Here is a 136,559-nt window from a genome sequence, read left to right on the forward strand (position 1 = left end):
GCTGGCGCTCCCACAGAGAAGGAGGCAAACTGATTTCTTCACCTGTCAAAGGGTGGGTGTTTTTGGATTTGCAAAAGATTCACTCTCAAATGGGTATTAGGCCAACTGCTCCTTGTCTTGCCATCCCTCCAAGCGTTTGTGGCTATTCCGATTCAACATGAACTTAATCAAAGGAAAACCCAAAGGCTTTTCTTATTCAGCTTTCTGGGTGGACTTACTCTGCAATCCCTTGGCCTCTGCTGAATTAAAAAACCAGAAGAGCTTATAGTTGTAGCAGCTGAAATTACAATAGAGAAGAATGACTGCATTTAAAATGCAGGTTTTAAAAATACAGCTCTGTGGCGGCTGGCTGTGAAATAATGCACCGTGTGGTACCTTACTGATCATGTGCATGTATCCATGGAAGATTTACCTGTGCAGATCTAAGGGAAAGGAGATCAAACCAGAGTGTGTTTTGCCCATCACACTCACAGGACCTTAAAGCTTTGGGGAGAACTAGGTCCCACCTTGTCAAGTAAGACGACAAGCAGCTGATATCTCCTTTCCCCCATAAAGTTACCCCCGTTCTGTAGCTTCAAAGAACTCTCAACCAGGAGAAAATGTCAGAAAGATTTTCTTAATTCTGATTTGGTTTTCCTCTCTCCTTGGCGCTGCAGGAATTCCACCTCTGTCTACAGCAGCCTTTTGGCGGGCGGGGGGGGGGGGGAAGCAGGGTTGACTAAATACAAAGAACAGCCGAACAGTAAAGTACTATAATCTCAATATAATAATAAATGAAAGCCCCCTAGTGAGATCTAAAGCTGGGATTTGTAAAGCCCCTAAAGAGATTCTGACAGACATATCTTTTGCTTTCGGGAGCACACACATCTCGGGCAACTCTGCTTTGAAGGTTCAAAAAAAGCCTTCTTAAATCAAGGTTGGCTCTTTAGATAGGACAGATATTGAAAAAGGAAAAATGATCCTTGACAACGGTCTGGGCATTCATGGAGTGGCTCATTCCATTTGTATCCATCTTTGCAACGCAATTTGGGCACGGAACACAAATGCAGAGTGGAAGGCTCCTGTTGAAGTTGCCTAACATCTTCCAGGCCAATGGCGATGGAGATTCTCAATCATCTCTAAGTCATCGTTGTCCTAAAGGTGTTTTTCACAAAGCAAAATGAACTTATGGTTTTTTTCCCTTGAAAACTGAAAAACTAAAGAAGCTTCTTGGATGAGAAGCAAAATGTTTTCAAGGGGAAAAAAAACCAAAGAATGTCCAGTTTGCCTTTTGGAAAAACCACCTTTGGAACTATCTTCTAGAACCCTATCCAAGATGTCCCATTTTTTCCCCCATCTCTGATCCTCCCCGCCCCCCTGCAACCTTTAATTGCCCAAGAGCTAGCTAGCTTTTGGTGCCAAGGAAGGTCTCATTTTCAGGTCTTCAATCTTCATTGTTTGTAACCCCTGCCCTTGTTGGTGGTTTGTGTTTCTGCCCACCGGGGATTTGATGAATCTCATGTTCAACCTTCTATGATTTTGACTTAGTCTTCTGTTGACTAAGGCTTCCTGAATTACATAGAGAAGCTTTAGTGGAGTAAAATATTTCATCAAACTATCAACAATCCAGAATGATAAGTGTGGCAATAGTTGTTTTCTTTTGCTACTGAAGTCTGCCAATATACATATACATATACATATACATATACATATACATATACATATACATATACATATTTTTGTTGTTAGCTGCAAAGTCGAGTCCGACCCATCGCGACCCTATGGACAACGTTCCTCCAGGCCTTCCTGTCCTCTACCATCTTCTGGAGTCCATTTAAGCTCACGCCTACTGCTTCAGTGACTCCATCCAGCCACCTCATTCTCTGTCGTCCCCTTCTTCTATTGCCCTCAACTTTCCCAGCATTAGGCTCTTCTCCAGTGAGTACATATACATATACATATACATACACATAGGTATACATATGCATAGGTATACATATACATAGGTATACATGTGTGTGTGTGTATACACATATAGGTATACATATACACAAATGGTACCAGTTGGACTCCTTTCTAGCTGTTGAAAACATTAATTTACTCACCATGCCGATTAATCAATCTACCCCCCCCCCCTTGCAACCTGGCTTCTGAAGTAGAAGTCAAAATATTTAGCTGCTGAGAAGATTTTTAATTAGCTAACTGAACCGATTAATCAATCCACCCACCTTGCAACCCTGCTTGCGAACTAGAAGTCAAAATATTCGCCTGTATTGTCTGTGCAATAGGAAGCAACGGATGTTAGTGGTGTCAGCTCTGCCCACGTTTCTTGAGTGTTTTTCTCCCCCAAGAAAGGTCAGATGCAAATAGCTGCTCCATCATCTACATACATGTATATAGCATAGGCAAAAGGAATTGGAAGAAACAGTATTCTTTCTGATCACACACACACACACACACACACAGAGAAACATATATACATATACATATACATATACATATACATATACATATACATATATATATATATATATATATATATATATATATATATATATATATATGTGTTTTCGTAGATTCTCGCGGGTGTCTGTATGTGTAGATCTAGAGTCTCGGGTTTCTTCCCGCGTTCCTTTCATCTTCAGAAAGTTGTGGCGACGTTTCGACGAAATCCCATCCGTCATCATCAGGCCGGAGTGTTCCTCCTGCTGCTTCCAGGAGCAATGCGAGAAGCAGCAGGAGGAACACTCCGGCCTGATGATGACGGATGGGATTTCGTCGAAACGTCGCCACAACTTTCTGAAGATGAAAGGAACGCGGGAAGAAACCCGAGACTCTAGATCTACATATATATATATATATATATATATATATATATATACACACATACATATATATATATATTCAGAAGTACTTTGGTTTAAGCAAGGTAAGAGTTTTGAGTGAATTAGCTGAGGACTATTAAACCAGACATTCAGCCGTAACTGCCTTAATGATGTTTTCTGATTGATAATGCTAATATAATTAATATTCCTTGCCAAGAGGAAAGATAAGTACTTGAATGAAAATTTGAGGCTGATCTAGGAGAAAAGCTTCATTGGCTTTTATAGCCGTTGTCCTAATGTTCTTTGGGGGAAAAAAGAAGGTTGAGCTCTAGTCCAAATGAATTTCCCGCTGCAGAGAACTCCACAAGAGACCAGTCTTGGATGGTTTTCAACAAGCTCTTCTAATGGAGGAATTAGCAACTGTTTGGGTTCATGGGTGCTTTTGAAATCTGAAGGCCTGTTCAAGGGTGCTTGCACAAAATGGCATGGCCTCTTCAAAAGGCAAAACTCAGAAAACACACTGCTTAGACTGCCCCCCCACCCCAACATTCTTTCAATAATAAGTTCTCTGATTTTTTTTGTTTTTGTTTGGAACAAGCGTGTATACTTCCAAGCCAAGCAAACTCAACATGTTTTATTACTTGCTTAATGACCACATTGATTTACTGAACAACTGCAGTGGTTCACTTAACAACCCTGGCAAAAAAAAAACAACCCATAAAAATTGGGTATGATTCAACGACCGCCTTCCTTAAACAATGGAAATTCTGGTCCCACCAGTGGTCATAAAATGAGGACTCTCTGTAATCAGTTCCCGGTTTCTCACAGAATGGAGAGAAGGGAGAAAGGCATTCCAACCAGTGCATCTTCTGAATTGTGTCCTAATTTCTATGATTAACAGTCCGGATGGATCAGTCATGGTTGGAATTAGGTAGCAGGACAAAACAATTCTGAAGGGTGAAAGACTCACCCTGCCCGGGGCAGCTACCTTGGTTCCTGATCTAGGATTATAATCTTAAAAATGACTCATTTCCAAAGTGAACAGAATGTGCCTAAGTCAGCCCCAAAGTGAAGCCACACAAAATAGAAAAAAAAAGATAGGTGCTGTAGTGATGTATTGATCTGAACTGAGATGCTGCCTTTTCTGTTTCAAAAGACCTATTACTTCAGGGGTGTCAAACTCGCAACCTCACGTGATGTGACATATCCTGACTTTTTTTGCCATTGCCGGTAATGGGGTGGGCACGGTTTTGCTAGGATGCATTCCAGCCCCATGGGGTCAGCAGTTTGACACCCCTGTACTACTTGATAAGGTAGAAAAATGTGGATTAGACACCATCACCACCAGATGGATTTATAACTGGCTGACCAACTGCACTGAACATATGGTCCTTAAGGGAACCACAGGGAAGGAAGTATGCAGCGGGGTAGCCCAAGGCTCCGTCTGAGGCCCAGTACTCTTCCACGCCTCCGTCAATGATTTTGACAAAGGGATAGAAGGGGAACTCATCACCTATGCAAATGACCCCAAGCTGGCAGGACTAGCCATAAGATAGGCACAAGATACAGAAGGATCTTGACAGACTTGAGAACATTGGGCACTCTCTAACAAAATGAAATTCAACGGTGAAAAAAAATTAAGGTTCTACATTTAGACAAGAAAGGTGCTCAACAGTAGTAACTGTGAGAGGAATCTCGGAGTCCTGGTGGACAATCGCTTAAATATGAGCCAGCCGTGCGCTGCAGCTGCAAAAACAGTCAACAGTGCTAGGCTGCGTTAACAGGGATAGAATCAAGATCACGTAAAGTGTTAATAACACGTTATAATGCCTTGGTAAGGCCACACTTGGAATACTGCACCCAGTTTTGGTTGCCACAATAAAAAAAAATAAAGATGTTGAGACTCTAGAAGAGGGGTGTCAACCTGCCGGCCCATGGGCCAGACGCGTCATGAGGAAACCATGCCCACCCCATTGATGGCAACGGGGGAAAAGCTCCGATACATCACGCGACGTCATGTGACTCGCGAGTTTGATATCTCTGCGTCTGGAAAGAACACAGAAAAGAGCAACAAAGAGGATTAAGAGATCGGAGGATAAAACACGAAGAAAGGTTGCAGAAATTGGGAATGTCTAGTCCAGGGGTCGGCAACCTCGGCTCTTTTATGACTCGTGGACTTCAACTCCCAGAATCCCTGAGCCAGCATAGCTGGCTCAGGAATTCTGGGAGTTGAAGTCCACGAGTCATAAAAGAGCCGAGGTTGCCGACCCCTGGTCTAGTCTAATGAAAAGAAGGACTAGGGGGTGACATGACAGCAGTGTTCCATAAATATAAGGGGCTGCTACAAAGAAGAGGGGCTCAACCTATTTTCCAAAGCACCTGAAGGCAGGACTAGAAGCAATGGATGGTAACTAATCAAGGAGAGAACCAACCTAGAACTCGGGAGAAATTTCCTAAAAGTTAGAAAATTAATCAGTGGGGTAACTTGCTTTCAGAAGCGGTGGGCGCTCCATCTCAGGAGACGTTTAAGAAGAGATTGGACAACCTTTTGTCTGAAGTGGGGTTGAACTCCAAAGTCCCTTCCAGCTCTAGTTATTCTGTTAAAATACCTTGTGTTAAGAGCAGCAAGATTTTATTTATTTATTTATTTGTTTGTTTTGATTTAAATACTGCCCTTTTCCCGAAGGACTCAGGGCGGTTTACAGGGCAAATTAAAACAGTGCAATGTACAAATTAAAATAAAATTAAATTAATAGCCCCCAAAACAGCTTAAAATTTAAAATTTAAAACCTTAAAACCCCTCAGTCCAGGCCGGCTAAGTCAAATAGCCAGGTTTTTAGCTCCTGGCAAAAGGAGCGAAGGACACAGAGTAGAAGTAAACAGATAAATAAGAGGGAAGGAGAGAGATTAAAAACAAATTGCGTCAACCTCCCCTAAAACCTGGTAAATGAGATGTGTCTTTGGATATTTTTCCAAAGCAGAGAGAATTAAATGGGTGCTCCTTCAAGGGTAAGATAATCAGACAGAAACAACAAGGAAATGACAAATGAGTGATGAATGATACAATTTCAAAGCTCATCCTCCAGAACTTCCTTCATCCAAATAACAATTACATACAGTACATTAATAGCCCCAGTGAGCAGTTGTTAAATGAAGAATTTGTAGAACGAAAGAAACCCCTTAGTTTCAAGAAACCTTTACTAGTCATTTAAATGCAAGGCCTTGATCCTGCCAAGCTGGAGACTGTGATTGGATGGCATGTTATACCAATTTAGAGAATTTAATTTGCCTATCAAAGGGGTTTGCAAAGTATTTTTCTTTAGCTGCATGATTTCTGTTCAGTTTTCTTTCATTAATCGAGGAAGGGAACACAATTCAGCTTGACATATTTAGCTTCTGACATACACTGAAAAAAGAAATTATTGGGTCCTAGTAAATTCTGCTTATGTCTTCCTAGGAAAGGAAAATGATCCTGTCATAGCTCTATCTCGCTCTTCGTCTGTATCTATATCTCTATACCAGGGGTAGGCAACCTTAGCTCTTTTATGACTCATGGACTTCAACTCCCAGAATTCCTGAGCCAGCTTGGCTGGCTCAGGAATTCTGGGAGTTGAAGTCCATGAGTCATAAAAGAGCCGAGGTTGCCTACCCCTGCTCTATACAAAGTTGCATGCTAGCCTTGGATACACACAACACACACCATTTTTAAAATTGTACTTGCAGCTTTTCATCAGTGTGGTTTTGTTATGGCAATTTTCAGAAAAAGAATGGTTCATTTTGTGTTTTCATGTAAATCACACACAATAAACGTTCCAAGCTTTCCTTCAGCTGGAGAGTAGCCTACAAGAATCAAAGCTGGAGATTGTATTCAAGGTAAGAAAAGTATTCGGGTTTCTGGATTCGTAGTTTTAATTAGGTTTTGCGGAATAAGCTACCTCAAACTTTAAATGGCTTCTGGCTTAACCCATTGAACCAGGTTTAAGTAAAAGAGATCGCACTGTGGCTGGAACAGATCTGGAAATGCAGCCACACTACGGTTACTGAGTTGTGGGAGGACAGCACACTCCTCCCCCAGAGAAAGAAATATTTTGGGAATATTTAAAAGGCAGAATACTATATCTCCCCCCCCCAAGTCTCTCTGCACCAAACAGAAACCAGGTCTGTAGAAATGCAGATGTGATAATCTTGTCAGAAAGATAGGAGCCAGAAAGCTTGGATTAGAAAGATAAAGATCTCTAGAATCAACAATCCGTCACACCCAAAAAAAAATCCAACGCAGGACATAGTCATCAGGGAAGCAGGATAAGACCTTTGGGACATAATAGGATTAACCCACCATCATCAGAATACCAGAAAGGCACACTCAGACTCAGGTCAAAGTTCATGCCACAGGAACAACTCCAAACAAAAGCCCAAGAAGGTATAAAAAACCACCACATCCTACTACATGTGGTCAGCTTTTCCAGAGCCACATTGCTGTCTCGCCCTGCTCTTCAATAAACTCCAACCTTCTTTCTAAAGCAGTCTCCATTTTGCTTCTTCCCAGCTTGGGCTGGACCCCGATGAAGATTTTTCTTTCAACAGCGTGGAAATGTAGAGAGTGGATTCTCTTTTATGTACAAGTTAAATGAAACAGAACATGCTCTTTATTACCACATAAAGAGCAAACTCACACGAACAGAAGCTAGGACAATAATGAGAACTTTGCGGTGAAAAGGTTGAAGGGAACGAAGAATCAATGCAGCTACTCCAAAAGGTAATACGCTGAAAGGAATTTAATGAAACTATGTTTTAGTGAGCTATTAAACGGAATACCGGCCATCTATCGAAAAGTAAGGCTGCCAGACTTGCTTTCTTTGGTAAAAGAAAAACTGGAAAGACGGAGGTTTTGTCACACAGACCTTTGTTTTTCAACACCCAAGGTATCTGGAGCAGGTTTCCTCCAGCAAATCCATTTAAAGAAAAAAATAAAAATAAAAGAAAGGAAAGCAGGGTTAGTAGGACATGCCCTGAGAAGGAGATTCATTGGGGATTTTAGCCTATTGGATAAAATAATAAATTGTTGCCTTCCAATTGACATTTTTCATTACAGGTAATCCTCATCTTGCAACCATCTCAAGTTACAACGGCATTGAAAAAAGCTGATTACTCCTTTAAGTCTGCCAAAGAGGAAATTGCTGCGAGGAGATGACTTTGTTTCCCCCCACTCTTTCTAGTATTTGCTCCTGGGGTAGAGTAGTGGTGATGGAAGCCAGCTATCCTGGTCTAATGTTAGCCAAAGGTCCCACCCTTGTTGTTTAAGCAAGACCACCACCAACCTGGGATCCTCTAGCCCAGGGCTTCCCAGACTCCGAGGTGGGTGTTTCTGGGGAAGGTGCAGGCAGAGGCAGGGGAGGCAGGAAGAACCTTTCCGTTCCATTCCTACAATAAATCCACTTTTCCCGAAGTTAGGTGGTATTGTTTTCATTGCTCATTTTGCATTTCTAGGGGAGGAGTGTTAAAAGAGAGGCACCATGGTGAAAACGTGAGCAACGCTTGCTCTAATTCAGGGGGTCTCCAACCTTGGCAACTTTTAAGACATGTGGACTTCAATTTCCACAATTTACCAGCCAGCCCACAGATCTTAAAAATTGCCAAGGTTGGACGCCCCTTTTCTAGTCCCAAACTGGAGATGAATCTTTGTTTAAAAGTTATTTTTCTAAACCGGAGAATTGATTTCCTTCCTGTGCTTCCCCCCCCCAACCCCGCTGCCTTTCATTTGTCTCTTGTTTTAAGAGCCAGCCTCTTCTCTCTCTCTCTCTCTCTCTTTGCTTCTATAGTATTTATTTGATCTATTACAAAAAATAATTATTTTTATCCTAAAATAATCTTCCTCTTTTGGCTTGCTGTCACTATTCCTCCTTTTTCTCTAGGCCTAGGGTATTTCTATAGGAGTGTGTGTGGGGGGGGGGAATGGGGGAATTAAATGTGCTCTTTAAACACCCACCCACCCCAAATACGGTTCACTGCAGGAAGGATTAGGTGCCTTTCTTTGAACCAGCTCAGATCAGAATTCCAGAAAAATTAGCACTGCCCTCGGTATTACCACAGGCACGGTTATGTGCGGACACAAACAGCAACAATCTGGATTTGTATTAGGAAAGATTTCTTATAGCTGAGATCACCCACTTTCCATATGGTCCTGCAAATGGGTAATGAAGCTGCTGGGAGGGAGGGAGGATTGGCCCAGGTCCAATTCCTCCTCCTCCTCCCCCTCCCCTTCCTTTTGAGCATTCCTGAAAGCAAAAGCCTGCAAAGATGGTTGAACAGCACAAGCTGCCCAGAAACCAGCATGGCTATCCTCACCACCGCCAAGAAGGGTGCAATTCTGAATTTCAGGATCCAGATTCAAAAGTTGGAAGGCCTTACGTTTGCATTTTAATTGGTAGCACGGTTGTTTTTTTTGGCTCATTCATTCAAATAGTGCCTAGCAAATATCCATAGTGATATCTGTGATAAATTGAATTAGAACCAATGATGTTTCCTAGCTTGGATAATGTAACGTCTGCAAGGAAAAAAAAACCCTAGCTCAAGAGAGCACCAAGAATTTATTGGGGGCTCCGGGTGAATAATTGCAGGAAATAGAATGGGGATTAGAGCATGTATTTGGATTACATTCTTCCCCGATGGTAGAAATAAAATCCGGGCGAGCCACAGGGGGCACCAAAGAGCGATTTCCGTATCTCTTTACCGCCACCTAGCGGCACTCAGAGGTTTTGCAGCCCAGCTCGGATCGCCCCACCCAAAAGAGACTTCGCGACGGAGGTGTCCACCCTAGGCATCCTGGGAACTGTAGTCCAGTACGTCGGACGGACATCAGATCGAGGCGCGCGTCCTGACGCTCTTCCGTTTTGCCGACAGGGGTCGCTAGATTATTTCACATTTATTCAGCCTGCCAGAAGAGAGGACGCTCGGGATTGGTGGGGGGCGCCAGTGCAATGCGACGACTGGATGAGAGCTGTGCTGTGATTGGCCGAATATGGTCCTCGAGCAACGGAAGCCCAAATCCAGGGCAGAGGAGTGTCCCTTCCCTCCGCCCTCTATCTTTTTTTCCCCCCTCTGTCTAAAGTCTCTGCTGAACGCTGTTAATTTGGCTTGCGTGGAAATATTTTTGGAATACTTCCTTTAAACGAGCACGAGTGTCGACCAATCATCTCACGTCTTTGGCAGCTGTTGCTAGGCAGATTATTCTAATGAGTCATGGGCGGTCTTTCTCCCCCCCCCCCGTTCTGCAGCTACCATTGTGAGGTGAGGACAGGTGGGCGGGGATGGTCTGTGGTGAGGCCCTAGGAACCGGCCTGGACACGAAACCGTCACCGAACCCCTTCAGGTAAAACGATGGACCGTCCCGGAGAAGGAGTTAGGCTCAGGGGTTCGGAAAGGCCCCGTGCAGGGTTTTGGGGGGTTGTTGTTATAGTCGCACCCAAGATGGCGCCGGGATCGGGACAAACCGTTTGCTCCCGCGGGTGGGGAAAGTGGTGTAGGGCGCTGCCATACCCCCCTCCCTGCCGGAGAGGTACAGTCCGCTTCCCCCTCCCTGCCCTAATCGGGATACCCCATCCGCCCCAGACGGAGGGGGGGTAAAAGAGCTGCCCCAGCTGGCCCTCCCCCTCCCTGCTTGGTATAATCCGGACCCCGGCACCTCGCTGGACGGGGGGGGGATTCTTGAAGCCATTTTAATGCCCCCTCCCAGCGCTGTGGGCCTTTCCCCTGCCCAGGGCTACTCGTCCTCTTTCCACGCCGGCGCCCTTCGCCCTTCGCCCGGCTGTCGGCTTTCCTTCCCCTGAGGCAACGCCGCCACCCGCCTCGGCCCGCGTTCCCCCCCCTCCCGCGGTCCAGAGTGGTCGGGGCGGCCGGGACTGACCGTTTGGGGCGCCTCCCTGGGATTAGCTGGCGGGGCGAGCGGGCCTCCTCTTGCCCGGGCTGGCGTTCCCACGTGCTAATGCGGGCCTTGGCCGGGCGAGCCCGATGCAGACGGGTTCAGGGCGAGAGGAGCAACGCCCGCGCTGAGCTGTGGCCCTTTGCACGAGGCCCGGGCACGGGCGCTGCTCCTTCCCCGTGCAAAAGGGCTGGGCGCGGGGTTAAGGCCGTCTTCCTTGGCAGGGCTGGCCGTTGGCTATAGCGCACGTCTGGCCTGCGAGCCGGGATAGAATAGCAATATCTCTAGGGCAGGGGTCTTCAAACTTGGCTCTTTTATGACTTGTGGACTTCAACTCCCAGAATTCCTCAGCCAGCCATGCTGGCTGAGGAATTCTGGGATTTGAAGTCCACAAGTTATAAAAGGGCCAAGTTTGAAGACCCCTGCTCTAGGGCCGGTTGGGTAACTGGCAACGAAACTATGGGTCCCAACTGGCTGGCGTGGCCATAAGATTCCCCACGTTGCAGGCAGCCCCCCAACCACCTTACCTGCCTTACCGGCTTTTCACGGGCACCTCCGGCCTGGTAGATTGCGGGATTCCGTGGCTTTGCAGCCGAAGCAGAACCTCCAGATTCAGGCCACAGCTTGGTTTCCACGCAGTGACAACCTTGTGAAGTCTCGAGCTTCCCCTTTCCTACGTATTCAAGATGGGCAGCGGTTAATAATATTTATAGATGTCTAAATGTTATTATTTATACATAATATAAATTATAATATAATTAGGGGAAGATATTATGAATTTGTGTAGAGACGAGGTGGCTTAGTGGGTTAGGACGCTGAGCTTGTCGATCAGAAGGTCGGCAGTTCGGCGGGTCGAATCCCGAGTGCCGCGTAGCAGAGTGAGCGCCTGTTACTCGTCCCAGCTTCTGCCAACCTAGCAGTTCGAAAGCACGTAAAAATGCAAGTAGAAAAATAGGGACCACTGCGGTGGGAAGGTAACCAGCGTTCCGTGCGCCTTTGGCATCTAGTCATGCCGGCCACATGACCACGGAGACGTCCTCGGACAAGCGCTGGCTCTTCGGCTTTGAAACGGAGATGAGCATCAGCCCCTAGAGTCGGAAACGACTAGCACGCATGTGTGGGGGAACCTTTACCTTTACCTATATGTAAGGGTGTGCATAGCTTGTCTATGTGTGTTGTCAGGTATGTGTTGCACTTCTGAGAGCCAGCGACAGAATTTCCTTTTTAATGTGGGCCAATGTGCCCCCAGTAAAAAAATGACAACCAAGGTTAGCTACGTATCTGAAAAGGCACTGGGAAATAACCCCGCTTGGGGCTTTCCACCCTCATGAATCCCAATGGCCAAGCTGGATGGTGTTGGAAATCTTCCCCCAATGTCAAGGGGACCCAGCTTTCGAAGGCTGCGCTAAGTCATTTTTAAAGAGGCTTCTTTCAAGCCTCTTCTGAGAAAAAAGGGGTTTTAAGCTTGACATTGGGAGTTGTGGGTATTTGCTCTTGAGCCAGTTGACTGGAGCTTTCTGGCCCTGCTTTATCAGAAATCAATATTTAGATTGCGACTAGGGAAAAAAAAGCTCCTTGCATTTTTTTTAACATATGGATTAACTTTACCGCTTGATCAGCAAATGCTTCCACGTCCTAACCTATTTTTTTCAGTTTGAAATTATTGCATATCTTGCCTTTTCACTATAGTGCTATAAATATTAAGGGAACTTACGGTACATTTTTTAAAAAAATCCATTCCATAATCTGACAGTTTCTTGGTGAATGGGACAAATACTGCCGTCCATGCCCAAGAGGAAAGTACTATATAGCAGTTTACTTATGTATTTACGTATTGCCGAAATTTGCCTAGATTGTTAGAATGTGCAATGATTAAAACCTACCAAAACAAAAGACGGCGATGCAATAATAATAATGTGCTGCAGCAATACCGTTGATAGTCCTCCATCTCCTAAATGCTCTGGAAAAATTATTAGCTTCTGAAAGGTCGTAGAAAGCTGGGCAGGGGGCTGATCTGAGCTGAAGGAAAGGCTTTTGTGTGACATAAGGCCCCCACAACAGCAACTTGTGTAAAAGCCCCTGCCCTCTTAGTGGTGGTGGTGGGGGCATTAAGAAATTTTGTCACCAAACAAAACCATTCTACATAAGGAAGGCTGTCCTGAGGTGCCGTGCCAGATATGACACTGTAGGTTAGGCTCTCTTGAATTGCATTCAGAAACCCATCACGACTTCTAACACAGAGTTACATAGCTAGGACAACCTCTTATTCTCCAGCAAACAAGACATCGTGTTTTATCCCAATTGCAGCTCCCAGATGTTTTCAAAGGCAGCTCTTGGTAGCCTGCAGCTACAGTACTATAGCTGAATCACCTGGAGATTAATGTGTGGCGCTTGCCAGGGTCTCCCAATCCAGATAGGTCTACAGGAAGCACATCAGCCAAAGTTGGGTGAAGGTCCACTGGCCCAGCCTTCTCCTTATCTAGGGGTAGCAGTGAGTCCAAAATGATGCCCAAGTTACAGACCTGCTTCAAAGGGGGGAGTGCAGTCCTGTCGGTAGTTAAATGGCAGATTTTTTTTTTTTTTAAACGGGCCCCATCTCGCTTGGGTTCGACTTCAGACTGCTTTCTACCATCCAGATCCTAATTGCTTCTACACAAGGCATCAATGTTTCCGTGGCATCTACAGCCTGGATGTGTACAAGTGATCCTCAACTTATGACTGATTGTTTAGCCAATGAAGGACCTAGCTTGGGGCTCAGTACGACCTAGATTTGAGGTTCCCACAGTCTTCCCCACCCCATCCCAACTGAACTTCAGGTGCTCAGCAACCCAGCTGCATTTATGCTGTTTACAGCATCCTGTGGTTGCACGGCCATGTTTTATCAGCATTTCCAGTTTTCAGCCGAACCGCCTCCATAGCGGGTCTACTTAATGACTGCCTCAGAAAAAGAAAATTTTTACAAGGGTCACGATTCAGAGTTGATGGGCAGGCTCTATTATGGTTGTAAGTGTCCTTTTATGCCACAGTTGAACAGGAAGAGGAAGGGGATTATGCCTTGGGGCACATGGCAAATGAGCATCCCTTGCTCTACTCTTAACGCCATTGATGGAAATTACCAAATCAGGAAAGAGTAGAACCACTGTAGCCTAATTTAGGTAAAAGTTCCCCCACACAGGTGTGCTAGTCTCCGTTTCAAAGCCAAAGAGCCAGTGCTTGTCCGAGGACGTCTCCGTGGTCATGTGGCCGGCATGACTAGATGCCAAAGGCGCATGGAACGCTGTTACCTTCCCACCGTAGTGGTCCCTATTTTTCTACTTGCATTTTTATGTGCTTTCGAACTGCTAGGTTGGCAGAAGCTGGGACGAGTAACAGGCGCTCACTGCCACGCGGCACTCAGGATTCGACCCGCCAAACTGCCGACCTTCTGATCGACAGGCTCAGTGGGTTAGGACACTGAGCCACCGCGTCCCTAGCCTAACTTAAGACAACCTCAAAACTTAGGAGGAAAAAAAACCTCAAAATAGCCTAATCCAAAATCGTACTGATCATAGTAAATTCATTTATCAAATAATGCATTTGCCACAGATGGAAGCGACAAAAGCCATTTGCTCAAACCACCCACCATTTATGTGGGATGAGATGAATCAACTATCTCTACTGTGAGCTAATCAAACCAACATTTTGTTCCAAGGTAACAGAAACTCTGGGACAGGTAGAGTCACCTCTTACATCAGGGGTGTCAAAATGCTGGCCCGCGGGCTGGATGCATCATTGCGAAACCGTGCCCACCCCATTGCCGGCAATGGCAAAAAAGTTGCGATGCGTCGCGACATGTCACGTGCCATTGCCAGTTTGACACCCCTGTCTTACATGAATGGAACAAATGTGTAGCTCTGCAAAGAGCAGATTTAAAATCTGTCTAATAATACCTTTCCCCCCCCCCCCCCGCTTTGGCAAAAATTGTGCAAATAAGATAGTTAGCCAACACGGTAATTCCGGAATAATTGAAAGCATTTGAGATAAATTCTTTTTCATTATTGCCAGTTCTAGAAATTTAATAACCTGAGCAACGTTAGAGCCCTTCACAATCATGAGCTTTGCCTGAAACTAATTAAGGGTTTACGGACATAGTAAGTAGTGCAATTGAAGAGAACATAACCTAATCATGTATCACTTTACTGGATTAGAAGACAGTGGTTTGTGTGTGTCTTGAGTGTGTTTCGAATTGCTGAGTACCTTGTTTTGTAATCGGCAGTTGCTTTAGCGCTGGTGAAAATAAAACACTTGGCTTTTTCCATGGTCCGTTTTGATGGGACCTCAGAACAGTGACTGTTTGACTACAAGTAGTCCTCAACAGCCACAACAGAGCCCAGAATTTATGTTGCTAAGTGAGAACTCGGTGAAGTGAGTTTTGCCCCATTTTATAACTTCTCTTGACACACTTGTTAAGTGAATCGCTGCAATTGTTAAATTAGTCACACGGTTCTTAAGTGACTCTGGTTCCCCCATTGACCTTGCTTGTCAGAAGGTCGCAAAAGGGGATCAGGTGACGCCCCCCCCGGATGCTGCCACCGTCATAAATAGGAACCAGTGGTCAAGCGTCCGGATGTAAATCACGTGACCCCGGGGATGCTGCAACAGTCACAAGTTTGAAAAATGGTCATGAGTCGCTTTTTCCAGTGCCGTTGTAATTTCGAACGGCCACTAAGTGAATTGATGTCAGTCGAGGACTGTCTGCGCTGTATTTTTGTTGCAGCAGCCTGGATGTTAACTTTAATCTCTGAAGAGGAAGCAGCGTTAGTTTTGAAGTTGGTCGTTTCAAAACCTAACCTACCTAGGGCAGAGGTCCCCAGCCTTGGCAACTTGGACTTCAACTTTAATCAGGCCAAGTTATAATGAGAAATTTATCGAGGGGCATCCTCACAAAACATCTTTGCAAAGCTTTCAAAATTCCAGCTGAACAACCAGTTGTGGAAATCAGCTTTTGTCTTCTGTGCAAACTCATCCACCCCATAACTCTTATTATCCATTGTTGCCTGTCCTCATTGTGCTATTTGGGCAGATCTGTTCAGTATCCCATACTTGTATGACTGCCAAACAAACATTAAGGATAGTCATGCGCCCCCATAGAAACCAAGCTGCAATTGAGGATTTCATATTTTTTACATCTAGCGTTAAATAGATCCATTCAAATGTTTTGGAACTGCCCTCCTCAAATGATTTTGCACAATTTCAGTAGAGTACCAAACTAAAAAAATAAAAGCCACTTCCATCATGATCAGAAGCATCTCGTGAGATGCTGAATATAACAGCGAAATTTAAAATAGAAAGCCTCTGGGAGGGAGCTGCCTCATCATGCATTTCCTAATGTTTCCAGGCTGATCCAGTCATTGCTCTCTGTGCCTGCGTTTCGAACAATTCTGCAACAATATTGGAGCCAAACGCTGTGACATTTTAGCACATCTCCTTTTTTCCTTACCTCATTTTATTCCTCCAAGGCTGTCTGCTGATTGCAAATACCAGGATTTGCAGGAACCTACCACAAGGACAGGAATTTAGTCTGAGAATAACCCAAGCATTTTGCATAGCAGCATATTTAAAACACACACACACACACACACATGAGGTTCATGTCCACTGTTCACAGATTGTACGCATTTCTACAGGCAATTGGAGTTGAAGTCCACAAGTCTTAAAGTTGCCAAGTTTGAAGACCCCTGCTGTATACAATAGAGATTTCAGCTCTTCTGCTGCTATGAGACATTCTCTTGCCAAAGGCTCTCCCCTACATAACCCAGTAATGAAATAAAACATGGGATGTACCTTTTGCAAGCGTTTCTTGAGCTGCCTCTAAACCCAGTGAACCCCTTTTCACCTGAAAGGCCAAATGATAACCCACAATATAATTCCACCTATGAGATCAGCCTATGATAAAATATGCCGTTGTTGTACCTGGCTCCCAGTGAGAGAAAATATTCTAGCCTCAGCACAACAGCATAACAAAGAGTCACTCCTGAATTTGTTATAAAGGGCTGTAAGCTTTGTCCCTGCTCTTTGGCACCCTGGGTTTCAACTAATGCCCAACTATCTTGGGATGCGGTTACTAATCATAAATGGATCCACAGCTGGGTGTTTTGAATATGGAAAACTTACTAAGAAAAAGAAACGGTTCCACTTAATGGAGATTTTCAGATCGTAGTAGTTTTTTTGCAAAACTGATCAATCTTCTGTTGCCTTATTCTATCCCAAATGTGTTACTCTATCCCCGATTTCCTATAGAGGTGATCCTTGTTTAGCAACCCTAATTGTCACCAGCGGCTTGGTCGTTAAGCAATGCGCTTGCTAGGTGAAACGTCAACTGTGTTTATGATCTTACTTCAGCTTTCCCTTCGCTTTAGAGACCTGTGAAGGTCATAAAAGCAAGGACTGGGCACAAAGATACGTCGGCGTGGCATCCAAAACATTATGGTGTTTCACCTTTGACACGTGTCCCAAGTTCACCGTCACTGGTTTGGGTCTACCACCCTTCAATTTAACATCATATTGTAAGGTCCAAACACCAGCTCGAATTCCTTGTAAGAAGGATTACTCTAAACCAGGGGTCCCCGACCTCCAGTCCATGGACCGGTACCGGGCCGCAGCATGCCAGCAACTGGGCCGCACAAACAAGGAAAGCTCTATCCGTGGGATGCAGGCAGCACACAAAACCACGCACTCTCCGGTCCGTGGAAAAACCTTTCTCCACGGAACCGGTCCCTGGTAGCCAAAAGGTTGGGGACCTCTGCTCTAAACCATGCTGGATGTAGCTTCAAGAGCATCCCGGCATTGAATCTGGAACAGATGCTTCTCCACACAAAGGAAGAAGGTGTGTTTTCTCTGCTGTGGAGGAGGGTTTATATTGCCTTCTGTCAGGTGCGCGTTGCTTTCCTCTCCACAGCGTGGATGTGAAGCATTCCTATCCTCCAGCCCGTTGGCCTTTTGAGCCATTCTTAACGGCATAGTATATTTTCAAGCTGTCTTGTTCTCCTCACAGCCACACGGCTACCTCCAGCTAGTCATGAGCATCCTGGAGAGATCCAGAGAATTGACTAATGGCTTCCCATCCTGCTGGCATTGCCGCTTGCATGCGCTTTTTCTGACATAACACCAGCTGACACTAGCATACTGCTGCAGGTATTTTGCCCTCTGCTGATGGTAGCTGTCAAAGGACTGCACACTCTAGGATTTATGCGAGGGAAAAGAAGCACTTAATGGCCTTGAAAAGACACTGTTCCTGTTTCTGCCCACTCGAGAGGGAGCAGCAATATTCTGAAATTTTCAGAAACCACAGCAAGTGCAGCATTTTAATGAAATGCTGATGCTTCCGCATCTTAGGAAACAGTTTTATTGCTGATCTGTCCTGATCCCCATTGACGTTTTCCTCTCCAAATCTGCACTGATTTGGCTGCTGTTTGGGCGGGGGAACCTAGTGACATAATGAAAACAGCTTTGGAAAACATTTGCAATATCTCTGATATCATTTCCTCTTGCGTTTTTACCCTTTCTCACAAAAACCTATAATGTCCTTCCCTGGTCATCGATTGTACAAACAGAGCCATAGAATCAAAATCATATGAAGTATTAGTACCGCTGTGTGAAACCTTAGCAGGGCCACACCTGGATTACTGCATTCAGGTTTAGTCACCGTATTATAAAAAAAGATGTTGAGACTTTGGAAAAAGTGCAGAGAAGAGCCACTATGAAGACTAAAGGCCTGGAGAAGACTAAAACATATGAACAACGGTGATAGGATTTGGGAATGGCCAGTCTAGAGAAAAGAAGGACTTGGGGTGGGTGGGGACGGGACACGATAGCAGTGATCCAATATTTGAGGGGCTGCCCCAAAGAAGAGTGGGTCAATTTATTTTCCAGAGCACCAAAGGCAAGACAAGAAACAATGGGTGGCAACTAATCAAGGAGAGAACCATCCTGAAAATAAGGAGAAATGTCCTCAGAGTGAGAACAATTAACCAGTGGAACAACCTGCCTCCAGAAGTTGTGGGTGCTGGAGGATTTTTAGAAGGGACTGGACAGCCACATGTCTGAAATGGTATAGCGTCTCTTGCTTGAGCAGGGGGTTGGAGTAGAAGACCTCCAAAGTCCCTTCCAGCTCTATTCTGACCACCTATAAGGTACAAATATTTACACAAAGCGATTTTACACTTGTCTGTATTATGGGTTCAATTTGTTATAGCTACATGCTCACAAAGTAATATTGTAAGCCATTACAGTACCAAGCAGGCATTATTCCTTAGCATGATATTTGAATCCAGTCTGTTGATTTAGATTTCAGATCTTAGTTAGCACCAAGAGCCTTGGTGGAGCAGTGGGCTAATGCCTCCTTAAGTAACACCAGCTGCCTGCAATTAGTGCAGGTTCGAGTCCCACCAGGCTCAAGGTTGACTCAGCCTTCCATCCTTCCGAGGTAGGTAAAATGAGGACCCAGATTGTTGGGGGCAATAAGCTGACTTTGTAATAATGCCGCTTGGGGTGTGTGTGACAGCCCTAATAAGCAGGCATATACATAGAATGAAGGCTACTGCTAAGCTTGTAAGCCGCCCTGAGTCTTTGGAGAAGGGCGGGATATAAATGGAATTAAAATAAAATAAAAATAATAAAAAATAACTTTCCAGCAGAAGGAATGAGCCCAGTTATGGTCTCCTGTTCAGCTTAATAGTATCTATTTAAAAAAAGGGTTAACCTCTCCTGTATTAATCAAGGAGCTTGATTCTTACTTGTGTCTTTGCGTGTGACAGAGTTTCTTCCACAAATGAAGGTGAATATACGTGTCCCGGGTTAATGTCTATGGAGATTCTCAGTCACCCAGGTCATAGTTATCCCAAAGGTGCTTTTTCACGAGGCATCTGGGCTTTCTTGCTTTTCTTTGAAGGCTTTTTCACTTCTCATCCAAGAAGCTTCTTCCGCTTCACGGATGAGAAGCAAAACGTCTTCAAAGAAAAACAAGTCCAGATGCCTCGTGAAAAAGCAACTTCGGGTCCAGGATAATGTTGCAGGACCCAATCTGAGTCAGTCACCAGGACCAAAGATTTTGTCTTCCGAGCTTTCGGACTTGTGCTGGAGCCCATCTCGGGGAACTTCTCCATATAACACTCCCTGGGCGCAAGTCCCAAAGCTTGGAAGGCTAAACCTCTGGTCCTGGTGACTGACTCAGATTGGATCCTGCAGAGATTCTTCCTTATACATACATGGTAATAGGAAAGCATCACAGCTTTATGCTGAATGCTAGATGTGCTGTACTTCGACAATTTTCTTTTCTGTCATTGCTCTGTTACAGATTATAGTGCATTGATTTAAGGTACAACATACCTATGAATCTCTCCAGACAAGCTTAGTTGCATGATTAACTACCCCAGGATGGAGACCCATAGCCAAGATGATATGGATTTGAAAGCGGAAACTGCTCAAGTGTGGTCTGAATCAGTTGAGCAGGACCAGGACACTACTCAGGTAACCCAAAGTGATTATAGAATTCTTTCCTTATTAAACTTTATGAGTCTGTCTATGAATTGGGTTTTTCTGAACTAGTTTAACACATATTTTGAATTGATTTTTTTTTGAGGAAGGTGGGAGATGGATTTTCATTGGATGTGCATCACGGTTTGTTCGTTTTTTTGGAAGTTCAACAATTGATTCAAAGCTTCACTTGATGCTGTGAAATTTCCTAATATTCAGTTTTCCCTAAGAAAGGGCTTTGATTACTGTATTTGAATCGTGGCGATTTTTCAGCTTAGCTAAAAAATGTCAGAAACAGCTGAGAGTTTTGGACTGGACCTTATATTTTCCCGGTTTCGTAAAAAAGGAACTCTGTTTGTTGGACTTTCCCATTCAAAGGCATTGGATTATGTTTGCCCTATTTATCTGTTCGACTTGGATAGCTGTGTCCGGTACACTTTTACATATTATTTATTTATTAAATTTTCATCCTGCCTTTATTACTTTATAAGTAACACAAGGCAGCAAGCATATATATTATTACTTTTTCCTCATATTTTTTTCCCCCACAACAGCCACGTGAGGTGAGTTGGGCTGAGAGAGTGTGACTGGCTCAAAATCACCCAGGCAGATTTCATGTCTGAGGTGGGACTAGAACTCCCCGTCTCCTGGCGATTGGCCCAAAGTTACCCAGCTGGCTTTCGTGCCTAAGGCAGGACTAGAATTCACCGTCTCCTGGTGATAGGCCCAAAATCACTGAGCCGGCTTTCAAGCCTGAGTTGGGACTAGAACTCACAGTCTAGGCCAGCATCTTTAACTAACGCACCAAACTGCCTCTTCTCTCTGTGTCTGTCTGTCTGTCTGTCTGCCTGCCTGCCTGCCCGCCCGCCCATCCATCCATCCATCCATCCATCCATCCATCCATCCATCTAATCTACCTACCTTCTCTCTCTCTCTACCTGCCCACCCACCCACCGTATCTATCTATCTATCTATCTATCTATCTATCTATCTATCTATCTATCTATCTATCTATCTATCTTTTATCTATCTATCATCTCTACCTCTTCTTACAAACATTTTCTTCCTTCCCATACTCTTCCAGGTGCACTTTGTCCCTGAAAATGGAACAGTGGCACAGATTGTGTACAGTGATGACCAAGATCGTCCTTCCCAGCAAGTGGTCTACACAGCTGATGGCACATCTTACACTTCTGTAGATACTTCAGAGCACACATTAGTTTACATCCATCCTGTGGAAGCCACTCAGGCAAGTGATTTTTTTTCCCCATTCCCCACCAGTGTTCTGCTTATTCATGACTGCTGAGAGTTATAATGTCATTTAGGACGAGGGCCAGCTACCTACACAGCTTTCTGGATCCTAAGAGCTCTTAGCTATGCATAATCCTTCCTCTTCACTCCAAATAACGGCAAAGATGTTGTAAATAAAAGCAGCCGGTAGCTTTTGAATAGGCAGCCTGTCCATTTTGCTTTTGTGAAACTGCAGGAAAAATTAATTTCAGCCATCATGGCATTGGCAGACAAAGGGAAGGTGCTTAACATACTGTTTCCTGAGTCATTAGTGGTGCATCAAGTTGGAAGAACTGCCAGTAATGAGTTCACCAAAGCATAGTTGCTTCTAACAGTGTGTTAGCTTACATTTGGAAATTTTTTAAATCTAATGATTTAAAATTGTGGCTTTAAATGTCCTTTTATCTTGGATTGCTGTGCATCCTCTAGGCAAGTTTTGTGTGCTATGCATGATAAAGGTAATATGGTTAATGATTCAGATTTATTGAGAGAAAAAGAGAAGACTAGCTATCATAAACCGAGTAGTAGGATTGGATGACTTAATACTGATTAAAATTCAACATCCATGTTTAATCATTGCTTATGGAATTAACCCAACAACCCATTGAATTATTTATTATATATATAATAAATAATAATAATAAACTTAAACTTAAACTTATTTAACCAACGTTCTGGATTGAAACGAGTTCAGATGAGTCTGGCAAGTCAGCGTTTTCTGAATGCAGCTGGTGTCTGCATTGTGCTTTCCAGGATTTCTGCTGCAAATTCTTTCTAGGGGAGGCCAGGCCTTGAATATTTTTCATTCAAAGTGGCTGTTCTACCACTAAACTAGGCCCTTACCCTATTTACATAGGACATAAGACAGCCTTGTTAGGCTTTTTAGTTGGCTCTTATGAACTGGGAAACCCATTACTGTAGGGCAGGGATCTCCAAACGTGGCAACCTTAAGACTTTTGTGGACTTCAACTCTCAGAATTAGAGTTAGAATTAGAATTCCCACATGGCTGGCTGGGGAATTCTGGGAGTTGAAGTCCACAAGTCTTACAGTTGCCAAGTTTGGAGACCCCGGCTGTAGAATACACCAGTGCATTTGTACAATAATGGGATGGCTGACAAACTGTCTTTCAGAGAAACCTATCTTAATAAGTGTTTAGGGAATGTCCTTGTTTGAAAAGACTGTACAAATCTAGCAACTTTTACCTTTAAAAAAAAATTAAACGCATTATGTGCTATTCATAAAACGTCAGGCTGTGTGGATCAGCTTATTTTTTTAAACAAAATTCATTTTTGAATGACGTCATTTTATACGCCTGGGCTAAATCGCCATGCAACTTGTGATGCGATTGCCTTCAGTCTTAAATTTCAAATATTTATAGCTATGCTTTGAAATATACATTAGTGCTTTCTAGATAAAAGCTGCTGTCTAACGTTCTCTAACACTTTGGCAAACTCAGTTGATGTTTAGAAGCTGAAACAAAATGTATTTTCATATGAATGTATAGAATATTGAGAGTTCACCACAGTGGCAAAGGTATATGGCGTTATCAAAAAATTGAAAGAGGCATTCATCCAGTGTCAATTCCTTAGCAACAGTACTTCTTTTTTTATATAAACTTCCAATATCCAAAGAATATTGAAATTATTTTAATCCTTCTTAACTTATTTTTTAAGACTCTTTTTACAGACCCATCCCAAGTCACCTACATTCAGCAAGATGCTGATACGCAGCAGGTAAGGCTTAACCATTTCCTTGATTTATAAATGCATCCTTTGAGTTTCTTGGAGACAAATCTTGCTAATAAATACACACTCACACACACACACACACACACACACACACACACACACACGCATGCACGCACCCCCTCATTTCTGGTTCTTCCTCAGGCTGAAGTCATCTATTCTCATTTGATGTGGCAGGAAAAGCCAACAAAAGAACAATTACAGTACATTTGAGAATGAATGAGATCTCTGCTGGAGTGAGCTGAGATAAACATACTGGAAAAGGTTTAGTTTGATAGGCAGGGCAAATTCCTAAATTTGGCCACTCTTTTGTTCTAAATCTCAACATTTCTTCTTATGGCATAAGGAGCCCTGGTGGTGCAGTGGTTAGAATGCAGTACTGCAGGTGAACTCTGTTCACAGCCTGGAGATCGATCCTCAAGGGGCTCAAGCTTGACTCAGCCTTCTGAGGTCGGTAAAATGTTGGGGGCAATATGCAAACAATGTTTACATGGTAAACTGCCCAGTGGGGTGCTGTAAAGTGCTATGGGGCAGTTGTATAAAGCTAAATGCTATTGTTATAAAGAATTCATATAGCCCACTCCGGGGTTCCATAACAGCTGCAAGAGAGGGGAAAGGAGAAACGGGATACACGATATAAACACACACACAATATTTCCAGTTCTTCCTACGGTCACCATTGGTAGATGGGATAGGAAGGGTTCCAGAAGCCATGCTAGTACTTTCCCAACTGTATTGTTTCACAGTCATAAATAGTACATACAGGCTGCGGGGGGTTTCCACATTTTTGATTATGGATTGAAATGTAATGTATAGCTACTCCTAAGTGACATATCAAAGGAATGAAGGCAAAACACAATCAGGATAGTATGGTACATGCTTATTTAAAGAGAAAAGTAGAAAATATTAGAGCCGTGCTGGCTATTTGCAGTCTTGATTATAAGCAGCCATTGAAGAGGAAGGCCTGCCCCAAACAAGGATGAAATGAGTTAGCCTTCATCTGATTTCATCAACAAAGGAGAATATTTGTAGCTCAGGGTTGAAATGAGGTCCCTTGGTGCTCTCCGAGCATGGTTGTTTTCTTGCAGATGTTTCATTACCTAGACTAGGTAACATCAATGCTTGAAGGGAGTGGGGTTTGCAGGGGAGAGGAGGAAGAGGAGGAGGAGGAGGAGGAGGAAGAGGAGGAGGAGGAGACCTATGGAGTCCTTGATGCTCTGAGCATGCTGGTTTTCTTGTAGACATTTCATTATCCAACTAGGTAACATCATCAGTGCTAAGAAGTTCTATTACTTGTGATTATCACTACAATAGTATTGGCTAGGTTTGAACAATGTGCTGAGCTACAGGTGGCCATTTAATTTGTTACCCAGCCACTTTTCTTTGTTTAAGGGTCAGTGTGCTATGCTGGATTGAGAAAATTATGATTAAACAAATAGTAGATTACTAAAGTTGTATGAATGTAGCCATCGTATCTCATGCATGCCAGCCTAATTAATCAGTTTTAATCATGGCCTGCTTCATCTATTTATTTATTGTCCACCCTTCAATCTATAGAGCACTCAAGGCACCTAATACTAATTACAGAATGGAAATGAAATTAGTGCAGGATGTATAACATAAATCATGCTGGTTCAATCCTATCAACTTCACTTGTCATAAGAAACTTATATGTTGTTATGGAAATTAAAATTAAACAAAATTTCTTTTAATCTCTCTGACTAATAGCATTAAAAGATCAATGGAAAGTCCTTTAGTGGAAGTCCTTTATTACTGAAATTTTAGTTCAAAGGTTATTTATATTTATGTTTATTTATATTACCGTACTTAATCCAGGCTTCCCCTTCTGAAACCATGATCTTTGATTTAAATTATAAACACAAATTACTATTTTTTATAAATTCTTGTACAGCACTTGAAAGATAGCTTTTTTATATATGGGCTGAACCCATATATCTCACTTTTTATTTGGAATATAATATAAAGGCTAATAAACCCAATTATTTCCTGATGTGACTAGTATAAAGTAGTGTTGTTGTGGTTTTTTTTGCTTGATGTGCTCAGTAGTGTGAAATTGACTAGAAGGAGCATGAAATTGAGAGCTGTGGGATGTAAAGGCTGGATAATGCAAAAAGAGAAAAGAATAGAATATATTTGAGAAAAGCAGTAGCTTCTTATTTAATTCCTTGTCTCTCTGAAGATCAGAAGACTAAAACAGCAAAATATGGGACGCTTTTAGTTTTTAAGCCACACGGAAAACAATTATATGGAGAATTCTTAATGAGAATAATGTCAAGGTTCCGACTGATGGAACCAAATAAATCAGAACTCCGAGGTACAAGATTTCCTCAAAGAACATGTTTATTGGATACTTGATGTTGGTACGGTCAAAGGTGAAACCAAGAGCCTTGGTGGAGCAGTGGGCTAATGCCTCCTTAAGTAACACCAGCTGCCTGCAATTACTGCAGGTTCGCGTCCCACCAGGCTCAAGGTTGACTCAGCCTTCCATCCTTCCCAGGTAGGTAAAATGAGGACCCAGATTGTTGGGGGCAATTAAGCTGACTTTGTAATAATGCCGCTTGGGGTGTGTGTGAAAGCCCTAATAAGCAGGCATATACATAGAATGAAGGCTACTGCTAAGCTTGTAAGCCGCCCTGAGTCTTCGGAGAAGGGCGGGATATAAATGGAATTAAAATAAATAAAATAAAAATATCTAAAATTCCCCCCCGCTCAAAGGTTCAGAGTAACTTAGTGTAATAGGTCCCACCCTTCAAGTTAGCCATAAATCACATTCTCCAATAGAACTACATGGCGGGCTTTCTTGTAAGACGTCCCTCCTTCTTCACTACAGTATGGAAATGACCTTGGTTCCCGGGGGGGGGGGATCTATTCATGTTTAGACTAGCAAAAATACTTCATACCCCCTCCCTCTTCTCTGGCAACCTAGAACAACAAAGATGGTTGCAGCCAGATTCGTTGTAGAGTTGACGGTCTGACCCCTCTAAGGAGAAAGCAGTTCCTGTGAAAGGAACAGAGACGCAGGTTAAGATTCAACCCTTTTGAGGTGGGGGGGGGTTTCGTTGTAGAGTTGACAAATAACTTGACAGCTGTGTTAGTGGCTGATGAAATGAGTTGGCTCTCACTTCAGTATTCTGCATTTGACCGTAAGTAGTTTGAACATGTTTAGCCGTGTTTGCGTGCTCCTCCAAAGTAACAATATGGTAGTTTAAAGATTTGCTGTTCTTATCCTTGGGCTGCCCTCAATCAAAGATAGCAGTTTTCGAAGGCTTGTTCCAGACAAAGAAACTGGTTGGTGTTGACCACAGGCCATGTTCACATATCATATTAAATTGTTGGGTTTTTTTTTTGAGAATTTCACAACCATACATTAAATTATAAACTATGGTTTACCAACTATTAGGGATGGGTTCATACCCTGTGTTAAACCAAAACTGGCTTCATCATTTGGTTTTGGCATGTCTCCCCCTTGCCACAGTCATACTGAGATAGAAAGAGATCTCGTGATCTTGTGACTTTCATGGTTATTGCTAATCTCATTCATCTAATAGTCCCCATGCTCCAACTGCTGGAGGAAATTAGATGACTGAGATAACTTAGAATGTCTCTTTCCTTTTTAGTATGACTTCAAATGGGGCACCTTCAACTTCCAACCACTGTCAGCTGTTGGGAAGAAGCCTTTTGAGTTCTCAAAAACGTGGATGCTTTCCATATGGTGAGTGTAATATGTAGCTAGGCTGCTAATCCCAAGCTGGGAATGTGGGGAACACCGGTCCCATCCACCAATACAAAACTAGGAAGAATAATAGTTGTTGGTTTGCAGTATATCGTCTCCCAATCTGTGGGCTGGACAGACTAATCTGCCTGTCGTTCTTAAGCATCTAAATGTATTTTTGTCACTTCCTTATCCCTCTTCTCAAAAACCTAGCCTAGATGTCAGCACTGTTGATCAGCCAAACATTTTCGGAGAAAGAACTTCCGTCTGTTTTCAAATAGTTCCCATATTATGAGTGTAGCTGTTGCCCTGCAGATGTTACAAGATATATTTCTGCTGATGGAAAATCTCTGTTGTGTCCCTTGTCTCTTGTCTTGATCCTCCCACCATAGGTAAAAAGGATGAAACAAGAGTAGTAAGACTTTGTTTGCTTGCATCTTGATAGCCTGTAGCAGCAAGCATTGCATTGATAGTTGTGCCTTGCATATAAATTGGTTAACAACTGAATTCTGGCTGAATTTATAAGCGGATCAATAAATTATCTCCTTTTCTTCCTGATGACTTCTCCCTTCCCTATTTTTAGTTGTCTGTTATCTTGTTCATTAATACCTTGTAGAGCAGTGCCTTAAACCACGTTAGAAACCAAACTGAAGAAACCAGAATCCAGAAACAAGCCTTGACCATGAAGGGCTTGCATGTCTGAACTAGCAAATATGTCCCTTATAGTCCAAGCTTCCAGCCATACGTGCCCAGGATACGGCTAGTCCTCAACATACGACTGTTTAATGGCCATTCAAAGTTACAACGGTGCTGAAAAAAGTGACTTATGACCATTTTTCACACTTACAACTGTTGTAGCATCCCCGTGGTCACATGATCAAAATTCAGATGCTTGGCAATTGACCCCTATTTAGGACGGTCGCAAAGTCACGGGATCCCCTTTTTGCGACTTTCTGACAAGCAAAGTCAATGGGGGAAGCCAGATTGACTTAACAAATATCTATTTCCACTTAACAAAAGTTAGCAACATAAATGTTGGGCTCAATTGAAGTTGTAACTTGAGGACTACATATATTGTCCTCCAAGTAGTGATAAGCTCCATCTTCCAGGGCATCTTACTACTGGCTGTGCTATAGATTGTTTGCATTTTGCCTTGCCACATCTGAGCTACCCATTATTATTCATCAAGGCAATGGACTAGTGTGTAATTTCCTTTAGAATAAGGTCAAGTAATTAGTCTTTGAGATTGAATTCTCAGTGTGAAAGCTTTGCCAGGGCTTGTCCAGCCTAGTTACCTTCCCAGAGGGTTGAAAGAGTGGTGTGTATAGTATGCTGGAATTGGCAAGTGCCATTTGTAATGCTAGCTTCGTCTTGGGTTGGCCTCTCCACTAAAGCTAATTTTGTCAAGGGCAAGAAATTATCCCTTATTCAATTTTGCAAGTCTGTATGATTTGCAGCAATGTCCCCCCCCCCCCCAATTGAAAGTCTCCAAATAGAAACAGAAAGGAAATTAAGCTTCTGGGGTTGTTTAGTATTCTTGCAAGGTGACACATCTGGCAAAATATGAAGTTCTAAGAAAGCAGCATTTGGGGATCTTTTATGGTTGCTTCAGCCAGCCGTACACGGGACTCAAGCGCACGCCTAGAATAACTTGAAAAGTTCCTCGAGGTGCCATTTTATCAAACTTAGCCAAAACTAAAAATACTTTCTGAGAACTTTGCCAAAGCTCGTTCTTTAAGCTCTTATTGGACGGCTTCACACAATACTGACTTCAGCCTGATCCGTTACCTTTTAAAAGTACTTTTTGCAAAATGTAAAATGTGCAGCGTTCTTTCCAATTAGGCTTTTAGTGATTATGAGGTTGCTTTTTTGTTGTTAAAAGTTCAAAAAATTAATTAACTTGTTTCTTAACTACTTTAAGTGCATTGAGTATTTTTTTTTATTTTTTTGCTATATGGAATGAGAAGATTATAGGCAGGATTGTTGCAAGGTACATTTTAATGGCAAACTAATAACAGTTGGAACAGAGAAACTGAGTGGCTTCCTTTTAAGATTAAATAAATATGAGATACACCAAGTTGCTAAAACCCCTTTCTGATTTAATGCTTTCTGCATTCTTTTTGCAGCTCATCTTATTACTGCCGTGCTAAACACTTTCTCAATAGTAAATCCTCTTCATGAGGCACAAGCAGGTCTTGTAAACTCAACTCCTTAATGTATTCTCACTGTGGGTAATTAGCCTAAAGTCATTGCTGAGATTAGGCTGTTCCAGTAATGGAGAATTTTGACATTTATTTGTCCTGAGTGCTCTGTAGTAAAAGTCTTGTTGGCTGCACTTACTGCGCAGACAAAAACAGACGTTAGAATAAGAGCAGATGTTTGGAACTACAATCTCTATCATTCTGGACAATGGGCTATGTTCAATGTGAAATAACTGGGGAGGAACCAACTTGCCTACTCCTGGCAGGCAGGCAGGAATTAGTTCAGGATCACAGTGTTGAGAAGCCTGTCTAAGGAGAGGCCTTTGAATCCATAAATACAGCATCACAGTCTGGTTTGGAAGCATCCCTGCTTCAGACAGGAAGGTGGGGCAGAGAGTGGTAAGGATGGCTGAAAAGATCATTGGCAGTTCCCTCCCTCGCATCCAGGACGTGGCATATAAGCGTTGCTTGAGCAGGGTCCGCAAGATTGTCTGGGACACAACACATCTTCTTCAGGACCCGTTTTCCTTGTTACCCTCTGGGAGGAGGGGGCTCTGTGGTATCCCAAGCAGAACATCCAGATTCAGTCACAGCTTTGTTCCATACAGTATTAACCTTGTGAACTCTCAAGCTTCCTCCTTCCGTTATGTATTCAAGATGGACAGTGATTAATATTTATATGTTACCTAATATGTAAGGGATGGGACGCGGTGGCTCAGTGGGTTAGGACGCTGAGCTTGTCAATCAGATGGTCGACAGTTTGGTGGGTTGAATCCCAAGTGTCGCGTAATAGAGTGAGCGCCTGTTACTCATCCCAGCTTCTGCCAACCTAGCAGTTCGAAAGCACATAAAAATGCAAGTAGAAAAATAGGGACCACTACGGTGGGAAGGTAACAGCGTTCCATGCGCCTTTGGCATATAGTCATGCCGTCCACACGACCACAGAGACGTCCTCGGACAAGCGCTGGCTCTTCGGCTTTGAAGCAGAGATGAGCACCGGCCCCTAGAGTCGGAAACGACTAGCACACATGTGCGGGGGAACCTTTACCTTTTACCTTTACAAATAAGTGCAACCCTAACCTTTACCTAATATGTAAGGGTGTAGGTCTATACATATATTGTCTATAGTATGTTTTAAATGTGTGTTATGTACGTGTACACTTTGACAGCAAGTAACTAAATTTCATTTTTAATGTGCGCCGTTGTGCCCACAGGGGAAAAATGACAAAAAAGGTTAGCTAAAGCTAAATCTAAATAGAGTACGAATCAGTCAAGCCTGCGTAGTAAACGAACTTTCTTTTAAAGAGGCTACCTGTACGTACAGGTAGTCCTGGATTTAACGACCACTATTGAGCTCAAAATTTCTGTTGCTAAGCGAGACAGTTGTTAAGCGAGCTTTGGCCCATTTTGCACCCTTTATTGCCACAATTGTGAAGTGAGTAATGTTAAGTTAGTAACGTGGCTGTTAAGTGAATCTGGCCTTCCCATTGACTTTGCTTGTCCGAAGGGCACAAAAGATGATCACGTGACCCGGGGACGCTGCAGCCGTCATAAATGGATGCCAGTTGCCAAGCAACCCAAATTGTGATCACCCGTCCACAGGGATGCTGCAACGGTCATCGGCGTGAAAAGGGCCCTCTTTTTTTTTCCCCCCCCTCCGGCGCCGTTGTAACTTTTTGAATGATCGCTAAATAAACTGTTGTGAGTCGAGGACTAGCTGCAGTTGACTTTAGCAGTTGGACTATGTGCATTTTTTCCCCCATTTTGATTCGGTTTCCACTGAAACGCGGATGCCGCTTATCCTGAATCGCACAAGCTGAAGCAGGATGGTTTTGCTGAGAAGATCAGGCAGATGGAAATGAAGAGAAAAGAGCGCTCTTTTTGGTTAGCTCTTGACCTGGCTGCAAGCAGGAGTGGACAATCTGTTAAAGTCCATCTTCCTGCAGCAGTAATTCGTTCAGGGATGCATTTTGTGCTACAGATGGCTATGGGAATATCAGAGCCAAAACTAGATGGGATCGCTTATTCCATTTATTTATTTATTTATTTATTTATTTATTTATTTATTTATTTATTTATTTATTTATTTTAATTCCATTTATATCCCGCCCTTCTCCGAAGACTCAGGGCGGCTTACAAGCTTAGCAGTAGCCTTCATTCTATGTATATGCCCGCTTATTAGGGCTTTCACACACACCCCCAAGCGGCATTATTACAAAGTCAGCTTAATTGCCCCCAACAATCTGGGCCCTCATCTTACCTACCTGGGAAGGATGGAAGGCTGAGTCAACCTTGAGCCTGGTGGGACTCGAACCTGCACTAATTGCAGGCAGCTGGTGTTACTTAAGGAGGCATTAGCCCACTGCTCCACCAAGGCTCTAGTAGTAGATTTAGTAGTTCCCAGTGTTACCTCAGATGAAGAGTTTGGAATACATAATTTGACCACCAGTCATATTTCTTCACAACATTTATCTGCGTCATTTTATCATTTCTGAAATTCTGAAATTTAAGATGTCATATTTGTACCATTATTCATTTCATTTCAAATTTAATTTTTATCACCCCTGTGTTATTATGAAAGAGAGCATATCTATCTGCATGAGCGGGCACCTGACTATACACCTTAATTAATAAAGCAATGTGAATTTCATAAACTTAGCAAACTGACCATACCTGAAACCATCATAACACTGTTTATAAATTGTTTTACAGTTTTCTCAAACCTCCTCTTAATGTCAACAAGGCATCTTCTCCAATGTTCTTTCTCATCAGCTTCAATGTTTTTTAAAGTCAACTGTTTATCAGCCTTCCTGACACTTCTTTCCCTCTTGTTTTCTGGTTCTCTGTTATCCATGTTAGGTTTTAGAAGAAAATACAACTTGCATTGTTTTTCCACGCTGACTATTTCTGATTTCCCCCCCCTCTCCGCCTCCCATGTTTTTCAGGTGTCAATACCAGTTCACAGCCAAGCATTGCCTCCCATGGAGGCTGTGGATGATCCTGGCCCTCTAGAAACTTTGCACAACCCATTGGGTGGTATGGAAGCAAAAGAGCAAAATGAGGAGGAGGGGGAGGAGGAGGAAGAGGAGGAGGAGGAAGAAGAGGAGGAGGAAGAAGAAGAGGAGGAGGAGGAGGAGGAAGAGGAGGAAGAAGGGGAAGACACAGACACGGAGGAATGGGACCCTGATCCACCTCGTCCTTTTGACCCAAATGACCTGTGTAAGTCAAAACCTTGTAACCTTCCAGAAGTTATGAAACCTTTGGCGGCCTGCAAATTTCATACATCATTTTGATTACCTTTATCCTTATGCTGTATTGAAGAGAACTGCCATGTGCATGCATATAAGAAGTGTGTATGGAAAGCAGAGAGAAAAAAAAACACCACACAGTTCCATTTACCCTGAGTTACTGATCATTTATTTATTTATCAAATGTATATGCCGCCCGTCTCACAGTTAGAACTGGTGATATCCCAGAGCAAGGATCTCTTGAAAACAATGGATGCCCTTTAGAACAAGGAACCTGTAGCTAGTTAAAGAATGGAAAGTTATTGCCTCCAAACATTTGTTTCAGAGTTTCTAGGTTCATTAGAAAGGGCCTGCCACAAAGAACAGGGGTCACCCTATTCTTCAAAGCGCCTGAAGGCAGGACAAGAAGCAACTGGGTGGAAACTAATCAAGGAGAGAAGCAACCAAGAACTAAGGAGGAATTTCCTGACAGTGAGAACAATTCATCAGCATGCAACGGCCTAGCTCTAGAAGTGGTGGCTGCTCCAACACTGGAGGCTTTTAAGAAGAGATTGGACAACCATTTGTCTGAAATGGTAGACGGTTTCCTACTTGACTAGAGAAGACCTCCAAGGTCCCTCCCAACTCTGTTATTCAAATCTATTTTTCTTACCTGTGGGCTAACACCGTGTCTCTTCCCTCTGTGTCCTTCAGGGTGCGAGGAATGCAATAACGCACACCCTTCGGTTTGTCCAAAGCACGGGCCCTTGCATCCCATCCCTAACCGACCGGTTTTGACGAGAGCCAGAGCCAGCCTTCCCTTGGTGCTTTACATAGACCGATTTTTGGGAGGAGTGTTCTCCAAGCGACGCATTCCCAAGCGCACACAATTCGGCCCTGTGGAAGGACCTCTGGTTAGGTTGTCAGAGCTTAAGGACTGCTACATTCATCTAAAGGTAACCGCCTAGCTTCTATTTTCCTTCGTGTATCTTTCCAGAAACGGCTTTTCAACTGAAAGGGATCCTCATAAGTCATGGAAATATAATCCGATGTTGAGACAGCTGGTACAGATATAAGACACACATGTTCGTATAATGTCACAAGCATCTTTGCATCCTTGGGCCCAGGAAGCACATTTTAATGAAACAAGTCCTAATGGTCAAAGGCAACAACAACAACACAAAAAAAAACCAGGCTGTGGGCATCTATCTTTCTTTCTATCCATTTAAAATTATTCATGGACTCAGGCTTCGTTTGCACGTTACTGTGTATAAAGCCATAATGTAGTACATTACACTGACCACTGTGGCCTGTAAGCTATAACTTACGGCTTCGTGTCTCGTCTGATCTAGCCAATTAGTATCCAAGAAATAAATATTAAGGAAATCAAGGCTGAATACAATGGATAAACCAGGTTATAAAAGTAGCTGAAGGAAGTCCTAGTCCCATCCTTTACTATTGCAAGAAGTCTCCTACTCTTCTAATTCTTAAAAAAAAATAATCTTAAGTTCAGGTTGTTTCTGTCCCAGTGTTGAATAGCACATACCGTCCAGAAGTTCTTTTTCATGGGCGTTTAACATCTCCCTTCTTGCAATCTGAACTTCTTAGTTCAAATTCCATCATCTAGACCAGAGGTCCCCATCCTTTTGGGCACCAGGGACCGGTTTTTTGGAGAGAGGTTTTTCCATGGATTGGAGGGGGTGTGGTTTTGTGTGCTGCCTGCATCCCACGGATGGGGCTTTGGTTGTCTGTGTGGACTGGTTGCTGGCATGCCGCAGCCCAGTAGTGGGTCACGGTCCGGGGGTTGGGGACCCCTGATCTAGAGCAAAGGAAGACATCTGTTAAATTGTCTCGTAATCATTTGTTTTCCAGACTAAGCTTGGTCTATCCTTCCTCATGAGATTTTGCAAAATATCAGTTAATGGTGCTGAGTGTTAAGTAGCTGGTTTCAGATTTCAGCAGTTCAAAACTTGTTCTCAGAAGCCTGCGTCAGTCAAGGTCTCTCTCTCTCTCTCTCTCCCCCCCCCCCTCTCTCTCTCTCCCCCAAGTGTGAATTCAGGTTGACTTTGTATTTTTCCACCTTTAATGCAAGCTTTTACTTCTGGAGGAAACCAGGAACAGAGTCTCTGTCATACCTTCCCACAGATCATGCTGGTCTCGAGGGATTCTTTGTATATCTTCTGTCCTAGTACTTGATTTGTAAACATGGCTTGCCCAGACATGGCTTGTTATTTAAGTAGTCTGTAATGACTTAGCTGTTTATTGTGTTGATCCAGTGGCAGACCAAAAAATATTCTCCCATTTGCTGCTATTCATCAGCTTCACGGCTTATCTGGCCTATTAATATTGCTTTCCTAATTTTCAAAATGCAGTTTAAAAAACGTTCATGCTAGATACAGTGAATACACAGTCCTGAAATTGCTATGGGTCACGTGTGTGTTTCTCTTTTTACTTTTTGCTAAAGGTGTCCCTTGACAAAGGTGACAGGAAAGACCGGGATTTACAGGAGGATCTTTGGTTTGAGTTGTCTAGCGAAGCTCTTTGCAACTGGATGATGTTTGTGCGCCCTGCTCAGAATCACCTGGAACAAAACCTAGTAGCCTATCAATACGGTCACCATATTTACTACACTACAATTAAAAATGTTGAGCCTAAACAAGAACTCAAGGTATGAGGTGACTATCTTAATAGAACTTCTTTTACACAAATCTGGTTGGTATTTCCCCCCTGCCCCCTGCCCAAAGTTTGTAAAAATATTACTAACCCCATTCTCTGCATCTCACATTCTTACTTCTAACTTCCGTTTGTAGCAGTGTTTTTCAAAATTGGTAACTTTGAAAAATACTGCTTTATAGTACAGATAGTTCTCAATTAATGACCACAATGGGGACCGGAATTTCCGTTTAGACCAAGCAAAGCAGTTGTTAAGTAACTCACGCCTGATTATATGACTCTTTTGTACAGTGGTTGTTAAACGGATCACTGCAGTTATTAATTTAATCACGCGCTCCTGATAAAAGCTTTAAGATAAATGTGCACCGAAGCAGCTTGGTTTACTTTATTTTATTTTTTAAAAAAATTCCCTCTTTCAGTTCTATTGGCTGGCTGTTTGTCCTACCTGGCCTCAAATATGGGATTTTTGCCCCATCTTTTTCTGGGTGAATAATTAGTTACTAAGGTATCATTCATTCTAGTCAGCGTACCTCTTTGAGGTTCACAGCTTGGCTTGTGTGGGTGATGATCTGGTATCGCAAGCAGGAAAAATCAGTCATCACCGAGTTATTTTTATCTTTTATTAGAAGCAAATCCAATGGAATTTAGAGAGAACAGTTGGGAGAAAAAGCTGTGAGCTTAACGTTAAAAAAACCCAAAAACCAAACCTGAAGGCATTCACAAGACATGTGCCACCATCTGGCTCTTGCTGTTCCCTGGAGAGTCTGCTGCTTTTTCTGTCCTACCGTATTTTTGAGAGCAGAGGGAAAAATGCAAATTTCAACATGAGAAGGCAGGATCTGAGACCCAGAGTCACAGCGACACTGTCAAAGCGACGCTGAACAAAACAGCACTTTCTCCATTTCCCATTACAGGTGTGATACTTGAAAAAGGTGCGCCTGTGTGTTGTTGTGGGCAATCAGTAAAAGAGAATTTGTATACTTTGCAGTCAAGCCATTTATTCCAACTCTCGGTCACCCCGAATGGGAAATAACGATTTTAAAAACCCTTCTATGAATCATAATCTTACAGATTAACTTACATAAAAGGCCTTTTGATACGTGGGCAGAAATTCACACTTGCTTATGAAGATGCAATACTTGGATCTATTTTTTCCCCTCTTTCGTTAAAGCGTAAAAGGGCCTGAATAAAATAATAACATTCTAGAAGTTGTGGATCAGTTTGGCTCAGTGAACGGAATGGTAGAGTTGAGCTGAGAAAGCCTGGAGCTGAATCACGGTTTTACTTAAAATTGATTCTGTGACTCTGGACTGCCTCCCCAGTCTACAATTCGTGGAAGATGGGCAGGATTCAGTTAATTCTATTTAGCTTTTTTTTTTAAAAAAATCTATGAATTTCCTTTCCATTTTATATCTGTTTTTTAAGGTGTGGTATGCTGCCTCCTATGCAGAATTTGTCAATCAGAAAATCCATGATGTATCGGAAGAAGAGAGGAAAGGTATCCAACATCTTACAGTTTAAATAGAATTTTAGAGTTGCAAGATATTTGTTCTTTTGATAGCAGATGCCATTTATGTGCTTGGTTTGTTGCAAAAGAAATGCTGTAGGTTTGTATCACTTACTTCAAATGCAGCATTTCTGGAAAAGCTCAATCCATTGAGACAGCTCAGTGGTTAGAAGGAGGAATAAAGGAATTTTAAAAAAACCTATTGTGTAAATCTGTACATGCTTATTCTCGGGCCTGCTGTCTGGCCTATCATCCTATTTCTCCTCCTGAGACTGCTTTTTGTTAGAAGATAAAAGATAGCCTGTAAGCTGAAGTTGTGGATTTCTCCAGTCACTCCAATTTCTACCGTAGAATTGGCAGGGCAGGGTGAATAACTGACAAAAGGTGAAAAGCTTGGGGGTTTCCTCCACATTTACTGTTGATTGGCTTATCTTGAAAACACAGTTCTTCGAGAACAAGAGAAAAACTGGCCATGTTATGAGTGCAATCGACGGTTCATGAGCTCAGAACAGCTCCAGCAACATCTCAACTCTCATGATGAAAAGCTGGACTTCTTCAGCAGGTATTTTAAGGAGTCTACCATTCACCCAATTGAAGCCTTCCGTAGACATTTCTGTCCAAGAGAAACAGGGGGAGCCAAGTTTTCCAACAAAGAGGGTTAAAGTAATTATTTAAGGCTCAGTGTTCTTTGCTCAGGTGCATACCTGTTTCCTTAAGAAGGGAGTCCCTTCAGTGCTGTTTTAGGAGACAGGGCAGCATTGCGGCATTGGAGGACCAAGGTGGCATTCAGCATCATCAGTCCTCTTTAGATTCACCCCACCCTTCCCCCCCGCTACAAAGAGATGAGAGCCCATCTGTGCGTGAGATTCTGTAAGAAAGATAGATGGACAACCCAAGAGAAGGTAGAGGGACATCCACCAAAGACGGATGGGCATCTCGAGAGAAGTAATCCATGCGTTGAAGACTCTGATTAAAAGAACAAGATGCTAGTTGAGCCAGACTCTTCCTATATCATCCTCCCTGTTTCCACCAGAGGATATTGTCCCTCCTTGGTTATTGTTTTTAAGTTTTATTTGTAGCTTAAAAAGGACAGGAAGCCTACATCTGTCTCTCGATGTGTTTAGACTACATTCCAAAATGTGCTGACTAGGGATGATGGTAAGTGGGAGTCCAACAATGGGGGGCTGCAGTACCTTGCTCCTTTTTTTAAGTTGATGTTCGCAAAGAATGACAAGGCCTATCAAGGTCTTCTCATCTAAGCCGGAAATCTCTTGTGTTTTCTAGAGCAAGAGGCAGAGGTCGTGGACGAGGGAAGCGAAGATTTGGTCCAGGAAGGCGACCTGGCCGTCCGCCAAAATTCATGCGTTTGGAAGTAACCAATGAAAATGGGGGGAAGTGTGCAGAAGAGAGCCAGGTATGAAGGGAAAAGAACTCAGACCCGGGTCGATAGAGATGCTCTGAAGCAGCCAGGCAGCCTCGTCTCACCAAAAAAAAAAAGCCCCGAGCAACTGCCCGCTGAACTTTTATTCACCTCCAACATTACAAAAAAAACTCCCATCCATCTCATACAACATAGGATACATAGATAATTGGATACATAGTGAGAACTTCTCAGGTGCCTATGAGATCATTACAAAAACAAAATACTAAAAGATATATGTGAAAGCTTTATCATAGCGTTTCCCAAACCTCCCGCATGCCAGCCTGTGAGCCAGGAGAGTATGCTCTTCACTGTAACTCACGTGGAGGCCAGTAAAGGGGTTTGGGAAAACTGAAGGCTGAGAGGCCCAATTCTTGGGAGGCCAAATTCTGGCCGTTCCCACAAGGTATACTTGTAAGGAGTGAGCGAATGAGTTTTGTGGAAATGAGGAACTGAGCTGTTTGGGTGGATCTCTTGAAATTTCACATAATGGCATTTCTGCAAGTAGAGTCTTCAGCAGTTGGAACGGCTCTTCGGCGCCATTTCTGAGGCCTCCAGAACGCCCCCCCCAAATTGTATCATCTACATTTTTGGTAGCATTAAAAACGCACACCCTATTTTGAAGTTTTGGGGGGAAAAACATTCTAACCTCTCCTTACCAAAATAAGAAAGAAGAGCAGAAAAATAATTTTAATTTAATTTAATTTATTAATATTTCTATACCGCCCTTCTCCCGGAAGACTCAGGGCGGTGTACAGGGCAAGAATAAAACACAGAATAATGGTTTCCTCCCCAATGTAGTCATCTATGGCTTTCTCACTGGATGTGTCTTACAATGTTTAAGAAAAAAAAGAAAAGAATGAAATGTGGTTTATGGAGGAAAAAAAAGCCACCTCTTCTAGATTGTAGGGCATCAGACTAGCAGGCAATCTGTCTGATAAGACATCTGGCTAGCTAGTGGCCAGCAATGAACAAACCATCTGAATGCAGTAAACCTTGAAGCTGGATAGCGGGCCAGAACATGAAACTGGATTTTCTGACTGCCAGGCTCAAGAATATTGTAGTATCCTTATTAGCTCATACCATCGTGACGTGTCAATCACATTTTGGTTGGGAGAGGTCCTTCTCCTATTTCTAACTTTATTCCAAGAGATCCTCCTATTCCCCCTGTCCGCTGGCACTTTTCCTTCAGAGAACAAACCCACATTTTTTGCTTTTAAGAATTGAATGTGGGAGTTGCAATCGCATCATCAGAGGCAGAACGGAAAAAATTGGTAACTCTGATAAGCAAACCGCACATAGAGAGCAGCAAAGAAAGGCCTTCAAACGATGTTGGTGTATATCAAGGCTGTATCTGTCAAGTACCCAGGGAAATCAGAAAATCCAGATGGTCCAAATGGTCATAAAGATGTATTGCAAGTTTAAGTTCTCTACAAGAATCTGAACTACTAACGGTCAAAGCAAATTGGCAGTAGATAAGAGTCAAAGGAATTCAAGGTGGGCGGGACTTAGATCTCTTGTGGGCACAAAGGGACTCGAGACTGAGGACACGTTTGACCCCCCTCCCTACCTCAGGCTCAGTCTGGTCATCTACCATATCCTTGGTTTAATTGCAGGACTTGCTGCCTTTTGCCAGTAAGGGGCAGTTTGAGGACACTGGACAAGCCACCCTAAATGGACTAGACCAACCCGAGCAGACCCCAGTGGTCTCAGAGACATCGTCCTCCTTGGATCAGCTTCCTGAAAGCCACTCACTGCAGCTTCAGCCACATGAGCAGACGGTGGTGGCTACCCCAAGCCTGATGACAGCGGACGACATGCGGCGAGCAAAGCGTATCCGGGTAAGTGAAGAACTCAACCACTGGCCGACCTCGCATTTAGGTTCCATTCATCTACGGCCGTGTTTTTCTCAACCTTGGGAACTTGAAGATGCGTGGACTTTAGCTCCCAGAATTCCCCAGCCAGCATAAACAAGCCATTGTATCTAGGCATGAAGTTGAATTTTTCTGACTGCCAAATTAGGGAAAAGTCAGCTGCTCTTTTATGAATTATTTTGGTAGTTGGCAAAACCTTCCATGCTGGGGAAACTGGGTACCAGTTGAAATGGATGAGATTCACAATATTTGGTGATCCTTTCCTGGGAACCTTGGTCTGTGCAGGCTGGCAGGCAGGAATGTTCTGAACAGCTGGATGAGGTGATGTGTATTAATGGTTTGTTGGCAGCACCATCTGTACGTATGTCATTGTTAGAAGACGTAGCCAAAGATGGACTGTGACCTTGATTAATCCACTACATTTTCTGAATGGCACGGATTTTGAGACTAAGGCCATTCTGGTAAGCTTCTATATTTGGGCAGGGGAAAATAAAATCAGCTAAGGGAAGATAGGTACTGTTACCTACTGTGCCCTTGTAGATGTTTTTCACGCTCTCACAGCTTGACAGCTCCGAGCATCTGATATGACTTTCCAAACTTCAGCCAATCCCTCCCCGCTGCCCCCCAACAGCTTAAACCTTTCCTCATCCAGGCTTCTACAGTGCAACCTTGGTTAAATGAAAGCATGTCCAATAAGAAAACTGCCCACTGCTTGTTGCATGATGTGGGTGGTGGGATCCGTACTAATAGTCAATTTTTTTTTCAATTGCAATTACAACTTCTACCTTGCTTGGATTTCTTTCTCTTAAAGTCTGAATAGGAATATATTTCATGCTTGGGAAACGAGCCGTGTCTAATATGAGAAGAGAAATGATAGTTTGTGAGTGCAAAATTTCTTTAGGTTTTTCTCCGACTCTGTAGGGGTGTACAAAGTCCCTGCTGCCTTTTCCATCTTCTGCTGTGTTGGTGTCCTGTAATTGGAGATTTCCTGTAAAACTGTGGAGAAATGGCTCCCACACAATTATTTGCTGACCTCAAACACCCCGTTTAATTACCAAAGCACGCAGGACATTTGAAATTAAGACTGCAACACCAGCTGTGGATTGCTCCGATCCCAGTCTAAAAAGAAACAGTTCTGCTGAAATTGGTTAAATCTAGGTGGAAATGAGAAGAAGAAAAAAAATTGTGGAATATTTTAGTTTTACCTCATGTGGAGAAAAGAGGGGGAAAAAATGAATGAAATTACGTACGAAGAATATATGAAGGTGATATTAGAATCATTGTTACTTTCTAATATTTGACAGCAAGACGGGTGGCATAAAAATTTAATAAAATGAATGAATGAATGAATGAATGAATGAATGAATGAATGAATGAATACTTCCATAAGTGATCCTGTACGGTCTTTTGTTTTACTTTCTTGTTCTGAGTAAATAACGTAGCTCTACAAGTTTGTGCACATTTTTTTGTATATTTGAGGGGAAGCTTCCTTTGTCATAAAGGGAAACAATGGTAAGTGTCCAAACAGTTGCCCAACGTGCTCTTCTTCCATAATTTAAAGTGGGTTCCCCCCCTTTTTTTCAATAACTAGTGTCCAATTGCTCAGTCATGTAGTATATTCATCTTGCAATTAGTTTTGGATATTGCATGTTGTATCTTTTGGGCAAACCTATTGACTCTCTTCTCTTCTCTTTATACCACAGATAGATGTTAGGCTTTATACTTTATGCTGCTAAGCTTGTAAGCCGCCCTGAGTCTTCGGAGAAGGGCAGGATATAAATGGAATTAAAAATAAAATAAATAAATAAATGTTCGCTGCAATGTAATCTCCTCAGTATCCTGGCTAGTTAACCTGATCCATTCTCGAACGTATTGTTTCAGAACGCAGCTCTTCAGCACTTATTCATCCGGAAGTCATTCCGCCCATTCAAATGCCTGCACTGCGGAAAGGCGTTCCGTGACAAGGACAAATTAGACCAACATTTAAGGTTCCATGGACGGGAAGGGAATTGCCCTTTGACCTGTGATATCTGCAACAAGGGCTTCATGAATAGCAGCGCCTTGGAAAGTCATATGAAGTTCCACCTGGACCAGAAGACCTACTCTTGTATTTTCTGCCCGGAGTCCTTTGACCGTTTAGACCTGCTGAAAGATCATGTGGCAATCCACATTAACGATGGCTGCTTCACTTGTCCTACCTGCAAAAAACGCTTTCCAGATTTTATCCAGGTGAGTTTGATGGAAGATCAACAATAATGTCATTTACGAGTGCTGTTAGTGCTACTTGTTCCTTTATCCTGCAATAAGACCACAGTTTGTAAGTTGCACATTCTTCTCCATCTAATGCAGGGGTCTTCAATCTTGGCCCTTATATGACTTGGGGACTTCAAGTCCCAGAATTCCTCAGCCAGCATGCCTGGCTGAGGAATTCTGGGAGTTGAAGTCCACAAGTCATGAAAGGGCCAAGATTGAAGACCTCTGAGCTACAACTTTGATCTTTACTACCGTATATGATTTACATATGAAGTACAGCGTGGTTGCCAATTCATCCAGGTCTATCCAGCTGGGTTGTAGAGGCAGGCAACTAATCCTTCTGCTAGTTTACTTGTGAGTAGAACCACAGAGACATCTTCTAGTGTTAAGCTTAGGGGTCTTCAAACTTGGCCCTTTTATGACTTGTGGACTTCAACTTCCAGAATTCCTCAGCCAGGTACACGTGCCTGGCTGGGGAATTCTGGGAGTTGAAGTCCATAAGTCATACAAGGGCCAAGCTTGAAGACCCCTGCTCTAATGAGATCATTTCAACGTGGGTGAAATTGTATGCATAAATTTTGAAATGGATTTTCCTGTTTGACTGTTCCCACCAGGTGAAAAAGCACGTGCGCAGCTTCCATTCAGAAAAGATTTACCAGTGCACAGAATGCGACAAGGCTTTCTGTCGGCCTGACAAACTGCGACTTCACATGTTGCGGCATTCAGATCGCAAGGACTTTCTGTGCTCCACCTGCGGCAAACAGTTTAAGGTAGTACATCCTAAGATCATGGATAAGGCAGCTATGGCAACTTTACAACCTGCGGACTTCCAACTCCCAGAATGCTGGCTGAGCATTCTGCAGGTTGTAAAGTTGCCCACCCCTGCTACAGATTCTTCTTATGCAGGAGGAAATAATAGGTTGACATGGCTGTCAAGGCTGTCTTTTCAGAAAAGAAACCATCTGTCAACAGCTAAACTTGTGCTGAATTTGGCACAAACGGTGCGCACCATCTTGCCTGATGCATGTGTGTGGGTCGTGCTTTGGTTCAGCAAACTGTGAGCAAAAGTGACATTTAAAATGCACTGCAGATGAGTGAGTCAGCAGTATGAAGCTTCCAGTGGAAGGCACAATCCCAGACCTGTTTGTGTTGTTGCACTGTTAGGATTCTTACTGTGAGATTAGAGCAGTGATGGAAAATGTCAATGACCAACAGCCTTGTGAAGCATGGACAACGATGAGGAATTTCGGAAATTGGATTTCTGGAATATCTGAAGTGCCAAAAGGTTGATCTTTTCTACATTAGAGATACATTAGCAGTGAACTGAAATTTGCAAAGGAAGCATTTGCTATAAATTTTAATTAAAGATTTGAATGTACCCCCCAAAGTCATAATCATCTCAACTTATATTCCTCGATGCTTAACATGAATCTAAATATACTTTAATTTATCTTAAATGTCTTTACTACTGGAAGGATTCAGGTCATGAAGAGTCCCTTTCTTTAATATTTTTGTGAGCCTTGCAGATCAGTTGATTAAATTATGTTACCTGTCACTGAACAAATTCAATGGAGGTTTTAATAAACATATTTTCTTGTTTTTATTCCTGATTAATCTGCTTTAGAGGTCAACTTTTACATTTTTGTCTCTACTCACTCTTCTTCCTGATTATTTTGGATTCTTCTCCCACCCCCCACCCCCAGAGAAAAGACAAGTTGCGAGAACACATGCAGAGGATGCACAATCCAGAAAGGGAAGCCAAGAAAGCAGACCGGATTAGTCGCTCCAAAGCCTTCAAGCCCCGGATCGCCTCTACGGATTATGAGAGTTTCATGTTCAAGTGTCGCCTGTGTATGATGGGTTTCCGAAGACGAGGCATGCTGGTTAGTTAGATATTCCAGACTCCTCAAAATCCTAGCCTATGAATCTCCACTAATCAAAAGTTAAGGTTTCCCCTATCCAGTTGTGTCCAACTCTAGGGCACCATGCTCAACTCCATTTCTTAGTGTTGTCCGAAGACCCTGTCCATAGTCATATGACCAGCATGATTCTATGCCGAGGCGGATGGAACGCTGTTATCTTCCCACCAAAGTGGTGCCTATTTATCTACTCGCATTTGCTTGCTTTCGAACTGCTACGTGGGTAGGAGCTGGAGCAAGGATCAGGAGCTCACCCCCATCGCACGGTGCTCTGCTCTCAAACCAGGGCTAGCAGCTTTCCAGCTGACAAGCTCAGTGTCTTTAACCACTGAAGCATCACTCCTTCTTCTCCACTAATTAGACACCATTTCATAAAGGCATTCTGTGTGAGCTTGAAGTTTTGTTTTTGTTTTTTTAAAAAACGTTTAGAGCAAGGGTGGACAATCCCCAATGCTAAGACTGCATGCAGAATCAAGTTCTTTTTGGGGTTCAAGAGGCTCTTGAAATAATGGACCATTATTTTCCTCTGCTGTCAGCAGAAAACCATCTCGGCCCTACCATGCCTAAGTTGGTCATCCCATATTTGTAGCAAGGGTTATAGAAATATCAAGCAAAAATTACATTCTTACAAAAACACCCTTTGTTTTTTCCTCTTAAATACTACTGCTGTGAATTTTTGGGACTTGTCCTCCCGTCTCTCCTAGGAATATTGGAGCTTCTTCAGCAGTATGCTCACAAATACCCTGTGCAAATGATTAGATTTAAGAGGAGGATTTAAGTCTGACCACGGATTGGAACTTGGGATCTTGAGATCCTAGTACTATACCCTATCCAGGCCCCACATGATTTATTAAAATTGGGCTCTCTTTGCCTAAGAAAAAAAAAAAGCAGCTCCTTGACTTACAAATGATTATTAGTAGTATCATGTGAATAGGTTCACAAAAGGCTGAAAACAGCCTTGAGTGCATCCTATTCGTCAAACAAACAAATTACCAGAGGCCTGGAAAAATCCTGATTGTGTCTATCCAATAAAGGATGATATGTTTAGCCATAAATCATTTAATGCTCAGAGTCCACACTGTTCCGTTGGACTGAAAGGGGATATGACAGATGTGAAGTGCGTAGGTTAACATGAGGTCCTTGAACAGGGTAGAGATGCTTTTCCTTTATCCTTTTTAAAAGGGAGATTTCTCTCTCTCTCTCATTCTGTTGGCTTTTAAAAATCATTAGTATTTATTACGGTGCATTTATATATTCCCTGTCTTAAATTTGATAGTTTTTTTTTCAACATGGGCACCTCTGAATTTGCAAAGCGCATTTCAGCATAGACTCCACTTAATGTCTTCTTGATGTTCAATACTATATTAACCGTTGAGTGGGGGAATCCGCATTTTTGCAGGAGATGGAACAACACTTTTCCATAGGTGGGTCCTCTGGGTCTCCTTGTTTTAGGATTGCTCCATATCTACACCTTATTGCCACCAGGAAGCAAATACAGGAGTTCCGTGTCTTTGTTGTAACACCCAAACATGGTTTATTTTGTGACTCTACAATACTATTTTTTAAAAAGTCCTTTTCTTTTTCATCTTAGGTGAATCATTTATCAAAGAGACATCCTGAAATGAAAATAGAAGAAGTGCCAGAGCTAACACTGCCAATCATCAAGCCTAACAGAGATTATTTTTGTCAGTACTGTGATAAGGTATGAAATGAACCCCCACCTCTATCTCGGCTGTATACAGTACATGGAATTAAATGTAACTGATCTGGGGATTTTCCCCCTTCAAATCAATTCATTATTTGCTCAGAGGACTCAAGAGAATTTGTTGGAGGTGTGCGAGCACACACGCATGCACACACACACACAAAACCTTCTAAAAGAAGATAAATGTAGGTCTCGGCTGAAAGCATTTATTTTACCTCTGGGGATCCAAATTGCACTTTTATTAAAAGATATACTAGAGTGCTTTGAAGATTGAAAGAACTGCTGTATAGAATGGGAGGGAACTGCGCTATATAAGGCCTTCTGTATTGTCTCTTCGGTTTTCCATTTGCAATCTCTAAAATGTGATTTGTTTAAAAAAATAATATCAAAAATCTTGAGCTGCTAAACTGATAGCTAACAAAGCTATCTTACAGAAGGGCCCATGTCAGCTTGTAAGGAGAATGAGAAGACCAAGATTTTTCTCCTGAACAGTGACTGTGATTCATGCACTTTGAAAACAATTAATCTTGATCCCTCAAATAAATAACCGGGTAGAACAGAATGCAGACTTTTCTATAGAAGGAAATGCCAGGCATGGTCCTATAATAAAATTCCACAGTGAAATGCATCTCTCAAATCTTTCTGCAATCTGGTCAAAGAACAGTAAAGAGAATAAATGTGATTTTCTTTTTTCATAAATACCCTTATTCATGAAACACCTGTTACATTATATTAAAACCTCATACATATTAAAATCTGTACTGTCTTTTAACTCTGAAGACCCTCTCTGGCTAAGGCTAGTAACAGCATTTCCCTTAGTTTATCTCAGATACTCAGTTTGCGATCTAATAATAGTAAAAAAGTGAAATAAGATCCCTGTACACTATTGTCACAAGAAGCACTCTAATTCAGCAAGCCCCTAAATAAACTCTTTATTGCAAGAGTATATTTCCCAAAGTTTACATAGGTTAACAAGTTTTTCCCTTCCTTTCCACTTCTAGACTAGGATATAAGTAATTTAATTAAAAGGGACGCTGTGGCTCAGTGGGTTAGGACGCTGAGCGTGTCGAACAGAAGGTCGGCAGTTTGGCGGGTCAAATCCCGAGTGCTGCGTAACAGAGTGAGCACCTGTTACTCGTCCCAGCTTCTGCCAACCTAGCAGTTCGAGAGCACGTAAAAATGCAAGTAGAAAAATAGGGACCACTCTGGTGGGAAGGGAACGGCGTTCCGTGCGCCTTTGGCGTCTACTCATGCCAGCCACGTGACCACGGAGACGTCCTCGGACAAGCGCTGGCTCTTCGGCTTTGAAACGGAGATGAGCACCGGCCCCTAGAGTCGGAAACGACTAGCATGCATGTGCGGGGGAAACTTTACCTTTACCTTTTAAGTTGATTAAGTATTGTGGGTTCCTTAGCTATCTCTGAGCTTTGTTATTTTCTTGCAGACTTCTCATTATCCAACGATGTGCTAGGAGGGAGTGGATTTGGTTACATATTCTATCAATAACTGTTTTCTTCTTCTTCTTCCATGGAGTTTGATTGGGGCTTTCCAACTTTCCTTTTCCCTTGCCCCTTGTATCTAAAGGGGGTGTGATAAAAAAGGCAGCTGCCTTCCCCCGAGGTTGTAATTGGTTGTTATTTCTTCTGAGACAGTTAACGTCCTTCGAACTATCCTTGTTTGTCACAACAAGAGGGGGGGAAAAAAGATGAAGGGACGCTGGAACTCTATAAGTGACCTCTTTCACAAAGCAGTGAAAACAAACCAGATCTAGCGTGATCTCACCTCTGTATTAATTCATGTGAGGCCTTGTGTTATTACAAGAAATGCAGCTCCAAAACTCATTCATTTTCTCACTGCTTTGTAACTTCCTAACGCATCTATCTGTGTGAACACAGGAACAAGCAAACCACAGATCTGTTTCTGAGTTGCCACGTAACAGCTGGTGGAAGCAGAAATTGTTATCCAAGCCTCTCCATGAGGTTGGCTGAGTGGCTAATACCCAACTCTTTCAAAGGCAGTGCCTGGGGTCCTTCATTCATTCCTCTTTCTCTTCTAGGTTTATAAGAGTGCCAGCAAGCGGAAAGCCCACATTTTAAAAAACCACCCAGGTGCAGAACTTCCTCCCAGTATCAGAAAGTTGCGTCCAGCAGGCCCAGGAGAACCAGATCCAATGCTGAGTACGCACACACAGCTGACTGGAACAATCGCCACACCGCCTGTTTGTTGTCCTCATTGTTCCAAGCAGTATAGCAGTAAGGTACTGCGGATATATGCCTAATGCCCAAATATTTAATAATGATGATGATGGTGGTGGTGGTGGTGGAGGAGGAAGGGACCTTGGAGGTCATCTAGTCCAAAACCCTTGCTCATTCGCTGAAAGTCCCCTCGATGGATCTGGTTGGTTTTTTTTTTAATTAGACTACAGCTGAGCATATACTAAGCAATGTCCTTTTTGAAGCACAACTGTCATTTCCCTCCATTGTATAGTCTGTTGTGGTTTTTTTGCAAATACAACAAACTCATTTAAAGTGGCCCATTCTGGTCCCTCTAAGTTCACTTCATCTTAAAAGATCATGTGCTTTATTTCTACTTGGTCTTCCATGGTTTATACTTCTCACATTCCATATTCTGTCTCTCTGTCTGTCTGTCTATCTACCTATCTACTGTATATCCACCCATCTCTCTGTCTCTCTCTTTCTCTCTCTCTCTCTCTCTCCATCCATGCATGCATGCATCCATCCATCCATCCATGCAGCCACCTATCGATCTATCTATCTCTATTTATAAATGACTCCAATTCTAATGTTCTCTTTGCAGCAAACAGCAAAACACAGGAAGAACAAAGACAGACAATAAAGCAGTTGTTAGAATCAAGAAAGACAGTCCTAACACATTTCGTCTAGGTCCAAAGTCTTAGTGAGATACTACAATTTTTCACCTGCTTGCAAAACTCAGGAGGACCACTGGGAAAAATATATTTCAAGATATGGGGCTATCCCAGAGCAGGACTACCATCTCGTCATGCTTTGGGAGGGGGGGATTCTCAACAGCCTCTCTGTAACTGTTTGGACTGCACAGACTCATTTAGTCCTGGCAAGATGATGCCTGAACCCCTTAAAGCTCAGTCTTTCTAAAACAATTTTCCAAGTTGTTTGTTCAGAACCGAGAAGTCAAGTCTTCGTGCCAGGATAAGAGAAGCAATAGGTTGTGCTCCATATATGGACTGCTGACTGCATTTTGGCCTGGCTGAGGAAGAGGCCTGCAATATCCAAGCGGATATTCTTTTCATCTTTCTAACATTCCTTCTTTCTCCTTCTGCACAGACCAAGATGGTGCAACATATTCGCAAGAAGCACCCGGAATATCCTCAGATCCCAACAAACACAATACATGTGCCGCTCACAACCGCAGTAATTAGTGCCACTCCTGCTGTCCTAACTGCTGACAGCACTTCGGGGGAGACCGTTGTGGTAAGAATTCTAGGATATTCAGAAGATCCAATAGAGTAAAACAGCCAGGAAAGGCCAAAAGGTTATGGCTTAGGTTTTTTTTTTCAAATCTAGAGATGCTAGGATGTATATCCACAATTTAAACTATATAATGGTCTTCCTTTGCCTGTTTCCTCCTTGTAAAGACATCAGATCTGCTGACTCAAGCCATGACAGAACTATCACAGACTCTAACCACCGACTACCGAACTCCGCAGGGTGATTTCCCACGTATTCAGTATATTCCTGTATCACAATCCACAGCTGGCTTGCAACAGCCACAACACATACAGTTGCAGGTTGTGCAAGTGGCTCAGGTGAGTTGTGTTTGGGTTGTGCATAGATTCTGTAGGAGGCAGAGGACTAGCAGTGGCGCTGAGCATCTCAGAAAGCAGAGATTATATAAAACTGAGCTAAATAACAAAGGAGTAGCCGCTATTCCCCGGGAGGCCATCAGAGTGTTGAACCAGGATCTGGATGGGGCAGAACAAGATTAGATTAGATCCAACCACGACGTAACGGCAGTTGCTAAGTGGTAATCCGTATTACAAAAGGTGTCCTGTTAATTAAGACCTCCTTAGCAAGAGGTGCCAAAGTTGAAGCCAAGCCTTTGAGAATGTAAAACTGTTCCCTGCCCATTGAGTGACGGTTTATTTCTGTTGTGTGGGTTACTTGGAAAACAGGTGTTGCACCAGACTGATTCATCTTGATCTTTTGGGCAATTCATCTCAAGAGAACAGAATTTTGCAAAAAGAATTATACTGGTTGACTTGTAAGACTTGTACCAGCGAGAACGCAATTCTAAAGTCAACTCGGACGTTACGTTTTTCTCCTGATCCCCAGGCTACCTCACCTCATCAGACCCAGCATTCCACAGTAGACGTCGGTCAGCTACACGACCCTCAGTCATACACCCAGCATGCTATCCAGGTACAGCATATCCAGGTCACCGAACCAACCTCTGCAGCCCCATCTTCTTCACAGGTAAGTCATGCAGTTGTGTAAAATTACATGCATGCTACTCTTAAGATGCATGGACAGTTTGAGGCAGCAGGTAAGATGGTCCCTAAAGGTACCAAGTGGAATAGCCCAAAGTTCTGCACGCAAAGTTTTATTTTGGAGATAGTAATAGCAACAACAGCTAGTCCCTTTACAGCCCTCTCTCATTTTACCGACCTGGGAAGGATGGAAAATTGAGTCAACCTTGAGATGGTCAGGATCGAACTGCTGGTAGTCGGCAGAATTAACCTGCAATACTACATTCTAACCACTGCACCACCACGGCTCAGTGCGAGGATATAATGTTATTTCTACATCTCAGTAAATGCAGTACCTTGATCCTAAATTCTAAATGGCTTATTTAGTCATATTCTAGCCACCTATTTCGATGTTCTTGTGTGTGCTGGAAGGCTTTGGTCACTTTGAAGTTATCTCGATTAGAAATGAAATGGTTGCTTGGAGTTTTGTCGTTTTATTTTTCAGTCATTCTTTTCAACAGAAGAGCAGGAAGTAAAGTGCTATAAACGAATGAATTAGGACACTACAGTTTATTGGTTAAAAGCTCTGGGTATGAGTAAGAGATGAGACTTTTAGATCAATAACAAATCGCTTTCTTTCTTAAGTTCCTGGAGCACCTTTTCCTTTTGTTTCTCCAGGTGGGCAGCCAGCCCTTAAGTCCTTCTTCCCAGCCAACTCAGCAGGAACTCAGCCCTTCCCAGATACAGACAACTCCCTCCTCGCACAATCAGTCGCAACCAGGTTCTTCAGTCCAGCAAGCCTATCTTCCCAACACATGGAACTCGTTTCGCACCTATCGTACGTACCAAATACGCTCCGTGACGCTGTTTTGCTTCCCTGGAACCAGTTCCATGGAGAGAGGTTTTTCCGCTGACCGGAGGGGGTGTGGTTTTATGTGCTGCCTGTACCTTGTGGATGGGGCTTTGCTTGTTTGTGTGGACCAGTTGCTGACATGCCGCGGGCTGGTACTGGTCCACAGACCGGGGATTGGGGACCGCCCCGGACTACACCTTATTCCCAATTTCTGAGCTACGATTCGACAAAAGTATTGTTGAAGCTATCTGAAGGGCAACAGAATCTCCCAAGTTCCTTGATACTTTATGCAAGATTTCCCTTTTTCCAGCTTTGGACTCAACCCTTTGCATTTTTACTCATCTGATCCCTGGGGCAATTTTGCATTTAATTATGCTGATAAATGCTTTGATAAGCGATACCCTATTCAACGCTCTTTATCCCGGGAGTGGAAGTCTACGGGTCTTAAAGTTGCCAAGGTTGAACGCCCCTGCTTTAGTGTGTCAATCATGTCTTGTTAGAGATAATGAACGGGATTCTCTCAGCTTTTTTTTTTTCCCCCCAGCTTCCGAGATTCAGATGATGACTATCCCTCAGGGCCAGTACGTGATTGCAGAGACAGCCGTGGGCCCTCCTGTCACGACGGTGAGCACAGGGCAAGTCAAAGCAGTTGCCCAGGTAAGAAGGAAAAGAACCATCCTCACTGAAAAGGTTAATAAATATGTCAGGGCTTTTGGATGTGGATACTTTGAAATACGTTATGGTTATTAATGTGAGTTGCTGGCCGTGAAAAGGGTGGCATTCACAATTAACAAATAAAAGTATCAGCAACTTGTCTTCTGCTCCAAACGATGCATGTTTTCATCAGAGACAAAGACGTCTGAATTATTTACTGAATTACTGGGAGCAATAGTTGATAAATGAGCATATTCATTGTTACGGCATACAGGAGGTCCTCAACGTACGACCGCAACTAAGCCCAAAATTCAGTTGCTAAGGGAGACAAGTATTAAGTGAGTTTTGCCCCATTTTTTGACCTTTCTTGCCACAGTTGTTAAGTGAATCACTGCAGTTATTAAGCTAGTGACAACGTTAAGAGAATCTAGCTTCCCCATTGCTCGTCGGAAGGTCACAAAAGGGGATCACATGACCTCAGGGCACTGCGTAACCGTCCTAAATATGAGTCGGTTGCCAAGACTCTGAGATTCGCTTAAGTGATTCTGGGGATGCTGCAATGGTGTAAGTATGAAAAAGAGTTGTAAGTCACTTTTCCCAAGTCTGTTGTAACTTCGAATAGTCTCTAAATGAATGGTTGTAACTACCGTACTAACCGGAGGCTTTTTTTAAAAAAGGAAATAACATCTGTATAACCAGATTGAATTTATGTGGCTTTCTTTCCCTCTAGACACATTATGTGATCGCGGAAAGTCAGTCTGAGCTGGATGTCAAGCCAAACCTGTCTCTTTCTAGCAGCGTGGAAGTAGATTTATCTCAGCCACCCGCCCATCCTGACTCTTTGGACTCGCAAACGGCCAGCGAGCAGCAAACGACACAGTACATCATTACGGCCACCAGCAACACCAACGGAGTTGGCGACTTGCACATCGAAAAGCCGTGAAGTGGGTTTGCAGCCGAGAAGGACATCTAGTGGGCACAAGTGACATTTGAAATCTTCATCCCGAATATTGAAGGCCACCCAACAGCTCCTTGACAAAGTATATTTTGTACACCTTGAAGTTCTACCTTACACGTTGAGGCTTTGCAGAGCTTCAGATCTAAATGAAACCCTTGCAAAATATTTCAGGATACCACCTTCTTCTGGACCCCCAATTGATTCTCCCCCCCCCAAACTGTGGAGTTTTTCAGTAGCAGAAGCAGTTTGCCGAGCACCCAACCATTGGCAGGATCTCGTGTACATTTCAGTTGCTTACATTTCTTTCGGCTTTATTATATTTCTTTCCCCAGCCCTCCCCCCAAAGTTTGCCTGTGAAAGAAGAGAACACGCAGCTTGAAACGGAGAATAAAATATAACAAATAGTCTGGAGCTAAGACTCAGTTACAAGCCATTATTTCCTGACTTTTGTTCGACAAGAGAAGACAGTGAAACTGTGAAGCTGTGCGGAAGCAGTTAAATTATTAATTAGGTTGTTGGTATTGTTGGAATACCCTGTGTTTACATACCGTCTGCACTGCCCAAACACTCAATCTGAACGAGTGGGAAGGAAACTACGTTGGAGCCTCCAGAAGCCTAATCAAATCAGAGGAGTGTAAAAAGGCAGAGTCTGAGCCTTTATGCCTTTGATTGTGTTGTCTTTATGAAACAGGGATCCTTCGTTTTCTCCTCAAAAACCAATAAAAAGGCTCAGAGATGGTTTAACGTGCGTGGTGGCTTTCAGAGTGTTGGTTGACAATGGGAATGAGAAAGTGAATGTAGAACAAGCCAAAACTTGCTTATTATGCTTGTCCTAATTCCGTTGCTACAAGGAGACTCTTCACTTGGAAAATAAGCCCTAGCCTCTTTCCTTTCTGGAGATGTTGCTGTGCTTCAGATTCTTTTTCTTTCTTTCTTTTTCTTCCTTCCTTCTTTCCCTTTCTTTCCCTCCCCATGAATTCGGACATAAAAATGGACCTCGCCAATGGATTCAGAGCGAGGCTTATCTGCATTTCCTGATAAAGTACGTGGGAAAATCCCTTTGGGGGGAAAATCCACTTAGGGTTACATCCCCATGAATTTGGAGAGCAAAATGGGCCTCGCCAATGGATTCGGAGTAAATGGTTATGCTTAGGATGGCGCTCACTTTTTGAGCCTGCCTTACATAGGTTTACATTTTGCAGGCTGAAAAAGCCAGCACCCTCCTAAACATAGCCGTGCTCTCCTAATCCCTTAGCAATATCCCTTTTGTTCTTTGAAGCCAACTTTATGTACGTTTCTTGGGAATATCGCTTTGGTGAGGGAATCCACTAAATCAGTGGTTCCCAACCTTTTGTATACCCCGCGCCCCTAGAACGCTTCTGATATATTCTCGTCCCCCCCTTAGGAAAGTTCGAAATAACAGCAACGAATTATGCATATCCACTGTCATTTTGAAAACCCAAGTTTTCCCGCCCCCTGGAATATCCTCTCGCACCCCCGGTTGGGAACCCCTGCGCTAAATGTTAGTCAGGTCTCTCTGAATTCGCAGTGGTGCAGGAACAACTACCGCACCCAAGACAACCGCACCACTTCCCCCTTGATCAGAGTCACAGAGTCACAGTTTTATCACAGGCAAGCCAACCGTTGCACAACCTGCAAATCTTGGATAAGCATTGCCCTTAGACACGCATCGTGCAAAGTCAGCCTGCTTGATTAGCTCGTAGCAGAGGGCATGACTGCCCACTGCCCAACCTTCCTTTTTGAACAATCTGGCCTGGCTTGATGGGATGGGGTTGGGTTTTTATAAACCTATCTTAACTTTTAATGTGCATTATTTTACGGGCATTGCTATTTAATTGCTTTTTAATTTTTGTATCTTGTTTTTATTATGTATTGCCCTGTTCACCGCCCTGAGTCCTTCGGGAGAAGGGCGGTATACAAATTAAATTATTAAATTAAATTACATTAAATTAATTCCGGAAGACCACGAAGCGCCCAGCTATCGCTGCCCGGGCATCGCCTTCTGCAGCAAAGGTGCGCAAAGCCCAGCGCGAGAAAGCCACGCCGGCGCCTGCGCAGGGGAGACGCGTGCGCGTGCGCGTAAGCCAGCTTTTGAGCAGTCAGCAGGTCGCGCATGCGCGCGTTCCGGTCCTCCTCTTCCCGAGGAGGAGAGGCGTTTCCGCAGCAGGGAAGGCGACTGCGGCTGGAAGGCTCTCCGGGCCTGGAGCGCGCATGCGCATCCCGCCCTCCCTCCACGCCTCCCCCGTTCCGCGCGTGGACGCCGCCGCCGCCGCCGCCGCCGCCTCTGCCGCGGCGACCTGGAAGCGGAATGCGGCGGAGGAAGGCCGCGCGGCCGCCGGAGGGCTGCTGAGGTAACCAGGGTAGCGGGAGGAGAGATGGGATTTGGGGAGGGGTTGACCCGCGTGTGGTGAGTTGTGTGGAAAGGAAGGGGGGGGGCGAAGATGTCCTCGCCCCTCCCCCCCCCCGCTTTCACACGTGCAAAAGTTGCCCCCTGAACGTCAGCTGAGATTTCTCCTTCATGTTATCTATGGAGGTTCTCGGTCAGACTGTCCCAAAGATGTGTTTTTTTTCCCACGAGGAAATCAAGAAAGTCCAGTGGTCTCGTGAGAAAGCGTCTTTGGGATATTCATGTTATTGTTATTGTTATTATTATTATTATTATTATTATTATTATTATTATTGTTGTTGTTGTTGTTGTTGTTTTGTTGTTATTGTTATTAATTATTATTATTATTATTATTAATTTATTATTATTATTAATTTATTATTATTATTATTATTACCATTAATTATCGCCTGGGTGTCTAGGTTTCCCTCAGCAGTGGCTGAAAAATACTGTACTCAAGTCATTTGTTTGGGGGGGTGGTCCCTGCACGAAGACACCCCCTCCCCTCCTCCTCCTCCTCGCCTTGAGTTTTGGTGGGTCGGAAAAAGAGGAGGATAAAAAGAGAAGGAAGAACAAAAGCAGGAAGAAGAAGGAGGAGGAGGAGGGGGAGGAGGGAAGAAGAAAAGGAGGGAAGAAGAAGGGAAAGAGGAGGAGGGAAGAGGAAGAGGAAGAAAATGAGAAACTAGAGTAAGAGCGAAAACAGATCAGAAGGCGGAGAGAAGAAAAATATTTTAAAAGATGCAAAGCATCATCTTTCTTTCTTTGAGGCTTTAGTGGGGTTTTTTTTTTTTCCTCACGCGGGATATAAATGGAAGGGCGGGATATAAATGGAATTAAAATAAATAAATAATAATAAATAAAATTGTCCCTGCTGAAATATACGGTCGTTGATGGAACTCTTTTCTTTTACAATATGAATGAAGTTACAGACAGCTTCTTTTTAAGGGGCTGATGTTGTTTTTTCAGAATCAAGCGAGTTCTTGTTTTGACAAAAGAGTATTTTTGCAAAAAGTACATGAAATGTTCATTTGAAATAGAGTTGCATTGACATGATTCGGGCAATAAAAGAAAAAGCTGTAGAGGGGAATGTTGCTAATGAATGCTAATTTTATTTTATTTTTCCCAGCATCAATGTATTTCAGATGGCAGCCATGAGCCTTTTTCTTCCTTGTCTAACTAATGTTCATGGGATGTAGTGTACATCAAATAAAAATTCCAAGGTAAGCAATCTGTTTTCAGTCATTTGTACATTTGTTTCAAAATAAGCACTGCAGTTATATTAAGTATATTACACGTGCATAAAATTAACTTTTGAAAATGTATTCCAATTTAAATAATTATGTTCATATAATCTTGGATTAGTGGGGTACTTGGCATTTTGCTGTTTTCCCTCTCTTGTTTAACACATTTTTATCTTGTTTATTTGGAAAGTCATCTCGTCTAAAAAGAGAGAGAGAGAGAGATCTGTAAGCATTGGGGAGTATCAAGAAAAGGCAAAGGAAGAAGATCAATTCTTTTAAGTCCAGAAAGAAATGGTAAACATTTTGTACTTCAGGCTAATTTGATTGTCATTTCCTTGGCTATTAATTTGGGGTTCCTGTTTGTTTGGCAGACAAGTGGAGTAAGAATTGTTCCAGTTTTTAAGATATTCCATCTCAGGATAGCCATGAGGAATAGCTGAACTTAGCTGGGAATAGCTGGGAAGGTAGAAGAAAACAATTGTTCTATCTCTGGCCCATATAAAGAGCCAGCATAGCTTTTTCTGTGACATAATCTTTTTCCAGGGGGCTTAGGATAAAAGGTTATAAGGAAAGGTAAATAGTAATGCTGGAAAAACTTTGCAATAGGAAATGAATAATGAATTCAACAGATATAATGCACTGCAGCACGGAATACACAGTATGTCTTCCCCCCCTATTTTGGTAGAATGAATTGCAAAAATAACTTTTGAATTATGATAAGTTTCTTTTTGTTCAAGTGGTTCACTGGTGTATGAATAATGGACTCCCTGGATCATATGCTCACTGATCCATTGGAACTGGGGCCAACTGGGGAAGGAAATGGCACCCAAATTATGGAGGATTGTATGCTGGGATCCATACGCATTAGCCTTCCTGAAGATCTTTTGGAAGATGTGAGTAGACATCCAAGTAATAAAACAAAGATATGAACTGAACAATTATCGTTATCTTCAGAAATATTAAAGTAATCATGACATATTCTGTAATTTAGTCAGGAAATACTCAAACAGTTTTGTGTATCAGTAACTGGATCAGGATCACTTATTGAACGAGTATCACTTTGTTTCTCTTGTCTAAGTTGTGTTTCATTTTTCTTAGAATCACTTGTAAATTCAGTGAAATGGACCAGAGTTTAGAATAATTGCTTGAGTAAAAGAGGCCAAGTGTCTTATTTCCTTACTATAATTCTTCGATTGTTTGAGCGACTCTTTTGGTACCTCTAAAAAAAGTAGAGTAGAAATGGAAAGCTGTTACCTGTGCGTAACTTCCAGAATGGAAATGCACTGCTGTTGAATTGATCATTAAAAATAAGTAACATGATAGCTTTTTCTTTTATTTTTACCAAATGAACAACTGTGCTTCCAAAGGTTCTTTAGAAAGTCCTCTTGGCTTTAGAAGGAGAAATTGATTGAATCTGGATTTTGCATACAGTACTACCTTTCTTTCTGCCAAAATTAGAGGCCCAGCCTAATGACCAAATCTCCTATCTTACCTCCTCCCCCCTCCTCCTTTGTGTGTTTTGCCACAGATATGTTGGACATTAAGAACCAGTTCTGTTTTCTCCAGTGGAACAAAGTGTAACTGAAGCAAGCCTCTCCTAACTACTGCTTAGGAATGAGTTCAAAACAGATTTTCCCATGTATTTTACCAGTTCATCTACCACTCCTGTTCTAGTTTATATTTGTCCTGTTTTAATGAACATTTTATTGTATCTTTGCAAGCTGTCCAGAGCTGCTAAGGGAATAAGCAGCTTATATATATATATTTTAAATGAGAAAGAAATCTTTTCTGATATTTTATTCTATCTGTTATGTTTTGTGCAGCCTGAGATCTTTTTTGAAGTTGTCAGTCTTTCAACCTGGCAGGACGTGTTGGTGGATTCACAGCGAGAACATTTAAAAAAGTTTTTGCCCCGCTTCCCGGAAAACAATCCCGAATACCAGAATAATCTTATCTTGTCCCTATTTAATGGAGAGAACTTCCGATTTGGAAACCCGCTTCATATTGCCCAAAAACTCTTCCGAGGTCAGTGACAGTTTAACAAATATGTTTTTAGAACTCGATTTTCTGCTTAGCTTTAACGGCTTGTCTTGTTTTACACCTGCTTATGAACCATTCTTATATGGGGCAGCTATATAAATACAGAATAAATCTAGCTTCAGAATCATTGGAGATACAAGATGATGAGTTGTCATTAACTAAAATATAAAAATACTAGTTTCCTATAATAACCTTTCTATGAACTGTCGCATAAGGTTGAACATACTGCTTAATGTTTAAAGTGTTCCCAGGTACTCTTAGGTCCAGATGATACATGCTGTTTGTTATTACATATTTGTGTTTCACCTTTAAACTGAGAATTCAAGATGGCTTATATGAGAGGTCTCACTTGATTTTATTTCCATTAGAAACATTGTGACCCACATAAAAGCAGTTGGTGTTTCAGTCACATTGTCAATGCAGCTATTTGGATTTATTTTTTTTAATCGTACACTATAAATACCCTGGCTGCAGGTGGGCTGAAAAAGTTGTGGACTTAAACTTGGAGCTACCCAGTCCCGTATGTTGGCTCTTACACTGACAGTGAGCAGTCAAATGTGTATCTCTTTAAAGTCATATTGCAGACGTATAATAATAAATGTCCAAATTTCAGCAGCAGAATGTTTGACACGTTCCTTGGAATTTGGTGTGATTTTTATGATAGGAATGGGAGCGTTCCTACCTCTTTCTTTAAAATCTGACAAAACAAGACTGTCTCCCAAATAGACCAGCCTTTTCCAATAACATCCGTGCTGTTGAATCTGGCTCTTCTATAGGATGGGAGATCTGGCCTGGAGAAACCTCGAGTCACTTTTGTCCTTATTTATATATACAGAAATTTTGGAAGTACGCTTGGGATCCTTAACAGTTGCCAGTGTTCTTAGTAACATAATCCTTCCTCCACCGGTTGCTAGGATTAAGCAAAATAAAGGAACAACATGAATGTTGTTCTTCTTACAGATGGACATTTCAATCCCGAGGTGGTGAAGTACAGACAGCTTTGCTTCAAGTCCCAGTATAAGCGCTACCTCAGTTCCCAGCAGCAGTATTTTTATCGATTGCTGAAACAGATCCTTGCCTCCCGGAATGTAAGTATTGGAAGACACAGTGGTGGGGTATCGTGTAGACATTAAACTGTCTCTGTAGTTCTTCTTGATCACCTGTCGCCTTTGTAGAACTCTAGATCTCATGAACAGTAAAACTAGTTCTGCAGACTTCAGAGGGCTTTAGCATCTGAAGTTGCCTTTTTCATGGTGTCTGTTTCAGCATCTGTTAGAACTCGCTAGGAAGGGAGGATCGGATCTGGGTGTGAAGAGAAAATACTCAGCAGCTGCTTATGCTGCTGAAGAACGAGATAGACGAACACATCGGCGATACCTTAAAATCCTCAGGGAAGTTAAAGAAGAATGCGGGGACACCACCCTATCCTCAGATGAAGAAGGTACTAGTGTGGATTTGGTGGGTTAATTGGAACCTTCAGGTAGAGAATAATTTAAGACAATATTTCTCAACTATGGCAGCTTTAAGATGGGAGGACTTCAACCCCCAGAATTCCTTAGCCACCAAGGCTAGCTTGGGAATTCTGGGAGTTAAAGTCCATCCATCTTAAAGCTGCCCTGGGTGAGAAACACTGTTCTAGGAACTCCTTGCTAATATAGTATCCTCCAAAAGTATAGACTGATAAAAGAACTTGGTAGTAGAAATTTATAATATGCTATTACGTAATTAACTAGAGTATTTGGACTTCAGAGCCCACAATTTGAGCCAGCATAGTTAAAGGTAGGAAACTGAAGTGACAGCATATTTGCAACATACTAGGTTGAGGTAAGAATTACTCTGTATCATGTTAAACAAGATTTTAAAGTTGAGTAATCAGCAACGTTTGATGTATTCGAGGCTAAGATATTGTTGCGTGTGTTTGCTGAAGTGTAATATGTTTTTTATGTGTTTAAAACAGAAAGTGCTTTTTGATCAAGATTCTAAACCTGTTATACTCCACGGTACAGTCCACTTAAATTTCCTGTTCTGCTTAGGAAATATGTCCAGATATTATCGAGGCTATTTCTCTCAATGTGTCTTTCAACCAAAGTTATGATTACAGAACATTATTTATTTTGAAGAATGTTACTCTTTCTATTGTTGCAATCAACATACTAAAATAAAATTGTTTCCTTAGAATTAGAGTTAGAAATAGATTTAACTTAAAGTCCTTGTTTCCTTCTGGTCTTTTAAAGGTATTTATATGGTTCTAGCTTTTCTGATTAAAGAAGTGAAATTGTCAAGTTACTTAGATAGCTGATTATGTCTACAGGTTAGGAAAACAGCATCCCTCTAAAAACCTGACCGTTCTGTATTTCAGATTTGAGTTCCTGGATTCCAACCTCTCCAGGCCATTGTTCAAGTCCTGCTGTTCCTCTCAGAGTGATACCCACGTTATCAACCCAAGACATGAAAACAGCAGGTTTTAAACCATCTTGAAAAATATCTCCCCAGTAAAATTGTGCAAGATATTTATTTTTATTGGGAAAACTACTTTTTCTAGATTTTTTTTTAAAAGCTGGTTTGTAAAAGCATCTTTTCTTACCTGTGAGGGACAGTAGACAATTTTAATAGAAATATGTAGGCAATAATTATGAGTCATTTTGAAGAAGAATGGTTGAGGAAGGTAGAGGTGTAAAAGAATAATGTAAATAATTGTTACAAATTGAATAGAATACAGATAGGCCTCGACTTACAACAGTTCATTTAGTGACCAAAGTTATAACGGCACTGGAAAAAGTGACTTATAACCATTTTTCACAGTTACGACCTTTGCACCTCCCCGTGGTCACATGAAAAAAATTCAGACAGTTGGCAACTGGTCCATATTATGGCGGTTGCAGCGTCCCGGCGGTCATGCGATCCCCTTTTGAGACCCTCTGACCAGCAAATTCAATGGGGAAGCCAGATTCGCTTAACAACCATGTTACTAAATTAACAACTGCAGTGATTCACTTAACAACTGTAGCAAAAAAAAAAAGATTGTAAAGCAGGGCAAATCTCACGTAACAAATGTCTCCCTTAACAACAGAAATGTTGGGCTTAATTCTGGTTGTAAGTTGATGACTACCCGTAGAGTAGAGCAGGACAGGACAGGACACAATATTCATTGTGATATAATTTTATGTAAATATATTCACATCATTTTAATACTATTGGGCTTCTCTGCCACCAGATAAATTGGATTTCGGTGAGAATAGCTTGAAGATGATGCTGAAGACACACCATGAAAAGCGCAAGCGACAGCCAGTAAGTTAAATTGGAGATGGCTGCTCTTTAATATTTAGTGATTGACGCCATTTAAAGTAGCAAAGGAGGACTCTTAACAGGCCTGACTTCCTTTCTCTCATGCTAATATGTACTCAAACATCTTAACTGTGTTGAATGAGTTTATTTATTCCCACAGAAATATATAGAGGGCTCCAACCTAAATTTGGTTAGTTGGCAAAGGAGGAAAGCTAGAGTAAGACTGAAGAAAACAGAAACTTAGACCTATTAGAGGGGATGTTATATTACTAATTATATGTTTGAATATGGTTAAGAATAGATTGCTAGAAATAGAAGTTTTATTATAACTAGATAGGATTTTGTAATCAGAATATCATACCTTGGTGTGAAAAGGTAAATAAGAATATGCTAAGAACTTTGAATAAGTGAAGCTTTTGCTTACCCAAATATAAGTTGCTTTGAAATTATAAATGATCGGGATATTTTGAGCATGGATGGGAAATTAAAATGGAAAAAAGCAAAAATAGGATATGGACTGAATAAATGGATATTGAGTGCAAATGCAATTAAGATATGTTTTGGTTAGAAAAGATATTCTAAACTGATATTATTGACACCATTAGAAAAATGTAACAAATGTTGATATGCGACTGTATATTTACTAACAACGCTAAGAATTGTATTTGATTAGTGTGGAAAAATGTCTATTACCAGAAGAAGAGGAGATGTATTGGAGGGTGTAATATTGGATTTAAACCTGATTTTTGTTTGCTGTCCTGCACAGAATCACCCTGATTTGATGACAGGGGACCTGACTCTGAATGACATCATGACACGTGTGAACGCTGGCAGGAAGGGATCTTTGGCAGGTCAGTGAATCAGATGCAGCAAACTTGTGCCTTATCAGTGGTTCAAGTGAAACTTTTTACATTTCTCCAAAAAGATGCATGAGAATTAAAGGCTATATCTCTTCAAGCAAAAAAGCAGAATCCCAGTATGTCTGTCACCAAATAAATGTGTACAGTCACAGCTGTTATATACAAGTACAGCTGCAACTATATGCATGTTTATTTTGGGATAAGTGCCACTGAGCTAAGAATCTGCTTCCTGATAAGCATTCAAATAGTTATTAATGTAAAGAGATTTTTTAAATTCTTGGTGCATAGTAGTAATACGTACGTTTCTAAATTATAGATTGTTTTAAAAACTGTTTTGTAACCTAAGTAAATCTCTTTTCTCTCTTGTTTAAAAAAGCCTTGTTTGACCTTGCTGTCCTCAAAAAGAAGGTGAAGGAAAAGGAGGAGAAAAAGAAAAAGAAGCTAAAAGTGATTAAATCTGAGGCGGAAGATTTCTCTGAATCTCTTGGCAACTCTGAAGGGCTCCATCCTGTTTCTCAGAATCCTTCCCCCATTCCTCCCCTGTGGGATCCCCCATCCCTTCCATCTGTTAAAGAAGAGTAAGTCATTTCCAAAGGGAATGGCATTGTATATGTAACTCCCCAAAACGTAAGATAAATTATAGTTGTAATGAAACTAGTTCTGGCCACATTGGAATTAATCAACGTGAAAACATTTTGCTCTCGGTAGCGAAGTTTCATACTCAATATCCCATGCATCAATTAATCTGTTGTAAGCTGCAAACGTGTCAAATAACTATAATTAACGGTAAGGCACAGAGACAGATTAAGTCAGTTTACAACATACACATGAGTCCAATAACGGAGGAGACAATTATTTACGAATACATCTCTATATTCAGATGAGGAAGTGTAACACACAATTCTCTTGTTTTAAAGCTACAGATTATGACTGAAAAAGCACCTAAGTGTGCTGGGGAGAAGTTTGGGTTAAGTAAGAGAAGGATATTCAGATGCATAATTGGGTCAGTCACAAATTTATTAGGTAACCTTTTTAACACAGCTCCCAGATTACATGATTGATCTCTCTCGTATTGGGGTATCTGGAATAATGTATGTGAAAATGCTTTGACCACAGAATGATATAAAGTGTGATTGCCGTGATACCTGAGTACTTTAATTAAGTTAAAATTAACCTACCCTCTTCCCAAGGCCTCTTGAAGACATCAAGCCGTCTCTTGGAGTGAATGAAATCTCTTCCAGCTTCTTCTCTCTGCTTCTCGAGATCCTATTGTTAGAGGGTCCTACTAGTCTCTCAATGGTAAGAGCTTGTTTTCGCATCTCGGGATGCCTTTCTAGAATTGGAATTATTCAGGCTAGAATTCTATTAAGACTAGCCTTCCAAATTCAGGGGACTCATTTTGTGTCGGTTGCTTTTCCTCGACCATGCACAGCTTTCAGCACCGTGATTTCCACTTGCCCAAGTGGAATCAGGCATTGCCGAAAATTGAATTAATAAATGATAAATATGTGGAGGCTAGGGTCTCTCTAGTTTTATTTGTTTGGCAACTGAGTTAGCCATGTACGACTCTGAGCTTCATGTTGAATGTCAGGCCATTCCCAGTTTGTGTAATTAGTATAAATTTTACCTGTCATTTTGTTTCTTCAGCTTGAAGATAAAGTGATGGACTGGCAGTCTTCTCCTGCCAGCACATTAAACAGCTGGTTCTCCTTTGCCCCCAACTGGTCAGAACTGGTTTTACCTGCCTTGCAATATCTCACGGGAGTCAGCAGAGGTGAGACACTTTTTTGGGTGACTATCCAAAACAAGTGATTCCAGGAAAGCTGAAAATTAGTGGTTACTTGGTACTCACCAAAAATTTAAGCTAGCTAAACAAGTGTTTTAAGCTAAAGAAGTGTTGCTTATACAATTTGGTTGGAATTTGCTTATATCCAATCCTTGTTTGATTTTTTTTTATACAAACCACTTAATGTCAAAGGATGGCAGTTTTCAGAATGAATACCTTGTTGATATCATGCTTGTCTTTCTCTCAGATTTATTCAGTTAAAACAACCTTTTGATGCTGAAGAAATGTCTTCAAAAACTTTATTCAACATGATAAAAAAATAGAGAACAATAGTTTTTATCTGGGTGTTTCACGTTGTCAAATCTGTGTGGCTTTAACTATTAAAGAAAATCTTTCACAAATAAAAAAAAATCTTATGCCTGTAAGAGTTGTGCTACATGTTTGCAATTTTGTGTTGCACTACCATTTTCATGCCAGATTTTAAATACAAATTTTCTTGTGGATTACTTTGCAATGGAAAATACAGATTTCCCAAGTATAGTGATGCATCTAGCTACAGTTCATGCTAGGATAGAAGTCCATGGATTCAATTGCAAAGTTTTTGGAGAGGGCATGCATGACAGTTTATAGAAGAACACTAATGAGCATTGACTGAAGTTTGCATTTTTTGTAGGTTGAACTTTAATCCAGTACTACAGTCTGAATGATATAAAAATATGTTACAGTTGGCCTAAACGTAGTAAAATGCTTTTGTTACAGATGCTTCTTCCAGTTTTTCTCCTTTTGTTGAATTCAAGGAAAAAAGTCAGCATTGGAAACTGATAGGTAAAAGTAGCTAAGCTGCCTTCTCCACTTTTCTTACTAAATATTGTCACTTACGGTAGATAGATCTGTATACGTTTACTTTCTTCTCTTTCCTAATTTCTGTTGTGGCGGAAATAAATGCTAATAATATTTCCACACTTTTGCAATCTTTATAGCAGAAGGATCAAGTGTGGGAGGGTGGGGTATCCCAGCATCTACAGTGTGGCTGTTGTAGTGTTAGTATTAGTGGTAGATGATAATCTGTGTGTCTTGTTTTTATCTCTAGGCTCTTCCCAGGACCACGAGAAGGAGCTAGCCGCTCTCTTCCAACTTTGGTTGGAGACGAAAGACCAAGCTTTCTTCAAGGTGAGACCAATATTTATATCAAGTGGTACAAGTCCCGCTGGCTAATCCATCGTGTTTCATAATATTTCTTTCTCTTTGTCAGGACAATGAAGACAGTTCAGATGCTACCACACCAGTCCCCCGAGTGTGAGTATTTATGGATTTCAGAAGTCTTTTTTTTTTTTAAAAAAAATTGAACTTTGCCTAAACCTTAAAATCAGTCTTAGCAGTCAGTACTAAATGCAGTCCAGGAAGGTTCATGCTTCTCCTGCTGCTAATGACTAATTCTTAGCTACATTTTGCGTGCAAAAGTAAAGATAAATTTTAAATAATTCAAAGAGCTAGAACAATATTATTAGTGATTATCTTTTCCGTTTTGATGATTAATGATTTTCTAAAATTACGTTCATTCACAATCCTAGCATACATGGAATGCAGATGTCCATTGCACTAGGAATAACTTAGAATTATATCCTTTTCATTTATTAATCAGTCACATGTCCCTCTTATCAGAGGTGCTTAAAAATGCGATAGGCATTCCCGTGTTCATAATGCTCAAAATTGGTTTCTAGCTTTCCTAAAATTGGCTCGCATATATTTCCAATTATTTTCTCTGACTTTCATCAACTTTTTTGATTTGTATTAGTTTGAACAAGGTAACCAGCACAGCTACCAAGAAAAGATTAAAAAAATATTTTCCTTCCTTATTATTGTTACAGTTTCTCTGTACAGGTCGTTCTCAACATACAACCAGTTGCTTAGTGACCATTTTAAGTTAATATCTAGTTATGACCCAAATGCAAAGTTCCAGGGCCGCCTCCCCCCCCCCAAACTCTTAATAGCCATGTAATTTCATTTTGGGCACTCAGCAACTGTCCCACATTTATGGCCTATTGCATTCATGTGACTATGATTTACAATTTTTTGTGTGTGTGTTTACTTCCCGTTTCCTGCAGAAAACGTCCATTGGGGACAGTGGATTTGTTTACTTAATAACCACAATGATTCACTTAACGACTGCCACAATAAAGGTTGTGAAATTGGGCATGGTGGTGGCCCGCTTAACAACCTGCATGACTTATAACTGTAACTCTAGACTACCTGTAGTCATTACAACTCGTTGAATCTCAGGCTGTTGTCTGTTTCAGAAGGACAGACTATATAGTCCGGCCTAGCACTGGAGAAGAGAAACGTGTTTTCCAGGAACAGGTAAGGATAGCAAAGATTCAGCCTCAGATACAGTTGCAGTGGCTTTTAAGTGCTTTCCAGCCCTTTTCCCAGTCTCCAACAACGTCACTACCCCTACAATAAAACTGGTCTTTGTTGCTTTGCACAAGCATCTTGATGCAACAGTCCAAAACAGGTCTTTTGAGTCACAAACCAGCATTTATAAATTGCTCCGTTACCTCTGGCATATGCTCAAATTACCCCCAGTTTAAGAACCCCTGGGCCATCGCTCTGCCTCAGTTCAGTTTTGTTCCGGTTAATGGGATCAACATTTTGAATGTTCATTGTTCATCATCTGCATTGCACATCCTGCCTAAGGAAATGCTAAATGCACGTGTTTAAATCCTGCAGATTGCTGTCAGCCGAGTCTTAGAATTTTCAGTGAAAACAAATGGGGTATTTTCATCTTAGCGCTTCAGATAAAATAGATGGTATCATTTTTTTGGTTCAGAAGCAAATTGTCATACTGCCAGTACTTAACTTCTCTTTCAAATGGTACTTGATTCCCCCCCCCCATCCCCACCTTCACTCTATCTGTTGTTCACTACATTTCTCAAGCAAACATTACACCTGGAAGTTCTGCAAATCCATCTGACTGTGTAGCTTTTCTGGCAGAGAGAGACTTCTCCCTCCATGTGCTTCCATTTGTATTTAAATATGATCAATATTTACCATTAACCGTACATATTAACCTATGTTGCTCTGCTGTCTTCTCCTGTGAATCTCTTATTCGGGTGTCCTTCATCCTTTTATGTCTGCAGGAGCGTTATCGATACAGCCAACCTCACAAAGCTTTCACTTTCTGTATGCATGGCTTTGAATCCGTGGTGGGCCCTGTGAAAGGAGTGTTTGATAAGGAAACATCTCTAAACAAACCCCGGGAACATTCTTTGTTGCGATCAGATCGACCTGCGTATGTCACCATATTGTCTCTTGGTAAGTTATTGGTGTGTGTGTGTGTGTGTATGTGTGTGTGAGAGAGAGAGAGAGAGAGAGAGATTCCATATGTGTCCATTGAATTTTGCAGTAGGAGGACATGAGCGATAACATAGCAGGATAGAATTTAAATTCGTTTTTAGTTTTAAAGTTATGTTGTAAAGCCATCTTGAAAATTATTTATTGAAAGGTGGGATAAAAAGATCCTCACTACATTACGATTCCAAGTTTAATTTTTGAGAATTGGCAAATAAAAGAGCTGGGCTGCAAAGGCATGACACACACAGAGGAGATAGCAAGATGAATGTATCGTTTGACAATGCAGAGTAGCCTCATAGCTTTCACAAAGTTCCAGAGGATTCTGTCAGGACCTTGATTGATCTTTTTTTTTTTGGCTGTCATCTCAGTTCGAGATGCTGCAGCCCGTCTTCCAAACGGAGAGGGGACCCGTGCTGAAATTTGCGAGCTTCTGAAGGACTCCCAGTTTCTTGCTCCTGATGTCACCAGTGCTCAGGTAAGCCGGATATGTTTAAGCCACATTACTGGTGTCTCAGAATCCCCATAAATACCTGTGTTTATTTCAACTGAAAGTAGCGACACGTTGCGATCATTTTTTAAGGCTGTAGTTTAGTAGAATGTGAATGGAGTTGCAGAGTAGCTAATGGAGTCGCAAAATATGTTTTTATAAATTTTTGATTATTTCTCCTCAAACTGATAATTGGCAGGGACAGGATCTGCTACTGCAGCTGGGTTATCTTAGAATCAAAGCTGCAATGAAAGATGTAGACCTTAACTTTAGATCTACAGATCTTTCTGTAGATCTGAATATCCAGAGAGCCTTAGGTGTGTTTTTCATCCATCTTGCCTCAGCTTGGAATGGTTAGGGTATCCAGTTCCTACTTGGGGCACATATTTCTCGTGCCTCAAAAACATTCTTTCCCTATCGCCTCACATAGCTGGCTTCTACATTCACCAAGTCCTTTGCACCCCTGATTTCATGGTGAATCCTTTTCTTAGGTTAACACTGTGGTGAGCGGTGCTTTAGATCGATTGCACTATGAGAAAGACCCCTGTGTAAAATACGATACTGGTCGCAAACTATGGATATATCTCCACCGAGACAGGAGCGAAGAGGAGTTTGGTAGGTATTGGCTGGAGAGACCTAAGAGTGTTTACCTTATTGTAATGTCAGTTTGTTGCAAACGTAAAGTCAGGGCTGCACCGTCCTCTTACGTAACACTCATTGCGTCACAGAAATGAAGCGGGGGGGGGAAGCCAGCTGCTGCTCTTTACCATAAAAAGTGTCTTGTTCCTCAAATGGACTATTTGGATGTCAGTATACACTCAATTCATGTTATGGGGTACCCCATATCTAACCCTAACCCATATATAAACAGTGTATGAAAACTGCCTGCCTGCCTTCCTTCCTTCCTTCCTTCCTTCCTTCCTTCCTTCCTTCCTTCCTTCCTTCCTTCCTTCCTTCCTTCCTTCTTTCCTTCCTTCCTTCCTTCCTTCCTTCCTTCCTTCCTTCCTTCCTTCCTTTCCCTTCCTTCCTTCCTTCCTTCCTTCCTTAATTCCTTCCTTCCCTCCCTCCCTTCCTTCCTTCCTTCCTTCCTTCCTTCCTTCCTTCCTTCCTTCCTTCCTTCCTTCCTTCCTTCCTTCCTTCCTTCCTTCCTTCCTTGTTTTGCCATCTTTACTATAAACTTTGCCATTACTGAGAGGATACACACAATATTCCTCTTGTTCTCTCTGAATAGCCATCGCTTTCTCATATTTATAATTTAAAGTGACAGACATAAAAGCTGCCTATAGGAACAGGATTTCGCATCATAAATGTGCCTTTAGAACATTAGCAATTTCCATGTACGACGCAGCTGTGCTAGGCTGAGAAATTATGTCACCCAGCAGAGGGGAGCTCTTGGAATCACACATGTATTTTTGGCAAGGAAAGGGCTGCCTAGGTGTGCATGTCTCTCCCTCTCAGCATCTGTTTGAGAACTGTTCCTGCTCCTTCCTTCCTTCCAGAGCGGATACATCAGGCCCAGGCAGCTGCAGCAAAGGCCAAGAAAGCACTTCAGCAGAAGCCGAAGCCTCCTGCAAAGACAGTAAGTTGCCTGGCGTAGTTTTTGGCGCAAAGAATTTCAGAAGAATTATTTACTACCCTACCTTGGGTATGAGAATGAGGTGGCTGGATGGAGTCACCGAAGCGGTAGGCGTGAGCTTAAATGGACTCCAGGACAGGAAGGCCTGGCGGAGCGTTGTCCATGGAGTTGCGATGGGTCGGACACGACTTCGCAACTAACAACAACCACCACCTTGGGTAGAGATTGAAGTTTCTTTGGCCATATCCTGTTCTGATTCCAGCGACAAACAAATAGTTTGTATTCTTAAAATGTGTTGGACCAGGGACCGGTTCTGTGGAGAGAGGTTTTTCCATGGACCGGAGGGTGCGTGGTTTTCTGTGCTGTCTGCATCTTGCGGATGGGCTTTGTTTCTTTGTGCGGACGGGGGGTTGGGGACAGCTGTGTTGGACCAATTCTAATTTTGGGAAAATGAGTCTGCAGGAGAAGAGAGTTCCAGCATGTCTGTGTTCCCTTACGGACTTTTATTGGGAGACAGATGAAGTCACAGAAGAACATTCCCATCATAGTTAAGTGTCAACCTCAGTTTCTGGTCCGAGGAGTTGCATTTAAGCAAAAGTAAACGCAAGACTTTCTGAGTTACTCCCGAACTACTTAGAACAAGGGGTGGGCAATCAAAATGGAAGCTGCAGATTTGTATGAATGGGTGGGGACATAAAAAAGGATTGTTATATTTTACTCTCTCATGAATAATGTAAGTTGCAGTTGAATATTATCTGCAAAACGGCCAGCGAAAAACATTCTGCATACGATAAACAATAGGCCAAGGATAGAAAGTTGCGGTTGCTTTCAGCAATTGTTGCCTTTTTACTGCGCAGAGAGTTGCTGCTTGTTTTTTGTGCTTCCTCTTAAACCTGGGCACAGCTAGCTCATAAAGACTGAGTCTGCTCAACGATCCATCTTGTGGAGCTCTGCCTATAATGATCTGCAGCGGCTTTCTCAGTCTTCTCAATTCCATCTGAAATTGTCCGTGGCTGCACGGCAGGCATTTTCAATACAAAGCGTTTGCGGTATCCTTGAAATGCAGACCATTTTTTAGAAGGTCTGGGCTATTGTTTCCCCTCCCCCACTCTGAACCTGTCCAGATTGTCAGAGGTAAATGCAGTGTGTGTGTGTGTGTGTGTGTGTGTGTGTGTGTGTGTGTGTGTGTGTTCCATGGAAGTAAGCTCCTTTGTTGACATTGTAGAAATCGATCACCAAGGAGAGTTCGGCGAAAGCGGGGACCACCAGCACTTCAGAGCCCAGCCATCTGAGCGTTAGTGACTCCAGCATGCCACCAACCCCTGTAACTCCAGCGACGCCTGCCTCGCTCCCTTTGCCAGCAATGCCCATTTCGCCCCCTCCTGTCTCAGGAGTTAGCAAGACTCTGTCTTGTGTTGCAACAGAGCCAGCAAAATCCAACCAGAGGTAATTTCTCTTGTTCACCTTAATGAAAAGTTGGGAGCGGATTGGAAATATCTCCAGGTAAAATAAAGATAAGGCAGGGGTAGGGATTTACATAGGGTGCTAAATGGGTTTCAACCTGTAAAAAAAAAAGGGGGGGGGAGGGAGAATATAACCAGCGGTGCAAGATTTCCCGGTTACACTCTTCCACAAGTGATTTCTCCAGAACGGAGCAGGTGACATAAGAATAGGAAATATTTGGAAACCGTTGCTGAGTGGTTTGGTTTGTTTGAAGAATGCAGAAATATTGGCAGGCTTTCCCAGCAATCTGGGGAAATGTCTACTGAGTAGTCTTTCAGGTTATAAACTGTTCTTGGAACTGTTTATTTTTTATTTATGTATTTTTTTATTTTTGAGAAGGGAATGACGTGTGTTTTGTGCCACCTTTTAAGCGCTTGATCCAGTTGAAACTCTGTGTTCTAGAAGTAAGGTTGTCTTTTTTTCCCCCTGTACACTCAACAGGATTGTTTGTTTGTTTGTTTCACTGTTGCACAGCATCCTTTTGGTATCTTCTCCTACCATGCCCCAGCTTGGTACGTTGCTCTCGACTCCACAGAGCACCCAGGCACAGCCGGGAACTCACTTGTCTACCCCACGGACAGCTAGCCACACCACTTCCTCAGCTCTTCCTCAAGTCCGAGTAGTTACAGCTCAGTCCAGCCTTCCCCCTTTGTCTCAGCCAGCCCAGGTGGTAGCACAACAGCAGCCCTCTCTAGCCTCCATACCTCAGATCCGGGTTCCTTCCACTTCTGTGCAAAGCAAAGTATTCTCTCAGGTGAGTGACACCTGTGAATGAGCACAGGTGTTAGTAATCTTCCTCCCAGGTGATCTCTCCCTCACTACTGAACATAGATTCACCTCTGTAATTTTACATCTTTGAGGAGCAGTTGTACGCAGCATAATTCAATGCATCGAAAGTAAGGTATCTAAATAAATTAGCCCTTTACTAGTGCCGGCAGAAAAGAGGCACAAATATAGGTGCTCCCTGTCCCTAAATGACACCACAGAGACTTCCGTTTTCATGAAATCTTTGGTGGGTCTTCTTGATTAGAAAAGCAAAATACTTTTGCTTGGGACTAGCAAGTTCTCTGGAGACAGGAGGGTTCTTAACTGCTGTTGGAAGGAATCCCATCTCATTTTATCCTTTTTAACCTATGTTTTTCATGGATAGATGTGTAAACTTGTAATCAGTCCTAGAGGAGATCAACCCTGACTGCTCTTTAGAAGGCCAGATCCTGAAGCTAAAACTCAAATACTTTGGCCACCTAATGAGAAGGAAGGACCCACTGGAGAAGAGCCTAATGCTGGAAAAGATTGAGGGCAATAGAAGAAGGGGACGATAGAGAATGAGGTGGCTGGATGGAGTCACTGAAGCAGTAGGCGTGAGCTTAAATGGACTCCAGAAGATGGTAGAGGACAGGAAGGCCTGGAGGAACGTTGTCCATGGGGTCGCGATGGGTCAGACACGACTTCGCAGCTAACAACAACAACAAACTTGTAATTCTTAGAATTCCCCAGCCTGGTCAGGTTCATCCATGGGGGAGAGCTTCAGCCTCTGAACAATTTAAATCTTGTTTCCAGCAAGTGGATCCCCCAAAGCAAGAGGAACAACTATGAGGAATAGCTCCCTTTATAAAATGTGACTATGTATTTTCAATAGTGCATCATCAGCGGTGCTAAAAAAAAGAATACCGAGTATGGGTGCGGGTGTATCTGTCTGAATTCAGTTACACTAGCTCAGGGGTAGGCAACCTTGGCTCTTTTATGACTCATGGACTTCAACTCCCAGAATTCCTGAGTCAGCACAGCTGACTCAGGAATTCTGGGAGTTGAAGTCCATGAGTCATAAAAGAGCCGAGGTTGCCTACCCCTGCACTAGCTGAATTGGGAGGGGGGGGAAATGGTGGAAATGAGTCACGGACTCCAGTTACCTCTTAGATGTGCTACTTGTTTTTCCATGTAAGTCCCGAATCACAGGAATTATTTCAAGTGCATATTGGACTAGAAACGGGTCCTGACATGAGTGCCCATATTTCCATGTTTCCAAAAGTAATTTTGGATAAGAACGATGGCTGCCTTGAAATTATTGGTCACATGGAGCAATCTAAAACCGAAAGGAACGGCCTTTAGATGCTATGCAGTTGCTATGATGATTGACTTCTTCTCTCTTTTAGGCTGTCATGACTGTTCCAGTCAAAGCTCAGACCAGCCCAGTCCAAGTACAGAGGACAACTGTTGCTGTAACTGGAGCAGCCAGTGTCACTGGGACAGGAATTCCTGCAACACCTACTCCCGCCCCCAAGCCAGCAATTAGTTCTTCAAACAGTGCGGCGCCCAACCCTTCCACCACTTCATTCCCCTCCTCCTCTTTGTCATCTTCCTCCTCATCCACCACCGTCCTCCAGAACGTTGCTGGCCAAAATATCATTAAACAGGTGAGGAGCTGCACTCTGCAAAGAAATTACTGTAGGTATTTTACTGCTAACCCTGTGCCCCTGGGAAATTCACAGCCATGCTTGGTTTATTAAGTTCTTAAATTTATTCAAATGCCGAGCAAATAAAACACATAACTCCATGTCCTTCTCTTAGACAAAGCTCAAAAGGAAGGAGATGGTAGAATGGAAGAGGAAATTCAGACCTCTGGCAGCTGCCTAATAAACTAGGAAATAGATATCAAGAGGCTACCCAGTCATGTACTGTAGTGATGGGCCTGTTGCCCATTAATTTGCCTGTTTTTTAAGACCTCTGAGCAAAGGTTTTAATCACTGAAAGACACTTTCCAAATCAGCTCTTAATGACCAATTTGGCTACATGCAATATGACCAGCATAGAGCTGTGGAGGGGCAGTGGTTAGAATGCAGTACTGCAGACTATTTCTGACTGACTGCAGTTCGGCAGTTTGATTCTGACTGGCTCAAGGTTGACTCAGCCTTCCATCCTTCCAAGGTTGGTAAAATGAGGACTCAGATTGTTGTGGGGCAATAGGCTGACTTTGTAAACCACTTAGAGAGGGGCTGTAAAGCACCATGAATATAAAGCACCATATATAAGTCTTAAGTGTGATTGCTCTTGTTGGTATGGCTGCACATACATGACCAATGTTTCTTAAAACAGAAGTCCCGATCGCTACCTCTTTTGCTTTGCAGGTGTCTATAACTGGACAGCTAGGCATGAAAAGTCAGACGGGGAGCAGCCTCCCCCTTACAACATCCAACTTCCGTATTCAAGGCAAGGACGTTCTGCGTCTGCCTCCATCCTCCATCACCACAGATGCCAAGGGGCAGACAGTTCTCCGCATCACTCCGGATATGATGGCCACCTTGGCCAAGTCTCAAGTCACTACCGTCAAACTGACTCAAGACCTCTTCAGCACTGCTGCTGCCGCTGCTGGAAGCACCCCTGCAGGGAAGGGCATCTGCGCCACTCTGCGTGTGACGTCAAGCCCCATCCAGTCCTCGGACTCTCCCGCCAAGATCAGCACCCCCACCTCTGCTTCAGCCAGTCCCGCTGGACCCACCGTGGTCAAAGTGACACCGGACCTGAAGACAGTGGAGTCTGCTGGCTCCGCCTTCCGGCTGATGCCTGCTCTAGGCATGTCTGTGGCGGACCAGAAGGGCAAAGCCATGACCACAATGGCATCCTCGGAAGCCAAACCAGCGGCCACCATAAGGATTGTGCAGGGCATGGGGGTGATGCCCCCCAAGCCTGGCCAGACAATTACAGTGGCCACTCATGCCAAGCAGATGCCTCCTTCTTCGGTCAGCATACCTGGGACTGTGCACACCTCGGCTGTTTCTCTGCCCACCATGACGGCTTCGGTCTCCAAGGCAGTCGCCGTGGTGTCAGGAGCGGCAAGAACACCCATATCTATAGGAGCAGGGACCTCCGCTGTGCGGCAGGTCCCCGTCAGCACCACAGTGGTATCCGCCTCCCAGCCAGTAAGTAAGGTTGATTTTTCCAGAGATTCTCTGAGATGCAAAAGTCTCAGCGTTGAAGATAATAATACGCTTCATTGTTGTTCTGGTTTCTTCCGCCATTGGGAACTGTTTAGAAGTGCTGCCTGGAAGGCTTACCCGTATTGGCGATGGTTTGATGGTTTGGGGGCAGACAGTTTGGGGAAGGGGGCTTTCAAGGGGAGGGGATGTCACTTTCCTTCGAACGTGTCTAAGGCAAATGAAACGGTACCAGTCATTTCTGCCTGTTATTTATTCACCTAGGGGAAACTGCCTGCTCGAATCACCGTGCCCCTCTCGGTCATCAGCCAGCCTGTGAAAGGCAAGAGCGTTGTGACTGCGCCTCTCCTCAAAGGCAACCTTGGGGCCAAGTGAGTAATGCAGGAGGAATTGGGAATCTTCAGTAACGAATTTCTCAGGGCTGTAATCAGGCCGCTGGAAATCCAACAAAAAGAAAAAAGAAAAAAAAAGGATTGAACGTTCTGAAATGTGTTACTTTTTTTAGCCTCTGGAAAAAAAAACCTGCCTGTAGAATGGGTTAAATAGCGTTCAGTTTGGTGCTTTTTTAAAAAAAATAACAACAACTGAATAATAGTGAATGTTGCATAACGTCTTACTTTATTTGGCTGTCCCCATTTTTTCCCCTTTAAATTTGTCAACTTCTCACCTTCTCCTGTTGTTATTGGAATGCAATCCTCAGCTCCACACAACATAAAATTTCCAAAGTGAAAAATTAATTACTGTAGTCATTATTTTTTCACAAGTTCTTTAAAGTACAAAGGGGATTTGCTGGCTATCCCGTTAGCCATATGGTAACTGCATTTCCCCGCAAAGCAGTCCCCTTTGTAGTGAAACGTGCAGAATTATTCTTTTTTCTAGCATTTTCCCCACAGAGGCAAGGTCCACTGAATATTGATCCATCGGTTGTGACAGGAATTGACTCACTGGCTGCTGCCTGAGCGGTGGGCTAAGAACGGTTCGACACCCAGCCGGCTTGCATACCTGAGTTTCCTGGTTTTTAGCCCGGTGGCTTAACCCCTTCTCTCCCCCAACCAAATGGACTCTCATACTGAAATGTGCAGAATCCAGCTGAGATCCTGGAAACACAAAGTTTAAAGTAGCGGCACTACTAGGGTGAAAGTGATGTTTCTTCCTAAGGCACAAGCACACCACCTCCTTCCCTGCTAGAGATGCTACTAGTTTGGTAAAACAACAGCTTTCGCTAGGTAAAATTTGGGAGGCGTTCCTGTCAAACTGAATCCTTCCTGACATTCTTGGGAATCTGGAGGCTGCAATAGCCAATGCAAAATTCCCAGCCTAGTGCCAATGAGTCGATCACCTGCTGCTTCCAATCCCCTCCTGACTTCCGGATGGCTTTTTTTTTTCTTCCCCCCGCAGCATTAGCGGCTTGGGGCGAAACATCATCCTTACCACGATGCCAGCTGGAACAAAACTGATTGCTGGGAACAAGCCAGTCAGTTTCCTGACTGCCCAGCAGTTGCAGCAGCTGCAGCAACAAGGCCAGGCTGCCCAGGTAAGGAGCCCCATCCGCTGTCTTCACAGCTCTGTTCCTCATCCCGATGGCTGAAGGTGTTTTGTGCGTGATTCATTGATTTGTGCAGTTAGTGCTTCGATGGGAGGTTGAGGATTTGAGGGGCATGGGTAAGGCAAGCTTTTAGTAGGAAACTTGGTGGAGCAGAGTTTTCTCCACTAGCGCTGACATTTTCTGCGGGGTAGGGGACATTTCTGATCTCATTGTCCTGTTCTCTACAGGTGCGGATTCAAACCGTTCCAGCCTCCCATCTCCAGCAGGGAACCGTCTCTGGCTCTACAAAAGCGGTGTCCACCGTAGTTGTCACAGCAGCCCCATCTCCAAAACAGACACAGGATCAGCCATGAAAGTGTCAGCACAATTATACATTATATATATATATATACCGTATGTATATATATTCAACAAACTGTAGTTCCTTTGTGCCATTTTCGGCTGAGGGATGTCTTGCCTTGGCGATGTGCAGGTTGGTTCCCAATATATTAGAAGCAGCTCCGATGTTCTCTTGGGTTCTGAACAGGCAGAGGCACCGATAACGTGCACAGCTAGTGTAGCCAGCTAGTGAAATCCGCTTTGAATTTTGGATGAGGAGGAGTCCCTTTCAATTATTGGCCTGTGTTGGTGGGAAAGCATGCTTCTATAAGGGATCCTGAATTAAGACAAGGAAGAAAGGGAACGTTGGAAGTATTGGACGCTGGTTTGGACTTTCTGCAATCTTGGATTTTTGTGGGGGTTTTTTTTGTTCCCAATGCTTTTGTCTGTTCAGTGTATTTTATGACTGTTTTTTGAGGCCTGAGGCCACTTCTGGTGCTTCTGTCGCCTGCACCAGGTTGCACAAGAAAATCTCATACATCGATGAGCTAGTTGTGAATAAAGCCAAGAGTCAAATTCTTCTTTAGTTCCCTCTACCCCATTTTGAAAATGTTGGTGGCCTTAATGGGACAGGAAAATCGCTTCTTGAAATCACAGGAGAAGCTAACCTCCCTCCAGAGCTTGGTGACCACTTAAACTTGCTCACTTCAGTGGCAATTGAGCCTGTTGATTTTTATTGCTTTTTGAATAAAGATTACCAGACTTTATGAACAAACGTCTGATATCAGCTCAGCTACATTATCTTAAATTTTTTGTTACAGCATAAGCTATCATCCTTCAAAAATGATATGAAGCACAGAAATGAATATTTCATCTCTCTGGTAAAGGAAAAATACCACATCTGTGAACCATGTTCGTTATTGAATACCCCGTTCACAGTTTTGTATTGTCTTGTTTTTTAAAGTCAGAGTTGCTAGCCTTTATAATATTATCTGACAAAGTCAGATGTTAATCAAGTTTATTGTACTTTATTGCTATAAAATAGGAAACAGACTAGCTTTTACTTTGGGGTGCAATTGATCTGACATCAGAAAAGTTGGGAAAAAATAATACACTGGGTTTTTAAACTGGCACTTGGATAACTAGTAATGAGGATTGTAGAGTACGGCAGACATCTGCCATTTTTAGTATTTTCATTCAAACAATATAGTAAAATGCACAGGACAAGTATTTTGGATCTTAGAGGAAGCCAGAGCAGTTCTGGTGAGCATGCTTGCCTTCAATCATGTGCAAGACCCAGGAGAAAAAAAAGATGCCATTGTTTTCATGAATCATTAACATAATTTGCTTGAGGCAACTCTTAAAGCATCCTTGCCCTGAAGTCTGAAAAGGCGTGCGTGCATTGTTTAATGAGCAGCTGAGAGGAGCTGCTTTCACACAAGATCCAAAGCACGTCTTGGAAAGAATTTTCAGGGCATAAAGACCTCTAATAAATGCTGAAAGAATGCACAGACTTTGAAACAAAGGGACGAGCAGACTTCTGTTCTCCTTCAATGGACCATCTCATTCCACTGTCGACGTACACCCCGTATAGCACACACATCAGGGTATCTGAAGGTCCCCCAAAGGTAAACCCATTTTGCAGCAGTTGGGATTTCTCTTGCTTGAGATGCAGACCAGGACTTTAGGACATTGCCTGGAAGTTTTGCCCTGATAGCCACAAGGGTCAACTTCTCATTATATTTTCTCCTTTTCAAGCTTTCCTAGGCCTCTGTTTTTCGTCTGGTTGACTCTCTCGCTCTTCTGCTCGTCAACTAGCACTTCCTTCTTTTCTCTTGCTGGATATTTTTCTCATTGGATTTTAAACCCTCCAGGTAGCGACGTGTTCCTGTGTTCTTGGGATAATCTAAAGATAATGTAAGACATTCTGATGGATTCACTAGACAGCTTGCAGTAAATACACCTATCAGTGATCCTGTAAAATGGCTAGGAAACGCAATCCACTGCTGTGACGGACTTTCCATTAATTATGCCTCAATTATGACGCTGAAATTATCTTTTATATATTTAGTATATCTTGCTTTTCATTCAGGAACTTCATTCGCTCACACAGTCCTATTCCCCCCCCCCCCATAGTCTATGATATAAATTACCTGAGAGAGTATCTGGCCCAAATCTAATTTAAGGCACAAAAACTTTTAAAGTAACACATCAGCTTGTTGAATGTCTGAGACAGTTGGGAAAATGTTTAAAATCCATATAACAGAGAAGAGGTACCTTTTAAAACCAAATCTGCAGTGACTTTCAGCAACGTGAATTAATATTTTAATTTCATTTTTCTAAAGAAGCAATACTACATATATTTTAGGTTGTTTTCTGGGCATCTTTGTGATTTGTCAGCATTGCCTTTCTGAATATTTTTTTATTACTAGCATATTTACTTCATTGCTCTGGTCTTTTCACACTAGACAATCTGCTCAAAAGGGCACCGCACAGTTGGCTGCCCCTTGCAGAAATGCTAGGATTGCAACTCCTCAAGTTCTCAATCCCCGGGGCGGAATGAATACCTTCATTTCTGGAGGCCAGTCTTTTCAGAAAGATAACCCATTTCCTGCTCATCCAAGTGTTCTATCTGAACCAAAGTTCAAGGTTGCAACTATTTGCTCTACTAAGGCCAGTGCCTAAAACCACCTATGTTGTGTGCAGTCATGTATTTTCCTATCATTTCCCTTTGGAAGCACATTGCATTAGCCTACTCCAATAATAACAAGGATCTCATTCACCAGTTTACTAAATAAACTACAGTTGGCTGGATTCCCACAATATGTCAAGGCCTACAATAGTCCAGGGGTAGGCAACCTTGGCTCTTTTATGACTTGTGGACTTCAACTCCCAGAAGTCCACGAGTCATAAAAGAGCCAAGGTTGCCTTCCCCTGCAATAGTCCAGGGTTAAAGTTGACCAAGACGCAACCCAACCCTGTGGTGTTTTATTTCAGTGTGTGAATCCAATGAATGAATGTTCACTTCTGGATGGACATACACAAGCCTGTGTTTTACACGGTTGCTCCCTGCGAACCACTGTCGCCCCAAATAAATCAGTAACCTTAATAGAAATGTGTGATTCCTCTCAATCTCAGTGATGATACACAATCCCATTAGCTTGTTTCTAAAATGACCTGCTTTTCCAAATACTTGCGTTCACTTTGTGACTCAGTCTAGGAGTGGCTACTCCTGGGCAGCCCAGTAAGTCCCTTCTGCCTGGAGCCCCCCCACCTGTCTTCCTCCCTCCATCCCCTGGGGCTCTCGCCTTCTGCTACTCAAGGAGGGAACCAACCTAGAACTAAGGAAGAACTTCCTAAGAGGACAATTAACCAGTGGGACGGCTTGCCTTCAGAGGTTGTGGGGGATCCATCACTGGAGGCTTTTAAAAAGACTGGACAGCCCCTTGTCTGGAACGGTATAGGGCAGGGGTCTTCAAACCTGGCCCTTTTATGACTTGTGGACGTCAACTCCCAGAATGGGGTTGAAGTCCACAAGTCATAAAAGGGCCAAGTTTGAAGAGCCCTGCTATAGGGTCTCCTGCTTGAGCAGGCAGTTGGACTAGGGAACCTCCAAGCTCCCTTCCAGCTCCATTCTGATTGATTGAGGTTCTCCTTGAGCAGGGGTTGGACTAGATCAGACATGTCAAACACAAGGCCCGGGGGCCGGATCCGGCCCGCAAAGTGGTTTCATGTGGCCCGCGAAGCCATCCTGGAAACAGTGAGGGAACGGCCCCCGCTGCCTTGGCCCTGGCCCAGAGACCCTCCTCCTGCCAGAGACCCTCAGATCTGTCCCACTCCTGCCCAGGCCCCCACAGGCACCCTTGATGCGAACGATGTAGAGTTGGCCACGCCCACCCAGTAGGCCATATGCACTCTAGCCACGCCCACCCAGTAGGCCACGCCCACCCTGGCCATACCCACCCGGCCCCCTGAGGGCAACCACAATGCTGATGCAGCCCTCAGTGAAATTGAGTTTGACATCCCTGGACTAGATGACCTCCAAGGTCCCTTCCAGCTCCGTTCTGATTGATTGAGGTTCTCCTGCTTGTGCGGGGGTGGGGGGTGGGGTTAGACTAGATGACCTCCAAGCTCCCTTCCAGCTCTGTCCTGATAGATTGAGGGTCTCCTGCTTGTGCAGGGGGTTGGACTAGATGACCTCCCAACTCTATTCTGTGATTCTGCAAGGCCCTCCTGCTTGAGCAGGGGGTTGGGCTTGGAGACCTCTAAGGCAGCGTTTCCCAACCTTAGGAACTTGAAGATGCGTGGACTTCAACTCCCAGAATTCCCCAGCCAGCATAGCTGGCTGGGGAATTCTGGGAGTTGAAGTCCACGCATCTTCAAGTTCCTAAGGTTGGGAAACGCTGCTCTAAGGTCCCTCCCACCTCTCTGCCGACCGATTTCACTCCCCGCCCCACCCCACCCACACCTGCCAGCAGGAGAAGTGGGCGGGGCGGCGCGCCGGCAGGAAATTCCCGCGAGGGCGGGGGGAGCGGCAGCGCTTCCAGCCTCCCCGCCCCGAGTCACCTGTGCGCGCAAAGGGCGACCCAGGAAGCCGCGCGAGGGCCCGAGGCAGGCAGAGAGAGAGCGAGCGACCCAGTACCAGCAGGCGAGAGAGAAAGAGGCGAGGAAAAAAAGAGAGAGAGACCAAAAAAGAAAGAGAAAGAAAGAAAGAAAGAAAGAAAGAAAGAAAGAAAGAAAGAAAGAAAGAAAGAAAGAAAGAAAGAAAGAAAGAAAGAAAGAAAGAAGAGAGAGAAAGAAAGAGAAAGAAAAAAGAAAGAAAGAAAGAAAGAAAGAAAGAAAGAAAGAAAGAAAGAAAGAAAGAAAGAAAGAAAGAAAGAAAGAAAGAAAGAGGAAGGAAGGAAGGAAGGAAGGAAGGAAGGAAGGAAGGAAGGAAGGAAGGAAGGAAGGAAGGAGAGAAAAATCTCCTTTTCGGAGTCTCAGCGCGAGCACCGGATGCGTTTGGATCCACCCCCGCCTGGCTTTCTCCCCTTTCCTTTGTAGAGAGAAAACTCCAAGTTGCGTCTGGAAGCCAGAAAAAGAAAAAGAAAAAGTTGGGGGCAAACTCGTCGTCGGGAGTCTCTTTTTTCCTTTTCCTGTCGGATTCCCGTCCCGCCTCGTTCGCCCCCCTCCCCTCCGCCCTCTCCCCCCCCCCGTCCCGTCGCCCTCCTCGGAGGGAGGGAGAGAGCGGTCGATCGGTCCATGAAGGCTCCCTAAACGTCCCGGCAGGATGAACATCTACCGCCCACCTTCGGGGGCCAAGACGAAGGTCTCGCAGGCGGGCCTGAAATACAGCAGCAAGACAGAGGTGAGCGCTGACTTCCTGCTGGCTTTTCTTGGGGGGGGGCGGGGAGCGGGTCCTGGGAAGGGTGGCTTTAAAATAAAAAATCGGGATTTTTTATTTTTTTATTTTTTTGGCGTGTGTGTGATTCCCCTCCCCCCCCCAAGAGTTGGAAAGCGAACGAAGTCTGAAGTGGCTAAACCGGGATGGATCCTAGCCGGAGTTTTATCCGCAAGTTTTTTCCTCTGCCGTCTCTTTGTTGGGCTGGCGGGGCTTTGGGGCTGGGAAGGGTCTCTTCCCCCCCCCCCTTAAGAGGGATCCGAGCACGGAAGAAAAATCTCAGCGGATCTCAAACAGGCTTGGCCTGGTCCTTCTTTGTCGATCTGGCGTTTGGAGGGACTGAATTCCAGAGAGATTGAGGCTTTTGGGTGGGAAGAGAAAAGGAGAAAGGAAAGAAAGAGAAAGGAAAGAAAGAAAGAAAGAAAGAAAGAAAGAAAGAAAGAAAGAAAGAAAGAAAGAAAGGGGAAGAAAGAAAGAAGAGAGAGAGAGAAAGAAAGAAAGAAAGAAAGAAAGAGAAAGAAAAGAAAGAGAGAGAGAGAGAGAAAGAAAGAAAGAAAAAGAAAGAAAGAAAGAAAGAAAGAAAGAAGAAAGAAAGAGAAAGAGAAAGAAAAATTTGGGAAGCTGCTCAGGTGTTCAGCTGATCTGCTAGGGCAGAAAGGTGTGCAAAGGTGAATTGTGGCCTCAGATTCTTTGAGAAGGAAGGTAGGAAAATGGAAAGGACAGCAGATCAGGTCTCTGGGATAGACCAGCATAGAAAGAGGGGAGTAAAAAAGTGAATACAGCTATCCTCGACTTACAACAGTTTATTTAGCGACCGTTCAAAGTTAGAACAGAACTGGAAAAAAGCGATTTATGACCTTTTTCACTCTTTCGACCGTAGCAGCAGCATCCCCCTGGTCGTGTGATCAAAATTCAGAGGCTTGGCTACTGACTCGTATTTATGACGGTTGAAAGGGTTTCAAGGGTGTGTGATCCCCTTTTTTGCGACTTTCTGACAAGCCAAGTCAATGGAGCCAGATTCATTTAACAACCGCGTCGCTAACTGAACAACTGCAGTGATCCGCTTAACAAGTGTGGCGAGAAGGGTCGTAAAATGAGGCATAATATCTGACTTAGCAACAGAAATTTTTGGCCTCGATTGTGGTTCGAGCTCGTGTTAAAAACCCAAAAGAGAGAGAAAGCAGACCAAGTTTAAAAAATGAAAAGAATTTTTAAAAAAAAAAAAACTTATCAAGGGATAAATAATAGCACACAAAGATAAAGAAAAATAATACATGGCTTAGTAAATCTATCATAATACAAAACGCTCTTAATTAACAACTCCAATACTCATTGAGGTTGGTTTGAGGCCTAGGCCATCGTCTGATGGATTGACAGCAGATTCTTTGAAAAGAAAGGCAGGGACGGTGATAGCGGTATATGAGTGATAGATTTTTGGAGAGACAGCGGTGGCCTACATCTGCTGAAGCAGAACTTGGGGGTGGGAACTGTGCTCACGGTTTTCCGTCTAGAAGGGAAGGGAAAGTATTCACAGTGACCTAAAATACTCTGAAATTGAGCAATGATGATGGGGATGGTGACGTGTTGGTGGTTAAAGCAAAGGGCAAAAAAGGCTTCCTGAAACCGAAAATAATTTTGAGCTCTGGAATTTGGTTTTAGGAAATTAGAGTTATATTAAAAGGGATGCGGTGGCTCAGTGGGTTAGGACACTGAGCTTGTCGATCAGAAGGTCGGCAGTTTGGCAGGTCGAATCCCGAGTGCCGCGTAACAGAGTGAGCGCCTGTTACTCGTCCCAGCTTCTGCCAACCTAGCAGTTCGAAAGCACGTAAAAATGCAAGTAGAAAAATAGGGACCCCTACGGTGGGAAGGTAACAGCGTTCCGTGCGCCTTTGGCGTCTAGTCATGCCGGCCACATGACCACGGAGACGTCCTCGGACAAGCGCTGGCTCTTCGGCTTGGAAACGGAGATGAGCACCGGTCCCTAGAGTTGGAAACGACTAGCACGCAGGTGCGGGGGAACCTTTACCTTTACCTAGAGTATATTGCAGTATGGGCAGTCTGAAGGATGCTTACTTCTGGGATATTTCCAGAGTTGTCTCCTTTAATGGTGGGATTGTTTTGACATTGAAGAGGTGGAGGCTGGCTACAGATTATTTAGATTTCCTGTCAGGGGATGCAGAAACTTGATCTTCCCCCCTGCAAATGCAATGTTTCTAATAGGCCACTTTCTTATTCTTGTTGGCGGAGAAAGATTTTAAGAATGTTGTACCTGTTCGAAAACAGAGACAGTCCAATGTACTGGAGTGGATAAACCTCAACTGTGAGTTTCCTCAAAGATTTAATCTTAAGGTAGTAAGCCCTTCTCACCAGTGCAGTCAAATAAAGAGTTGCCTAGAATGACATTGGATGGCCACTGAAAGTTTACCTTCTTTTTCCCCATCCTGAAAAAAATGTCCTCCTAAAAGTAACTGGCAATACTTGTCTGGGCTCAGAAACCGAACTAGGACCTAGTTAGGTTCCTGCCTGAATGGGAGGTTACTCTGAAATCCCCAGACTGTAGGCTAAACTGAGAACATCCTAGACCTAGAAGAACATCCCTAGAAGAAGCAACAACGAGCCATTTCCTTGTTGCAAGAAAACAACTTGGATGCACCGGGAGCTGAGTTCAGTGTGACATAGACTTGATCTGAGAAGTGCGCTGATTGTAGATTCAAGATGTGATTTTTTTTCTTTCTGGTATTGTTCTGAAGTTGCTCAAAAAAACCAAACTGATTGCCTTTTGTTAAGGTCAGAGAGTTCCTTGTTTCATGGCAAGCAGATTTTCCAGTTGGAGTAGTGGAGTGGAAGTTGAACATTTGCTCCTTGGGTGGGTGAGGCTAGCAAAAAGGCTTCCTCAAGTTTAGAAGAAAAGTGTTGGTTTTCTTTAATTAGCACTAATCTAGTTTCAAAATTTTAACAGTTACCGGTAATTTAAAATGGCTGGGGGATGTAGCATGCAAAACAAATCTCTGCATTGGGGGACACCAGGGCTTAAAAAAAGGAAAGTGCTGATTTTTTGTGTTGTTTTTTTTTAATGTTCTAGCTGTTCATGTTGACCTACATTTTCTTCATACCTTCTTAATTTCTTCTGTGGGGAAGAACACGTTTCCAGTGAACAATGAAGTTTGCTTGGCAGCATAAATAAGTGGTTTACTGTTGTCTTCTTCTGAGAGGAAGGTTGCCTTCCTAATGTTCTCTCATGCAAGCACCAACTGCTTGAACCATGTTTAGTTTCCAAGCACAGCAGAATTGGTTCGGTATGATCGATACACAAAGCCATCTCGTAACTCCCTAGATTAGATCAGCCATCCCTATCTGATTGTGTGGATTCTTGATGAATTATCCGTTGTCTATGTAGGCTGGAAATCCCGTGGAAAGTTATCCCAGCATTTCTAGTTTCTGCCCATGTCTCCACGAGGCTGTCATGAAATAATGGCAGATTAAAAAATACCATCCAATAATAAAGGTAGATTGGGGAAAAAAAGTTTAAAAAATGTTACTATAGAATCAAAGTAACAGGGAAAGCAAGAACCTTTTTCCTAAAATGTTATTTTTGTATAATAGGTGGTTATCCATAATACTTATACATAGTACTCATGTACAGTCTGCATATAGTATACAGTCATTATACATAGTCCTTTTTCTTGTGACAATAAGTTCCTATGGAATAGTTTAAATGTATTTCCTCCCTCCCTCCCTCCCTCCCTCCCTCTTTCTTTCTTTCTTTCTTTCTTTCTTTCTTTCTTTCTTTCTTTCTTTCTTTCTTTCTTTCTTTCTTTCTTTTTCCCTTTTTCCCAATACAAGAAAGACCTTCCTCTCTAATAAATATGGAATTGCTACCAATAGCCTTTTTTCTCTCTTCATAGAAGGATATAAAATCTCTCTCTTTAAAAGATCCTTTCCTTTGTTCCTGTTTCATTCCTGATTGCTTTCATCATTTGTTTAGGCTATCTGGGCAAATGCAACAAGGGAATTAGCTTGTATATCTGTACAGCCCGATTTATTGGATGCATCTTTATACAGAGATGTTGCTAAAGCCAGAAAATTTACTGTGGTTGATTTACTGTGGTTAGAATGTTTTTAAATGCACTATTTTCGGGAAAACGTTTACAATTCATTTAACTGAATCTGAGGCTTGACTTATGCTGAAAAACTAAACCAAATCAGAACGCTCCATGCTATGATGAGCAGAGATGCAAAAGAAGTCTTTCATGAAAGATGAAAGAAGGTTAATTCATAGCAGGGTCTAACTAATTAATTTCTACTTTGGTAGGGATACCTTAGACTTAGGCATTTGATTTTTGCAACTTTCCATTCAGAATTCTTTCTGACTAAAACTGTCAAGCTATCCATTGGAGTATGAATATATATATTCATACTCCAATGGATTGTATTGTGGTGAGAACTTTAATCTGCAAATCAGTTGAAGAATAAGATTAAGGGTCTCTTGTCACTTTCAGAAATTAGTATAAGATACTGATAAAATATCAATAAATAAGAATCGGGTTAGAAAACACTGCTTATACTTTGTCTGTGGAATTCTACCATGCAATTTGGACAGAAGAATAGAATATTCTTTACTGGCCGTGTATGATTGGACTTTTCAACTTTAATGATGTCTTCTGAAGAACATGTCTCCATATTTATTGATAGGATTTTGTGAGGTCTGTTTTGCCTCCTAAGCAAAATCACTCCTGGTTGGAATTGACTGTTCCATCTTCAGACAGATGATTTTCTCTTTCTTTCTTTCTTTCTTTCTTTCTTTCTTTCTTTCTTTCTTTCTTTCTTTCTTTCTTTCTTCCTTTCTTCCTTTCTTTCTTTCTTTCTTCTTTCCCTCCCTCCCTCTCTCTCTCTCTCTGAAAAAGGGGTCTTATAGATGAAAAGGTCCCAACTTTTGAAGATTAGTGCAGTAAGTATGTGCATAAAGAATTTCTTACAACATCAAAATACTGATCAGGAAGAGAGGAAAGGGAACACTATTTGGGCACTGAGGGGAGCTAACCAACATAGTATTTACTGAAAATAAGGTGAGTTCTTGCACTGGGGTTTTCTCTATGTTGTGTCTTCCTGTGTCATGGAAGAGGAGACCTATAGTCTTAGTGGTTGCTGAACCAGCAGGTCTCTGCAGCCCCATACAGCATGGTCAGGAGTGAGAGATCATGAGAGGGTCTCCACATTCAAATTCTGCATCGATTCCCTAGAAATTAGACCAGGGTTTCTCAACCTCTGTAACTTTAAACTGAGTGGACTTCCATTCCCAGAATTCTGGCTCTTCAGGGAATGCTGGGTAGAATTCTGGGAGAGGAAGTCCATGCAACTTGAAGTTGCAAAAGACAAGATTAGACTGAGAGAGCAACACCAAGAGCAGTTAGACTTATATACCGCTTCACAACGCTTTACAGTCCTCCCTAAGCAGTTTACATAGTCAGCATCTTGCCCCCAACAATCTGGGTCCTCATTTTACTGACCCAGATTGGAAGGATGGAAGGCTGAGCGCTTGGACCATAGGCGCCACGAGTGGAACAGAGCTTTGAATCCAGGTCTCTCAGATCCAAAATTCTCATCCGTCATGGTGTTGAGCTATCTACACACACTCATTTTTTAAATCTTGCCTCCAGCTAGGAGCAACATCTAAGATAGCTGGACGTAGGAGAGCTGGAGGTAGGAGAAACTTGACCTACATTTTCTTTCATCTACCTCATCTGGACAGCCCGAGAGAGTGTAGTTCAAACTGAATTGCTCCTTATCAAATGCACACCCAGAATGTAAACAAGCAGTGGATATAATTGGTGTGCTTTGTATGTCTAATGTTGAGTATTGTGATTGCAGGAAAAAAATTGGCAAGTTTATTTGCAAAAGGAGAGAACCTGTTGCTATTGGTGAAGGATATGAAACTCTTAGATGCTGGATAATGCAAAAGCTGTCACTCTTAGTTTAATCTTCTTTGCAATGTTGTGTGTTTGAATTTTGGAACCATCTATGGATAAAAAAGTGTTCTCTACAAGCTTTTCAAGTAAATTCTGTCAGTTGCAGGCCAGAATAAATATAGAATCACTTTAAATGAAGCGCTGAGTTTTGAAATTAAGAGGGTTCGGACTTGAATGAATAATAAGCTATTAGCAAATCCTTTTTATCTTTCTTGAATCAGGCAATGGAGAGAGAACATAATGATTCATTTGAACATTTCCTGTCATTTTCCACATTTTAAAAATTCCCCTGGTTTTAGTGTAGTATTCCAAACTTTTCATTTTTTTAAAGAACTTGCCTTTAAATTTCCTTATTTGCTTGGTAATAAACTGCCACTGGTCTTCCCAGTTGCAATGTATGGCAGTGAAAGCTGGACCATAAAAAAGGCTGAGCGCCAAAGAATTGAGGCCTTTGAACTCTGGTGCTGGAGAAGACTCCTGCGAGTCCCTTGGACTGCAAGGCGATCAAACCGGTCAGTCCTAGAGGAGATCAACCCTGACTGCTTTTTAGAAGGCCAGATCCTGAAGCTGAAACTCAAATACTTTGGCCCCCAATGAGAAGGAAGGACTCACTGGAGAAGAGCCTAATGCTGGGAAAGATTGAGGGCAAGAGAAGAAGGGGACGACAGAGAAGGAGGTGGCTGGATGGAGTCACTGAAGCAGTAGGCGTGAGCTTAAATGGACTCCAGAAGATGGTAGAGGACAGGAAGGCCTGGAGGAACATTGTCCATGGGGTCGCGATGGGTCGGACATGACTTCGTAGCTAACAACAACAAAAAGTGCCACTGAAAATCTGTGGGATTTCTCTGTTAAATAAATTGCTTTAAGATTAGACAAGGGGATTTGATGTGGGCTTTGTGTAATGGTTCCAATACAGATCTGGAAATTAGAACCTGCTGGATCAGGATCTACTGTAAATAAATGAGACATAAGATTTTTGAAGACCACACTGAACAAGGTGAATAAGACATAATACACTCAAAAATTGGGTTTTGATTCTTTACTGAAAGATTCTCAGGGATAAATTTAGGACTGCAGCTAAAGGACTGTATTGGATCAACTGGTTCTGTTCTACCTGCCAGGTTGTTGTAGATGTTTTATATCTGTTGACAATCCCCAAGGCAATAATATAGTCATCTGTATCAATATGTAAAGAACTTGAGTTGGAAGGGATCTTGAAGGTCTTCTAGTCCAACCCCTTGCTCAGGCTGGAGACTCTAGTCTATACCATTTCAGACAAGTGGCTGTTTAGTCTCATCTTAAAAGCCTCCAGTGGTGGAGCACCCACAACTTTTAAAGGCAAGTCGTTCCACTGATTAATTGTTCTCACTGTTGGGAAATTTCTCCTTAATTCTAGGTTGGTTCTCTCTTTGATTACTTACCATCCGTTGTTTCTCGTCTTGCCTCCTGGTGCTTTGGAAAATAGGTTGATCCATCCTTCTTTGGGGCAGCCCATCAAATATTGGAAGATTGCTATCATGTCTCCCCTAGTCTTTCTTTTCTCTAGACTAGCCAAACCCAAATCCTGCAACCGTTCTTTATATGTTTTAGTCTCCAGGCCTTTAATCCTCTTAGTTGCTCTTCTCTGCACTTTTTCCAAAGTCTCAACCTCTTTTTTATATTGTGGTGACCAAAACTGGATGCAGTATTCCAAGTCTGGTCTTACAAAGGCTTTATAAAGTGGTACTAATATTTTATGTGACCTTGATTTTTATCCTCCTGGTAATGCAAACTAGGATTGAAGAGGGTTATAAAAAATAGGAAGTAATTGGCAGAATCAATATCTATCTTACCCAATTAGTTTGGGAAACAGTCATAAATAATTGCTGTTATTTAAAACGAGGAAAAATTAGAATGAGGGTTTGAGGGACTCTTGTAGCTGTCCAGGGTTTATTCTGAACTAAACCTCCACTGTGCTAATTAAACTGCAGTTGGCTTTTCTACAGTTACAGCGAAAATTTAACAAGGGAATTCATGACAGAAATAAGATTTCCTGTTTCAGATCTCTCTTTCTCATATTTTCTCCTTCTCTTGACCAGCCCTGGTAAAGATTAACCAGAATCATCTCCCAACAGTCATTTTTTTTATGGCAGCTAAATTACTTTTCATGATTTGCAACTAGGGAAAAGCTGAAAGCAAATGACAAAGTCTGTTGTGCGACCTTGTGAGGTTTGAATTGTGGATTAGATAATTGGGCACTGATGTCTTTTTCTGTAGGTGCCCCCCCACCCTATTTTTGACACAGACACTGTTAACTTTGGTTTTCAAATGTCTTCCTGCTAGACTAGAGACTCATTACAGTTTCTCTTTTTTCTCTTCCTGGATGTTTGGACATTAATTGTATTTGAGGTTGTATCCTCCTTCACTGGGAATTTCTGTTGGAGGGTGGCATTTTATGTTTCTGCAATGAGTACGTGCCATTGGGATGAGCTCATAGCAATACTCACACTTGGATGCCCAAAGTGCTTGATGACGTACATCAAGCCTCACTTCTTTATGATGAATGGGCAGTGGCTAGACCTGAAACTGGCTTTCTCTTAAGGTTGGTTTTCCTTCTGCCCTGGTTGACCTTCTTGCTAATTATCCTCTGTGGCTATTGTGGAAGTAAGATCTTGATTGTTTCTTCCTCCTGTTTCTTCCTCCTTCCTCTCCTGTTTAAATGCAAAGCAACTGCATTTGAATAAGACCCAAGACTGTGTTTTGTGAATGTGGCGTATTGTGTTCTGAGGCTAGGTTGTGATTGGATCGGTTAAGGTTGCCCAAACTAGGACATCCCTTATATCCCTCAAAAGGACCTTCTCACTTTATATGTTTCTGCCGTTATTATTTACCTACATGGCTTTATATCTTGGTCTTAGCAGTGCTTAATTCTTTGAGTCTTATCCGTGGCTTGCAAATGTGGCTTATTTCTTTATTGAACTTACTCTCCATTTCAAGATGGCTAAGTATTTGGGAGTGCAAGAAGCAAACTCACCTGAAAAGTAGATGTGGCCTAAGGTTGACCTTTCCAACTATGGTGGTTTTATCTTTATTGGAGAGTTGAGTGATGAATATTCTTGCTTGGTGTTGCAAACTATATTTCTGTTGACACTTCCAGGTGAAAGGGGGAAAGTGCACCACTTAAAAATAAATACATTTCTAGATTTTTGATCAATCTGTAAGTGGTGTTCTGTTTCTCCTTTAGAATCCATCCTAAGTTAAACCCGCAAATATGTTCTACCTTCCCGTGACTGCCAGTGAAAAGGTAGTTTCTAGTGAGAATTCTGAAATATTTTGGCACATGTGCATGCATGTATTTTGTTCAGCTTTCTTTAGTTATGCTTTTTCTATGATGGACAGCTGCCTAAATCTAAGGATATGGATGTCCACAGAAGAACTGGTGGGGAAGCAAGTGACAACATGCATTGCAGCTTTGTTGTTAAAATGTTAAAATACACGTTGGTATTACCCTGGCCGAAATCCTCTAGTTAAGGGATAATTGTGCATTCCCTACTTAGTTTGTAAAGGTGTATTGCAACATTATTTTCTTTCTACAATATTTTCTAGACCAGTGTCTCTGAAACCTCAGCAATTTTACGTGGTTTGGACTCCAGCTGCCAGAATTCCCCAGTCAGCCATTGTGACTGGGGAATTCTGAGAACTGAAGTTCAAACAGCTTAAAGTTGTTGAGATTGAAAAACATTGTTCTGGACATTGATGTGATTTCTCATATCCTGTTTAGAAACCGGGATTTATTTACTGTTACAGCAGAGTTCAAACCACATTGTCTACAATTTAGCCATTCTTGTGTTTCTGGTAGGTGGATTAGAGGTTTTCAAACTTGGCCCTTTTATGACTTGTGGACTTCAACTCCCAGAATTTCTCAGCCAGGCACGCTGGCTGAGGAATTCTGGGAGTTGAAGTCCACAAGTCATAAAAGGGACAGGTTTGAAGACCCTTCTCCCCGCTTTGCGGTGGATGGTAGTAGCTACATATTTTTAAACTTGTGTGGGTGTCTGAATGTTCTCAGCTATCCTTGACCTCCACATGAAGATGAGCAAAGAGGAAGAAAAGGATCTAAAACCTTCTAAGTCTATCAGTTTTGCTTCGCTGACCAACTAATCCATATATGGTCTAACTTCCACATGTTTTCGTTGTGTTTAAAGCAAGTGCTGAGTCATCAAATGAAGATATGGCTAACTGATCAAATGAAACCAGACTGCAGGTTACACAACAGCCATGTGGCAAGACTCTGTCTTGAAGAAGGAAGTCAACTTCAGTTAATGATTACAAGCGGTTGGTTTCCTGAATAGCTTTGCAAAGCTGTTCTCTCGTAGCTGAAACCAATCTTACTAGTTTTCTTGGGAGATCAAAAACGTGCATATTCTGAGGGTTTCTCCCCCCCCCGCCCCCGCATTAGATTTCATTCATCAGAGTTACCTTGAGGTAAGATGGGCGGCCTATACATTGTTTAAATAAATAAAGATGTTTTGAACAAAGAAATCTTGAATACCTAGCTGATGAATGAAGATTAAATTAAGTGTGGAGGAGGGATTCAGTAGTCCCAATATTTTATAATTTGCAGGAATTTACTTGAAGGCACAGGGGTAAAATGTAGTTCTAATATTAATTTAATTCTGTAGTTAGATTAGTAACAGACCTCTGGCTGGGTTTCCTGCATCCATGCGATGGCCAAGATCAAAGTAGGACATTTATGTGTCTCTTCAAGTTGCTAGAGACTAACTTCTTTTTAGATTTTTTTTTTAATGAGTAAGGTAAAGGTAAAGGTTCCCCCGCACATGTGTGCTAGTCGTTTCCAACTCTAGGGGCCGGTGCTCATCTCCATTTCAAAGCCGAAGAGCCAGCGCTTGTCCGAGGATGTCTCCGTGGTCATGTGGCCGGCATGACTAGACGCCAAAGGCGCACAGAACGCTGTTACCTTCCCACCGTAGTGGTCCCTATTTTTTCTACTTGCATTTTTACGTGCTTTCGAACTGCTAGGTTGGCAGAAGCTGGGACGAGGAACAGGCGCTCACTCTGCTACGCGGCACTTGGGATTCGACCCACCAAACTGCCGACCTTCTGATCGACAAGCTCAGCGTCCTAACCCACTGAGCCACCGCGTCCCTTTTTTAATGAGTATAAAAGCTAATTAAACATCTTGTCTGTGAAATAAGAAGATCAGAAATACGAGAACATTTCTAAAAATGGTAGAGATTAGAAAACCAATTCAGTGTTATCATCAAGAAAAGTAAATGAATATGTTCATGAAGTCGCTAAGGGCTGAGCTGGATGCGAAGGATTACCTATATTCTGCTTTTTACATTTTTATAAATAACTCAAAGCGGGGAACATACCTCCTCCTTCCTCCTGTCTTCCCCACAATGAAAATCCTGTAAGGTGGGTCGGGCTGACAAAAAGTGTTTGGCCCAAAGTCGCCCACCTGGTTTTTTCATGCCTAAAATGGGACTAGAACTCACAGTCTCCTGGTGAATGACCCAAAGTCACCCAGCTGGCTGGCTTTCATGCCTAAGGCACGACTAGAATTCACATGCTCCTGGTTTCTAATCTGGTACCTTCACCACTAGATCAAACTGGTTTCCTTTTTATTGTTTTCGTAGCTCCCAGTGATGGAGCCACAAGGATTTTTCCAATTTTAGGATTATGTATCTGATTCTGGACTGAGGCAGGGAAGTAGAGTTATTCCCTGAGCTTAAATTATTGCATAGTAATGGTTAAAATATTCAATTCCATCCTCAGTTATGAAGACTGACTGGGCAATTTGGGGCCAGTCATTCTCTCTCAACTTCATCAACTTTAAAAGGTAGTTATTTTGGTTGTTACTCCCTTGAAGAGGTTTATGGAAGAAAAATGGGACATAATTCTAACCAATAAGATTATGACATTGAGCATGCTTGAAGGAACATAATCAACTTGGGCTATACTTTCTGTTTAAATAATTAGTTTTGTCAGCTGCAGTCAGAGATGGAAACTCCAGAAAAGCATTGGGCTACAATTTTTGTTTTTACACCATCTTTCTATAGAGCAGCTTTAGATTTAAGGTTGGCCATTGGAGAGCTGCCCCATCCTTTTAAAAGTGTCTAAAAACAAATAGTTGCCAAGTGCTAACTTTTACAACACAACACTTTACGTTCAGAATAGAGAGAGGGAAAGGAAGCATTGTTATGTGTCAGAAATGAGGTGGGAGGGCAGGGACCAAAAGTTCCCAGGCTTGTGAGGACCATTAGGTCAACAAGGCCAGTTGCCTTCCATGACTTTGAAGAAGATGACCATAATACCAGTGGGGGAGAGGAGAACTCTAGAACAAAACCCCCAGGAATGGATACAAACATACCTGAATATGTATACACATATTTAAGCCCTACTTTAGTTATGAAAATCAGCTGGGTGACTTTCGCCAGGAGCTGAGAGTTCTAGGCCTGCCTTAGCCACAAAAGATGGCTGGGTGACTTTGGGCCAGTCATTCTCTCCCATCACAATCCACCTCACAGGACTGATGTTGTCAGTAAACTAGGAGTAGGAAGGTGTGATGGATACGTTCACTGCCTTGAGTTATTTATAAAAATAATAAAGGCGGGATTCAAGTAAACAAATCCACAAAAATAAACATAGCTCCTATTGTCTTCAGAAAAGAGCTAAGAGTGAAAAGCCACTATAACCTTATGTGGGTAGAATGTTTGAGATTGGTTAGCAATGAATGAAACGTGAACAAATGAAGTTTTATAATGGATTGCAGTTTGGAGTGGAATTTAATGGGCTCAAAACACAGGGAAAATGTGTGTTCGGAGGAAGATTTCAAGCAACTGTGAGAAAATTCAAGCCATTGAGAAATGGAGTGATTTGGCTATGCACTAGGACAGGGGTAGGCAACCTCGGTTCTTTTATGACTCATGGACTCCAACTCCCAGAATTCCTCAGTCAGCATAGCTGACTGAGGAATTCTGGGAGTTGAAGTCCATGAGTCATAAAAGAACCGAGGTTGCCTACCCCTGCACTAGGAGATTTGACCCCTTCCTCAGTTACTAGATTATTTCCCTGACAGATAGAGTTAACAAGGATCATGTCCACCCACCTTTATCAGGTCAAAGAGAAAGGACACTGGTGGTTGAATGTAGCTGGTGAGACAAATTATCTGGCATCCCTGGTTTGTTTGCCTGTTAGGTAGCATCCACCTGCCTGAGATGGAAAAGTAAGGAGGTATTTCCTGGGATCCATCCTACCCGTCCCTGACTGTCATTTCTATTTTCTTTGGGAAGGTAGTTTACTCCCCTTAGAGCAGGGGTCTTCAAACTCGGCCCTTTTATGACTCATGGACTTCAACTCCCAGAATTCCTCAGCCAGCATGCCTGGCTGAGAAATTCTGGGAGTTGAAGTCCATGAGTCATAAAAGGGCCGAGTTTGAAGACCCATGCCTTAGAGTTTCCATTATTGAAAATATTGAAAGAAAAATCTTCATCAGGGTCCAGTCCAAGCCGGGAATAAACAAAATGGAGACTGCTTTAGAAAGAAGGTTGTAGTTTAGCGAAGAGTAGCACCAGACAGAAATGTGGCTCTGGGAAAGCTGACCACATGTTGCTGAGACTGGTGGGTTCTTATACCTTCTTGGCCTTTTGTGTTTGGAGTTGTTTCCTGTGGCTTTGAATTTCCTGTGTCATGTACTTATGGCTCCCGACCTTCGCTCCTTCCGACATGACCTAAAAACATATTTATTTGAACAAGCCGGCCTGGTCTGATGGGTTTTGGGGTATTTTAACATTTTGTATTAATTTATTTAATTGGGCTACTGTATTTAATATTTCTTTTAATTTTTATATATTGTATTTTATTGTATTGCCCTGTACACCGCCCTGAGTCCTTCGGGAGAAAGGCGGTATAAAAATTAAATTTTTATTATTATTATTATTATTATTATTATTATTATTATTATTATTATTATTATTATTATTATTATTATTATTATTATTATTATTATTATTATTATTTTGACCTGAGGTTCTGAGCATGCCCTTTTGGCAGGGCTTTTTTCCTCATAGAACGCTCAGAACGGAGTTCCGGCACCTTTTTTGGATGGAACCTTGTAGGGTAGGCAAGGCAGGTTGCATGACATGTGTGAGTTCCGGCACCTTTTTTCTTTTACAAAAAAAAGCACTGCCTTTTGGTATTCTGATGGTGGTGGTTTAATCCTATTATATCCTAAAGGTCATGTCTTTAGAGTTTGGGTGGGGTATGTAGATTTTAGGGGTCTTTGTCTTTCTAATCCCATCAGCTTCTAGCTTCCTTGTTCCAACCTTTCTGAATAGGATGATCAAATCTGCATTTCTACAGACATGGCCTCTGCCTGGGGCTATTAAGAAAGCTCTGCTTTTCTGCCTTTAAGATCCTTTGGGGAAATATAATATTCTGCCTTTTAATACTACCAAAATATTTCTTTCTCAAAGTGGGGTGGTGGTGCCGTCCTCCTACAAAAGGTTACAGGAAGAAGCAGTTGTTAGCTCAAGCTGGGTTGGTGCCCCGAGAACAAAAGGAAGTAAACGCCTCTCCTTTTCCTTCCCGAGACCGAAGAAAGGTTTATAGAGGGGATTCTATCACCTTGGAGTTCTTGCTGCCAGGAGTGTAACACAGGTGTGGCCCAGTTGAGACAACCTGTTTTGGCTGGATTGACTCTCAGGTGTAAGAGCGGTGTTGGGTTGGGCCAGTGAGAAAAGTCTGTTCCTGAAACTCCTCGGTGAGTGTGCCAGCAATAATCAAATGTCCCTGCAGTTTCTGGGAATGAGTGTGCAGGTTCTCCAACTGTGTATTCAGAGTTTCTGTGTGCTAGAAAAAGCATTTCCCAACCCACATCATGGTAATTGTAGTCCAACACATTTTTTTTAATGTACCTATTTATTTCCATCCCGCCTTAATAAATATTTTTTACAAACAACTCAAGGTGGTGAACATTTCCACCACACCTTCCTTCCTCCCTCCCTCCTTCCCTCCTTCCTATTTTTCCCCACAACAACAATCCTGTGAGGTGGCCTGGGCTGGGACAGACTGGCCCAAAGTTACAGAAGCAGGAAAAGATTGACAAAGGGATGGCTTAAGGGATTCCTCTGTGTTTGATTCTTAGTTAAGCAATTTGGATTGCGGTGATTTCAGATGGAGAGGGATTTGGCGAAGGAAAAACTGGAGTCTCCAATTCGAATTCTGCCACTTGACCTGACTGTAACATGGCTAGCGCTTTTCATTTTCTGATATAGTGCTACAGAGTTGTGCTCTTTCTTTTCTTTTTTTTTATGGGCAAGTTTTGAGTTAAGACCTGAAAGGCGTAATTATTTTCCTGCATGGGTATCAAGTTGTTATTCCAGCATCTCTTTTTAAGTTTCCCAGTAATCCATGGGCTTTTATTTGGCCCTGCATTTTTATAACATGTCAATAAGGAGAAGCTGTTGCGCAGGAGCAATTAAGTTTCTCTGCAGTCTGTGTTGGAATCAAATATTGAGATAACCTTTGCATGTGTACTTTTGCTGAGAGAATGCTCTGGTAGGTATTCTGACTCAGAGGGTTGCTGGCAACCCTCTTGGTTTTGTGGGGGGGGGGCAGGTGGACAGGCTGAGAAGCAGCAGGTGTCTCTTAACCAGGCGTTGACCAGTCCTGCTCCCCTTGAGCACTTAAATCAATGTGCAAAAGCATCGCACGCGTCATTCTGTGGGGTGGAGAGAAAGAAATGGATGTTGTGTCTATCCATCTGTCTGCTTGCCGGCCTTGCTTTTTACAGCCACGAATGTGACTTGAGAGCTGGTTTGCAGTGTGACGCAGAGCAATTTAAACTCAAGTCGATTAATCCCAGGGGCTTAAAGCAAAGAAAGAAAAAGGAAAAAATAATAATAATAATAATGAGCGAGCAAAATCCAACAGAACAGAAGCTAATTAGAAGTAAGAGATTGAGAGCAAGGAAGAAAGTAAGAGAGACTAAATAAAGCATTGAACACTATTGAATCCCGCTTGGCTTTTTGTCTTGCTTTAAGAGCCTCAACAATCGAGGGACACAAATGTTGGACTAGATCAGTCTGTACTGAATCCAGCATGGTGTCCTTCTCATCTAGGCCATTGTTCACACCTGGTGACTCTACCTGCTATGACTGATTGCCTTAAGGATGGCAGGGCTAAGTCTTTAGTGATGGAAACGATGCCTTGTTGGTGCACAGCTTGGTAGGCAGAGTCAGTCCTAACCCAAGACAGAAAGAATTGTCTCAGTACCAACAGAAGTGAGTATTTGCAGCTCAGAGTCGAACTGTGAGGTCCTTGGTGCTTTCTAATCGTGGCTGTTTTCTTGCAGTCATTTCATTACCCGGCTAGGTAAGATCATCCGTGCTGGGAGGGAGTGGGGTTTATGGAGTGGAGAAGAATGGGAGGAGGAAGAAGAGATTGTGGGGTCCTTGGTGCTCTCTGAGCTTGGCTGTTTTCTTGCAGGCATTTCATTACCCGGCTAGGTAACGTCATCAGTGCTAGCACGACGATGTTATCTAGCTGGGTAATGAAACATTTGCAAGGTAGCAACCAAGATCCAAGAATTGTGTCGGACAACAAATTCTGAAAAATGGAATCAGAAGCTGGAGAAAACTGAATAAGATGAGGCTGCTTTGCACTGAGGCCTTGTTCTGTTATCAGTCTGCAGAAAAAAATCAGCTATCGTTTGGAACTGGGGTCACTTCAAGCAGAAACGCATCTTGCAATGTTTGTCATGGGCGAAGAGTCTGAGGTTGACCCTGCTGTAATACATTTGGATGAGAAAACATCCACGAGGCACTCAGGGACAAGGGTTTTGGATGTGCTTGAAATGCAGCCTGACCATCTAAGCTTGTCTTGCTCTAGGACATGAATGGCCTCGAGGAAGGGGTGGAGTTCCTCCCCACCATGAACACCAAGAAGCTTGAGAAGCGTGGTCCAAAACGCTGGGTGGTGGTGGTCATCGTAGTCTCCATCTGCCTGTTCCTTTCTCTGTTGGTTGGGCTGCTGGTTTGGCACTTCAAATGTAAGTTGTGTGTTTGCACTCCGAGCTAAAAGTAGTTATGAACGATAATATGTTAGGGTGGAACAACTAATACACTACTTCATATCCTACGGCTGATTTCACCAGCTTTACACCTAAATAAATCTGCTTCCTCTGAGATCTGTGGGTTTAGTCACCTATAAAATAGAACTCCTGAGATTCTAATCCTGGTGCATCTATTTAGGGCGAGATTTTACATTTGTCTTCCCGGTGGGTTTTCAGCTGCAATACTCAAGAAACAACAAGGTGAAAGGGTGGCGGGGTGACCCTTTCCAAATAACTTAATGGGCATCTCCAGACATTCTGGGCTGCTAGCAGAAAGTACTCTGTCCAACATTTTTTTGCTGATTCTGACCTCTGTTTTCCCTTGGCTGCTTTCAGACCGGGCCGCCCTTGAGTACAGGTCATACAACGGCCACATGAGATTGATAGGCACTCGGTTCATCGATGCTTATGAGAGTTCCAGTTCTCCTGAATTCGCTGCAATGGCAAAGAGTGCAAAGAAGATGGTAAGAACTAACAACGGTATGACCAACGGCAGCAACGGATCCTTTGTGTTGGATGTCAAGGGTTTAGATTAAAGCAGCTTCTCACCACCTATTGGCTCCGAATCTATTGCAATGATAATTCTCTTAATTTTTAGCTGTGGAATTCTGGAAGTTACAGGTCAGGCCTATTTGAGATGAGATGGAAGAGAAAATGGAGACCACTTAAAGTCTTATGGATAGCAAGAAATTATTTTCTTGAGAGCAAGGTTGAACTCATCAGTTGTCCTCCATGGAGGGGTCTTCTGCTGATGTCTAGCTGGCATTACAGCCAGTCCTTGCTCACCAACCATAATTGGGACCTAGAACTCCATCAACTAAGCAACATGGTTGTAAGGCACAATTTCATGCAACAGACAAAAAACCACTCAAGTTACCTGGTGGGGTTCATATATAACACAAATCATGTAATGTGGTTTATTGGATTTTGGCTTAGCATGTTGACATGGATCCAGCCATCCCAATTTATAAACCCTTTTAGCAATAGCAATAGCACTTAGACTTATATACCACTTCACAGTACTTTACAGCCCTCTCTAAGCAGTTTGCAGAATCAGCCTATTGCCCCCAACAATCTGGGTCCTCATTTTACCGATCTTGGAAGGATGGAATAATAAGCCAACCTTGAGCCGGTCAGGATCGAACTCTTGACAGTGAGCAGTGAACTAGCCTGCAATACTGCATTCTAACAACTGCGCCACCACAGCTCTGAATGACTGTAGCCCAATCCCATCGTTTGTTCAGTAAAATAAGGACTGTTAACGAAGGGATTGAGAAGCTAGAACCCCAACAGATAAATAAGTAAGACATTGACAAATAATGGTACACGCTGTGAGAAAAATGAGCCCAGCTGGAGTAGTTAGACTGATTTTTAAGCTGAATTTAATAGAAATGTATCCATTCTTGTACTTGTTTTCAATGCAGCCATTTTTTTATTTTTAGCTCTTGGACATCTATGCAAATAATTCGGACGTTGGTCCATTCCACAAAGACTCAAAAATACGAGCATTCAGGTACGTAACTCATGAAACATCAGAACAGTTTGGTCTAATGGTTATGACAACAGGTTAGAAGCCAGGAAACTCTGAGTTGTAATCCCTATTTAGGCACAAAAGGTGGTGGATAGGTACTTTGGGCCAATCCCCAGGAGGCTGTGAGTTCTAGTCCCACCTTAGGCACAAAAGATGGCTGAGTGACCACAAGTTCTAGTTTTGCTTAGACATGAAAGCCAGTTGGGTGATTTTGGGCCAATCATCAGGAGATAGTGAGTTCTAGTCTGCCTTTAGGCATGAAAACTGGTCAGTTGGGTGACTTTGGGTCATTCACTAGGAGATGTGAATTGTAGTCCTACCTTAGCCGTGAAAGTCACTCTCTCTCAGCCCAACCCACCGCATAGGATGGTTGTTGTAAGGAAAATAAGAAGAGGAAGGAATATTACGTATGTTTGCAGATCTTAAAGTTGTCAAGTTTGAAAAAAACAAACAAACCTGTTTTAGACCTTGAAGCCATTGATCATAATAAAGGTAAAGGTAAAGGTTCCCCCGCACATGCGTGCTAGTCGTTTCCAACTCTACTGTAGGGGCCGGTGCTCATCTGCGTTTCAAAGCCGAAGAGCCAGCGCTTGTCCAAGGACGACTCCGTGGTCATGTGGCCGGCATGACTAGATGCCAAAGGCGCACGGAACGCTGTTACCTTCCCACCGTAGTGGTCCCTATTTTTCTATTTGCATTTTTATGTGCTTTCGAACTGCTAGGTTGGCAGAAGCTGGGACGCGTAACAGGCGCTCGCTCTGTTACGCAGCACTCGGGATTCGACCCGCCAAACTGCCGACCTTCTGATCGACAAGCTCAGCGTCCTAACCCACTGAGCCACCGCGTCATAATAATAATAATAATAATAATAATAATAATAATAATAATAATAATAATAATAATAATAATAATAATAATAATAATAATAATAATGCGGCATAATGGAATGTTCTATTACAGGTATATATATTTTTTTCCAGCAATCCCTGGATTCTAACCTATGTGTCGTTTTTTTTCCTCCGCACAGTGAAGGCAGTATTATTGCTTATTTCTCGTCCGTGTTCAGTGTGCCTAAATACAAGATTGATGCTCTTGATAACGCCATGGCAAATTTCCAGATATTAAAGCTAGAGGGAATGGGAAAAGGGCGCAAGCCGGTACTTCGAGTTGAGTCTCTTGCTGCTTTTCGTAAGTCTCTCTCTCTCTCTCTCTCTCTCTCTCTCTCTCTCTCTCTCTCTCTCTCTCTCTCTCTCTCTCTCTCTCTCTCTCTCTTTTTGTTTGCCTCTTCCTACACAGATTCCCTCATCTGTCTGGCTCGGTGGGATATTTTGCACTAGACATCAGGGAAGGTTGAAATTTGGGGTGTGCCAAAGCAAAGAAAATGTTTAAAAGGCAACATTAGTAGGAAAAAAAAGCAGAATAAATCTAAAACGTATGAAGATATGTCCCAGGATAATGTTGCAGGATCCAATCTGGGTCAGTCACTGAGACCAGAAATTTAGTCCTCCAAGCTTTTGGACTCAATACTGGAGCCCATTCTGAGGGAACTTCTCTCTACCAGAATGTGGTATCTAATTTAATATTCCCATTTCTAATGTCCCAGCCATCTGAAGGACTTGAAACTCAGCCATTTTTTTTCTATTTTGCATAAGTAGAGTTGGGCCTGAGTGGATGGGGAATGCTCAGAAAATGCATGGCAAAGGAGAGATTAATCTTGCGAGCCAGCGCCATCATGGGGAAGGGAGAGGCAGTTGCTTTGGGTGGGCAAATGATGGTCAGACGTCATACAAGATGCCAAAGAACAGAGATACGTGTACAACATGACTAGCTACTAACTGTCCCCAGTATAATCTTGTAACTTCTAGTGCAGCAGAGAAGATCTCATTGCAAGCTTTGTAATGTACTGGTAGCCCTTGACCTATGATTGCTTGTTATGATGGACCTACCGGGAGGCTATTTACAACCCAGATTTAAAATTGAGATGGTTGCTCCCCAGGCCACATGACTGACTTTCTGGCACTTGGCAACCAGGCTACCTTAAAGAATCTTTATTTGAGTAGCATAGCATCGGCACTAACATAATCGAAGCCAAAATCTGAGTTCCCCTCCCCTGAGCACATAGTATCAAAGCACAATTCCCTCCTCCAGTTAACAGTCATAAATCACATTCCCCAATTAGTTTGAAGCCCGGGCTTCCTCTCCAGCTCTCCAGCCTGCCAATTCTTTATCATCTCTTATTTCAATAACCTTGGTTCTCACACTAGGTTCATCCTTTTTATGTCTAGCTAGACTCTCATGCACATTCCTCCCCCCAGCATAACCTAACTCTAAAAGCAAAAAGAAGAAAATGGTTGCATCTCCATCTGTGGTCAGTGCAAAAACATCCAATGTTAGCAGCGTTGACATCTGCACCCATAGCGAACCGTGGATTGGTTTAACAACTGTGACGTTCACTTAATGACTCCTGCAAAAAAGGTCCTAAAACTGAGTTGCTCATACAACTGACCCATTTTATGGCTGTCATAATTACAACCATGATGGGCAGGTTCCATTATGGTTATAAGTCAAGGATTTCCTATAAGATGTACAAATCCCATCGTTCCTTCTGCACCATCATCAGCCTGACGTGGTTGAAACGAAATCCACAAATTAATTTGGAACGTTCTTGCAATCCCCAGAAAGTTTCATCCCATAATGATGAATTTTGCACACAATATCCTATAAATTTGTCCAGCGGTGCAATGGCCTAGAGGTGAAGGTGCTTGCTTCCCACTTGGAAGGTTGAGAGTTCAGTCCTAGGCAGTGGCAGATGTTTCTCTATCAGGGCACAAAGAGAAAATATCTGTTGTGAACTCTGTGTAGGCGTCAGGAAGGGCACCGAGCCAGTAAATGCTCAACTCCATTCAATCACCCCAACTCCACCCTGAATAAAGGGATTAAGGAGTTGTAAAAAGAAAAAGAAACCATGTAAATTTGTCTCAGACTTTCAAAATGTTTTTGACTAGCTCATTTACTAGATTTATCTCATCTATTAAAGACATCAGTGTCTGTTAATGGAAAGCAACCTTGGGTGATTTTTAGGAAAGTCCCACAATCAGGATATTGTTTGCACTTAGTCCATTTCTGTGGAAAGCTTTGGCTGTATTTTGCCCAAAATAATTGTGTTGGTAGTTTCCCTTTTATAAATTCAGGTTGTCTGCGATTGCCCTACGTTGATGGTGCAAAATTAAATTTCTCATTATAAAAATTTTGGTGTTTTAACTTGCAGCTACTGATGAGGATATCATTAAAGCAGCCCGAAACAGTAAGTAAAATTTGATTTGTGTTTTGTTGTTGTTTTTAGTTGCAATAAAAATAAATTATGGGATATTTGAATAATTGGAGATTGTTATGGTTTGGGGGTAAATTGGAATATTGATATCGGTAGGAAAAAGCATATTGAAGCTGCAATCCTATCATCACTTATGTGGGATAAAGGCTCTTGAATTCAGTTGGACATAGAACACAGAACAACAGAGTTGGAAGCGAGTTGGACTAGATGACCTCCAAGTCCCTTCCAACTCCCAAGGGACTAGGAGGTCATCTAGTCCAACTCCCTGCTCTAGCAGGAGACCACATATATTTCAGAGAAGTAGCTGTCCAGTCTCTTCTTGAAAGCCTCCAGTGATGGGGCACCCACAGCTTGTGAAGGCAAGTTGTTCCACTGATTGATTGTTCTCACCTTTGGGAAATTTCTCCTTAGTTCTAGGTTGCTTTTCTCCTTGATTAGTTTCCAACTGCTGAGTAGACAAGCATTCAAAAAGTTATTACAAAACCTGAACGAAAGCATTGCGACTAGAACCAAAACGGATGCAAAAGTAATAAGGTGGAAGAATAACTTAAAATACTTTCTTGAAACTGGACACGTTAGAAGCAAGACAATGTTGATTGAAACTATTCACCCCACCCCTCATGGCTAACGAGGGACTGTCAGGCAGACTTCCATTTTCTCTTTGCTTCTCAAATGGTGTTTCCCAATGTATTTACATTGGATTTTGATCAAGACTTAGACATCTCTGCTACCTGCAGTTCAACAAAAAGTGCAGTGTTCGTGCTGTCCCCTTTTTCTTTCATTTTCTGGCCTGGTTCTTAGCAAACAAAACATATGCCTCTATGTCCTCAACAGGTTAGGAGAATGTGTACGCCCTTCCTTTTGTAAGATCTTTGTTGCTCAAACTGTTGTCAAGATTTGACAGCCATATAAATTAAATGTGACATTATAATCTCTCAGAGAAATGTACAGTTCTTCACCAAACAGCATGAATTTTTGCCTAGGCAGGCCTTAAAAATCACTCGGAGGACGCATTCCTTGCTCTGTTTATTTGTTATTAACTACTCAGTAATTGCACCATTTGGGGTGATGTACAAATTCATGAAAAGTCACCACTGAAAAGCTGTTGGACTGTATTAAAGCATTCAAAGTAATGACTCGACAAGGTAAAGTGTTGCAACGGTAAGGTGATAAAGAGGAAATGGTAACATAGAGGACAGTAAAAGAAAATTTTACAAATGTGATACGGTTTTTTTTTTTAAAAAAGAGTGGTAAACTAAACTGTCTTAACCTGGTAGCACAATTTATTCAGAATGTGTTGGAGCCGGGTTGGCACAGTGGTTAGAATGCAGTATTGCAGGCTAACTCTGCCCACAGTCTGGAGTTTGATCCTGACCGGCTCAAGGTTGACTCAGCTTTCCATCCTTCCGAGGTCGGTAAAATGAAGGTCCAGATTGTTGGGGGCAAATATGCTGACTCTGAAAACGTATATACGTCTAAGTGCTATTGCTAAGTGTTACGGTCCACCTCTTACATCTTTTGGAGCCTTCCAGTTTTAATTTGCCCATCTGAATTCTTTTACTGAATCAGAGATGCCTTCTTGCCGTTCCCTTGAAACCTTTCTCTTCTGGTGTTGTTTCTCTAGGCAGCTGCAAGTATGCGTTGCATGCCAAAGAAGGGAAAGTGACCAGCTTTACCACGCCAGGATTCCCAAACAGCCCTTACCCATCCAACACGCGCTGCATCTGGGCACTGAGAGCTGATGCCAACGCGGTCATTAGCTTGACCTTCACTACATTTGACGTTGAGTCTTGCGACCAAGGAGAGGACTTTGTCAAGGTGTATAACACCTTGAGCCCAGTGGAAGAACGCTCGTTGGTGAAGTAAGTACACTGGCTACAACATGACATGCGCTCATGGGAGGAAATACAGATGGGCTGCTGAGGGCCTAATTAGCAGGAGACTGAGATAGACCTGACTCCAGGTTTTCATGGCATCTTCTGGCTTGCACTGATACCTACAATGATGGTGAAAGAGGTTTCCAAATATGCATTGCTTAGTCACTAATTTTTTCTCCTTCTCCCTCCCTCCGTCCCTTCTCCCTCCCTTCTCCTTTGTCCCTTCTCCCTCCCTTTCTTGCAGGCTATGTGGGAGCTTTGACTTTTCATACAACCTAACTTTCATCTCCTCTCAAAACGTCCTCCTGGTGATGCTAAGTACAGATGCAAAAGGAAGATATCCTGGGTTCAAAGCAGAATTCTTCCAGATGCCAAAGATGACATGTAAGAAAAAAGCTGTTCTTTCTATTTTGGGGTGATAAAAAGAAGCTCATGGGTTGGCAGGATGTGTGGCCTGGCAACGAGTTCAGTACTACCACATCCCTCCTTTTTCCTGACAGTTTTCTCCTTGAGAGAAAAGGAAGAAGAGACGAGAGAGGTATAGGCCAGAAGTCCAAGAAAAAAAGGATGATCTTAGCCACTTTTGAGTCTGGCTACACTTTAGCCACATTTCCTTCAAGGAATAGTGGGCATTCCCCGTTATTGTATTCATTATTAAGTCATTCATGCAGAAAAAAACTGTCCACTCCCAATTAAGTAAATGATTCAGTCTAGTAGAAGATAAAGATGAGTGAAAAATGAGTAGGCTAGAGAGGGAGAAAGTCTTGATAATAAGGCACCATGGGCACGGTTTTTCCCCTCACTCAGTTGTTGTTGTGATAAATAACACTCTACTCCCCCCCTCCACACACACACTTCCGAATACACTAATGATGCTTCCTAATGAGAAGTGGGCTGAAATTGCATGGGATTGAGCTGATGGTCAGGTGTGTGCAGGTAACCATAATTGGTCTCCTGGGATATATCCATGCTTTTGAATCAGGCCATTAACAGTTGACATCCTCTTATTAATGATGGCTGTTCTGCACAAATGCCTCTTTTCCAGCCACCAACAAGGTTCATAAGATTTTGTTTTCTCCCTCCACACCATTTCCCCCCCCCCCAATTGTAGCTTGCGGTGGTGTTTTGAAGGGTATATCAGGGAAGTTCACCACTCCTTATTATCCAGCCCACTACCCTCCAGATTTGGATTGTGTATGGAATATAGAGGTAAGAATTTCAAAGTACTAATTCTGTTTTTCTTTGGGGGCGTACAGCATAGACTAGGGGACAGCACTTCTAACCGGCAGATCTGGCTAATTATCAAGGTGCTCAGAGTAAAAAGAGCTTCTCTGTGATCTATTCTTAAATGTCTGAAAAGGGAAAATCATGTCAACCATGAGGGTGTAGCGGAAAACCAAAGCTTTCTTTTTTATTGTTACTATTTTAATGAATGCATTTCTAACCCTCAAGTTGATTTTCTGTGACTTTTTAAAAGAAGTCATGATAGTGAAGCAAGGGGACCACTCATGGTGCACTAATCCAAAATGTGGTTCATTGGGTTTGGATTTAATATAATTTGTGAACTGATCCCCACTGGCTTATTCCACAAACATGACTAAACTAAACCATGATTTAATGCAGCAGGTGATCCTAACTAAGTTCTGTGTGGATCCACATTCAACCTCTGGATTTATTTACTGCATCTATAACCCACTCTTCCTTTTGAAGATTAATATAGTTCAGTTGGTGGCATCCCCTAATTTGTTATTGTACCTTGAAGCAATGTAGTGACCAGTTCATAGTCATGCAATTAGTTGACCACTACCTTGTCCAACCCCTAAATCATTGTCCTATAGTGACTCTGTGGCATAATGATTGCATGAATTCAGTGTTTCTCTGCTCACACAGAAATATCATTCAGCTCAGATTCTATTTTTAGATTTCACACGTTTGTTCTTTATGATGAAGAAGGCACTCCAGGGTGATCCAGATTACTAGATTTCTTGGTATGTTCTGTTAGGCAACAGAGTTATTTAAAATGTTCCTAGTTGTATTTTAAGAAAATGTTGGAAAAGGCAACTAGCGTGGGAGTGATATCAATGTTCATTCCTTTTTTCCTCTGCCCACCCCTGCCAACTTTAAATCTCATTCTCAGGTGCCTGAGAACAAAAATGTAAAGATACGCTTCAATGAATTCTACCTTGAGGATCCTGGTGACTCCTCCGACTCCTGCCGCAAAGATTATGTGGAAATCAACGGTGTCAGGTAAGAGCCAGGCATTTGTAAACCCGTATTACCAGTTCTTGTGTAGCTGTTATGACTGGGCAAGAGAGAAAAATGTCTTATCCACTTAGGGCAGGGGTAGGCAACCTTGACTCGTTTATGACTCGTGGACTTCAACTCCCAGAATTTCTGAGCCAGCTATGCTGAGGGGAAAGGGAGAGGTTTCCAAGCTGAGCCATGCTGGCTCAGGAATTCTGGGAGTTGAAGTCCACGAGTCATAAAAGAGCCAAGGTTGCCTACCCCTGATTTAGGGCCTTTAAGGCATTCCCTTGCCATCTTTTAGGATGGAAATATCATAAATGAAAGGTCCTTGCTGATTAAAAAAAATCCCTATTACTCTCAGATGAGGGTGAAGGTTCATTCACCGAGCTTGTGGGTTGGTTTCCAAAACATTTCGTTACCAGGCTAGGTAACATCTTCAGCGGAGTTTAGGGAATGTCAGCGTTTTTCTGTTTATAAGGGCTTCAGGTGTGGGTGCGTCGAGTGAGGGTCTTGGTATGGGTCAGGTGGTGGGTCAGGTGTGAGTCATCAGTGTGAGGCTTGTGATGGGGAGGTTACATCAGGTCAGGGTCATTGGGAGGTGAATTGGTGGTGGGACTGGGGGCTTGCGCAGGAAGGTTGAGGGTGTTGTCTCTGGTTGGCTGTGTGGTTGATTTGGATTCTGAGGGGTTCGTAGTCTGGTTGCGGGTCGATGTGTCTGTGAATGGAATTGCGTGTGGAGGGCCAGGCTTCAATGAACTCATGAGCGCAGCGGGTGGTAGTGTGGCCTATGATTTTAGCATTGCTTCAATTGAACTGGTGTGGTTTGGTGCCAGTGTGGGTAGCGATTAAGGATTTGGGATCCGTGGCACTCTACTGCCATGGATCCTGGTTTTAAATTGACGTGATGACCTGACTAACTTTGTATATTGCATAACGGAAAGAATTAGAAGACCTTGTCATTTTAGTGTGTGTGTGTGTGTGTGTGTGTGTGTGTGTCCATGTGTGATCTCATGTATTTATGTGTGCATCTCATCATGAATGAATAAATGAATGGCCTGTGGTTGATTTTTATCTTCTTGTGGTCCTTTAGGTACTGTCAGCCCAGCAAGGGATTTGTGGTAATGAGTAAAACCAACAAAATTACAGTTCATTTCCACTCAGATGATTCACACGTGGACAGTGGCTTTTCGGCAGAGTATTTGTCCTTTAACTCCAATGACCGTAAGTGGAGATGTCAAATGTGAGATTAGTTAGGGAGATAGGTGGTCGGATGGGGCACCTTCTCAGTTAGGAAAGACTGGAACATTGAGGCAGCAGGAAACTTCGATGCTTTCACCTATGTACGATATTCATATATTTATTTGTTTTCTCTCCCCCCACCCTCCTCTTTGTTGAGTTGTAGCTTGCCCAGGGCAATTCACCTGCAAAAGTGGCCGTTGTGTCAGCAAAGAAAGGCGCTGTGATGGGTGGTTTGACTGCCCAGATGCCAGTGATGAGAAAAACTGCAGTAGGTTCCCCTTTTTAGCTCCGTTTGGGGGTGCGGAGGATGCTCACAAGGCTTCTTTACTTTTTCAGTGGGCTGCATCGCCCACAGGGTCCAAAGCGGTTGGAGGACTTTCCATAACTGCATGACAGATGGTCTTCTCCTTCTCCTTCTCCTTCTCCTTCTCCTTCTCCTTCTCCTTCTCCTTCTCCTTCTTCAGATTGCACTGAGAACCAATTCCGATGCCATAATAAGTGGTGCAAGCCAAAGTACTGGCTTTGTGACACGGTGGATGACTGTGGGGACAACAGCGACGAACTGCAGTGTGGTGAGTCATTTTCATGAGGTGGAGAAATTTAGAACGTGAAGAACTGAGTTCACACCTTGGACTGCTCTTAGTGGGAACTAGGAGTTCAAACCTCTTAGTTGTCCAGCCAGGGTTTCTTAACTAAACCACAATTGCACAGTGTGTTAAATCACAAACTGGGTTTATACAGTCTAAAAAGCTTAAAGCTGGAAAGAGCGGAGGAAAGATGGAATGGCCTTGAGGGACAGAAGGAAGAACCGTTGCCATGGTGATGGTAACACCAAGGATAATTGGGTCTCCGTGAAAATGTAAAAATTAGACTTTAAACCTCACAAACTAAACTCATTTTTCACCTTGGGTGAGTTCCTCCCCATTTTCCAAGCTCAGCTAATGTCTTATCTTGACCTTAGTTGGGAAGGAAGCTATAATGCATTTTATTTTATCTTTTTGTTTTATTTTATATTTTATTTTATTTTATTATTTTATTATTTATTTTAATGTTTTACGTTATAACTGGATGAGTTTTGTGGTTTCAAAAATGATTTTATACGTCTTTTCATTTTTTGATTGGGAGCTGCCACAACTGGCTGAAGGATGGCCAGCTATATAAATGTTTTATATAAACATAGTAAAATGGTCAGGTGAAATAAGGCATAATCCAGGACAGAAACGTAACCTAAGGAAACGTCTCAGACAAGACTCTCCCAGGTTCTCACAAAGATTGAGGGAAAGAGCGAGGATATGCATTCAGACCTGCCAGATAAATACGACAGCTTTATAATAATAAGACTGACCTTCATTACATTGGATTTCTAGCTTAACCTAACTTGAAGGGCTGACGACAAACTCTGTTTTCTCTTAGTAGGGTGGTTGGGACCCTTTATGTGTGATGGGCCTTTTGAAGGAGTCTTGCCAAAATCAGCTCCAGTGTGGAAGCAGACCTACCATGACAGATAGTGGGAATGACTTCTTCTCTAGCAATGGAAACTTGCAATGTCTCTCTTCTTTCTCAGAATGTCCTCCGGATAGCTTCAAGTGCAGGAGTGGTGATTGCATCCCAGCGCAGCAGAAATGCGACGGAAAAGCTGACTGCAAAGACGGCAGCGACGAGGGGGAGTGCAGCTCCGGTAAAGGCTGTAAGAGTAGTGATAAAGTCTTACTAAGGGAGGGGGAAGCTGGGAAAATTGTGGTTTCTAAGCAGTGAAGGTAGATGTTGTCTTGTCCATTGTGGTCAAGTCTTGGGGAGCAGTGGAGATGGGGGTAACTGAGGTCCACAGGTTGTGTTCATACCGCCGCTTTCCTTGTGAAGAAGGGGTTGAACCCATTCAGAAATGGATCAAGAAGGCATTTTAATCCCTAACATACCTGCTATTTTTTTTCATCTAACCTTCTTTTCTGTTTCTGGATATAAAGATGAAGTCCTAGGAGTAATAGGTTATCCCTACAAACTCGGTTTGTCCCTAATTTCCCCAGCATTCAGGAGTGGGACATTGGCAGAGGGAAACAAATTGAATAAGCTTTCTTCAACTTTGTGAAAGCATCAACCCTGCTCATTGGGTCATCACTTTTCTTTCAACATGTTAATTAAAAAACAATAACATTAACTCCAAGAATGTTTGAAGACGTCCACAAGTCTTAAAGTTGCCAAGTTTGGAGACCCCCTCCTCTAAGCCTTTCAAAACTGCCCATTCTCAATTTGACCTAATTTGAACTAATCATTGTAATTGATTAGTTCTTCAAGGCTAGCACATCAACATTGCCTGTTCTTTTTCTCTGAAGCTTCTGAACACCATTGCCGTGTTGATCCCTGTTTCCAAACCAAGCTGACACATTTTTACACCTTTTCATATGAACTCCGTTCAATCACCATGGAACCCTTAATTAACCTCATTTCTGTAGCTGTAGTTTCCATTCCCTACTGCGTAATTCTTTTTAATGACTTTTAATAATAGGATTCTGGCATAGTTTGTATTTGAAAACTATGTGGGTTTTTTTGGAATTCTCAAGGAAGGTTTATGAGCCACCTGACCAAAAAATATGTATGTTCTGGAGGGTATTGTGTAATTTTTCTTTAAAAATTACCCTCATGGAAGTAGACATGCTGAGAGCAGTCAGAAAAATGGTGTGTTCTATTTCCTAGAAAGAAAGTAGCCAAGTTCTCCATGGTGTTGCAATGCTGTAGAAAAGATTCAAATATTTCCAGGCTCCATTTTACGTTGGGTGATGCTGCCTGGGCTCTTGGAGCAAACACAATTGTCCCCATCATTGCCTGGTGTCCTCCTCTTCTGACATTACATTTTTTTCCCTCTCTGCTTCACTCAAAGTGGCCACCGTTTCCTGTCAAGCATATACATACAAATGCCGCAACAATCAGTGTGTGAGCAAAAGGAATCCAGAATGTGATGGAACGGAAGACTGTAGCGACAAATCAGACGAAGATAATTGCAGTGAGTTCTGATCATAGCGATATGAGAAAGTGGATAAATTCACATATGTAGCAGTCTTTGAAAATTAAGCTAGCTTGTGTTGAAAGGGTTGGAAACTTAGAAACCATTGACTATTATTGTTATTATTGTTGTTGTTGCTGCTGCTGCTGTTGTTATGGTTTGCATTTGGTGGTTTTTAGTTGAGTAAGCAGGACAATTTACTTGGGCCTAGATGGCCCTATTTGTTCTTTCTGACCTACCTAGAGATCAAGACTACATGACTATAAATATTATAGCATTAGTCTTGATGTGTCTGGGGATATTACAAGCAGTGTTGTTGGGCATAACCATCATTGTCAGCCAGAGGTTCTTATTTTGCCATTATGTGGAGAGATTGGGGGTTACTTCCATTCCAATATCTTCCAAATATTTTTCACAATCCTTAATGCAGAGAAGAATGGATGAAAATGAAGTTCAGCTCTTGCCACGAGGTTAAAAAGGGTGTCAGAATATTGGGAAATACTTTTCCCCTGCCAAAAGATTGTGGGAAATCTTTGCATGATGGCCAGGCATCTGCCTGAACTGAGGAGACCAATTGACTGAACCTTTTTTTGGGGTGTGTGTGTGTGTGTCTGAAATCTGTTCTTTTTAGACTGTGGCCTCCGTGCGTATAGCAAGCAGTCCCGGATTGTGGGTGGAATGGATTCAGATTTGGGCGAATGGCCCTGGCAGGTCAGCCTGCATGTCAAGGGCGAGGGTCACGTCTGTGGGGCTTCCTTGATATCCAACAAATGGCTGGTCACGGCTGCTCATTGCTTTGTTGAAAAGAACTACATCAGGTAGGTAGAGATTTTTATCATGTTTCAGAAGTTATTATTATTATTTTTTTAATTGATCTGTTTGGGGATGTTACAAGCAGTGTTGACGGGCAAAATGGTCATTGTTAACCAGAGGTGCTTATTTTGGCCTTATGTGGAAAGATTGGGGCAGGGGGTCTTCAAACTTGGCCACTTTAAGACTTGTGCACTTCAACTCCCAGAATTCCTCAGCCAGCCAGGAATTCTGGGAGTTGAAGTCCACAAGTCTTAAAGTGGTCAAGTTTGAAGACCCCTGGACTGGAGGTGACTTCCATTCCAACATCTTCCAAATATTTTTGGAATTTTTAAAGTAAAGAAAGCAAAAGAGCCGGGGGGGGGGGCGCTCGCCTTGTCTGGGGTAAGATGTTCCATAGGGTAGGGATAACAGCTGAGAAGGCCCTCCCCAAGATCCCACCATCCTGACTGGGGGAATTCTAGGAGTTGAAGTCCACAAGTCTTAAAGTTGCCAAGTTTGGAGAGCCTTGCTTTTGACCAGTGGGATACACAGCATGCCCTCTCTGCTTGACTGGTTGATGGAATTGGGATGGGATGGTTGGTGAAGATCCTTCTCCCACGCCATGAATCCTATTTTGGTATGAGAAAGTAGAAGACAATATTGGCTTTCTTATCAGAGTCAAGACAGTAAGATAAGATAAGCAGTCATCATCCAATCCTTGCTGAATTTCTTGTGATCTCCAGATCCATGTACTATCCAAGCCCCGAGCTTTCAAACCTTATGCAGGTAGTCCTCAGCTTATGACCGCAACTGAGGCCAAAATTTCCATTGCTAAACAAGACAGTTTGTTAGGTGAGGCTTGCCCCATTTGATTTTTCTTGCTGCAGTTGTTAAGTGAATCACTGCAGTGTAACCGGGTTGTTAAGTGACTCTGGCTTCCCCCCCCATTGACTTGTCAGAAGTCGTAAAAGGGGGAATCACGTGACTCCGGGATGCTGCAGCTGTCACAAGTACATGCCAGTTGCCAAGCATCCCTGTTTGGATCACGTGACCAAGGGGATGCTGCAACAGTTGTAAGTGTGAAAACAGGTCATAGGTTTTCCAGTGCTGTTGTAACTTCAGACTAAACAAGTGGTTGCAAGTCAAAAGTATTGAAAAATGTTCTTGTTGGTCATCCCAAAGATGCTTTTTCATGGGGCAGCCGGTCTTGTTTTTTCTTTGAAGACATTTCGCATCTCATCCAAAAAGCTTCTTCAGCTGGGACTGGATGGTGGGGGATGGAAGGATCATCTAGTCAGAGCTGAAGAAGCTTCTTGGATGAGAAGCGAAATGTCTTCAAAGAAAAAAAACCAAGGAAGTCCAGTTGCCTTGTGAAAAAGCATCTTTGGGACAACCATGACCTGGATGATGGAGAATCTCCAAAGACCAGGGGTGGGAAACCTTGGCTCTTTTATGACTTGTGGACTTCAACTCCCAGAATTCCTGACTGGCTGGCTCAGGAATTCTGGGAGTTGAAGTCCACAAGTCATAAAAGAGCCAAGGTTTCCCAACCCTGCCATAGATGTTCTTGCTAGTGTCACCCTTGCTAACCAAGATACATTGCTGTGCCTGCAGATATGCCGATCCCTCCCTATGGACAGCCTTCATGGGTCTTCTGAATCAGGAGGCCAGGTCAAATAACCACGTTCAGAAAAGGGCTATCAAGCAAATCATCAGCCATTCGCTCTTCAATGACTTCTCTTTCGACTATGACATTGCTGTGATGGAACTGGCCAGCCCCGTCACCTTTTCCAAAGAGATTATACCTATCTGTTTGCCTGATGCCACCCATGAATTCCCGGCAGGAAAAGCCATCTGGGTGACCGGGTGGGGAAGGACTCAAGAAATGGGTGAGTCAAAAAATGGGAAGATGAGAGTGTCTCCTTGGGGAAAAGGTTAGAGGACTTAGCACCAAGTCTGCAGCTTGTTTTGGACAAAAGTAAATGGGTAGGTGACTCCCATCTGAATTTTTTTTGTGGGTTGCCAAAATGCCGGAAGGTAATCATGGATGTGCTACTGGCACAGGTTGCAAAATATTGTCCCTCGATTCATGAACGTAGAATAATAGAGTTGGAAGGGGCCTTGGAGGTCTTCTAGTCCAACCCCCTGCTCAAGCAGGAGACCCTATACCAGGGGTAGGCAACCTCGGCTCCTTTATGACTCATGGACTTCAACTCCCAGAATTCTGGAAGTTGAAGTCCATGAGTCATAAAAGAGCCGAGGTTGCCTACCCCAGCCCTATACCATTTCAGACAAATGGTTGTCCAGTCTTTTCTTGAAAGCCTCCAGTGATGGAGCACCCACAACTTCTAGTGGCAAGCTGTTCCACTGGTTAATTGTTCTCACCATTGGGAAATTTCTGCTTACTTCTAGGTTACTTCTCTGCTTGGTTAGTTTCCATCCATTGTTTCAATGGGGGCTACGCAAAATAAATCAACATTCTAAAACTTGTTGAAGACCCCTTTTGTTTTCACACATAATATTGTTTCTCCAAGTGCCTAGAGTCCTGTCACAGGTGGTCCTCGACTTACAGTCACAGTTAGGATTTGGAATTTCCATGGCTAAGCAATGCAGTCATTAAATGAATAGTGCGCAAGTTGATGACCTTTTTTTTCCTACAGTTGTTAAGCGAATTTGGGGTTTCCTCGTTGATTTTGCTTCTCAGAAGCTGACTTAGGAGGTCCCAAATGGTGATCCTCTGATCCTGTGATGCTGCAACTGTTGTAAATACATGCCAGTTTGCCAATTTGAATTATGTGACTTCCCTAAATCTCACCTAAACCGTTTCGATTTTTGGCAGGTCTTGGTGCCAGTATTTTGCAGAAGGCAGAAATCCGGGTGATCAATCAGACCATGTGTGACTCCCTGCTGGCCAATCAACTCACAGCACAAATGATGTGCGTAGGAGTCCTGACTGGAGGAGTTGATGCTTGCCAGGTGAGAAACTTTGCAATTTCTTCTAAAGACACAAAGAACTTCAAGAACCTTTAGATGTTGCTCAATGGCAATTAGTAAGCAGCTCCAGCCAGTCCATCTGCATGGCAGAGAGTTGTTTAGCAGCATTTGGAGGTCCTTCACCATAACTGTAGATCAGGGGTCCCCAACCTCCTGTCGGTGGACCAGTACCAGGCTGCAGCATGCCAGCAACCGGTTCACACAAATGAGCAAGGCCCCAACTGCGGGATGTAGGCAGCACACAAAACCAGGCACCCTCCGGTCCATGGAAAAACCTCTCTCCATGGAACTGGTCCCCGGTGCCCAAAAGACTGGGGACCTCTGTTGTAGATACTTGGCAACAGAGGAGGCACTGAACATAGAACATAGGCTGCGCTCAGCCCACATCACTCTGCTCCATCTTCTTTTATTGTTTATCTCCCTCTAGAACAGGGGTGTCCAACCTTGGGCAACTTTAAGACCTGTGGACTTCAGCTCCCGGACTTCCCCAGCCAGCCATGCGGGCTTGAGAATTCTGGGAGTCGAAGTCCACAAGACCTAAGGTTGGCAAGGTAAGACACTCCCGCTCTGGAAGGTCCAACATATACAAGGATTGATCCAAATCCTGGCAACTCCTTAGACAACTCCTTGAAGTATGAAATGAGGGAAAGGAGCACCAGAGATTCTGTTCTTAACTGCTTCCTCATTTCCTTTTAGGGAGATTCCGGAGGACCACTTGTCAGTGTGGAAGCTAACAATAGGATGTTCCTGGCTGGTGTAGTCAGCTGGGGAGATGGTTGCGCTCGCCGGAACAAGCCAGGAGTCTACACCCGCGTCACCAAGTTACGAACATGGATCAAAGAGAAAACAGGGGTGTAGGTAGTTTCTGCCACTAGGATTGTTCACACATCTGTCCCCTCGCCCAGGTCGGTGAAGCTGGCCATCGAAGAAGACTTTCCCACATGATGTGAAGGGAACCCTGTCTTAGAACGTTCACTCCTTCTCTCCTTTTGTTCTCGTTCTTCTGGGTCTGGGTGGGGAAGGTTGGTTTGATAACAGATGACCCATCTGGATGAATGGTACGTGGACCATTGGCCACCTTGGGAGCCCTTCAACTGCTTCTTTCCTTGCTTCTGTCTCCTGAGATCACCGCGGTGTCTTCATTTAAACACGAACTGATTTTTGACCCACCTGGAGCTCCATCACAGATCTGACAGGTGTGCAAGGGAAGGTTGGAACCAATTTGAGATAGGATTATACCGGATTGTCTTTTCCCAAGCGCTAAACAAATGGCACTGGGAAGAACAGAAGACTAAAGCTGCCTGTTTAGAAAACAAATTGCAGGTCTCTGGGCTTGGTGCCCTGTTATTTTCTGTTGTGTCCAACACAGTGCCATCTGCGATTATCCTATGGCCCATGACGTTTCCCCTAAAATTCCTCTTTAAGAGTAAGGTTGCTATCTTTGCTATCCCAGTGTGCAAAGCCCTGGAACTCTTACGGAAAGGGAATTACGACAAATTTCCAGATTTGCTACCTGGATTGATTTAGGGCTATAATATCACTGCAAAATTTGGTTGACCACTAGAGGGGAGCAGAGAGATACAAAAAGCTGTCTTTTGCTCCTAGCCCAGGGGTAGGCAACCTCGGCTCTTTTATGACTCGTGGACTTCAACTCCCAGAATTCCTGAGTCAGCTCAGGAATTCTGGGAGTTGAAGTCCACGAGTCATAAAAGAGCCGAGGTTGCCTACCCCTGTCCTAGCCAGTGATACTCTGAATATTTATTTGCAGCAGAGGTAAGGCAGCAGTTTCTTTGATTAAATAACTTCTTCTTCTTTCATCCCCACCCCTCCCATCCCCCTGAGTGAACTTCACAATATCGGCGCAGAATTGTCTATAAAATACAACCTTGTCAAACTGACGAGGTGAGCACTGAAAATCCTATTTGGTCTGCAACGTAAGAAGCATCATCCTTGCCGGTTTTGAAAGGGAACATTTCCTGTCTCTTGACTTCACCTCCTTTTTATAAGATGACAATCAAAGATGCAAAGACCTAGGGAAGAAAAACAGGAGGAGGGGCAGCCAGGAAATCCCCCCCCTCTGAATTTTTTCTTTCCCATCCTCATTTGTTTCTTACATCTCACACGCTAGCATAATTTAGATTGAGATCCCTCCTTGATATATTTTTCGAAACCATATTCCTGTCCATTTGAGTCACTGGGATAAAAGTTCTGACTTTAGCTTCCTTTGTAGGGAGAAACAAGCTCTACAACAAGCTCTGACTATTAGTTTGCTCTACAAATCTCCAAAATGCCTTTCAGGATAAAAACTGACAATCAGGGAGTAGCGTTTTGTTCTTCTGTATCTGCGTGTAAAAATCCAGTTGAAATATTTGGGACTTGCAATCCACTAGCCTTTTCCTTGCATAAAAAAACCCCAAACAAAGAGTTGATTCTGGTCTTTTCCAACAGTGAAAATTAAGATGCTTTCCATCAGGGTTGGAATATGATGGATGGAACCTGATTTCCATAAATGTGTTGGATTTCACCTCTCTTGTTTGCGTGAGTTTTGAAAAGCCCGTGCCTTGTATCTAAGTGGCACTTCATCTCCCAAGCCATCCTTCCAACAAGACCCTCAGAAGCACCTCTTGGTTCTTGTACAATGGTGCAAGTTTCAGATGTTCTTGAGACTTGGTCTCCTGAACTTCTGGGAAGACGTTCTGAGATTTGCAGACCCTTGGCATTCTTGCTCCAAGTCACCTTCCCCAAATCCTGACTTACCCAGAAGGTTTTAGGACCCCTTTCCCCACTTAGTGGCCCTCAGATTTCTTGAGCGCCAAAAATAAGCTGGCTGGGAATTGCAATGCCTAGTCATCAATGCCCATTAGAAAACCCATCTTGGAAAAACGTGGATAATGGAGCAGATATGTCTGAGATGCTGCACTTTTAATCCAGTTCCCTCTGCACTTTTTTACCTCATTAGAATGAGATAGATGTAGAGAGATCTAGAGAAAATAATTTTGTGTGTGCGTGCATGCGTGAATGTGTGTTTGTGTGGGTGGATGTTTTCCCTTTTCTGCCCCGTTTTGGGGCGGATTGGCATTACCACAATGTGCCTTAATGTACAGCCTTGTTTAATCTGTGGTACTCTACAACATTTCTTTCTTCTTAGGACCCCCCGAGATTCTTTATAGGTTGATGGTTAAAGGTAATGCTGGTTCTCCAATCTGGGGGTCCTGTGAAAGTCTTGTATTCACATTCCTCTTCTTCTTCCTAGCTATTGGCCAAGCTGGTTAGGTGTTCTGGGACTTGTAGTCCAGGCTTCTATCCTGTGGTGTCAAATGTTGGTTTGCTTTGGGGTTGCTGACTACACCAACAGGATTTGAGCCTTCCTTTGAGTAGAATAAGTGCCTCTGTGTAAGCCTTCGAGTGAAAGAAAGGATGACCGTGAGATTATTTAGGAAATAAACGCTAGTAAGTAGAGCTAGATGGATGGAGGAAGATCTTTTCTGCAAGCCAATGGACAAAACTGTTGTATTTCACTGTGTGATCTGTTATTTTTACAACTGTTGCTTTTACAACTGAAAGACAAGTAATAATGGGTTCTTTACTTAGTGTTGTTCTGTTCTTAGTGTAAAACTTAGTGTTGTTCTGCACCTCTGTGGGTCCAAAGTGTAGACAAGGGAAAATGACATATGTTCTTGAAGAAGTTGTTCCTCAGACATAGGACAAAAGTGGGAAGAAGTCTTTTTTGTTGTGTGTTTGTTTTAGGATCTTTGAATAGAAAGGGATATTTAACGATCTGGGAAATAGGACTGTGTCCAATTCTTTAAAGCACAAATATATAGAAAAGGACCAGTGCAGGCTTAACTGTTTTATTTCACATTAAAAGAAAGCTTTTCAAAATTGTTTGAAATTAATCAGCTCAATTTTACTTCTTAGTGTGTTTGTATATAGATATATATATATAAAGATTATATCTTTTTTTTAAAAAAAATGCTGTAAATAGCCTAAATACAAGAAAAACTATACCAAACATAATTCCTACCAATATTTCTACACCCCCCCTTTTTATTTTTTATTCAAAACCTGAATGAAGTGCAAATGTCTGGTGATTCTTAATCTGTTATTAAACTTGTTTTTTTAATGGGTGTTTCATTTTAATTAGTCATGTTCTGTGGGGTTGAAATATTTTCTTTTGGATGAAAATCTGTCCTGAGTAACATCTGGACTAATTCTCCTATAAGCAACAAGAGCCTCAAAACGGAGGGATAGCATCAATCACAAGAATTGACACAGGAAGTCATCAATTTAAGATCCCAGCTGAGCCCCCAATTTTTGTTGTTAAGTGAGTCAGTTGTTAAGTGATTTTTGCTCCATTTTACCATATTTCTTGCCAAAGTTGTTAAGTCAATCACTGCAGTTGTTTGTAACACGTTCAAGTGAATCTGGCTTCCCCATTGACTTCGCTTGTCAGAAGGTTACCAAAAGGTAATAATCACACCATCCTGGGACATAAATATGAATCTGTTGCCATGCGTGTGAATTTCGATCACGTGACCCCAGGGATGCTGCAACGGTCATAAGTGTGCAAAACAATCGTAAGACACTTTTTTCAGTACTGTTGTAACTTCAGTTATTAAACGAAATATTGTAAGTTGAGGACTATCTGTAATACCACTTTATACTCTACTAGTGAAGCCACATGGAATACAATTTTGGTCACTACAATACAAAGATGATGCTGAGACCCTGGAAATTGTGCAGAGAAGAACAACAAGGACGATGAAGGTCTGGAGCAGAATTCTAGAAGTTGAAGTCCACAAATCATAAAAGAGCCAAGGTTGCCTACCCCTGGTCTGGAGCAATGGATGCTTCGGCTGTGTGTGGGTTCAACTCTTCTGAAGCCAGTGTATTTCCTCCACACCCATTCCAAATAATGGGTTATATATCTTTCCTGTCTATTTAGCATCCTCCAGATCTACTTTCAGATTTACAAGAACATTCTACAGTTTCCTGGAATGCATAAATGTAGATCCATTTTTGGAACGAGAGAGAGAACTTGTTTAATCTTTGTTCAGTTAATGTGGTGGATTCTTTAGATCAGAATGCATATTGAAAGCTCATATACCATGTGTGCATTTGTATGTATGGAGATGAATGGATGGCTGGATGGATGGAAAAATTGATGGATGGATATAAAATAGATTGGACAGTTGGTAAATAGATGATAGATATTGATATAGATAGATTTAGACAGAAAATGGATGGATAGAAAATGGACAGATGGATAAATAGAAAATAGATGGATAGTTGGGTGGATGGATAGATATAAATTGATAGATGATAGATAAAGATGGATGCATGCATGGTTAGATAGATATTCTGTTCCATTTTTAACAGATTAGCATGACTATAAGACACCAAAGGAAATCTCTTTCAAGTTGTGGACGAAAAACTCAAGATGTATATCTTCTGTTGTTCACTATGCGCTCTGCTGTGTTGTTGCACTTGGGGCATTGGGATAAATAACACAAGTGTTTCAATTTTGTTCAAAACCCTGGTAGGTTCAGAGGACTGAAGCTGGGGCTGTATACATTTATGGTTGTTTGCTTTTTAATGAGTATTTCCACACATAATGTACGCTGTCTTCCAGCTTTTGCTGTGCATATATATCATTAATGAAGACTAGTTTTGCGGTGCGCAAGGCTATAAATTGCTAGTGCAGAAATGTTCAGTGTGTTCATTTTACACTCGGCTTCCTCTCCTCCTGCTGAGCTGCAGAATAAGAGAGCCGCTGGAAGTAGCCAAGGAAGTAACCATGCAGAGATCTTGCGCTGGTTGAAAAATCACAGATGCTCATTCTCTTGGTTAAAGTCAGAGGAGCAAAAGAACTGTCCGGTAACAGATTATTCAAGTGTAAAATAGGCCACAATTGGTGTGTTTGAAATGAGAAGAGAAACGTTCCAGGTTGTGAGATGAATTTTCCTGCACAAAGATTCGCCGGTGAATTGACCTTGTCTTCTTTCGGGATGTTCCCTGACTTCCTAGTCAGGCCTACAGCTCTTGAGGTTTCTGCTGTTTCCAAATCCAAACCAGAGCCCAGTCCAGATTCACTTTGGATCCCAGCCTACCTGCTCAGCAGGAGCCCAAAACAGGACTTTGAGAAAGGAAGTGGGTGAGGCTCAGACCAAAAGAACGACATGTTTTGACTTCCAATGGAGACCAGAAACAGCCATTTCATGCTAGACTTTTCACTCCCTTGGATGATTACTCACAATCGTTGTACAGGCAGTCCTCAACTTACAACCACAACTGAGCTCCAGATTTATGTTGTTAAATGAATTTTGCCCTGTTTTTATGACCTTTCTGGCCAGAACTGCAGTTAAGTTAGTAACATGGTGGTTAAGTGAAACTGGCTTCCCCATTGACTTTGCTTGCCAGAAGGTTGCAAAAGGGGATCACAGGACCACCTTTATGCAACTGGCATAAATATGAGTCAGTTGCCAAGTGCCAAGTGAAACTCTACTGAGTTTCTGCTTGGGAGAGAAGGGCCGGGGCTGGTTTCTTTTTAAAGATCTTCTCCATTATTCCTTTGGGGAAATATATTCTGCCTTTTTAATATTCCCCCAAATATTCCTTTCCTCTGTATTCTTCCCACACAACACATCAGAGTTCTCTGGTTGACAAAGCTGAAAATCCAGATCTGTTGCTTAGGCTGCAGATCAAATCCCTCCCATCTTGCTCATTGATCTGCCTGCTGGCACCCATGGGAACCTGCTGGGGGAGGGGGAGAGAAGCTCTCGGGGCCAAGAGTGGAATTAAAGTATTAAATCTAAAGAGATTAGTTCTGCCTCTGGACAGCCAGGAGATTATAGGTAGAGCGAGCTCTGTGCTGGGGTGTTGGTCAAACAGGCCAGGTCTGTGCATGATCATTGCATGCCCTGATGCTGCAAATCATTCTGTAAGAAATATCGTCCCCCACCCCTCTTTTGCACAGTAAGCCAGAAAGGGCTGATAATAAACTACAGTCTCTAACTGGGAATGTCTGGTCTAACGAAGAGAAGGACTAGGGGTGATATGATAGCAGTCTTCCAATATCTGAGGGGATGTCACAGAGAGGAGGGGGTCAAGCTATTCCCCAAAGTACCTGAAGGTAGGATAAGAAATAACAGGTGGAAGGGCATTAAAGAGAAATCCAATCAAGAACTAATGAGAAATTTCCTGGCAGTGAGAACAATTAATAAGTAGAACGGTTTGCGTTCAGAAGTTGTGGCTACTCCATCTCTGGAGGTTTTCAAGAAGAGACTGGACAACCATTTGTCTGGAATGGTATAAGGTAGGGGTCCCCAACCCCTGGTCTATGGACTGGTACCGGGCCACGGCATGCCAGCAACCAGTCTGCACAAAGCCCCATCCGCGGGATGCAAGCAGCACACAAAACCACGCACCCTCCAGTCCGCGGAAAAACCTTTCTCCATGGAACTAGTCCCTGGTGCCCAAAAGGTTGGTGACCTCTGGTATAAGGTCTTCTTCAGCAGGGGGTTAGACTAGAAGACCTCTAAGGTCCCTTTCAGCTCTGTTATTCTCTATTCTAAGTGCCTAATAGCCATCCGCCCATCTGTTTTCTCTTTCTTTTGGCTTTCCCCTTTCCTGCATTAGTACTCGGCTGAGGTTTGGATTCCCCCCCCCCAAACCCAGTCCAAAACCTATTTTTATTCCTGTTAGCTCCCTAAGGAATCATTGATTGCTGTATACAGCTAAGATTTATAACCAAGACACCAAAACAAGCAACCGCTGAAGATGAATTTGGGGCATTAAGAACATAAAAGTTAGTTATTGGGGTTTTTTTGGACAGAGCTTGTTTGGATTTTTTTTTTTTTGCCTTAGCCTGTTACGCAATCCAGCCAGTGATAGTTTATTCAATAAGTCATCGTTATGTAATCCACAATTTCACACAGGACGTGAACCAAGATGTTGCATGGGTCAGGTTAAATGTGACTCAATTGCCTTTTATGGCTTGAAGTTCTATCTGTGGCTTTCTTCCTTGAAACACACCATCATAATAGTGTTGCCCTTTCTCTTCGTTTAGAGGAACAAAGATGAAAGAAAGACTCTAGATAAATAAACAGTTCTTCTGAGCAAGTTCAGATCATTCTTCCTTCTCTGAGGAGTCACAGCATTGTGTTCCAATAAAAGTTAGGAAATCCAAGCAACCCTGCAGTGCATTACCAAACTTTGTTTTTTTATATATAAATGTAATCGGCCATATTAAATCTTCTCCCATTCCCTATCACTCTAGTGCAGGGGACTTCAAACTTGGCCCTTTTGTGACTTGTGGATTTCAACTCCCAGAATTCCTCAGCCAGCGTGCCTGGCTGACGAATTCTGGGAGTTGAAGTCCACAAGTCATAAAAGGGCCAGGTTTAAAGACCCCTGCTCTAGTGAAAGTTCTCAGTGTTAGCAATACAATCATTAAACTCACATTTGCATGTGGGGTTTTTTTGTTCTCCACCAGGCTTCCACAGAATCTAATGACACCTTCTTCCATCCACTAGATGTCACTCTTTTAAAGGTTATCACAGGAGCTTTGGCCTTCTGCCTGCCAGATGCTAAACATCTGGAGTGCAAGAGTTGGCTCAAGTTTGGTGCCCTCCAGGTAATGCTGGACTCCAACTCCCATCGGTTTCAAGCAGCATGGACAGATCATTCTTCTTCATCTCCATCTTAATGCATCAGCAAGCACTCTTCCTAAAGAAGAAATTCAGAACAGATTTTACAGTCCCTTCTTCATCTTTGAGAAGCACACCACATTCTGACACAACTGAATGGATAGAAGCCAAGTAAGGTAGGAAGGTTGGTTGGCTGAAACAGTCCATCTTCATTCCCCATAACTGTCATTTAAATATTATTGTTAGACAGCATTCAAGACAAAGAACGAATAGTTCTACAATAAATAAATAAATAAATGCTGGCTTAGATGGACTTAATCGGTTGTCTTAGCTTCTGACGCTGCACAGCAGTCCTGAGCAATAAGGATTTGGCTGGAGAAGATTCTTAATTCTCTAGAAATGGAACTGAAATGATAAGGTCGTTCAGCCAAGGGAAGGACAAACCTAGAGCAATCTTCAAAGCCACTCTGATTCCACGGAGCTCATGCTGGGAATGGTTTCAGACCTTTTCGGATTGGTTGACTGTTTCAGATCAATTGGTGGAACTTTTCAGATCCATTATTCTGGAAAGATTGTGATTGGAAGACTCTTCCCTGCTACCAAAACTGTTGGAATCTGACGAAGAGGCAGTGCTGAGATCATCTTTAGTACCTCCGGATAGCAAGTTGGTAAGACATCCGGAAATTCTACCAAGCCCTCCTGAGCTGTATGATGTCCCCAAAGGTTAAAAGAATACTTGTATTTGGTGGAAAATACCGCAGTAAAAGAGCTAATTAGTTCGTTCCTTACCCTGTTGGGCCTTACATCACAGACTATGGATATCTAAAGTAGAATCTGAGGATGAAGTATAAAAAAAAACTCCGTAGGAAGATATTTAAGCAAAGGATAAAGTTTTGTCCGCAATTGTTCTTATTGGGCATAATTACAGATACTACTGTTGTGGACACCAAGTTGATGCTGAACTTAATTACGGCAGCAAGACTTTTAGTAGGCCAATATTGGAAGAAGGAGGAACTGCCGACTATAGAAGAATGGACTCTAAAAGTTTCTGACCTGGCGGAAATGGCAAAGATTTCGGCTTATTTGAAAGACCATTCGCAACAACGTTATATTATGGAGTGGAAAAAGTGGATTGATTATATCCAGAACAAATATGGGACCAAAAAGTTTCATTTAGCATTTGTATAAGTTTTTTTTATGTGATATTAGTATTGCTTGTAGTCATTTCATACGAGCTAGAGTGCGATAGACTTAATAGTTTATTGTTGTTAACATATGGTTGTTTATGATTGTTTTTTACTTTTATACCTTGTATTTAGCTCTGGGAAGTCGGGGAGGGTGGAGGGGGGAAGGGGGGGAGGGTTAGGAAGGGTTGGGTGGAGGGAGGGGGGGAGGGATTGTTAAAGATAAAATGTATTGTAAAACTTTTCAATAAAAAAAAACTCCGTAGAACACAGGTCCCCAACTCCTGGTCTGAGAAAAACGGTCCGTGCAAAAAGCGAAGCCCCATCCGTGGGATGCAGGTAGCATGTGAAACCATGCCTCTTCCAGTCCACGGAAAACCCTCTGTCCACAGAACCAGTCCCTGGTGCCCAAAAGGTTGGGGGCCACTGCCGTAGAAGGTAGGAAGATGCCGAAGAAGTGGGAAAAGGGGATTGACAAGTACCATAGGAGTGATAAACCTTTCAGAATATAACTCATTGATTACACATAACTGAATATATTATGTCTTCTTAAAAGCCTGGAAATCATTATGGAACTCTGAGGAACTGAATCCTGAAATGAGATTGTAAACCCATGCTTGTAGTGATACAGGTAGAATTTATTGTAGCTTACTACGTCTCATTTTATGCTTCAGCTGCTCACAGTTCCACAATGATTTTCAGGTTCTTGAGAAGACAGAGTACTTCTTCGAAGGCTTATAATTCAAGAAATCTTAAGACTGTGTGTAACCTAAATTTTGGGTGTGATAAGAATTCATGTCTTAAATTGTAATCTAAAAATAGTTCACCCTGTGAATTAACTTCTGTGCCAGATTTTCCTTTAAGATACAAGGTTATTCAAGAGATTGGACCATACTTCCACAACTTGGTTAGGCGTCACTTCCATACAAGAAATCAAACATCCTTTCCAATAGCTTATTATCAAGCTGATATGGAATTAAATGTACTTTCTAGTACATGTTAAACATAGTTAGAAATGAGGGGACTGGACAGCTAAAAACTGATCTTTTGTTTCTGGTTTGTGTCTTTGAGACCGAAGCAAAACTCAAACACAACAAAACACCACAACTCCAAGAGGAACTAAAGAAATTAAGGTGCTTTCCAGAGCAAAAGCTTTCACAGCATTTATTATTTGGTGGCGACAATTAGCACATCTGTTAGGATGGAAGGTTAATGAGGATGACCAGCCTGTTTTATCAAAAGTGCATCTCTGCATTTTCCAAAGCAGTGGGTGGGAATTCTATGCAACTGACTTCTGAGTTCATCTAGGAAACAGAAAATCCAAGATTCCAAGTTCCTGTCTATTTTAGCTTAGCGCCAAGTCCACCTCTGAATTCTGTGAAAAATGTTTCCAAATGTTCAGAAAGAAGTCAATATTTCATTTCTGCTTGGTTTATTGCATGTTAGAGCTCAGAAATCTTTCCCTCCCCCCATCTCTCTGTGACTTTATGTGGGATGATATTTTTCTCAAGAAAATAGAACATAGAATAATAGAGTTGGAAGGGACCTTGGAGGTCTTCTAGTCCAACCCCCTTCTGGAAGCAGGAGACCCTACTGTATATCATTTCAGCCAAATGGTTGTCCAGTCTCTTTTTTTTTATTGAAAAGTTTTAAAAATACAGTTTTCCTTTAAAAAAACCCCTTCCCCCTCCCTCCTCCCCTCCCTACCTCCCCCCTTCCCCCCCCCCGCCCTCCTCCCCCCCCACCTCTCCCCAACCCCCCTCCCCCCCCCCGGACTTCCCAGAGCTAAATACAAGGTATATATATATAAAAAAGCAATCATAAACAACCATATACTAACAACTATAAATTCTAAAATCCATCACTCTCTAACTTATATAGGATCAAACAAAACTTAGCATTATTAAATATATATAGAAGACTAAAATAGAAAAAGAAAAAAGAAAACGAAAGAAGACTTATTCGAATGCTACATAAAACTTCTTAACCCTATACTTGTTCTGGATAAACTCAATCCATTTTCTCCATTCCATAATATAATGTTCTTGCGAGTAATCTTTCAAATAGACCGAAATCTTCGCCATCTCTGCCAAGTCGGAAACCTTTAAAATCCACTCTTGTATAGTCGGCAGTTCCTCTTTCTTCCAATATTGACCTATCAAAAGTCTTGCTGCCGTAACTAAATTCAACATCAACTTAGTGTCCACAACTGTAGCGTCATCAATTATTCCCAACAAAAAAAATTGCGGACAAAACTTTATCCTCCGTTTAAAAATCTTCTGCATATTCCACCAGACCTTTATCCAAAAAGCCTTGACCTTTTTACATGTCCACCATATGTGAAAATATGTTGCCTCTTCATCACCACACCTCCAACATTTAGGCTGATAATTCGGATACATACTTGCAAGCTTTTTAGGAGGTTGTCCAGTCTCTTTTTGAAAGCCCTCAATGATGGAGCACCCACAACTGCTGAAGGCAAGTCATTTCATTGATTAATTGCTGCCACTGTTAGGAAGTTTCTCTTGTTCTAGGTTGCTTCTCTCCTTGGTTAGTTTCCAATCACTGTTTCTAGTCTTGCCTTTTGGCCCCCTAGTTTGACCCCCTCATCTTTGTAAGAGCCCCTCAAATATTGGAATAATGCTATCATGTTTCCCCCCTTCTTCTTTTCATTAGACTAGACATACCCAATTCTTGTAACTGTTCTTCGTATGTTTTAGCCTCCAGTCCCCTAATCATTTCTGTTGCTCTTCTCTGCACTCTTTCCAGAGTCTCAACATCTTTTTTATATTGCGGTGACCAGAACTGGATGCAGTATTCTAGGTGTGGTGTTACTAAGGCTTTGTAAAGTGAACTTGTGCCGCCTTAGTTTAAGAAACTTTAAAAAGGTTAACGTGTTCCTCTGAAGTTCATGATGTGCCTGGATTTTGAAATATTGTCTCCCCCAACAACTTTGTTCATGGTGTTGGGGATGAAGGCATCAAATTAAAGGCTAACCCCTAAATTCTAAAGTAATAATAAACATGTACAACTAACATGCCCTGAAAATAGGTTGTCTATGGTTAGTTAAAAATACACTCCCATACAATGGATATTATAATATATCAATGGTCCAAAATAAATCTTAGCAGCTGCAGTGTGCAAAAGGCATCCTTTATTTTGGTTTGGGTTTCTACCTCGGTAAGGTAGCATTCAACAAATCAAAGATAAAATAGTCATTATCATTAAAAAAATAGAAACAGCCACATGGGAGCATCAACAACAATAGATTAATTTTAAAAATCAAAGCTTAAAAAATTGGGGTTTTTTTACCTTTGTTCATATCAAAAGTGTCTGTGTTGGGTGCAATTCTGGAAAGAATGTTTCATAGTTTGAGAATAACACAAGAGAAATTTCAATTTTGAATTCTCAATATATTATTTGTTATTTTTGTATGTTATGGAGCCAGTGTGATTGTGTTGGACTAGAACTTTGGTGCCCATCATGTTGATGTCGAGTGCTGACGAAATCAGGAAATCCAGGCAGTTCAAATGAATATAAAGATTTATTACAAGCTTAAGCTCTTTAAAAGAATCTGAACTACTAACGGTCAAAACAAATTGGCGGTAGATAAGAGTCAAAGGAATTCAAGGGGGTGGGACTTAGAACTCTTGTGGGCATGAAGGACTCGAGACTGATGACGCATTTGACCCCTCCTTCAGGCTCAGCCTGGTCATCTCCTACCATTGCTTGGGAATGAAAGACAGATTAAAGGATGTGTTCGCCAAGAAGAGGACATTGTCTACATGTTGTTTTGTCTTTTCACAAAAATCTTTCCACAATCATGATTTTTGCAGATCTTTTAAATATCTCCTTTTCTGCTGAGGCTCCTCCAAAAGCTTCCAATTAAATCTACAGTGGGAAGGTTTTAGAGCCAAGTTAGAGATATCTTTACAGGATCCTGATAAACACATTAATCATCCGCCTTCCAGCTTTTTCTCAGTTGATCTGTACACATTTCAGTGCAACTTGTCTTGACTGAACGCCTTGTATCTCCAAGTGAAAGGACTGGCGATGGGTACCACTCTCTGCCAATGAATCTGTGGGGGTGATCTGATATAGATCCTGCCAAGGTAGATCTAATCTTGTTTGGACTGTCAGGGATTTTGCTCAAAGAAGTTGCTGCCCAAAGCAGGATGCTATCAACTAGAACAATTTGCTGGACAGTATACAGATAGTCCTTGACGTAGGACCACAATTGAGCCCAAAATTTCTATTGCTAAGCAAGATGGTTGTTAAGTGAGTTTTGCCCCATCTTACGACCTTTCTTGCCACCGTTAAGTGAATCACTGCAGTTGATAAGTTAGTAATCGCTGCAATTGTTAAATGAATCTGACTTCCCCATTGACTCTGCTGGTTGGAAGGCCACAAAAGGGGATCACGTGACCCCAGAATCCTGCAACTGTCATAAATACATGCCAGTTGCCAAGTGTTTGAGTTTTGATCACGTGACCACGGGGATGCTTGTCCTGCGTGTGAAAAATGGTCATTAGTTACTTTTTTTCAGTGCCGTTGTTATTTCAAATGGTCACTAAACAAATGGTTATAAGTCAAGGACTACCTGTAAATGTAACCAATCCCCCATAAGGGCCATAACAAAGGTGCAAATGGAAACAAAATGGGGCAAAGAGGCAGATGCTGTTGACAAAGTGCTCGCTTGATTGCAGAAAGTGACTCCAATAATTTCCTTGCCCAGAAAAAGTTCCAGATACATCTTTTTTAACTCAATGTTCCAAGCAAAAAAGCAGGATTTAAATCCATCAAATCAAATCAATTAATAATCTTGAAGAAGGGCTGTGCATATGAGTGTGCGTGCAGACATGGGTGGGTGCGTGCATGCACAAACATACAAACACACACATACAAGTAACGTATGGTTATTGTCCATGCTGACAAAGAGTTGCAGAGTTGCTCCAATAGATCTGGAGGGCATCAAGGAAAGATAGATCGGAATAACCAGGAAAGGAAAAGTTTGACTTTACAAGACTTTAGTAGTCTAAATTTTCTCTCCTTCCGTTTGATCTTGACTAGATATTTCCTGGTAAGTCTCACTCTTAAGTATAACTTTGGACATGTGGCAGAGCCAAAATTCAACGGAGAATTTCCAGAGAACGTCGCAATATTTCTACAGGCTTCTTCTTAGGAACCAGTGAGTAGTTTGCACTAGACCAAAGTCAGCCAGAGCTAAAATACGTGCCGTTAGTAAGGAAGAGGAATATTTCATCATAAGCATAGCGTTTCTCCCTCTGGAGAAGGGAAGCTATCAGGCGCATCACGATATACTCAAAAGACGTCAGTGTGTGTAAAGCTCTGGCAGATGACACAGTCCCCAAGCGCAAGGGGCTTCTGCCAAATTTGTGATTACAGCTGTGAAAATTATGCTATCAAACATTCCTGAAGGGGAGCTTGAGAACTGGACTCATTTGGTTTGGTGGAAATGGAGGCACTTATTTTAAGGAGCAGTTGATCCATCTGCATTAGGTTTGGCTTTCTATGGGAGGGAGCGTAGACCAGAAGGAAAAGTTTTATTCTCTTTCTCCATTCCTGATAAAATGATGGAAGGAGACCCTTTGTTCCTGCATGTTGGCTACGCCATTGTTCTTTTTCTCTCTCAGTGAAACAACCTAGTACAGGGGTAGGCAACCTTGGCTCTTTTATGACTCGTGGACTTCGACTCCCAGAATTCCTGAGCCAGCACAGCTGGCTCAGGAATTCTGGGAGTTGAAGTCCACGGGTCATAAAAGAGCCAAGGTTGCTTACCCCTGACCTAGTATATTAAAATATCTCAAATGATTTGCCTTTACACTCTTTCCTGGCACAGATCAACAGGGGCGGGAAAGGTTCAACAGCCCCAATGTTTCTGCCGGGAATATTGTATCCTTGGGGAGAAAAAGCCACAACTTAGAATCACCTCAGTTCTTCATCTCTGTCTTTGACCTGAGTTAAAAGCTGATTCACCTGAATGTAAATAGACTTCACTCTTCGATGTAAATGTCTACGGAGATTCTCAGTCATGCAGGTCATGCTTGTCCCAAAGGTGACAGAACTGATGAAGCTTCTTGGATGACAAGCGAAACATCTTCAGGGAGAAACAAAGGAAGTCCAGATGCCTTTTGGAAAAAAAAGAACACCTTTGGGATTATTCCATGTAGTTCCTACTTATTGCAGCTAATGAGAAGGGATAATGGGGTGTGTATAGGCAGTCTTAGGCTGTAACTGAGCCCAGAATTATGCCAGTTGTTAAGCAAGTCACTGGGTGGCCATGCCCAATATTACAACTTTTTTTTTTGCAGTGGTCATTAAATCATTAAAGTTGTAAAGCAAATGCCACAATTGATAAGTGAAGCTGCAGTCTCTAAGTCAGGGGTAGGCAATCTTGGTTCTTTTATGACTCGTGGACTTCAACTCCCAGAATTCCTGACCCAGCCATGCTGAGGGGAAAGGGAGAGGTTTCCAAGCTGAGCCATGCTGCCTCAGGAATTCTGGGAGTTGAAGTCCACGAGTCATAAAAGAGCCAAGGTTGCCCACCCCTGCTGTAAGTGAATCCATTGCCCTGTAAGGGTGTTTTTTGGCCAGAAACAGGAAGTGAATGCTGCTTTCTGGCAAAACAACAACCCATCATAACTTATGACCATGTGGCTTGGGCACTGTGCAGGGCCATAAATGTGGACTGGTTGCCAAGAGCCCAATATTCAGTTGGGTTGGGCATCCATCAGAACCTCAAATCCAGGTCATGCCTGGGAAGGTCCACTGTGACTTCAACTCTGGGTTGTAAGTCAAGAGCTAGGAAGTAACAGGGTTTCTACAACGATGCTCACATCTTAACCATATCAGCCATTTGGGAATGGAGCAGAATTTAACATTGAGTGTTGTGAAGTTTCTTTTGCTGAAGGCGTTCCAGTAGAACCCAATCATCTCTTAGGAATGTTTTGTTGGGGAGGGGGCTCTTTCAACCCCGGATTGTAGGTTTAAGGAAGCTGTGAAAGAGAATTATGAAGCTTCATAACTTCATCTCTGAGGAACCGGCTCTTTGCTTATTTGAACATGTTAAGGTGGCAATGTGAGATACGTTGAAGTTTCTGCTTTTTATTTTTTGGCTGCACTTGAGGTGCTGTATTGTTTTTCTGGATCACTTTTAAACAAAAATGGGAGGTACAAGCTATAATTGTCCCCGTATATCTTCACGCTATAGAGATACTTTAAAAACGGAACATTCTAGGACTGTGTTAGTTGCTGTGGAGTTGGCTATCCCACAGGGAAATTCTGACTGTGTGTGGAAATTGCCTTTTGAAGGAAAAGGTAAAAGCTTTGGGGCATAATTAAATTAATCTTGGATGAGGTACAGGAAAATCTAAAAGGAAGGAACAAATCTGTGGCGTAGGAGGAGGGCGCACACTTTTAACAACACACAACCTTGGCCTTTTCCATCTCCATATTCTTTTCCAACTTGACTTTCCATGACATTAGGACTTGCTCCATGCAAGCCAGAGGATCAATAACAGGGCTTATAAATGATAAATAGCAGATGCTTTGGGATGGATAAGAGGCAGCTGCAAAAATCAGGAATATAAAGAATCTTTTAAATGCAATCTCATCGTCCTGATCAATACAGCAAGGTTGATGGAGGGATGAGCTGGACAACAGCTCCAAACCTCACCTGTTCTGAAATTTAGGGAGGGGCCCAAGTAATGAGTTCACACATCCTGAGAAATAATAATAATAATAATAATAATAATAATAATAATAATAATAATAATAATAATAATAATAATAATAATAATAATAATAATAATAAATAATGATGATGATGATACCAAAATTCAGCTGTTGAGTTGCATATGTCTTCTTCATCTGAGGATCACATTACAAATGTTTAGTAGCAAAACATATTTATTTCTCCTCCTTTGGCTGGCTAAACCCTTGGAAGGCTAACCGCACACCCTGGCTGAGTTTTTTGTTTCAATGTGAACTCCTACAAATAAAGAACCATTAAAAAAATTCCCGCCCTACCTTCTCCTGTAACTGATTGCTATCCCTAGATGGTCCTGGAAGATTTCTCCTGCAAAAAAGATACATATGCTAGTTTCCAAGCTACAAAAAACTACCAGAAGGAATCTGCTTCATTTCATGAGGTTCATTTCCCTTAGTAACTGAGAACTGCAAGTTTCAAGATTACGTGTCTCCTGGTGATAACTTGGCAGTCTTGAGCTTCATCCTTGACTGTTAAAAGGGATGCTAAGTTGTTGGACGTTCTAGTAAAATATCAGGAGTGCCTTGAGATGTAAAATTAGCCAGCTGGTCTCTATGCTTCATGTTTGCTTTGTGACATGGAAAGGGGGGGGGCTCACTCACTCAGCTATTCTCCAAAGCCCCTGAAGGCAGGACAAGAAGCAACGGATGGAAACTAGTCAAGGAGAGAATCAACCTGGAACTAAGGAGAAACTTCCTGACAGTTAGAACAATTAACCAGTGGAACAACCTGCCTCCAGAATAGATGAATGCTCCAACACTGGACGTTTTTAAGAAGAAACTGGACAGCCATTTGTATGAAATGTTATAGGGTTTCCTGCCTGAGCAGGGGGTTGGACTAGATGACCTCCAAGGTCCCTTCCAACTTCTTCTTCTTCTTCTTCTTCTTCTTCTTCTTCTTCTTCTTCTTCTTCTTCTTCTTCTTCTTCTTCTTCTTCTTCTTCTTCTTCTTATTATTATTATTATTATTATTATTATTATTATTATTATTATTATTATTATTATTAAACTGTATGCAGACAATGGGAATAGATTAAAGACTGAGATGGAAGAATTAGGCAAAGAAGAAGGACCTATGACCACTAGCTCCCAGCAAACCCAGTGAGACTGACTAATAATCAGGTACATTGAGAAGGTGATCAAACAAGAAGCATAAACAAAGGAACGAGCCTCAGGAATGCCTATGGAGATTCTCAGTCATCCAGGTCATGGTTGTCCCAAAGGTGCTTTTTCAAAAGGCGACGGGACTTTGGTTTTCCTTGAAGATGTTTCGCTTCTCATCCAAGAAGCTCATCCAAGAAGCAAAACTGAAGAAGCTTCTTGGACAAGAAGCGAAAAGTCTTCAAGTTGCCTTTTGAAAGAGCCCCTTGGGGACAACCTCAGGAATGGTTTAATCAAAGACATTGCTGGGATTGACATGGGAAAGTTGCCACTTTCCACCTGCTAAATCCTCCTCTAGACCATCACTGGTGCCATATAATAAATAAAAAGGCAATGTTATGAATTTAATCAAAGACAACTGATTGAGCCTCAGGTGAATAGTTACCGGTAATGCTTTCATACATTAATATTTATTTCTACACGCTTGTGCCTCTTTTTGGAATAGATATGCATCTGTTTTGCTGTAGGAATAAAATAGAGGGAACAAGCAGATGAGGGCTTTGTTGGCTTAAAACCTCGACCAAACATTTGCAGTCCTCCCTGGGAGACTATCCTGTTGTAAAGTGGATGGATACCCATGAAATAACATCACTCTTGGCTTTTAGCAAATGTGCTTAGCCAGAGCTTCTTAAATTCTTTGCGTGCCTTCTTCTTTCTCCCACCATCTTTCATTAATAAACAATAAGTCATTTCTTAAGGGTCATCTAGCATGGCTGCAGTCAATACTAGACTGAAAATTGTACTTCTTTGTGGGGTATGACTAGTTGGGGGTGCAAACTGTCACATCTGTCACTGTCAAGATTGATTGGGCTGATGTGGCTGGTTAGATGATCTCCCTTGCTGCCTCATCATTCCATGCACATCCTTCTAAGAAGAAGGATTATTTTAAGAAGAGACTGGACAGACACTTGTCTGGAATTGTGTAGGGTCTCCTTCTTGAGCAGGGAGGTGACCTAGAAGACCTCTGATGTCCCTTCCAACTCCATTATTCTGTTATTCTGAAAGCTCAGTGCTTGGAAGAAGAGGACAACCATTCCAATAAGACGTGTGTAGTGTTTTTGGTCAAGAGTACACAATAGTTGTGCACTCCTGCTAGAACAGGGGTGTCAAACTCAATTTCATTGAGGGCTGCATCAGCATTGCGGTTGCCCTCAGGGGGCCGGGTGGGTGTGACCTGGGTGGGCGTGGCCTGCTGGGTGGGGGTGGCTAAAGTGCATACTGGGTGGTCATGGCCAGCTCTACATCGTTGGCATCAAGGGTGC

At 42.5% G+C, this 136,559-nt stretch overlaps 3 protein-coding genes across 8 annotated transcripts; all 3 read left to right on the top strand.

Moving 5' to 3' along the window:
• The first annotated feature begins 10,078 nt into the window (after positions 1-10,078).
• Positions 10,079-53,457, top strand: PRDM10 (PR/SET domain 10). Of its 3 annotated transcripts, XM_083368611.1 has the most exons (23): positions 10,079-10,173; positions 18,634-18,893; positions 20,057-20,229; positions 21,320-21,484; positions 23,200-23,259; positions 32,151-32,424; positions 33,147-33,388; positions 34,897-35,100; positions 36,531-36,603; positions 37,057-37,174; positions 37,897-38,026; positions 39,649-39,873; positions 41,788-42,135; positions 42,774-42,929; positions 43,863-44,042; positions 45,670-45,780; positions 47,840-48,040; positions 49,107-49,253; positions 49,418-49,588; positions 50,115-50,255; positions 50,927-51,086; positions 51,646-51,758; positions 52,486-53,457. In XM_083368611.1, the coding sequence occupies exons 3-23, from the start codon at positions 20,119-20,121 to the stop codon at positions 52,696-52,698; spliced, it is 3,543 nt and encodes a 1,180-aa protein (XP_083224737.1). In that variant the 5' UTR covers positions 10,079-10,173; positions 18,634-18,893; positions 20,057-20,118; the 3' UTR covers positions 52,699-53,457. The 3 variants fall into 3 exon arrangements, with proteins under 3 accessions (XP_083224737.1, XP_083224738.1, XP_083224736.1); XM_083368612.1 differs by lacking the exon at positions 18,634-18,893 and having other exon boundaries at positions 10,084-10,173; XM_083368610.1 differs by lacking the exon at positions 10,079-10,173 and having other exon boundaries at positions 18,524-18,893.
• A 1,498-nt stretch (positions 53,458-54,955) lies between these two features.
• NFRKB (nuclear factor related to kappaB binding protein) lies at positions 54,956-78,553 on the top strand. 4 transcript variants are annotated; one of them, XR_014493202.1, is made up of 29 exons: positions 54,956-55,085; positions 56,247-56,340; positions 56,552-56,655; positions 57,099-57,254; positions 58,185-58,386; positions 59,362-59,489; positions 59,668-59,842; positions 60,761-60,862; positions 61,616-61,689; positions 62,453-62,537; positions 62,923-63,124; positions 63,737-63,845; positions 64,194-64,320; positions 65,092-65,157; positions 65,423-65,502; positions 65,585-65,628; positions 66,630-66,690; positions 67,470-67,644; positions 68,052-68,158; positions 68,662-68,785; positions 69,670-69,749; positions 70,972-71,192; positions 71,724-72,003; positions 73,403-73,663; positions 74,375-75,166; positions 75,446-75,552; positions 76,580-76,715; positions 76,955-77,199; positions 77,867-78,553. XR_014493202.1 is itself a non-coding variant. In XM_083368722.1 (29 exons), exons 5-29 carry the CDS (start codon positions 57,120-57,122, stop codon positions 77,078-77,080), a joined length of 3,999 nt encoding a protein of 1,332 aa, XP_083224848.1. In that variant the 5' UTR covers positions 54,962-55,085; positions 55,543-55,807; positions 56,247-56,340; positions 56,552-56,655; positions 57,099-57,119; the 3' UTR covers positions 77,081-77,820. The 4 variants fall into 4 exon arrangements, 3 of the variants coding, with proteins under 3 accessions (XP_083224847.1, XP_083224849.1, XP_083224848.1); XM_083368722.1 differs by lacking the exon at positions 77,867-78,553 and adding an exon at positions 55,543-55,807 and having other exon boundaries at positions 54,962-55,085; positions 76,955-77,820; XM_083368721.1 differs by lacking the exon at positions 77,867-78,553 and having other exon boundaries at positions 76,955-77,820.
• A 2,534-nt stretch (positions 78,554-81,087) lies between these two features.
• Positions 81,088-118,135, top strand: ST14 (ST14 transmembrane serine protease matriptase). The gene is made up of 20 exons (XM_083368423.1): positions 81,088-81,315; positions 81,459-82,392; positions 99,285-99,444; positions 99,844-99,971; positions 100,950-101,020; positions 102,066-102,226; positions 104,307-104,342; positions 105,994-106,231; positions 106,491-106,630; positions 107,358-107,455; positions 108,384-108,493; positions 109,584-109,714; positions 109,896-110,000; positions 110,197-110,304; positions 111,297-111,410; positions 112,608-112,730; positions 113,362-113,548; positions 115,137-115,411; positions 116,362-116,498; positions 117,213-118,135. The coding sequence occupies exons 2-20, from the start codon at positions 82,315-82,317 to the stop codon at positions 117,372-117,374; spliced, it is 2,562 nt and encodes an 853-aa protein (XP_083224549.1). The 5' UTR covers positions 81,088-81,315; positions 81,459-82,314; the 3' UTR covers positions 117,375-118,135.
• The last annotated feature ends 18,424 nt before the right edge of the window (positions 118,136-136,559 follow it).

Source organism: Vipera ursinii (assembly GCF_947247035.1).
Source record: "Vipera ursinii genome assembly, chromosome: 8".
NCBI classification, from domain to species: Eukaryota; Metazoa; Chordata; class Lepidosauria; order Squamata; family Viperidae; genus Vipera; species Vipera ursinii.

Coding starts and splice junctions, on each gene's coding strand:
- PRDM10 (XM_083368611.1), top strand. CDS start 20,119: ATGATTAACTACCCCAGGATGGAGACCCATAGCCAAGATGATATGGAT. Junction 38,027..39,648: donor AGTGTGCAGAAGAGAGCCAG/GTATGAAGGGAA, acceptor GTTTAATTGCAG/GACTTGCTGCCTTTTGCCAG. Junction 49,254..49,417: donor CTTCGGGGGAGACCGTTGTG/GTAAGAATTCTA, acceptor CTCCTTGTAAAG/ACATCAGATCTGCTGACTCA.
- NFRKB (XM_083368721.1), top strand. CDS start 57,120: ATGGACTCCCTGGATCATATGCTCACTGATCCATTGGAACTGGGGCCA. Junction 59,490..59,667: donor AGATCCTTGCCTCCCGGAAT/GTAAGTATTGGA, acceptor TGTCTGTTTCAG/CATCTGTTAGAACTCGCTAG. Junction 65,503..65,584: donor AAGACCAAGCTTTCTTCAAG/GTGAGACCAATA, acceptor TCTCTTTGTCAG/GACAATGAAGACAGTTCAGA.
- ST14 (XM_083368423.1), top strand. CDS start 82,315: ATGAACATCTACCGCCCACCTTCGGGGGCCAAGACGAAGGTCTCGCAG. Junction 99,445..99,843: donor GCTGGTTTGGCACTTCAAAT/GTAAGTTGTGTG, acceptor GGCTGCTTTCAG/ACCGGGCCGCCCTTGAGTAC. Junction 110,305..111,296: donor CAGCGACGAACTGCAGTGTG/GTGAGTCATTTT, acceptor CTTCTTTCTCAG/AATGTCCTCCGGATAGCTTC.